General features: G+C 37.3%; 1 protein-coding gene across 8 annotated transcripts; it reads right to left on the bottom strand.

Annotated features, from left to right (window-relative positions):
* Positions 1-216: 216 nt before the first annotated feature.
* On the bottom strand, positions 217-112,232 carry Tut4 (terminal uridylyl transferase 4). Of its 8 annotated transcripts, none has more exons than XM_051188417.1 (30): positions 111,947-112,232; positions 92,484-93,368; positions 83,408-83,571; positions 76,168-76,284; positions 73,356-73,533; positions 70,745-70,833; positions 68,870-68,921; positions 65,853-65,922; positions 63,101-63,227; positions 60,455-60,574; positions 60,039-60,251; positions 56,620-56,794; positions 55,307-55,995; positions 50,984-51,134; positions 47,813-47,899; positions 44,562-44,665; positions 32,789-32,846; positions 32,601-32,704; positions 27,894-27,983; positions 26,499-26,612; positions 17,331-17,408; positions 16,983-17,160; positions 16,586-16,633; positions 16,419-16,501; positions 12,054-12,169; positions 10,581-10,762; positions 9,098-9,198; positions 6,758-7,205; positions 1,994-2,152; positions 217-911 (listed from the first exon to the last, which is right to left on the bottom strand). In XM_051188417.1, the coding sequence occupies exons 2-30, from the start codon at positions 93,274-93,276 to the stop codon at positions 844-846; spliced, it is 4,956 nt and encodes a 1,651-aa protein (XP_051044374.1). In that variant the 5' UTR covers positions 93,277-93,368; positions 111,947-112,232; the 3' UTR covers positions 217-843. The 8 variants fall into 8 exon arrangements, with proteins under 8 accessions (XP_051044374.1, XP_051044373.1, XP_051044376.1 ...); XM_051188416.1 differs by having other exon boundaries at positions 10,581-10,765; positions 111,947-112,150; XM_051188419.1 differs by having other exon boundaries at positions 10,581-10,750; positions 111,947-112,148.
* Positions 112,233-121,896: the final 9,664 nt, after the last annotated feature.

Raw genomic sequence — 121,896 nt, 5'->3', positions numbered from 1 at the left:
CATGTCACTGCTCTTCAGTTTCCATTTTCAACGATAAAATGGACATGGCATCTGCTTCTATCACCTTCATATGGTAGTTGTGAAAATCCAATAAAATGAAGGAAAAGACCTTTAAATATCTAAAACATCTGATTTAGAATAGCCACCAAGAGTAAAACCTTTCCATTATTACAATGTATTCCTATCATCTAAACCAGATGAATTAACCAAATTGACTCTTGTCAAAAAGATTTATTAACTTAAAATAGAACTTCAAATACAGACAAAACTTTCCATTCAAGTTTGAATATATTCAACATACAAGTATGAAAAAGAAAAAAATTTTGAATCTTTATGTTGTAATTTTATTTTATTTTATTTTTTTGGCCTTTTAAAAAGTTTTTGGCACTACAAGGTTCTGTAAAGAATAGAAGTGTCAAATTTAAAACACATGAAATCCTTCCTAATCCTTAAGAACAATATATATAAAGTCTGAAGCAACCAAAGTATGAATACAGCTAATAGAAAATAAAGAATGTAATTTTTAAATTCTCTCTTTATACAATTCATCAAGGTTAAACAAAACATAAAATTCCCTTAAAAATAGGGTAATAAAATAGATGAAATTTGTATCACACATTTTAGTGATACCAGTAAAAACTATAGTTCATATTTATATACAAATAATACAGTGTTTAAAAACAGTCTTAGAATTTAAATAAGCTATCTAAATGTGTTAAAATTTTAAATCAGGACCTGATTTGTTTTGCTTTCCTTAAATGTCACTTTTCTGCTGAGTGTAACTGACACTGAGGTACGGATACCCTTGAGACAGCAGGATTGGCTGGTTGCTGTAGGCTGGCATTACTCCGACACATTTCCTCTTGGTGGGTGGGGACAACGCTCTCTACAGCGACGGGTAGCACATCTGTCTGCTGGAAATAACATAGACAGCAGACTTGAAAGGCTTGTGGCTAACTTACCTCATAACTCCTTAAAATACATTTGTAATTAGTTATACAGTGCTTTAAAAATTCTTGTAATAAAAGCATGATAAAACATTTGGAGGGGGAGGCAAATATAAGTATATGAAGGAAAGAAAAAAAAAAGACAAGAGACAAGGGAAATAAACCCCACACGCAGAAAAACTGAACAATTTTCTATAACTGAAAGAACTTCCTCAGCTCTAGATCTCTGCTCAAGAGAGATAAACCCAAACGTAGTCAAAGTCCTGCTATTTACTCTACCAGTGGCTCTCAGGCTTCCTAATGCTGCAACCCTTTATGGTAGTTCACTCATGTTGTGGTGGCCCCAACCATAAGACTCTTCATTGCTCATGATTGTATAATTTTGATACTGTTATGAATCGTACTGTAATATTTGTGTTTTCTGATGGTCTTAGGCAAACCCCTGTGAAATGGCCATTTGACCCCCAAAGGGGTCACAACCCACAGGTTGAGTACCACAGCTCTATACTATGCAAGTTTCCAGCAGTTTATAGATCAGGAAGGTTATTCCCTCTTGAGGCAGATACTTTTGAAGTAAAAGGTTAGATAAAATGGCCTTAGTCCTTCCCTATCTAGCAATAACATTCACCTCCCTTCTCTAGTATTACTTCTTTTTTCCTGTCAGCCAAAACTCAGTGACATTACATTCTGCATGTATTTCCTTCACTAAGAATACCTTCCTTTCTTCTAAATTCTAGAATAAGCATAATTCTCATATTACAAGACAGAATTTACATGCAATCTCTTTACCATGCACTGCTTGGTAAAGGACCAAGACACTGTTAACTTCTAAACTCCTACTTTTTGTCTGTTTTTGCAAGCTTGGACATTGTGTTTTACTCATGCTTGGGAAACAAGCACTACACATAGTCTAGAATATTCATACAGTGCGCTAAATAAATATTTACTGAATGCATGAATTCCTACATTCTGCCCTTCACTTAGATTCCCACCATAGATAGAATGATACACACCCAGCTTGACAACTGATTTATAAGCATTGGTACCTTGAGCATAGAAGGGTTTGTTGGGCTGAAATCTTGGATTTCCCTGATGCATGAAGTTTTGATGCAAACCATAAGGCCACGAAGCTGGGACAAGGGGGAAATGGGGACGTGGTGCATGTTCCCATGGAATTGGGGGAGTTAGTCCTCGAAAGCGTGGCTCTGCATTCAAACAAAAGAAAGCCACATTTTAAACATCAGTTTACTAATTCAAATATTCCTTCATTCCAGAGACATACTGAATATTTACCATCAACTATGTATTATACCAAATTCAGTGACCAAATTTCTTTTAAAGAACCAAGCATTATTATTTGTTCAAATTACTTGAATACATGCTGTATACAACAATGTGTCACTTACACCAAAGATGGCTAGTCTAGAATTGGAGGTTGGGAGGTTTTCAAGAACAGACAAAGGTGGCAGAACAGGCATTTTAGAGAGAAGGATGAGATGTAAGAAAGCACAGAAAGTTTGGGATTATAAAATAACAGCAACATGGGAGAGATCAAAGGAGACATGGTCAAGCTGAGCATGGTGGCACACACCTTTAATCCTTTAATCCCAACACCTGAGGCAGGGGCAGGTGGATCTCTGTAAGAATCAATAAGTCCAAGACAGCCAGGGAGAGACCCTGTCTCAAAAAGCAAAAACCAACACACATGCACAAAACAATCCAACAAACAGTAGGATGAAGAAATGGTCAGGTAGGTGGGAATATACATATCAAAGGATTTTAATACATGATGCTACAAAACAAAGGCTTTTACCAATATGGTAATGTCAACCAGGCCAGAATCCAAGGACTGGAAAAAACTTTCACAAAAAGGTTGAGGTACTATGATTGAAAACTTGGGTTTTGGAACCAATCATACGTAAGTTTCAAATTACAGTTGTGAAAATTGATATGGCTTTCTTTTGAACCTCAGGTTGTAAATGATAGAAAAAAAAATTAAGTGGCTTACACAGCTTTAGACAATAAACAATAATACACACATATGTTAGATTCAGGCAAAAATGAATAAAAGAACTTTTTCCAACAGCTTAAGCTTGATTCCAGAAAGTCTCAGTGGAAGGGGAAAATGAGCTGAAAGTTGTTCTCTGACCACCAAACATGAGGTGTCAATGCATACATGCACGCACGTGCACACACACACACACACACACACACACACACACACACACACACACACACACACACAAAGTTTTAATATGTGCAAGTTTAACCTATGGCAAATCTTATCAAAGTCTGGTGTTTTTCAAAGTACAGTAGCCACCAAAACTGGATGTTTCTAGTTGTTTTTCTCATTCAGGAAAATAACTGAAAGATACTTCTAATCTTTGACGCCTCTTAGGAGATATAGAATGTAAAAGACTGTATTTGCTGCATGTTCACAGTCTTCTGTGGTTTACAAAGTTTAGAAAATCACATTACAAGTAACAGCTAAATTTAAGAGCTCAGAGTTTGCTAAATAAATAAGAATTAGGTATCATCATGGCCAACTGAGAATTATTTTAGCATAAAAGATATTTTTGAAGGATAAATTAAAATTTCCTTGCTCAATTTCACAGTCAAATATATAACACTAATATGTCAGCACGCCTTTAATTTCAGCCCTCCAGAGGCAGAGGCAGATGACTCTCTGAGTTCCTGAAGCGACAGGGCTACACAACAGACCTCATCTCAGACAACAATAACAATAAATAAATGCATGGGGAGAAAAATTACACAATTTTCCACTCTAATAAAATACTAATTTTCAAGGTTCATCCATTGCACTAGGGATATGCTGACCTCTGCAATTTCCCTAATTTGAGACGTTTGACTACATAATTGTGGTGGCAGGTAACTGCATTTGTGATCTCTTAACAAATAAAAACCTAACTTTCAATTTAACATAGTCCCACTTAGTCCTTCTACTTTAACTCAGGAATATTTTCAGCTTTAATATTATGAGTTGCATATGTATAAACCAAACACTTGAATTATTACTTAGTATTAACATAGAACATAAATAGTGCATCTAATATCATCAGGTACTAATCTAAATATTTCAGAGACTCAGACAAAAAAACAATTCTTGGACTCTAGAACTGTGGTTCTCAACCCGTGGGTCAAAACCTCTTTGGGGTTGAACAGCCTTTTCACAGGGGTTACATATCAGATATTTACATTACAACTCATAACAGTAGCAAAATTACAGTTATGAAGTGACACAGAAAGTAATTTTATGGTTGAGGGATCATCACAACATTAGGAACTGTATTAAAGAGTCATAGTAGTAGGAAGTTCAGTCTGATGGGTTGAGCACACAAGTATGATTTTAACACCATGAGACAAGCGCTGTGGTATAAATACTAAGGACTGCCCTGGCAGTCCTAGAACTTGCTTTATAGATCAGGCTTGGCCTTGAACTCAACAGAGAACTGCCTGCCTCTGCTCCCTCAATCCTGGGAATAAAGGCATGTGCTACCATGCCAATCACATAGGTTCAATTCTTAAAACCACCAGAAGAAAAATCCAAATAATACTTTTCACTGGAAAGATCTCTACTGTTTCTTTGAAAATTAATAAAAGGAGCCAGGTGTGGTACAAGTGCCTTTAATCCCAGAACTCAGGGAGGCCAATCTCTTAGTTGAAGGCCAGCCTGGTCTACAAAGTGAATTCCATGACTAAGTGCTACCCAGAGAAATCCTGTCTTGAAAAAGAAAAACAGGGAGGGAGGGAGGGAGGGAGGGAGGGAGGAAGGAAGGAAGGAAGGAAGGAAGGAAGATGAATAAAGGGAAAGACTGAACCTGGTAATCCAAACAGAAGCAAAGGATCACTTCAAGTTAGAAGCCATCCTCATCTACATAATAAAATCTAGGCTAGGCAATGTTACACAGTAACACCCTGTCTCAAAAACAATCAAGTAAAACTTAAAACAACCGACCTCCTTTAAAGCTTTTGTCTGTCTATATTCCCTATACAAAATATACTTCAGAATGATTAAGTAGATAATAAGAAAAAGTTCCTAGTAGAAGAAGAAAGTTCCTAGTAGAGGAAACATATTGACCCCACCTAACTTTGTGCATATGTGGGGGTCGAGTGGGATGGCAGGAGTGTGTAAAGGGGAGGAATATGGGAGAAACAGAGAAAATGTGTCTGTATCTCTGGAAAGTCTCATTGTTGTTCAGGCTATATTAACTATGTGTGCGTGCACCAGTGCCCAGAGTACAATGTACAGGTGGAGGAAGTGATAAGACTGGTCCCCATTTCCACCAAACAGATCTTAAAAAACCAAACTCAGTCAGGTGGCAGGGCATGTACCTGTTTAGCAATCCCACTACCTCAACCTGAAATTTAGAAGCAATTTTGACCCACTGTCTGACATTTTCTTTTAAAACTGTGGAAAAGGGTCAGATAAAAAAGACCAAAAAAAAAAAAAATTATTGGTAACTATTAAGTTAACTGGTGGTACTTCACTCCACTCTCTCATTTTGTATGTTTGAAATTTCCTACAATAGTATTTAAGATGAAGACAGTTATCATTACAAAGCTAGATATAAAATCAGCAAATACAGCAAGTAAACTATTTTTAAATGGGCAAATATAATATAGTAATATATTAAGTAACCCTTAAATTTTTTATTATTATATGTCTCAAATCTGTGTATTTATTAAGACATCAGAAAAAACTGTTTATTAATTGTACTAAATGCTTTTTGAATGTGCTGCCCCTTAGCCAGGTATGATGGCACACTTTTGTAAGCCAAGCAACAAGGCAGCAGAACTGAGGCTGAGATGAGAGGGCTGCCATGAGTTGAAGGCCACACTGTGAAGCAGAAGTAAGGGGTAGAAGGGAAAGAGAATGAACAAAAAGAGGAAAGAAACGGGGACCATTCTTCTGAAAAGCCCATGCTCACACTTGGGTATGTCTCAATTTATGCAACTTTGCTTTAAAAAGTTGACACCCAAGCTCTCAGGTGTGTGTTACTTTGCTCTGAGCATCTTTCTTTCTTTACCCTTTTGCTTAAGCCTACATTAAAACATTTTTTATTACATTTCTCCCAATTAAAAGAGGAAGAAAAGGGACAGAAGACATTAGTAAATGAACCACTCCTCACTGTAGAGCACCGGCTTAGTTAAAAAACTTAATTGGTCTATATCTTGAATCTACCATACTAACTGATGACAGTTAAATTACTTATCAACTTACCCCTCACCCCTAGGGGGAGGGGCATCTCATTTAGCTCAACCTGGCATCAAATGCATTACCACGCCTGGCTTTCTGTTTTACTTTTGTTCTTTGAGACAGAGTCCTATTTAGCCCAGGCTAGTTGTGATCATCCTGAGTGCTGGGGGTGCAAGTGTACAATACCACACCCAGTGGGCTCTCAGTTTTATCATTTATAAAATGAGTACCAATAGTACCTACACCAAATGAAGTGAAGGTGAAAAGGTAACCAGTAAAAAGACCAATATATTCAAGTATACCTCATTTAGTATTCTCAACATTCTTGTTAGATGCTATTCATATCCTTATTGTAGAGATTAAACAAATGCATAGAGATAATGTCAAGACTTTGTAATAAATGGCAGACAAGTTTCAAATCTTGACAATATGTATCCAAAGGCTACAATGTTTACTTTTATCTAAATTGTACATTCTATCTCCATAAATACAATTCTTCCTTTTGTCTCATTCTTACCTAAGGTCTGACCAATTATACCAACCACCCACCCTTTTAACAGTCAAATATAAAAGAAGAAAAATGGAAAATTACCTGAATTACCCACTGCACCATTGTTCACCAGGGAATTTGGAGCCACAGTACGAGGCCAGTGTCCATCATGAGAAGGGCTAGGGATTGCCATTGGTCTGGCAGCAGGCTGTGCAAATATGATGCTGGGATCATTCAAGCCAATATTGCTGGGGGTACTGCCAGGTGCAGAGTGGAGCATTGGGCCATGAATGGGCCATGTTGGGGCAGGGATCTGGAGCGGGTGCATTGGCAATAATCCCATACCGTGCATGGGAGAATACTGAGCTGGTGGTGATTGAGGAAAGTTATACAAGGGCATCTGAACCTGATGAGGTGGCTGGCCTCCCTGCTGGGGTGGGCCAAGCTTAGGCTGGGATCCTGGCTGAGATGGAGGCTGGGGAATAGCAGATGGTTGGGGGGAATTCTGTGGAAATGGCTGGGGCTGAGGAGAATAAGATGGTGAATCAGACTGCAGGAAAAAAGACAATTTTAAAAATTAATTTATGAACACCTTAATTTCCTAAAAATGAAGATTAACATAACAATTATTTCATTAAAACAGCATATATAGAACTATATGATACATATTAATTAACAAATAATAGCATCTATTACATGAAGGTAAAATTTTCCCCAAGGTACTCAAATTCTCTTACATGGGTAATGGTTCAATAAGCCCTTTTCTTGACAGAGAGAAAGAGAGAGAGACAGATAGAGAGACAGAGACAGAAGAAGCGAGCACACACTTATCAATCCCATCATGAACAAACTACTTCCTTTGTCAACTACAAACAAACATATAAATAACTCACAGCCACTTTCATTTAGTCCCCTGAACAACTGTGTACACTAGGCATTATTATTAGATACTTAAAATACAATACTAACATGTATGCCTTCATGAAGCTTAAAAGTTTACTAGACAAGGAAATCAGGAAGCAGAAAAAGATTACACAAGGAATCACAATAGAGTACAATGATTATTACTGTGATTGGAGAGGCAAGAACAATAGTATGTTGTATCTATAGTCTGGGTAGGTAGGAGAATAAAATCAGATCCTGTGCCCTGGCCAGCATGGACTACATATTGAGACTATCCCAAAAGAAAAGGAGAAAAAAAGTGTCAAATATAGTATATAATGATAAACAGGAAAAACTAACTTCCACTTTTCAGGAAATGTAGAGATCAAGGAGTTTCCCAGAGGAAGTAACCTTTAAAAATGAGACTAAAAGGTAAGCAGAAGCAAATGCAGTAAAAGGCAGAGGATACAGAGAAGAATATTTAGCAGCAGGAATAAAATGTCTGAAGGTATATGGGCATGGAAACACTTAACTGTTTAAGGTAACTGAAACCTGAAAGAAGTTTAATAGAGGACACAGGTAAGGGAATAATGTATCTGTTGAAGAATAATCTTTTGGCACATTGTGAAGATGTATCTTTGCTAAGGTACCTTTTGATCGGTTTTTATAATGAGCTGAGTGGCCAATAGCTAAGCAGAAAAAGATAGACAGGACTTCCAAGCAGAAGAAAGAGGGACTAGTCTAGGCACAGGAGAGATGCCAGAGGACACAGAGAGAAAAACAGGAGGTGGAACATGGAAGAGGTAAAAATCCACAAGACAAAACACAGATTAATATAAATGTGTTATATTGATTAGTGGAACAAGCAATAGCACCACTGTTCACCAGGGAATTTGGGGCCACAGTACAAGGCCAGTGTCCATCATGAGAAGGGCTAGGGATTGCCATTGGTCTGGCAGCAGGCTGTGCAAATATGATGCTGGGATCATTCAAGCCAGTATTGCTTGGGGTGATCTGGGGGCCCAAAGAAAACTGTACATATCTGTACATATCTGAAGAACTAAACAGAGTCGGGTGGTGGTGGCACATGCTTTAATCCCAGCACTCGGGAGGTAGAGGCAGGTGGATCTCTGCCTAGTCTATAAGAGATAGTTCCAGGACAGCCTCCAAAGCCACAGAGAATCCCTGTCTCAAGGGGGAAAAAAAGAAAAAGTTCCTAGAATAACCAGGCAGAAATAGATCCCAGCACTCAGGAGGCAGAAGTAGGTGAATCTCTTTGAGTTTAGAGGCCAACCTGGTCTACAGAGAGAGTTCCACAATAGCAAGGGCTACACACAGAGAAAAGCAGGGGTAGGATGGGGATTAGGAGATAGTGTGATCTTAAACCATCAGATTGCCTCAGCCTGTAGACATTAGGGGCTACAAGTCAGTGGACTCCACAATGCCTGGCTACTGGTACACTTTTATGGCTAGGAAAAGACTTCAAAATTATAGCTGTAAAGAATCAGAGACAACAGCTCTCTTCCTGTCAAACTCATTCAGAGGCAAAAGAGTACTTACACATTCTGAAGACTGTCTAGTCCTTATGGATTGGTCACCCTGCTGCTGGGCTGAACCAGCCACCTGTTGAGCATTGACAAGGTTTCGGACCAGCTGGGCTGCTAAGAGAAGACATCACAGAAAAAAAAAGAGTCAGAAGTACAGAAAAAGCAGGCAGGCATGTTGTTTTATATCTATACTCTTAATGCTTGAAGCACTGAGGTGGAAGGATTTCTGTGAATTCAAGACCTGCAATGCACAGTGAGTTCCAGGGCAGCTTGGGGTACAGTATGAGACCATGTCTGAAACAAACAACACATCAAAGTAAGAATAAACAGAAATCAATAAACTAAAGATTATTTTAATGGTACTTACTTTGTGGCACTAAAGTTGAATGCAGGATTTCATATGTTAGGCAAGTACTCTACACTACAACCTTAAATTCCAGTGACTTAATAAATTTCAAGTCTGTCAATTGTGTGCACCACTACTCTCACCCCACCTGCATGCTGAGATCAAAGCCGGAGCCTTACATATGCATATGCGCTCTACTACTGAGCTGTATCCTTCCACCTTGTGTGTGTGTGTGTGGGGGGGGGGGTGTTTGTTTGTTTGTTTGTTTTTGGGGGTGGTTGAGACAGGGTTTCAGGCTGTCCTGAAACTCCCTTTGTTGACCAGGCTGGTCTTAAACTCACAGAAATCCACCTGACTCTGACTCCCGAGTGCTGGGATTAAAAGCATGTATCAATACTGCCCAGTTTGTATTTTTGTTTTTAAATTTTTACTTTTATTATAATTTATTTCATGTATGTGTTCTGCCTACATGCAGTTCTATGCACCATATGCACATAGGCAAGAAGATGTCACTAGATCCCCTAGGTCTACAGTTCCAATTTGTGTATTGCCCTGTGAGGGCTGGAATAGAACATGTATACTCTGGAAAAGAGGAGTCAATGCTAACTGCTGAACCACCTCTCCAGGCTATTTATGTGTGTCTCTGTGTGTGCACACAAGCACGAGCACACCCGTGCACCCTCTATCCCATTATGTATACTGAGGTGCCTATGGAGGCTAAAAGATGACACTAAACCTCCTGTAGCTGAAGTTATAGGCAGCTGTCCATTGCCTAGCTAGCACTGATGCTGAAAAATGAACTGATGTCCTTGGCAGACAGAAAGTGCTCATGACTGAGCCACCTCTCTAGGACCTTCTACATAGAAGATCTGCCCTATTACTGAGCTAAACCCCCAGACAGATCAATTAAAAAAGAATACAGGAAGTCAGGTATTATATATCTGCAATTCCGGGGAAGCTGGTTTGGAAGATTGTAAGTTCGAAGCCAGCTGCACTATACAGCAAAACTCTGTCCCCAAAACAAAGTATACCAGTACTGGGACTATAACTCAGTAGTAAACCATGTGCTTAGCATGCACAACAGCCTTGGTTTGATCCCTACCTACAACCAAATAAACATTCTCAACTATTTTTAATCTTTTCTACTTACCTGCCACACTGCTATTCCTCTGGCGGGCCATCTTGACCTCTGGGCATTCCCGACGTACATGTCCTGCATCTCCACATATGAAACACCTTAAGTCTCTGGAGTCAAGGTCTCGGGAGTCTTTTTCTTCTTCGTTTCCTTCCTTCTCTTCTTCACTGTCTTTCTTCTTTAGTCTAAACAGTAAACTGCTGATACCAATAATGTGGAGCCAGGAACTTACAAACTGATGATTCACAAACAAACTAAACCATCTACAGTGACACATGGACTAACACATGCAGTTTTATGCTGTTTAAGAGATATTTCCATTTATAACATAACTAAATCATACTTCAAAAATAAAGTATTATAGCCATTTTATAACAGTTTTTTGTTTGTTCATTTTTGAAACAGGGTCTCACTATATAGTTCTTGCTGGTCTGGAATTCATTATGCAGAATCCACTGGCCTCAATGTCAAAGATCTTCCTGCCTCCCTTTCAAGGGCGGGGATCAAAGAAGTGTTCCACCATGCTCAGACACACTAAAAAATTTTAATATTAAGTTTTAAACTTCTAAGATCCTTAGAGATCAATAATTAACTCTAAAGAGAAAGAAGTTTAGAAAAACAAGCACTTTTCCTAAATGTATTAAAAACAGTAAAAGAAACTAGTGCTTATTTATTTAAAAACTTCCTAATGTTTTATTAAACCAGATTTGGTAATGAAATGTGCTCTACCCATCTACTGAATATGAATGTAAACATGGGAAAGCAGGCTCTTCCCTTCCTCCTTTTTTTTTTTTTTTGGTTATTTTTTTTTTTTGAGACAGGGTCTATTACATAGCCCTGGCTGTCCCTATCTCAATAACCTCAAACTCAGAGATCCTCTGACCTCTGCCTTCCACAGCACTGGGATTAAATGTGTGTGCCACCATGACAGACCCACAGATGTATCTTGAAGAGGTACAAAGGACATCATTTCTCTATTTAGATAATACACAGACACAGCTCATGTTGTATCTTCAGGAGTTAGCTTATTATACTTTTATTATAAGCTTGTGTGACTGTAAGTTCTCCCTTTATTTACTTATTTTTATTCCTAGCACCTTCAAACATATAACATGTGTCAATAAACATTTCTATTTAAAAATTAAAACCTGGCCAGGTGGTGGTGGTGCAAGACTTTAATCCCAGGACTCAGGAAGCAGAGGCAGGTGGATCTGAGTTCAAGGCCAGCCTGGAATGAGTTCCAAGAGAGGCTCCAAAGCTATAGAGAAACTCTGTTTTGAAAAATAAATATTAGAAAGCACCACTAAACATAAATTTCATGTTACAAAATTCCAATCAAATGAACACTTACTTAATTAAGATCCAATTAAAAATCTTGACCTTAAAATTTTAATGTTCATACTTAAGACATTTCTGAATAAAAGTATGAATACAAATTAGTATCACACTTAGTTTCTCTATAAAGTTGATAGAAAGTTGTTTGCCAACCTTTTCCTTTTGGGACAGTCTTTCATGTAGTGACCTATTTTTCCACATACACGGCAACAACGATCATTAGGAGCCAATTCTCCATCTGTTAATACTCTCGAATCAAAGAAGTACTCCTAAAGAAATAACAAGATAAAAAAATAAAGTTAACAAATATTTCACTATAACTGGAAACATGGGTAAGAAAATAAAAGTTCAGAATTATTATCAACATCATGAGTGATAACAGTACTAAATACATCTACCAAATTATACAATACAATGCAGAGAGGCTAGAGATAAGTGAAATCTCAATAAAGCAAATAGTATTTTCCATTTCAATTTATAAACAAAGAAACTAAAGCTCAGAAGATTCAAATTCTTTGCACATGATAATGAAATTGGCTAAATCGCATATAAAGGATTTATATTTTCATCTGTAGTGACTGAAAAACTCATGTTTTCTGTTACACCAGGATACTTATACAAAAGGAACTGCTCATCTTTTATGTAAAGAAATCATTTAATTTATTTAAAATACAATTGGATTTGCAATTAAAAAACAAAACATGTGTATGATGGGTATGTAACTATAAATTTGCATAGACCATGCACATGCAGGAGCCCAGGAAGCCAGAAGAGGGCATTAGATCTGCTGAAACTGGAATTACAGGCAGTTGTAAGCTAAGAAATAAAAGTGCTCTCAACCACTGAGCCATCTCTCTAACTGCAAATAGCTTTTAAAGAATATATAACATTTACCATATAATGTGGAATGTACCTGAGAAGGCCAAAAGTTCTATTCTATCCTAGCACCTTGCTTACCCTTATTAGTGCATGATTTTTCAGGAACACTAGTGTATCCTAACAGAAGCCACACTTCTGGAAGCCAAGAGAGCAAATCTGCAGCCTATATAAATCCATGTAAAAATCTGGAATAAAAATATGAGATACCCCAATAGAATGGTACCAAAAACAATTAAAAACAAAAACAATGGTGACTGTAGAAAAACTGAAAATAATATATATTTCTGATAGGATTATTAAAAAAAAAGCACAGATCACATGCACACACACATATACACACACAAGAATATTCAACAAAATCAGTAATTCCACTTCTTAGTGTAATCTCATAAAAGCATACATTCATGCAACAAAAAATTTACACATATATTCTTCATAAAGGCAGTGCTCACAATAGCTAAGACATAGAAGCAACCCAATTAAACAACTGAATGGATAAATAAAATACAGTGTATTTATATAGTAGAGTATTATTCAGCCATAAAAAGAAAGTACTAATACATCCTACAATTTGGATGAAACTTAAAAATATGTTTAGTGAAAGAACACAGGACCAAAAAACTATATGATTCTAAATGAACAAGAAGAGTAAAATCTAGGAAAAAAGGCAAGCAGATTAAGAATGGGAAGGAGGGTTCAGCCCCTCCTATTCTCAGGTATTCGTTCTCATTTTCCTTAATAAACCTATGCTTCCTGTTCTTTAAAAAGAAAAAGTGTGAGTGTGGTGTGGGGGTAGGGAAGGGATAGAAAGATGGCTTACTGCTTTTGCAGAGAACCAAATTCAATCTCAAGAACCTACATTAAGCAGTTACAACTGTCTGTACCTCCAGCTATAAGTAGATCTGATGCTTATTTTCTCAAAAGGAATGGATACTCAGGTGCACACACCCAGGCACCAACCCACATGCATACAAATAATTACAACACAAAATAACCCTTAAAAAAAAAAAAAAAAAAAAACTCCTCAGACAGAGAACAGTAAAATTTTGGCAATATGGTTACCAAATATTCTGAATAACTAAAAGCTCTAAGTTACAGTTTATTAGAAGTATACCTTAACAAAGTTGTTTAAGATAACATGTTATATGGAAGTAAGGAATCAAATGGCAGGGAGGGAATCTTCAGAAAATTCATAAAGAAGTCCAAACTGTTAGAGTAAACATTCTTATAATGGACACAGAAATAAACACAGACTGACTTAAAAAGCTACATGACTGAAGCCTATAAGCCACTGACATATCCAAGTGCTGGAGTTACAGGCATGTTCTACTATTCATAGCTACAACTCTATTTTCTATCAAAACAACAACAAAGTCTCATTTTACCAGTTGCTTAAAGCAGAAACTGGTATCACCCAGATTCTGTTCTTCACCCATCACTTCCAATTAGTCATCAAGCAGTGGCCATTCTATTCCTGAACTTTCTCTGTGCTCCTCTATATCACCATTTAAAAGGGACCTGGTTTTGAGATTTGCAAAATTCAAATACTTTAAGTTTAGGTGATGGCCAAACATGAAATATAATGAATATAATTTATACAATTCAAATGTATTAAGAAAAACATAATTTTATGAGTGTGATGAGAGAGTAATTCATTTGAGATTAAAAGATAGTGTTCCCTATCAAAATCCATGGCAAATATTCATCTGTAATTCAACTCTAACAAAAAGAGGAAGGAATAAACGAATGAACAAAAAACCAAAGGAATAACAAAGTGAAACAAATTACAAGACACTGAATTTTGAGTAAAACAAAAACAAAAAAAAAAAGCTTTAACAACAACAACAAAAAGACTTATTTATGCTTATATGCGTGTGTGGGAGTACCTGCACATATGTATGTATACTATGCATATGCCTGGTGCCTATGAAGGCCTGAAGAGAGTGTCAGATTCCTTGGAATTGTGGTTACAGACAGTTGTGGGCCAACATGGTTACTGGGAAGTGAACTCCGGTCCTCTACAGGAGCTACTTATTTGCCACTGAGCCATCTCTCTAATCCCTTGAAATTCATTTTATAGAATGATAAATAAAGTTGTAATAAGACTATCAAATTGTACTGACAAGTCCAGTTCAGGGTGGGGAATATTAATTTGTAGTTGCACTATATATTTAGAAACTGCCTAGATTTATGACTTTTTTCTCATTAGTGCTATTCAAGCAGACAGACACATGATAGCTAGTGTAAGGTTGAACATAAATGGATACACAGGACACTACAGAATAAGAAGTATAAACCAGAAAGTAGGCAGGGTCAAATGGGAAAAGAAATATGGGGAGAAGACAACTGATAAGAAGTAGGTTAATATTATATATTAGAGAACCAAGTTTCAGAAAAAAATAAATCGGGAATGAGAAAGATGGCAAAATAGGAAATATACTTTTTCTGTATGTGTGTGCATATATTTTGATTTTTTGACATGGAATTTCAATATATAGCCTACATTGGCCTCATATTCACCTAACTGGCCTTGATCCCCTCTCTCCACCTCAAAAGGGATGAAATTACAATTGTGAGTCATCAAGCACAGTATACTTTTATTTTTCTGTACATTCCTATAAGTAGGCAGCATATTTAGCAGTGAAAAAGATACTATGTGAACATGATCAGTTCCTGTAAGTTATAATACTGATAAAGACAAATGTCCAAAAAAATAAATGACTATAAGTTATGAAATATCATAAACTAAAAATTAAAATAAAAAGATGAAAAAATGATTAGCAGGCGCCAAAGGCTCCTCTTTTGTGACATCAAAATAGCATTTGGTTTTAATGCTAAACAAAATACAAAACTAAAGATTTTTATATCTACATACAAGAAGGGTCTAGCTGCAATGTATTCAATTATAAAAGGATTATTAAATTTTTATTCATAAAATGAAATCAGTGTATTTCAAGTTAACTGAGGTCTCTGATATAGTACTCTGTACTATGTGCTTGCACTCCTAAGTTTCTCTAAACATGCACGTAAATAGTCAGTATTCCCACAATTTCCAGGTAAAATGTCATTAAATGTGTATCACTATATCAATACATTAATAAAAATATATTTTCTTCTAAGTCAGTTTTTCATAACTTGTGTTTTGAAATTTCCTAATTAATTATGACCAATATAATTATTACTCACTAAGAGGCTAACAAACAAACATACATGAGAACCAGGTTTCCAAGGAAAAGATAATCCTTTTATTCCACCATAAAAAGAAAGAGTTTTAGGACTGGACTGAACAAGTTTTGAAGGACATTCATTATGTGATGATAAATACATGGTTTGACTCACTTCAGATTTTTTTTTTCTCTTAAAAGTCTCTACCTCTAAAACTGAAAGCTCCTCACATCCCCTAACCAATAAGAAACAAGCAAGAACTAAGACCAAACAACGTGTGACAAACACAACTCAAGTCAGAAAGTCTAACTCTGCACACTACAACTACAGCAGAGTTTAAGGAGGAGTCACGGTAAGCAAGTCTTTCTGCTATTTCAGAAGTTTTGCTCCCTTTCACTTTGCCATCTGTAAAAACCTCAATGACAATGGAGTTCTATAAGAAAACAGTGAAAATTCCAAATAATGTAAACTTACAGCTTCTCTGCCAATGAGTGGATAAAAGGGGGTACCAAAAAGTTTCCTTCCATTAATGAATGCCTTCATAATAAAATTGGTCACTGTTAAGAAAGAAGATAATAAAAGATGCAGGCATTACTATGTCATAACTTTTAAAGCACATATTCTCTATATTTAAAACTTACTTTTTCTAGAAACACCAGCACCAAGGTTATGATTCAAGTCAAAAGGATCTAGAAAAGAAATTTTATTAATTAATAATTATAAGTATTATTCTATAAAGTAGACTTTGCAAGAATGAGTCTATTTCTAACTTTCAAAGTATTAAAAACCAATGACTTATTCTTTTAAAGCTATTAAGTGGTTTTTTGAGACAGGTTTCTTTGTATAGCCTTGGCTGTCCTGAAAATCACTTTATAAACCGCACTGGCCTCCAACTCAGAGATCCGACTGCCTCTGCCTCCCAAGTGATGGGATTAAAGGCGTGCACCACCACTGGGTGACAAGGCTCACTCTGTCACATCAGTTTTCTTTGCCAATTTTTCTTGTGGTTCTTGAATTAACAATAATGTAAACAATCACCTTCAATTGCAATGCATTTAGATGTCCACTGCTTTTCAAAAGTGGTCAACAGCTTTTTCTGACGAATACTGATTACATATTCCTTGAAATCAAACTCTTCAGTATAGAAGCGAAGTAGTCCTAACCAAAGCTCTCCTAGTGATTCTGTGTTCTTTCCAAGTGAAGGTAAACGCTTTTTCTTCAGTTAAGGAAAGGGGGAGGGAAAGATAAAGATAGAAGATGAAAGTAAGAGAAAAGAAGAAATTGGTATATTAAAAATATTAAAATTAAAAACAAGTAGAATTATTAAACCATGCAAATCCTAACATCAGTGAGCATTCTATAATATAAAACTTAAACAAAAATTACCAGTTCTTCTGTTTTATCAAAGAAAAAAGCATTCCATCCATCAACCATTCTCTGTGGGATCTGTTTTCCATCAAAGATCTGTACAAAAAAGTATTATAATTAGATTTCAAGTTATCCAATCCAAACACCTATAAACTTTCCTATCATTTTAGAATCTATTTATAGGAGACATTAATGAGTTACTTCCCAAGGAAAAACACTAGGATGTGATAACTTGATACCAAGTAATTAATTAACAAGAATATATCTAAAACCAAGCTGAGAAAGTATATCTGAACAGTATCAGATTCTACAAATACATGTAATATATTTAATGCTACCTATTTGGCCTATCTAAATATATCCAGCCCAAGATTAAGTAAAATAAAAGTAAAGAAAATGAAAACGGCCAGGTAGTGGTGGCGCCAGGTAGTGGTTTAATTCCAGCATTTGTGAGGCAGAGGTAGGTGAATCTGTGTGAGTTAGAGGCCACCCTGGTTTACAAAGCTAGTTCCAGGACAGCCTGGCTACACAAAGAAACTCTAGGGGAGGAAAAGAGGTGCTTGATTAAAGGATTAATATGTAGGTGTACAATAGATAATATGACATATGCCCGAAGAAAATCACTATCACTGTTCCCTAGTACATTTAATCGATTACTAATATCACATCAGACAGAAAGGTGCTTAGATATCAGATTATGTTTAATGGAAAATTAGGTAGCTTTCCCTCACATCTTTATAAACAAATTATCAATTCCTCTTAAATTGTTCAGTCTGGCCTCAAATTTGAAATCCTCCTGCTTCAACCACCAAGGTAGCTGATAATGTGTCACTATGTCTGACTAAGAACTACCACTATTTATTTTGTAAGAAAAATGCATCCAATAAAAGTGATTGTTTTAAATACAATTGACTTCCACAAGTATTTCTGTGATTTGCTTTTCTTTTACTGAGATGGGATCCAGGGTGGCCCTGAATATGTTATATAGCCAAGGACGACACTGAACTTCTTGCCTTTAGCTTCTGAGTACGAAGATTACAGGCATATGGCACAATGGCTAGTCTATAATACTACTAGGGCTACAACCTAAGGCTTATGTATGCTAGACTAGCAACACTACCAACTGTGTTACACCCCCAGCATTTATGATTTCCTTTTCTAAAAGAGGTTTAATAAAAGACTCAACAAAGTAGAAAGGTATACAATATTGCTTCAGAGTCAACAAAACTAATGTCTAGTCTCGGGCCTACATACAGATTCTGATCAAGATAAGTATCCTCATAAACCTCCAATTAACCAGTAAAGATAAAAGATTACATTAAAAATATAAGTAGTTTATAAGCAGACTTTTTTTTTAAAAAAAATGCATTTATTTTGTATTTACTAATGTGGGTATGTGTATGCAAGTGAGTGCAGGTGCCCAAGGAAGCTAGAGGCATCAGATCTCCCAGAGCTGAGTTACAGGAGGTTGTAAGCTGCCCAAAAGAGTGCTGAGAATTTAATTCGGGCTCTCTGCAACAGCTACTGTACTCTTAACTGCTTACTGCTTAAACCATCTCTACAGTCCCAAATTTACTTAAATTTTTTAAAAATTTATTCTTATTTTATGGGTATGTCTTGCTTACAAGTGTCTGTGCACAATATGCATGGCCAGTACTTAAGGAGACCAGGATGATGTCTGATCCCCTGGAACTGGAGTTATAGACAGTTATTACGTGTCATATGGATTCTTTGGAAGAGGAACTAGAGCTCTTAACCACTAAATCATATTCCTGCCCACCCCCAAATCTGTACATTAAAAAATAATTACATTTGTCTATTTTGCATGTGTGTGCACCTATGCTGGAGAGCATGTGCCATGAAACACATGACACAACTTGCTCCTAGAAATCAGTTTCTCTTCTTCCATCATAGAGTCCCAGAAATAGAACTCTAGTCATCAGGTTTGAAGACAAGGGCCTTTACCTGCTAAGCCATCTTGCTGGGCTCCCTAAAATGTAACCTTCTTGAAATCTGACATGTAAGACAAATAAAAAGCATGAGTGTCTCATTAATTTTAATATTTGTTTATATTTATGTATTTATGTGTTGTCTTTTTTCAGACACGATCTGCCTAGGTAGCTCTGACCTGGAAGGCACTATTTTGACCAGGCTTAATTGAACTCAGAGATCTGCCTGTCTCTGTCTTCTACCGCTGGGATTAAAGGGGTGTGCTACTACTCCTGCCACCAGCCCAGGTGGTTAAACGTAACACAGCTTTTCCTTCCATCTTCACCTCTCCCAACATACATATAGTAATGAGTCCAAAGGCAACGAAACAGAAAAGCAGCCCTTGGAGTGTCTGGCCTCTCAGGTTTCATCCTCAAATTTAAACTCCTTATGGTCAAAAGAGGTTATATAACCTATGTGTAAAGCCCAAAAACCTCAAATATTAAGCTAAGTAACTAACTTCGGAATATTTACCTATAATTTAAACAAATACAGTCACCCAAAAATCATTTAGTATATGTTCTGGCATTCCATAAAACAAAAAAAGTAAAGACTTGGAAACTGTAGAGATGGCTCAATTGGTGAAGCACTTGCCTCTAGGAACCCACATAAAAAGCTGGGCATGATGCTGTGCTCCTGTAATCCCAGTGATGGTATGACAAGATGCAGAGAAGCCAGTGAGTCTGGAACTGGAGTTATAGACCAGTGGTAGGGTATTTGGCTAACATATGCAAGGCCCTAAGTTCCTGCTCTCAAAAAAGTTAAAGTTTTAAGAGGGTGAGTATAAATTCTAGTGGTAAAGATTTACATGATAGGGCTAGGGATGTATCTCAATGGTTGTTACCGCTTGCTTAGCATACAGGAGACCCAAATTCAATTCCAAATACAAAAAAAAAAAAATTAAGTTTGCTTAATAAACTTGAACATTCCCATCTCTGTTGTTATAATATTTATGATCTATTCCTATACAAAAATTACACTTTTTTAAAAAAAAGTTTTAAGGCAAAACTTAATTATTTTAAATGTTATGTTTGATAGAATTAAGTACATTCCAATGCTTAGCTACTATCAGCCATTTACTACTCTTTCTTTTTCTTGTAAAATTACAACTCTGTATGTGTTAAATTGTTATTTTCCAGCATCCCTCTCCCAGCTGCTGGCAACTACCATCCACCATTCTACTTTGTGTATATATGAATTTGATTATTCTAAGTACCTAATTGGAATAAAATCCTATGTCTCTTTTACAACTGGCTTACTACATATAGCACAATGTCCTCAAGGTTCTTTCATTAAATTTTCCAGTTGAGAGTTTAAGAAAGCATAAATGTTCATGTAATCAACTAAGAACAATACTCCTAAATCTCTTTCACTGTTAATTTTTATATAAAGAAATTTCTTGGACATATTATTTGCAGGAACAGAAAAAAGAACTGCTTAAGAAAGTTCCTTTTAATATCAATGTATTATTGATCAACAACAACAAAAAACCTCCAAGGATTAAGAACACAGTTTGGTGGTAGACCTTGCCTAGAGGTTAAATCCCCATTACTACAAAAGCAAAACACAGGAAGGGCAGAATATCAAATGTCAGGTCAGCCTAAGCAATTTAACAAGAGTGTCATAAGATATAATCTGTAATATAACATAAAAATTATAAATTTACAAACTATCTAATTTATAGAGAACTTGCAATACTGTTCATGGGTACAGCACTTGCTTAGCACGATTAAGGCTGTGGGATCAATACACAGTACCACAAAACAAAACCTAGACTAAACCCTAACAACCAGCTATTAAGTTAGATTTAATTGCAAATGAAGCTAGAGAAAAGTAATGTTATTAAATATAGCCTTAACATGAAAAAAATAATGCTAATGGCCAGCACATAAATAACACTAGACAACAAAAACTCTATGACTAGAAAGGGCTAGAAACAAAAATGTCCATATCAGTGTGGAAGCATCAGTCTTGACCCACAATCAGAACTCATTATACTGGGTCCACTGATTGCCTGCCATTTTAACAATTATAGTCTGCTAACCAAATAATGATATATTCTCTGTCAACAGCACATATACTAAAACTGAAGTGACAGAATATTGGCATGAACTATACATAAGAATGACAGCAAATTCATGAAGCATAAGAGGCCACAAATATGAAAGGGAACTATAGAAGGAGATACATACATACATACATACATACATACATACATACATGTATAATGTGTAGGGAGAAAAGGGAAGAGGGAAAGGGTGCACTTATAATATCAAAAAACAGAAGGAATATTTTGAAAACAGATAATGGGAAAGTTTTTGTAAGTTGAATAAAATAATCCTATTTTCCCCAATAACAATAATTTTGGTAATGATAATTAGAAAAAAAATGGTAAAAGAATAATTGAAACAACCATAACTATGAACATACACTTTAATATCTATTATTAAAAGACAATCAATTTCTTGGTTTTATTTATTAGGTTGCTTGAGACAGGTTTTCACTCTGTGGCCTTGGTTTGCCTGGAGCTCCCTATGTAGGCCAGGGTGGCCTGGAACTCAGAGGTCCCTCATCTCTGCCTTCTTGAGGACTATGATTAAAGACTGAATGCGTGCCCAGTTTGCTTTTGTTTCTGACTTTTGAAGAAAGGTGTTACTATGTAGCCAGGTTAGCTAGTTTAGAACCAATATCCTAGTCTTAAAATTGAGAGCCTTCTCCTGCTAATTACAGACATGCACACACCCATGCCCACTTCAGTGTCCCTGCTACCCAAGATAAAACTGGAAATATATTATCATTACATTTTGTTTGGTTTTGTGTGTTAAGACAGGATCTTGCTATGTAACCTAAACTTGAAATCATCCTGCCTCACATCTGCCAATGGTGTTACACTTTAATTAATAGTGAAACTCCGAATCATGGAGGTTATGTAACTTGTTGAAACCCATATTATCAGAAATAGGAGTTTGACTAAACTCTAAACCCAAATAACACACCCACATAAATTAGCCCATGCTACCTCAATGACAGACACAGAGAAAATACTGTGGCCCACTCATGTTAATCAATATTCTGTCAAAAGAACAAAGTGTAACAAAGTGAATAACACAAAAAATTCAAATTCAAAGCCAAAATAACTGGAGACACATAGAAAGTGATCAAATTAACTTTGGCAGGCCTCATTAATTAATTAATTAATGGTAAATTTTCTTTAAAAATCTATAGTGAGAGCTAGGCATAGTGGTGCACACCTTTAATACCAACACTTTGGAGGCAAAAGCAGACAGATCTGTGAGTTCAAGGCAAGCTTGGTTTACTGTGAGGTTCCAGGAGAGCTATGGAGAGCAACCCTGTCTCAAAAAAAGAGGAGAGGGAGAAGGAGAAAAGAAACCCAATACTCATGGGGGACACAGAACATGTAGATTCAAAACCTGCTCAGAAAATAGATCATGGAGTCGGTTTAGATGAGGGGGAAGAAACGTGACATGGACAACAATGGGCCCGTGGAGACAGTGTCTTCTGGAATAAGAAAAACAATTCTGAATTTCCCAATATGGCTCTATACAAAACAGGTAAATAAAATATTTCTCTGGAATGGTAGTGGTAAAATAAGAACCTGGATGCTCACCCTCTGTGACCCATTAATCTACTTCCCAGATTCAAGGTAGCAAAGATCCATGACTGAAGGGACGGGAAATGAGGCCGAAGGCCAAGAACTTAAACCTCAAAATTAATTGGCAACATTTGGTTAAACAAAACAACTAAATAAAAAAAAAAAAATTACAATCACCACCAGCAATGAGTGAAAAAACAGAGAGCATAAATTAACAGAAAAATAAAATAAGTACAGGGCATTGGTGGCACACATCTTTAATCCCAGAACTAGGGAGGCAGAGGCAGGTGGATCTCTGTGAGTTTGAATACAGCCTGGCCTAGAAAGCTAGTTCAAGGACAGGCTCCAAAGCAATATAGAGATATGCTGTCTCAAAATACAAACAAACAAACAATAAATAAATAAAAATAAATATAAAATGAATAAAATAATCAACTACAACTATAGACCCCATGAATAATAAAACACAATATTATAAACTCTCTATCCCCAAATTTAATAACCCATACAAACTAGACCTTTCTTTTCTTTTTATCTTTCTTGATTGCTTAGTTTCATGGTAGTCCAAGCTGCTCTTAAACTCAGTATATAGCCAACAATGACATTCAACTTCTAATCCTTCAACTTCCATCTCCCCAGGTTTTGGGCTTACAGGCAGGTACCACATCTGGTGGGTATGGTACTGTGGAATCAAACACTGGGCTTCATTTATATTAGGCAAGCACTCTACCAAATGATCTAAATCCCTAACCTTTATGTTGGTTTTTCTTTTGAGATAGGGTTTCACTCTGTAGTCCAGGCTGGCATTGATGTAATACAAATCTTTCTGCCTTGGCCTCCCAAAATGCTTCAGTTATAAGCATGAGAAGTACATCCAACTAGATCAATTTCTTTGTAGATACATTTTGCCAAAATACCCACAAGAAAAAAAAAACAAAACAATCTGGACAGGCACTTATCAGTTAAAGAAACTAAATCAATACCTAATAACACTTTTAAAAAAATCCAACAATGTATCAAAATAACTATAAATCAAGACCAAGTGAGATAAATCCCAAATATTCAAGACTGGTTCAACATATTAATATATATATATATGTGTATATATATATGAATCAAACTAATCTACCACATTAGCAAACAAAAGAAGTTATATTACTATTATCAAAAGACTCAGAAAAAAACATTTGACAAACCCAATTCTCATTCATGAGTATGAAAGTAAAACCAGACACTGTGGCACACAACTACTTCCAAGATCAAGAAGAATCAAATAAACTCAGAAGCTTGGGCAACACAGAAAAACTGAATCCCCAAAAGACGAAAAATAGCTAGGAGTACTGGAGAAAGATGACAACCCTGGCACGCAGGAAGCAGAAGCAGAAGGACGACCAAGACCAGTCTGGTGTATATATCAAGTTCTAGGCCAACCAGAGACTACATACAAAATCTTTATAAATTTTAAACATTTAAAAAACAAAGCAAAATTAAACCCACAATGATAAAAACAAAACAAAACAAAAATCTTCCATAAACTATGAGGTGGGGAACTGTTTTAAGTTGAAAGGAAAAAAAGTCTACCAAAATCTTTTCCCTTTGGCAATGCTAAGCCAGGCAGTAGTGGCACTGTGTGTGATACCTCTGCATACTCATGAAATATCTTTCTCTGCTTCTCCTTGGAGCCAATTTGTATTTTTCTTTCCAGTCCTTGCCTGACCCTCACTCATGCTTGCCTCCTGCATGAATTCAGACTTCTTGTGCTGCTCACTTGTGATACATGCCACTTAAAAAATTTTGACAAACATCATGACTAGAGAGATGGTTCACTTGTTAAACACCACTTGCTGCTCTCACAGAGGACCAAAGTTTGGTTCCAAGCACATGTTGGGAAACTTGTACCCACCTGGTATACACTCACAAAGACACACGCATATAATAAACATTAGACAGGAATTGGTCAGACTTTACATCCACCACACTACAGACTAAAGATGACAGATAAGCATATGGAAAGATGTTCTCCAATGTAAGTAATAGAGAAATGCTGACTGAAACAAGGAAATACACATCTAATAGAATGGCCAAAGTACAGAACGCAAATTCTGGTAAGGATGTGGAGAAATAAGAGCTTTCCCTATTTCTGGTGTGAGTGAATACAAAATGGTACAGCCACTTCGGAGTTCAGGCCAAAAGAGGACATCAGATGACATGGAACAGGAAATGCAGGTGGTTGTGAACTGCCATGTAGGTGCCAGAAACTGAACCTGTGTGCTCTGCAAGATCAGCCAGTGCTCTTAGCTGCTATGCCATCTCTCCAGTTAGTGTCAACTTGCTACAACTTATAATCACCTCTGATAGAGAGCATGAATGAAGGACTGCCTAGATCAAGTTGGCCTGTACAAGTCTTACTTGTTAACTCAAAGAAAGACTCTCTGCATTATGGGCAGCACCAATACCTAGGTGTTGGGAAGGAAGAAGACTATATTTAACAGAAGACAGTTGGCAGAAAGCAAGCAGTAAGCACAGATATATTCATTTTATACTGCTCTTGACTGTAAATGTGGCATAACCAACTATCTGAAGCTCCTGGTGTTGTGATTTTCATGAAATTATGGACCAAAGCCCTTTCTGCCCCTAACCTACTTTTTTTGTCAGAATATTTTTGCTATACTACAGAAATGAAACTGGGACAATCTGTTAAAGGCTTGGTTTTTAAAGGAAATTATTAGGTTATTGAGGACAAGTCCTACAAGGGGATTGTGAAACCCATCTCAGTGTCTCTATGTCCTGGCTCATAATATATGCTACCTGCTCCAACACATACATGAAACATTATATGCTAAGAGAGAAGGGCCAACTAATCTTAAACAATACTCTCTAGAATCATAAGTCAAAATATAGCATTTCTGTTTGTTTGTTTTTTTCCAGACAGTATTTCTCAGTGTAACCACCCCAGCTGTCCTGCAACTTGCTCTGTAGACCAGACTGGTTTTGAACTCATAGAGATCTGCCTGCCTCTGACTCCCGAGTGCTAGGATTAAAGGCATGCTCCACCACCACCCAGGATTTCTCTATGTAGTCCTGGCTGTCCTGGAACTCACTCTGGAGACGAAGCTGGCTTGCATCTGCCTCCTATGTGCTGGGATTAAAGGCTTGCGCCACCACCACTGGACTCATCCGTAAATATTACAAGACTACAACATTTTGAAATATTATAAAAGATACTCAACTGTTCCAGTTACCTCACATTCCTCTGGTAGTCAATATGCTCCTATAATAAATTTTCCCAAAAGGTTCACTACTTAATTATAGCATTAATTTTAACAGGAAAATCTGAACAGTCATGACAGAAAAATCCCTCAGCAAGCTCTTCTGTTTAGAATCAAAATTGCTTAAAAATACCTCTGAGAGTTCTTTTTCAAACAGATTATCACTTATTTGCTTAGGGTGTCCTGAAATATACTGTGTAACCCAGGCTGGCTTGAACTCATAATAATCTTATTTCTTTGGCCTCCCAAGTGTTGGGACTACAGGCATCAGCCAGCCACTGTGCTCTGGGCTTTACAGTATTCTTGAACACTAACCTCTTGTAGGACAGGTATAACTGGTGGCTTTCTTTGCTGCAGAAAGTACAGCACCATAAGGATATACGCATATGAAGATAAACTTCCCCGAGATGCATCTCCAATGTCACAGCGCTAGAAAACAGAATGATTAAAATAAAAATTTATATTCTCATTCCATAAACCCTGATATGCCATTCTATTTTATTTATTTTTTGAAGCAAGGTATCTCTCTATAAAGTTCTGTCGGTACTGGAGCTCGTTCTATCGACCAGGCTGGCCTCAAACTCAGGTATCTACCTGCCTCTGCCTCCCAAGTACTGGCACTAAATGCATGAGTTACCATGCCTAGCAACTTTAAAGAATCAGTTTAATACACACACTATGAAAAATAGTTAGGCACTATCAAACTAAAAGAAGCAAATCAAATTTAATGACCTACTTCTGTTTCAAAAATTATCTTTAAAAGAGTATAAAATAACTAAGAAATTTAATTTTAAAATTAGAATAGTTATAATAACAAAACAATAGGAAAAAAATAGTTTATCAGTAATGTTTAATATAAAAGTACTAGAGCTATCCATACAAAGTTGTAGTAGTACACATCTACTTTTTAAAAATTAAATTAAACTTATTTTTTAAATGAGAGTTAAGAAAATGGCTTAGTGGAATAGAGCAATAGCTGTGAAAAACAAGAGGGCCCAAGTCCAAACCCCTAATTTCCATATAAAAGGGGTCACGTGTTTGTGAACCTAGCATTGAGGGGAAGAGACAGGAAAATCCTGGAAACTTGTAGATCAGCTTTTTTTTTTTTTTTTTTTTTAAAGATTTATTTATTATGTAATCAGTGTTCTACCTGTATGTCTGTCTGCCTTCACGCCAGAAGAGGGCATGAGATCTCGTTACAGTTGGTTATAAGCCATCATGAGGTTGCTGGGAATTGAACTCAGTACCTCTGGAACAGCAGCCAATGCTATTAACTGCTGAGCCATCTCTCCAGCTCCAGTTATCTTTTTTTTTAAAGCTCAGGGACAAGCTAGACATCCTAGCACTTAGGAGGCAGAGGCAGAAGGATCTCAGTGAGTTCAAGGTCAGCTTACTATACATAGCAAGTTCCAGGCCAGCTGAGGGTACATAATGAGACCTTCTAACAAAATTAAATTTAAAAAGTAAATACATTAAAGTAATGTATAATAAAAGTTCAGGTACAATTCAGGAGATTAAAACAGGAAGATCAAATGAGTCTAAGAAACAAAGGAAGACCCTATCCAAAAAGAGAATGTAAAACAAAATAGAAAAAAATATCTATATAAATAAAATCGAGACAATATTTTAACAAGTCTAACATCAGCATGTTTCACTTCGGCTATCACAAGTATTATAACAAAACAGATAATTTAACTTCTTCATAAGTACCTTGGCAAACACTTTCATTGTATATCCCAAGTACTGTACTCTAGGATCAATAGCTGCATAAGTAGCTAGCATTCTTGTGTTGTGTTGAGCCTGAAAAAAAATTACATATTTGAAGTCATTTAATATGTACTAATAAACTTACAAATCATGTAAAAAGATACAATATACTGCAAATAGTATAGAGATTTCAAGATCAGTATCAAAACTATTTTTTTTTCCTTACACTGCTCACAGTTAAGAATTTAGACACACCAATAATCTGTCCACTTTTTAAATTTTTCATTTATTTATTATGTATACACAAACCAGAAGAGGACACCCAGTAACCATGTGGTTGCTGGGAATTGAACTCAGGACATCTGGATGAGCAGTCAGTGCTCTTAACCTCTAAGCCATCTCTCTAGCCCCTGTGGACTCTTTTTTTTTTTTTTTTAAGTTAATAAGGAAAAGTAGGAATGCAATGCCCCCTCTATCACAAATTATACTAATTATACTATCAAGTTTCCCACATTTGCAGGAGTCAGTCAGCATACTCAGGATAAACACCTATGTGATAATAGTATCTTCCCTGCAGGGAAGTCTGTCAACTTTTCAAATTGAAAGTATAAACCAATAACAAACATACTAAGAAGGAGATCACAGACATTCCCATTCACAACAGCCTCAAAGAAAATAATACATATAGGAATAAACCTAAACAAGAAAGAGAAAGATTTCTACAATGTAAACTTTAAATCAATGAAGAGATAAGATACTAGGCCTATTATGCTCATGGACTGGTAGAATCAATATTGTGAAAATAACTTTCTGCCAAAAGCCTAACATATTCAATACAACCCAATAAAAACCTCCACCTCATTCTTCACAGAAATAGAAGACACCATCCAAAAATTCATAGGGAAACACTAAGGAGCATAGACAGCCAAAAAAAAAAAAAAAAAAAAAACAGTCCTGAACAAAAGGAGTCGTACTAGAGGGACTACAATTCCAGACCTTAAGATTACATTATTATAATGTATATGGCTTATTATACAGCCATGATAATAAAAACAATATGGTACTGGCACATAAGAAGACATGTAGACCAATGAAACAAAATTAGACCCAAACATGACTATGCCTAACTACGGCTATCTAATATTTGACAAAGATGCCAAAAACCTACATAGGAGAAAAGACAGCATCTTCAAAAAATAGTCCTGGAAAACTGGATGTCCATATGCAAAAGAATGAAATTACACCAGTATCTATCAACTTTGCACAAAAATTAACCCCAAATTAGATCAAAGACCTAAATGTGAATCCTGAAACATTGCAACTACTAGAGGAAAACAGGCAGCATCTTCTAGTGTAAAGGTGTAGGAGAGGACTTTTTGAATTAGAATTACACCCGCCTAGAAACTGAGACAAAGATTGATGATCTCATAAAACTAAAAAGCTTCTGTAAAGCTAAGAAATAATCAAGTGGCCAGAAGGAGGTGACACACATCTTTAATCCCAGCACTTGGGAGGCAGAGTCAGGGGAATCTCAGTGAACTCGAGGACAGCCTGGTGTACAAAGCCAGTTCCAGGTTAGCCAGAACTGTTAACCAGAGAAAACCTGTCTTGAAAAACCAAAATTCAGTTAGACAAGAAAAAGAAAAAAAAAAAAAAAAAAAAAAAAAAAAAAGAAAGAAAGAAAAAAAAAAGAAACAATCAAGTGAAGAGAAAACCCACAGAATGGTAGAGAATCTTTGCCATCTGTAAATATTATATAGGATTAATATTCAGAACAAATAAAAAAAATTCAAAGTACAGTTAAGAAAAAAAAGAAACAAAAAAAGCAATCAATCAAAAATGGGCTTGGGATCTGAACATGGAGTTTTTTTTTTGTTTTGTTCTGTTTTTCAAGACAGAAACGGTTTCTCCATGTAGCCTTGGCTGTCCTAGAACTCACTCTGTAGACCAGGCTGGCCTCAAAGAGATCCACCTGTCTCTAGGATTTAAGGTGTGTACCACCATGCCCAGCTCAGGGAATTCTTTAAAAAAAAAAAAAAAAAAAAAAAGTTGAGATGTTCACCATCCCTAACAATTAGGAAAACAAAACAACTGAGATTTTTGTCTTCCCCCAAAACAACCAACAATAAAGACTGGAGAGATTATATGGTAAACCCTCATCCTCTACTGGTGGAATTGCAAACTGCTGCAGCTAGGCTGGAAATCAGTGTGGCAAACTCTCAAAAGCTACATATCTACCATAAAAGCTATACCTCTCTTTGGTATATGTCTAAAACACTCAACATCCCACTCCACAAATACTTGCTCACCTATCTTAACTACCATTTTATTCATATGAGATAGGATAGGACATCTTCAACTGAAGAATGGATAATGAAAATGTAGTACATATACAGTAAGAAATACTATTCAGCTATAAAGAAAAATGAAATCATAAAATGTACAGGTAAATGGATAGAAGTGGGAAGAAAAAAGAAATTCACATTGTATGAAGGAACCCAGATCCACAAAGAAAAACACATCACATTCTCTCTTCCATCTGAGAATTCCTAGGATCAAATCATCAAATGTGAGTATATAAACTGAAGAAACCAAAGAAGCCAAAAAAAGTAAAAAGGGACCATGAGTGACAAGAGAGGAGCAATAGAAAGGTATAACAGGGTACAAGTGATTTTGAAAAAAAATGGGTGGAGGCATTTTAATTACAGAAGGGAGATTAATTCAGAAGAAGGATGAAAAATTTTAAGAGCCACAAGCGATGGAAGCAGTGTAGCCTAATCTCAGATCAGCATATAATTTAGCTGTTCCATGGGTTTACTCAGGGCAAGGCACCTGTGGAAATGAACTCTCACTTGGCAGAGAACAGTAGTCCACGGGACAGCACAGAAATTTGCAAAGTACATGCAGCTTGCAGGCTGATTTCTTATTATATTGGTAATTCTTTGGGAGGTTTTAATTTTACTTTGTCAGTCATACATGCAACAGCTGTGAAATTCTGTTCCTTTTCAAATATTTTTCCCTAAGATTCAACAGGGGGCTAATTTTTCTCAAATTTCTTATCTAGAATTACTAGCTATAATTACTAATCCTAAAAACTTTTCTGACTCAATATACATAATTAGGCGTTATGGTGATACATTGTTTATGATTTATTAAAGGAGACCAAAATAGCAAGGCAGCCATACTAATTAGACATAGAAGCCATGAACACACCTCTAATCCTAGGACTCAGGATTAAGAGGTACATGGATCTCTTGAGTCCAAGATCACCCTGGGCCATCCAAGAGTGAATCAAAGCCCAAACCTTTAATCCCAGGATTTGAGAGGTACAAAAGGTAGAGAGACATTTAGTCTGTGAATTAGTCTCTAGCCACACTGAGGAGAGCGTAGCAGTCTGAGTGAATCTGACAAGCAGAGAAATTGGGAGCAGTTTGGGGATCACCCTTTTGACTCAGCATAGGTAGAGGTAAGACCTAGCAGCTGGCTGCTTTGCTTCTCTGATCTTCAGCTTGAAGTCTGAACCCCAATATCTGTCTCTGGGTCTTTTATTAATCGTGCTACAAGATACATATGAGAAAACAAAACTTGGACTATTAATTGCATCTCACAGTGCTACAGGGGGGAAAGCCTCAGGAATAAACATAGTGCCAACTGTTGAGAATAAGTTTCCTGGACACCAAGTATAGAATCATTGGTAGGATTTGGAAAAACTACAATGTAAAATACGGGATGGATAGAAACATCTTTACCAAACATAGGAGCATACATTTGTAGAAGTAGTAAGGTTCAATGAGATGGGGAGAAAGTGCTTTGTCAAGTCTGCCTTTTACAGAGAGATTGAAATATAGGACCTTCTTATAAAAAAGGAAACTATATAAAAATATCTTGTACAAGAGTAGGATGTGTTTGTCTTGTTATTTACTTAACCGTACAAAAATTCTGAACTCTATGTCTAGAATAAGGTTATGTAAGGGGTAGGAAGGTGTATTTGGGGAAACATAATCGGGAGTATGGGCTTTCATAATGATCATGATGTATTCCTTAAATTGTGATATGTTTCTTAAAGTAAAAAATAGAAACCAATAATAAAGCTGTTCGTGTAACCCTGGTAAGAAAAACTCTGTTTAAGTATAAATAAAGATGGCCTTCGCTATTCAGGGCGACTCGAATGCAACCACTTGGTGGAAAGAAGTTTTCCTTGCATCAACACTCCTTCCCTGTCTCAGGACCTGAATGCAAGCAGAGGCTGGACATTTGCTAGAAATTTCAGAGAAGTGAAACCCATGAAGTACCAACAATATGGCTGTCTAAACAAGACCTGAACAAGAACTACACCAATATATACCCTAAAATGAAAAGGGAAATCTCAAGGGACCTCAACCCTAGAATGCTAAGAGCAAGAGAAATAGTCTTCCCCAGGGAAATGCACCCAAACTGGTTATCTACTACCAAGTGATCAACTTTGAAATCATATACATACAAGTAAGTAACTGAGCAGGCTATATTTATTTAGGAACATAATACATATGTACAAACATATACATAAACAATAATTAAAGAAATAGATGCTGAAAGAACAAGGGGGTACATGGGAAGGGTGGGAGGAAAGAAAAGAGAAAGGGAATGTAGTTATATTTTAATATCAAAAATATACTTAAAATATAAAAGTAAAAATTACAACTATAGTTAGGTTTACAAAGAAAATCTTACCAATGTGTTATATAGACTGATATCACCTTCTAGTCCACTTCGTCTATGTTCAAACTTTACGATAGGCACTTTGGCAGTAGTTATAGGCAGAATGTTTCTTAAACCTAAGGGTGAGGGAACAAAAACTTAAGTTAAATACATCTTATAATGCTAATAAGTATTTTTAGTCAAAAGATATGAAATTTTACCTGGATGCCTCTTAAGAATTTTTGCCAGATTTTCAATTATTTCCTTACAGTTTAATTTCTGGAAAAATAAACAAGAAAGTAGGGTTCAATTTGATCTACTATAAAATCTATTTTAAGCAAAACATTTAATACCGATACTGTTAACTAAGTAACAGTTCAAAGACCAACATAATCAACATAAACCTGGAACCTGGTAGAAATGCTGAATCTCAGGCGTTTCTAATATGTTTTCTAGGCAAAGTTATTCATATACAGACATAATTCTGAAAAGCTTGAAGAGAGTAAAATGATTTTCAATATGTGAATCTGTGTTTTTACAGAAAATTATCTATGACATCCAATCTTTTAAATTTGAACTGATGAATTTATTAAGAATGTAATAAGTGGGAGTAAAAAACAAAATAGTATGCAGCAAAAAAAAAAATAGTAAAATTATCAGATCAGACATATAATCCAACAGAAACTACCAGAGAAGCCTGGGTTACAAAACAGCAAAACCTCTGATCAAGAGGGTCTCAGGCAAACATTTAGTCAGTCTACTTACTGTTTTACTCCTTTAGTCCTGGTACTATATATTCAATAAACTCATTCATTAAAAAAAAAAAGCTATTGTAGACAATTCTCTATATAAAACATAACTGGTGTAGCTACAAGATCTGTAAGATCTGTTGAAACTTACAGAACATAATTAACGACAGGTTTAGTGAGGGCTAACACTGATGATGAAGAACACAGGCATCCAATTTAGACAAAACTAGACTCAAATTTTTAAGTAAATATTAACTGTCTGCATGAAGCATCACACTACTACTCTATAGAAACAAAATAACCCTAAGTTGCTGGAGAATTACATGCAACCTATTAAAAAGCATTCAACAGCTAGGAGGTGCGGGCACAGGCCTTTCATCCCAGCACTCAGGAGGCAGAGGCAGGCAAATCACTGTGAGTTCAAGGAAAGCCAGATCTTCGAAGACAGTTCCAGGACATCCAGGACTGCTACACAAAGAAACATAGTCTCAACAAAACAAAAACAACAACAAAACCCCCAGCAAGTCTGATGCAAGAAATGCACTTAAATTTTTTCAGCTATTCCTATTGTGTGTTTTGTGTGTTTAGTTTTGATTCATTTTGGTTTTTTGAGACAGGGGCTCTCTATATAACCCTGGCTGTCCTGGAACTTTCTATGTACACCAAGCTGGCTAGCCTTGAATGAACTCAGAACTCCATCCATCATTGCCTCACCATCCCCATGATGGGATTAAAGATGTGTACTACCATGCCTGGTTTCTATCATTATATTCATGAAGTACATGGACATAATGATATTACTACAGCACCAACTTCCTCAAGGAAATTAAAATCTATTTTTTTAAAAGCAGAGACAGCAAAATTGATATGGCAAAGAAAATAAAAGTAGGGCCTGATCCACAGACCTAAAGTAGCATCAGTGGCAAGCCCCAACTCCAGCCAGAAACTGCCAGAGCCTCAGTCCTGGGAGCAGGAAACAACCCCTGGGTGAGGCAACAGCAACAGTTTCCAACTGTGGCTTCGAGAAACTATACCAAGAAGGTCCTTTGGGAAAGAGCACCTGCGTTCCAGACAGCATCCACTGCCATTTCTGGGTTGGAGATACCCCGATCAGCAACCACTTAACCCTCAGACCCAACTGCACCTCAAGGAGGGACCCACCACCTGAGACTAGGGCCCACTTCCACTAGAAGTGTTCACCAGAGGCTCTGTTCTGCTTGCTCAGTCAACAGAGCCACAGGACCCAACTATACCAGTTGGACAAAGAGAGACCCCCTGAAGCACAAGCTCCACATACTGATTAGAACATACTCAAAAATATAAAAGAGCAAGATGGCACCACTAGAAACTATGACAGCAAGACCTGAACATCCAAACACAGATGAAATAGAAGAAAGCAATCTAAAATAATAACTTTATGAAGATGATTGAGGCTCTTAAAGAGGAAATGAAAAATTCCCTTAAAGAAATGGAGGAAAGGACAAACAAAAAAAAAAATGGAAGAAATCAACAAATCCCTTAAAACCAAGAAAAGCTGGGCTTTGGTGATGCATGCCTTTAATCCCAACACTTGGGAGGCAGAGGCAGGCAGATCTCTGAGTTTGAGGCCAGCCTGTTGTACAGATAGAGTTCCAGGACAGGCTCCAAAGTAATACAAAGAAACCCTGTCTCAAAAAGAAAAAAAAGGAAAAAAGAAAAGAGAAAGAAAGAAAGGGAGGGAAGGAGGAAGGAAGGAAGAAAGGAAGGAAGGGAGGAAGGAAAGAAAACCAAGAAAAAGCACTCAAACAAGTGAAAGAAAGGACTCAAGCTTGAAATCTGAAATAGAGGCAATAAAGAAACCACAAACTGAGGGAATCATGGATATGGAAAATCTGGGCAAATGACCAGGAAACACAAATACAAGCATAAACAACATAAACAGCAGGATACAAGAGATTGAAGAGAATTTCAGGCATCAAAGATACAATAGAGGAAACAGATTCAGCAGTCAAAGAAAATTTTAAATTCAACAAATTCTTAACATAAAATATGCAGGAAATCTGGGAAACAATGAAAAGACCAAACCTAAGAATAATAGGGATAGAAGAATTCCAACTCAAAGGCACAGAAAATATATTCAGTAAAATCATAGAACAAAACTTTCCCAACCTAAAGAAGGACATGCCTATCCCAAAGTACAAGAAACTTATAGAACAACAAAGAGACTGAACCAAAAATAAGTTCCTCACCACATAAAAGCAAAACAATAAACAAAAAGAATAAAAAAGGAATATTAAGAGCTGCAAAAGGGGAAAAGCCAGGTAACATATAAATGCAGATCCATCAGAATTAGACCTGACTTCTCAATGGAAACAATGAAAGCCAGAAAGTCCTGGTCAGATGACATCCCTGGGACCAGGGATGATGTCAGCCCAGACTACTTTTTCCAGCAAAGCTTTCAATCACCATAGATGGAGAAAACAAGATATTCCATGATAAATCCAGATTTAAACAATAACTGTCCACAAACCCAACCCTACAGAAAGTACTAGAAGGAAAACACCAATCCAAGGAAATTAACTACATCTGCAAGAACACAGGCAATGGATAAGCTTATGGTGCAAACACCAAAGAAGGGAAATGAACACACAAAAACAAAAATAACAGGAACTAGCAATCACTGGTCATTAATATCTATTAGTATGAATGGTCTCAATTCACCTATAGAAAGACAAAGGCTAATAGATTGGATACAAAAACAAAATTCATCCTTCTATAGCATACAAGAAATACACCTCGACCTCACTAACTCAGAGTAAAGGGTTGAGGAAAAAATTTTTTTCCAATTAACTGGACCTAAGAAGCTGGTATAGCTATCTTAATATCTAACAAAATAGACTTCAAACTAAAATCAATCAAAAAAGATAAAGGGCATTTCATATTCATCACATCTATACCCCAAACACATTTGTAAAAGACTCATTACTAAAGGCTAAATCACAAACCAAGCCCCACACACTAACAGTGGGAGACTTTAACACCCCACACTCACCACTAGACAGATCTGCCAGACAGATGTATAACAGAGAAATAAGGGAACTAAACGGATGTTATGACTCAAACATTCCACCCAAACACAAAAGAATATACTTTCTTTTAAGCACCTTATGGAACCTTTTCAAAAATAGATCACATACTCAGTAACAAAGCAAACCTCAACAGATGCAAAAAAAATAAATAAATAAATAAATAAAACTGGAATAAACCCCTGTATCCTAACACATCACCACAGCTTAAAGTAAGAATTCTACAGTAACCTTAATTTCAAAAAGCCCACAACACACACAAATTGAACAGTGATCAACTGAACCAACAATGGGTGAGGAAGAAATAAAGAAATTAGAGACTTTCTAAAACTTAATGAAAACGATCACACAACATACCCACACCTAAGGGACACAATGAAAACAATGCTGACAAGAAAGTTTATAGCACTCAATGCCTACATTGAGGAACGGGAAAATCCCACACTAGTGAATTAACAGAACAACTAAAAGTGCTAGAACAAAAGGGAGCAAACTCACCCAGAATGAGTAGATGGCAAGAAATAGGCAAATTAAGGGTTGAAATCAATAAAATAAAAAACAAAGAAAACAATACAGAGTTGGTTCCTTGACAACTTCAACAAAGACAGAGAATATCCAAATTAACAAAATCAGAAACAAAAAGAGGGACATAACAACAGACACTGAGGAAATCCAGAGAACCATCAGATCGTATTTCAAAAACCTTTACTCTGGGGCTGGAGAGATAGTGTAGACATTAAGAGCACTGACTGATCTTCCAGAGGTCCTGAGTTCAATTCCCAGCAACCACATGTTGGCTCACAGCCATCTGTAATGAGATCTGGTGCCCTCATCTGGCATACAGGAATATAGGCAGGCAGAACACTACATAATAAACAAATAAATATTTAAAAAAAAAAAAAAAAACAAAAAAACCTGTACACCACAAAATTGAAAAACTTTAAAAAGATGGACAATTTTCTAGGTAGTATCACATACCAAAAAATAAAGAACAAATAAACAACTTAATGCACCTGTAACCTCTAAGGAATTCAAAATAGTTATCAATAATCTCCCAACTAAAAAAATCCCAGGCCCATGGTTTCAGTGAAGAATTTTACCAGATGTTCAAAGAAGAACTAATACCAATACTCCCCAAATTATTTTACACAACAGAAACAGAAGGAACATCACCAAACTATTTTTAACGAGGCTTCAGCTACCTTGATACCCAACATCACAAGACACAACCAAGGAAGAGAATTACAGGTCAAAATTACTGAATAAAATAAAGGCAAACAGAATCCAAGAATACATCAAAAAAGTCATCCACCAGGATCAAGTAGGATTCATCCCACAGATGCAGAGATGGTTCAACATACAAAAATCCGTCAATGTAATCCACCATATAAACAAACTGAAAAAGAAAAACCACATGATCATCTCACTAGATGTTCAAAAAAATCCTTCAACAAAATTCAACACCCCTTCATGATAAAGGTCTTGGAAAGAATAAGGATATAAGGAATATATCTAAACATCATAAAGACAATATAAAGTAACCCAACAGTCAACATCAAACTTAATGGAGAGAAAAATCAAAGCAATCCCAGTGAAAATCAGAACAAGACAAGGCTCTCTAATCTCTCAATATTCATTCACCAAACTCAAAGTTCTAGTTAGAGCAATAAGATGACAAAAGGAGATCAAGGAGTTACAAATCAGTTAAGAAGTAGACAAACTTGCTATCTGCTGATGACATGGTAGTTTATATAAGCAACCCCAATAATTCTACCAGTAAACTCCTACAACTGATAAAAACCTTCAATAATGTAGCAAGATACAAGATTAACTCAAAAGAAAAAAATCTCAGTAGCACTCCTATATACAGAAGATAAATGGCCTAAGAAATCAGAGAAACATCACCCTTTACAATATCCACAAATAAAATATCTTGGGGCAACACTAACCAAACTGAAAGACATATATGACAAAAACTTCAAGTCTTTAAAGAAAGAAATTAAAGAAGATACCAGAAAATGGAAAGCTCTCCCATGTTCTTGGATAGGCAGAATCAACATAGTAAAAACGGTAATCAAACTCCTAGCACAATTCTTCGCAGACCTGTAAAGAATAATACACAACTACATATGGAAAAACAAAAAACCCAGGATAGCCAAAAAACACTGTACAATAAAGGATCTTCTGGGAACACCACCATCCCTGATTTCAAGCTCTACTATAGGCCTATAGTAATGAAAATAGCTTGGTATTGGCATAAAAACAAGACAGGTAGACCAAAGAAATCAAATTGGTCTATGATCACCTAATTTTTGACAAAGAAGCTAAAAATATAAAATGGAAGAAAGAAAACATATTCAACAAATGGTGCTGGTATAAATGGACATCCACATGTAGAAGAATACAAATAGATCCATAGCTATCAGAATGCACATAACTCAAATCCAAATGGATCAAAGACCTCAACATAAATCCATCACAGTAGACCACTTCATAAATAGAACACCAGTAGCACAGACACTGAGAGAAACAATTAATAAATGGGATCTCCTGAAACTGAGAAGCTTCTGTAAAACAAAGGGCACAGTCATCAAGAAAAATGGCTCCCTGCAGAATGGGAAAAGATCTTCACCAACCCCACATCTGACCCCACATTTGGGCTGATTTCCCCCCCCCCAAAAAAAAAAAAAAAAAAAAAAAACTCAAGAAACTAGACATTGAAATACCAAATAATTCAATTTAAAAATGGGGTACAGATCTAAACAGAGAATTCTCAACAGAACAATCTCAAATTTCTGAAAGACACTTAAGATATGTTCAACATCCTTTGTCACCAGGGGAATGCAAATCAAAACAACACTGAGATACCATCTTATACCAAACAGAATGGCTAAGATCAAAAACACTGATGACAGCTAGAGAAAGGGGAACGCTCCTCTGTTGCTGGTGGGAGTGCAAACTTCTATAGCTATTGTGAAAATCAGAAAATTAGAGATCAACCTACCTCAAGACCCTGCAATACCACGTTTGGGCATATACCCAAAGGAAGCACATTTACACCATAAGGACATTTGTTCAACTATGTTCACAGCAACATTATTCATAATAGCCAGAACTTGGAAACAACCTAGATGTCCATCAACAAAAAGAACAGATAAAGAAAATGTGGCAGTAAGAAACAATGACATCCTAAAATTTGCAGGTAAATGAATAGAACTAGAAAAAGGACATGCTGAGTGAGATAACCCAGACTCAGAAATACAAATATAGTATGTACTTACTATGAGTAGATACCAGACATAAAGCAAAAGAAACCCAGCCTACAATCCATAACTCAGAGAAGCTAGAACCCTCTTTCAGAAACAGATGGAAGCAGATGCAGAAATCCACAACTAACCATTGGGCCAAGCTCTTGGAGTACAATTGAAGTGAGGGAGGGGCAACAGTATGAAAAAAGGAGTCAAGACCATGATGGGGAAACCCACAGAATCAGCTGCCCGAGCTAGGGAGAGATCACTGACTCAGGTCTGACAAATGGGGGACTTGCATAAGACTGAACTCTACTCCCTGGATATAGGTGACAATGGTGCAGCTAGAACAATATATGAGGCCACTTGAAGTGAGTCCAAGATCTAACTCCAATGCACAAACAGACTAAGTGAAGCCCATTGTATATGGAGAGATACTTTGCCCAGTATAGACACAAAGGTGTGGGGGTGAGGAGGTGCCTTGGTTCTGCCTCAGTGAGATGATGGGACAGACTTAGTAGACTCCCAATGGGAGGCCTTACCGTCTCTAAAGAGCAGATAGGTGATGGGATGGGGATATGTGGGGAGAGCGGGAAGAGAGGAGGGAGGGGGAACTGGGATTGAAATGTAAAAAATAAAAAAGAAAAAGAAAAAAAATTGCTTTATAAATTAACTGTATTATGTTAAAGAGCATAAAAATCAACCCCAATTAGCATTATCAAATCACTTTTATATATATTCAACTTATATTTCTTAATTACAAGAAAGAGCCTATGCAGGTAAAACTGGGGATTTCAACAGAATCATCAGTTACTAATTTACATACACTAAAAAGAAGAGGTAACTGCTCTTTACTGTATAAAATATACAATTATGACAAACTTTTCAGAGTTAATAATATTTCATCTGGTATAAACTATTTTATTCTTTTTAATTTTCTCAACTTGCATGTATTTAATCCAAATCAAAATGTTAAAGTTAATAAAGAAGATACCTAAATTTCTCTTTCCTGATCCATTAGTTTTTGCTCTTCAATATAGAGAAGGGCAACCTCCTTCCACATAAATGAGAATTTAAAGATAAAGACAGTATTACAACTCTTCAGTTGGCTTCTTGAGGAAGGGGGAGGGTGCACAACAAAGTTGCTCTGTGTAGCCTTGGCTGGCCTGAAACTCACAGAAATCCACCAGCCTTTTACCCAGAATGATGGGATCAAGTTTCTTTATAAAACAAACACTAAGCTTGCAAAATGACCATGAAAGTTTGATACCTTGAGTTCAATCCTTGAATCCACAACAGAAAGAGAAGTAACTCCCAGAGGATTATCCTCTGACTTCTACATACCTAACAACTGAGGAGGCACAGGCACAGGCATACATACATACACACATATATACACACACACACACACATATACACATACACACACACACACACAAAATGATGATGGTAAATAAAATTTTAAGAGTCAGAAAAAAGTATCAGATACCACTGCCATATTTACTCCAGGTCTACCAATTTTAAAATCATCTCCTGGAAGAACTGCCTCAGGAACACATACCTGCACTATTCTCCTGGATTATTTCTTTTAAAAGATTTTTGTTTAATCATGAGTATATGGGTGTGTGTGTGTGTGTGTGTGTGTGTGTGTGTGTGTGTATGTATGTATGTGTGCTCACACACACACATACTCCATGTATGGGTGCCCTAAGGAGGCTCAAGGTCTATAATCCCCTGGAGCTGGACTTACAGGTAGCTTTTGAACTGTCTGACTTGGATGCTGAAAATCAAACTTGGGACCTCTGTATGAAAAGTAACACACACTTTTAATTGCTCAGCCAATTCTCCAGTTGTGAATATTATCTAACAGAAGATACACTGATACCACTACAGATGCCAAAAATCTTGATCTTGTTCCTATCTTACAAATGGTACCTGATTCCGAATCATAAATTCTAACAGCAGGGCTGAGAATATGGGTTTAGGAGTCAAGAATATGAGAAGTTCTAGGCCAGAACTACATGATATTCTGTCATAACGTACTATAGCATAGCAAAGCACAGCATAGGTAAAAAACAAAACAAAAGTGACTCATTGTGTCCAATGAGTTTTATCTGAGACACAATTATTGATTTTTTTAAAAAGCCAATTGATACATTGGCCAAAGATCTCTACAAGGCCCCACAGTGGTGGCAAACACCTTTAATCTCAAGGATCAGGAGACAGAGGCAGGCAGAGTTTGAGACCAGCCTGGTCTACAGAGTGAGTTCCAGGACAGGCTCCAAAGCTACAAGAGAAATTCTGTCTCAGAAAACCATTAAAAAAAAAATCTCTACAAGGGTCCACTGCTCATCTAATTGCTCCAACAATGGTCTAATGCTCCAACAATGGTCTAAAACACTTCTTCCCCACTCAGTCAGTCCCTTTCTTCACTAGAGCTTGGACACTTTCATTCACAAAGAAGAAAAGCATCCCTATAATCCCACTGCTGAGACTGCACTGGGAAAAACATCTCCTGTTTGGTTATTCAGAGAGCTTCCAACTTCATAAAGTTTAGGTTAAGTTCTCCATTGCTATTAATACTATATTCAGCTACATTTGGGCTAAAAAATATTACAAAGAGGCAGTGAGATATAATATGAAAAGCAGGAGCCACAGAGCCCTAGACACAAATGCTGGCTACAACATGTATAGGAGAGTGAGATGTGATTACATAAATCAATTTGTCGGGTTTTTTTTTTTTTCCCTTTGAGAGGTGGACAATTTCTGTATGAAGGAAGGTGGAAGCATCATGGCACATATGGAGGTCAGAGGACAACTGATAAAACTAGTTCTGTCTTTCCACTGTGGATCCCAGGATCAAACTTAGGTTGTCAGACTTGGAAAAAAGCATTTTTACTACTGTACCATTTCAATGGCCTTTTGAAGCATTTGAAAATGGGGTAATTGGTATCTATCTCAAAATGGGTTAAGAATGAAAAATGATAAAGCATGTAAAACTATATAGAGCAACTCAATAAATGGTAGTTTCCTATACAACCCAGAGTAAAATTTCCAACCTGTGGACGTTGTAACATTGCTTCTATGGAAAAGATGTAAGTACCCCAAAATTATAATTAATTTTTAGAATATAATCCATTTATAAATTAGACGACTATATTTTCTACTGACAGTACATAGCAGAGACAGAAACAGAGTAACCAAGATCAATGCCTATAACCAAATAGAAGTACCAGCTTTTCATTGGTTATAATTTAAGAACTGTAACTTATGGTAAGCTAACTTTTGCACCCAGTTCAATCATTACTGAACTTTTGAAAGTCTCAAAAAACTAGTTGTTACATTAAAACAGGATGAATATCCATGTCCATGGCTCCATGGTGGCTGGGATCTAGGGTGGTGCCTGACTCATATTGCCACCAAGGGCTCTGCAGATGCCTGAGGTCTGGTGCCGAGGGCCATGCTCAACTACTAGCTGTAGGCGGCACTGGGGCTCTGCTGAATTAGGGCCACCAGGGCTGTTGTAGCATCCTGCACATAGTCCTGCTGCACCTGAGGGCTGTGGTTATGTGCATGGACCATGTTAACACAGGGCATGCTGTGCTGACCTGGCCCTGTCCTTCACTGGCCCTGTCCCTTGCTGAATACTGCAGCAGGCAAGCTATCCCTATCCCTCAAGGGAGAGCTGGCCCCACACTAGGGAAAGACAGCTCTATAGTGGACCAGTTTCTCTCCACCCACCGGGTCCCCACAGACACTTATAAAATAACCAATCACACTCAACATATATTTATAATTGCTTGGTCAATGGATTAGGCTTATTACTTGCTAGCTCTCTTATGAATTAATCCATTTCTACTTATCTGTGTAACACCACATGGCTGTGGCTTACCGGTGATGTATTATTCCCTGGCATCTTGTCTCCCTGGAAGTTATATGGTGCCTCCTTGACCCCGATTTCTGTTCAGATTTCCCACCTGGCTTTACTCTGGTTAACCATTAGCACAAAAAGCTTTATTCATCAACCAATAAAAGCAACATATATTTGCAGCATATAAAATGATATCCCACATCAAGGCTCTGCACACTAGAGCTCACCTTGCTGTCAGGGATGCAGGTGAGCCTATCCTGCATGCCTCACACTTGTATGCTCCCAAAGCAATCAGAAGAGGGGGCCCTGTACCTTGCGTGGACAGTAGAACTGGCTCTGGTAATGGGAATGTAGGGGACCTGGACCTGGGAGCATGAGAACTGGCTTGACTCCTAGCTGTAGGCTGCACTGGGTAAGCTAGCCAAAGCAGTGCTGGGGAGCTCACCTGGGTAGTGATGATAAGAAAAAGCTGGCCAGCTGACCAACCCAGCTACCAGGGCTATGAACTGGCCCAACACAACCTCCATACTAAATCTATAAAATGCTGGAGCATGTGAAGGGGACAAACCTACAGATCCAAAACAGCAGGATCTCCATGACACAGAACAACAACAGGGTATCAAAGAGGAGCCCCAGTGAGAGCCCATTATGCATGAGCCAGAGACCTAGAGCCAGACCAATGACAATAAAACTTGCAAGTAAAGATAAATGGAATAAACTGTGTGACTCAACGAGCCACACAACACCTTCCAGAACAAGTTTCTTCTCTGTTTGTTTCTTTGTCTTTTTTGTTTTTCTTTTAAATTTGATTTTGATTTGGGGGAGGTTCTAAGGGCAGATGTGGGGAGACAGAGATAAGTAGGATTAAAATGTATGACGTGAAATCCACAAAGAATCAATACCTGAGTTTGAATACCTTCTAAATCCATAATGCTAATACTTCTACATCTTAAACACCACTAACAAAGATACAAAAAAAAATAATAACATGTATAATCAATATCATGTATAAAATTAATTAGACAAAAACAGTCAAATCCCTTCCAAATATTAACTCTTACCTCTGCATTTTCATGGCCTTCCAGAGTCATACAAATATCCAGATCACTATCACGGAATCCAAATCCATTCTTTGAAGAACCAAATAAACACAATCTTGCCTTTTCTAAGCTCAAGAAAACAAGTCAATGAGCAGGTTAGAGGGGTCATCTAACATCTACTAATAGCTTAACAAAGCGACACATGAGAAATTCCAAAACATCCAACCACGGCTAGGATCGTTTACTGGGGTTCTTACACCCAAGTAGCTAATGGCATTATTTTTTTCAATTGAACATGGCTATACTATCTACCCCACCCTGGCCTTCTATTATTACTATAATCCAAACTGTCATTGGTAAAGTTGATTGTCAGTTTTATGGGAGATTGATAGGCATGATTATGAGGTACTATCTGACTATTTTAAAAGAGGTGGTGGGACCCACCCTTAATGTGGGTGATAGAATTCCATGGACTAAATAAAAAGAAGAAATTAAGCTGAACACAAGTATTCATCATTCCCTGCTTCCTAACTACATTGTGACCAGCTGTCTCCTGCTCAAGCATTCATTTCCTGTTTCCTAACTGGATACATTGTGACCACCTGTCTCATTCATGTTCCTGTTGCAGTGATAAATGCTAGTCTCTGAAACTATATGCCAAAATAAATCCTTCCTTAAATTACTTTTCTCAGGTATTTTGTCAAAGCAAGGAGACAAGTAACTGAAACACTAATTCTCCACGAACAGTATCATTATCCACTTAGATGCTCACCAGAAATATATGAGGTCTTTAATACCTTGCTCAACCTGCATAAGCCAATCACTAAGACTATCAGCTTCTTCCAACTCAACTATCAACCCCCACCGTTGTTCTTTAACACCAGCACCAAAGGTTAAGCTCAATATCTGATAATCTATAACTCATCTCTTAAAAGTAAACTAGTTCTCTCAGTGTATAATTCAAGTACTTTTAAATTATCACCTCAATACAAAGGATTAATTTTCCTTCCGTAGTCACTGTAATTCAGTAGATATAAATCATGTTGAGTTATTCCTTTTCGTTTAAGAGTTCTTCTATAATACCTACTTTTCAAACAAGGTATAACTTAAAGTTTAATTACACTTTTATATTATTAGTTGGGTCATGGCAAAGTATGCCACTGGTCTTGTCAGAGGAGCCCACTAGGTGTTAGCCCCCTAGGAGGTAACTCCCTAATGGGTAAATCTTGGATAGGCAAGATCCCAAGACCACAGACCCCAGAAGGATTTTTGCTTCTACTATGCCTTTAATGTTTGCTGCTTCCATCTTTGTCTGGTATCTAGCATGGTGTCAATGGGTGTGGGGAGCTCCCCACTGCCTGTAATGCAGTGTGTTTATCTCATGGAAACATCCCGTTCTACTGGGCAATTTTACCTATGGATTATTATGAAAATGATTCCTTTCTAGCTTTTCTGTCTAAGTAGTAATAATATTGTTTAAATAGAGTTGAAATGATAAAAAATAAAATAAGTGTCACACAGCTAGAACAAGAGTTCTTCTATTGAGGAACCCTATAGACTGTGGCTTAGGTTGATGACTAAGAAAAACTGAGGCAGGTAGTGGTGGCACACACTGTTAATCCCAGCACTCAGGAGGCAGAGGCAAGTGGATCTCTGTGAGTTCAAGGCCTACTGAGATTAGAGGCATGTGCCACCAATAGTCAGCATATTTTTAAAACTTTATTTGTACACATGTGTACATTCACCACAACACATGTGGAGAGTAGAGAACAATTCACAGAAGTTGGTTGTCTCTATCCACCTCGTGGATCTAAGAATCAAATTCAGCTAGCCCAAGAATTCCTTATTTTTATTAGTTTTATTTTGAATTCTACTAAAATAAAATCATTTAAAGTATCCTCAACATAAAATACTTTAAACATGAGTCTTTATTTTTCAAACACACAAAATATTCTTCAAAAAGGCTATTATGATCAAATAAAATTGAGTATGAGTTTTATTTAAAAGAGACAGGGAAGACTTAAGATTGGTCTAAACATCATCATTTAGAATAGCTGGCCAGTCTGGAGAGATGGCTCAGTGGTTAAGAGCACTGACTGCTCTTCCAGAAGACCAGAGTTCAATTCCCAGCACCCACATGGCAGCTCACACCTGTCTGTAATTCCAGTCCCAGGGGACCTGACACCCACAGCAAGACATAAATGCACATAAAATAAAAATAAATAGAATAGCTGGCCAGTGAGCACAGGACCTGTGTGTCTTCCTCCTCAGTACTGAGATTATAAATATGACATTTGTGTGTGGGCATGTATGTGCAAATGGATGTACATACTTGTAGAGAACAAAAAAGTGTTGAATCTCTAGATTACAATGTTCAGAATCAAACTCAGGTTCTCTGGGAAGAACAAGTGTTCTCAAACACTGAGCCATGTCTCCAGCACCTGCACCCTATGTTTTTACATTGGTCCTGGGAATAAAACTCAGGTCCTCACACTTACAAGTGAGCCATTTACCCAGATCTAAATAAATTACTATAAATATTTCTAAAATATTTGATCATAAACCTCCTGTATCACTTAATACTAAAAAATTCTACATAGCTTTCATTAAACAAAATGCTCTTCTACCAATGTCCAAATGGTTCTAATCATCTAATCTTCAGAATATCTCTATGACCACATCTTTCTATTACAACTTTTCTTACACATTCCACTCCAAACACAGTGGAATTTCAGTTTTAAAAAACATCAGACATAATCTAAGAATTGATATCTGCCCTTTCTTTATAATGTTCTCTCCTTGGAAATTCATATAATACGGGTTTTTTTTTTTTTTGGGGGGGGGGGGGGGGTTGCTTGTTACAGGGTTTCTCTGTATTGCTTTGGAGCCTGTCCTGGAACTAGCTCTGTAGAACAGGCTAGCCTCGAACTCACAAGAGTTCCGCCTGCCTCTGCCTCCCAAGTTCTGGGATTAATGTGTTCCTTCCTACTATTAAGACTCAACTCATGCTACCTCATGAGAGATTTACTAACAACCTATCATTTATCACCACACTTTTAATAGCATTTACTATTTACTGACATAGTTGTACCTATTTAATTTGACTGCTATCCCCTCTTAAATATACTCATGAAAGCAGTTTCTCTTTTATGTGTAATATTGCCACAGAAACCAAAATAGTACTTAACATATAATTGTTAATAAATATCTTAAGTCAATTAAATCAAAACCATGTGATAACAGTAACAACCAACTTTTAACCTATGACATACCATCATATTCTTTTTGAATAAACTTTTCCAAGCCAATTAAAATTTGCTCCCTGTTGTGTTGTTCAGAGCAAGGTGGTGATAATTCATCTATATGAAAAAAAGAAACAAAAGTGAGAAAAACAGAATATAAAACTTCCTTCAGGTTTTTAACCTAAAAATTCTGACTCAGTACTTTCACTATTTACTTTTTTATTTTGTGACAGGGTTTCTCTGTGTAGCTCTGGAGCCTGGCCTGGAACTCACACAGATCCACCTGCTAGGCCTCTGCCTCCGGGGTGGTGGGTTTAAAGGTGCACGCCACCATGCCCAGCTGAGATAAAGAACCTTTAAGAGGTCTAACAATAGTAGGAAGCCTTTCAATCATGAAGGACACGCCCTTGAAGAGGGGGAATTTTGGAATCCGATGTACTTTCTCTTCTCTTCAGCATAGCAACTTTGAGAGTAATGGTTTTGCTATACCATGCACTTCTGCTACAATATGCCACCTCATCATAGGCACAAAGTGACAGAACCAATGGCTCCTAGACTGAACCCCTCAAATATTGGGCCCAAATAAACCTATTTTTAAGTTGATCCCTTTGAAATTTAGCTTATCATGATTAAAATATAACAAAAAATAATGGAACCAAGAGCACTACAAGAAAACCAAAATGAATGAGAACAAAGTATAATGGCATATTTATAATGATTACAAGGAAACCTTTACTTTGAAGGCTAAACTAAAAAATTAATAAAACTGTTTTACGGTATACAAATTTTACAAAATGATTCAAGATCAGGAGGATCTCAGGGTGGTATAGAGACTGTGATGAAAGCATCTATTTTATAAATGTATAAAAAGCATCCAGTCAAGGGAGTAGATTTTTTTTTTTTTTAAATTACAGGGACCCTGTTGTTATTTAAAAAAAAAAAAAACAAACAAAAGAAAAGCAAAAACAAAAACAGCTGAGTAGTAGCGACACACACCTTTAATCCAGCACTTGTAGGCAGAAGCAGGTGGATCTCTGAGTTCAAAGCCAGCCTGGTCAGTAGAGCTAGTTCTATCACAGCCAAGGCTACACAAAACAAATCCTGTTTCTTGAAAACCAAAACCAAACCAAACAAACAGCATAGAGAAAAAAGACAATGAGTGCAATCTGTAAGTTTAAGGCCAAGAGAAGCTATACAAACGCTCAACTCTAAATTAAGTTTAATAGTTCTGAGACTGCTAATACAGGTGTATTGAAATAAAACAATTAAATAATTTTCAGTGGTAGATTGTAAGAATTGGGTTTCTCCTTACTGGAGAAGATGAAAGAATGAAAAATGTAGTAGCTCAGAATCAAAGAAGAGACTAGTGAAATCATTAGATAAGATGACTGCATGAAAAAAAATATATAGGTAAGTATGTATACACTTAATACTTACACATGTGTTTTCTTGTTCTGAGAGTCTAAAAGCAACATTCCAATAATGTTAAGAACACATGATAGGTGTAGTGGCACAAACCTTTAAACACAGCACTCGAGGCAGAAGCAGGGATGCTTCAAATTTGGGCTACCCAAGGCTACACATCAACAACAAAATAACTTCAACTCACATCTTGAATTCTAATACTATTCTCCAATAAAAGAAATTAAGGTACCTTGGAGAAAAGTCCAACTTTAGTACTAAGTCAGAAAATATATACAATAAGCTTGGAGTATCTTGTAGTTCCCAAAGAAACCTAAAATATGAATAAAAACCCACACACTGATGAGGTTATGTTAGAAACACGAGCTCCAACAAGTTATATTGGATTACACCCAAAACTATAAGATTTCCATGAATGAACAATAAAATAAAAAAATGACTAATTACAGAGGTAGTAAACTATAGTTTAATAAAGCCATTCTGAAAAAAAAAAAAAAACATACTATCAACTAGGTAGGACAGGTGGATCTCTGAGCTCAAGGCCAGCCTGGTCTAAAGACGATTCTGAAACAGCCAGGGCTATTCAGAGAAACCTGGTCTCAAAAATAAAATTTAAAAAACAAACAAAAAAAAAAAAAAAAAGAGAAGGAAAAAAGAAGAAAATATGTTATGGGGCTGGAGAGATGTTTCAGCCGTTAAGAGCACTGGTTGCTCTTCCAGAGGATCAGAGTTCAATTCCTAGTAGCCACATAGCAGTTCAAAACCTTTTTTAACACCAGTTCCATGGGATCTGACACCCTCTGGTGGCCTCCATGGGCACTGCATTACACATGTACAGATGCTCTTATATATCATATATATCCTCATATACACATATACACACACACACACACACACATATATATATACTCACATACTAATATATATCATAAAAATAAATAAAATTTAAAAAATGATCTAATTATTCCACCATTATTTCCCCCAAAGAAATACCATATGATCATACCAGACTCTTACCTGTACCTAACAGATTTTTATTATATGTATGAGTGTTTTACCTCCATACATGTGTGTGCACCATGTGCCTGCCTGGTACCTGCCAAGAGAGCATTGAATACCACAGAACTGGAGTCACAGGTGATTGTGAGCCACTATGTGAATCCAAAGAACTGAACCTGGATCCTCTCTAAGAGCTGCTTACTCTTAACTGCCTAGACAAACCCATAATAGATTTGGGACAGGTGTTGCTATGTAGTTCAGGTTGGCCTCAAATTTGAGACAATACCACTTCAGCTTCCCTGGTGCTAGGATTACAAAAGCATGCTTCCATACCCAGCCAGATTTAGCTAGAATTATGCTAATTAGGTAAGTGTCTTTTGTATTCATCCAAGCAAACACACAGTCCAAAAGCACACAGCAATGACAAAAATGTTCTCTATCTAGACCTTCCAATGTAGTACCCATACACTAGTTTAAATAACTTTACCTAGCTTTAACTGACCTTAACTGAGTAAGCACAAAAAACTAATAACTATACTACAGTATTAAGATATCACAATTATTCAGTCTAAGATTCTCAAAGTAGTACATACAGACTCAATTGTATTTTCCTTAGTATTTAACACAGTACCCTGAATATGGTCAGCATTTAATAAGTAACTATGCTTGCCCTTTTCTATTAATAAAAAAACCTGTCAATCAAAACTGAATTGTTTTTAAATTAGAAAATATTCAACATCTAACAATCTACTTTCAGTAGTTTTTGTACCATACACTTACCAAAACATCTTTTACATACTAAATCAAGTATTTCTCGAAATCGGTTTGTCATTGGTGGTAGAGGTTTTAGGTCAATTTTCCTGAAATCCTCTGGGCAATCATTTTTTGAATGACCATCCTTTTTGCAGATGCTGCATACTATTGTTGGCGGCTAAATAATGGTTTAAAAAAAAAATCCAATGAACTTTTAAGTTATTTCAACACTTAGCATATCCAAAAATACTATGTTGTTAACTCAGTTTGGATAACCTATTCAATCAAGACATTTTTGTAAAAAGTTGTTATGAAATGTTTTAACCCCTTTCTTCTCCCACCAAAACTACATCATAAACAATTTACCTGGAAATAAAATACATAGGAATTAACTGGCAATACAAAACGTTTGCGTTAATTCAAAAAGCCTGATCAACTCCCATAGAAAAACATATACTTTGTATTTATTTGTCTGGGTTTCCTCCCCAACATTTATCTTTATTTTGTATGCATTAGTGTTTTACCTACAAGTATATCTTTACACCACTTGCTTATCTGGTGCCCTGAAGCCACAAGAAGGCATCAGATCTCCAGAAACTGGAGTGACACATGATTGTGAGCTACCATGTAAGTGTTGGGAATAGAAAAAAGGTCCTCTGAAAAAGCAGCCAGTGCACTGCTGAGCCATCTCTCCAGCCCCCATCGAGCTGGCCTCAAACTGGTAAAGTAAACAAGAATAAACAAGAACTTCTGATCCCCTGCCTATTCCTGAGTGCTGGGATAACAGGTGTAAACAACCACACTGGGTTTATGCAATGCTGGAAATCAAATTCAGGGTCACATGCATATAACTACTCCACCAATTGAGCTACATTCCACAGTTCCCATCTCATATTTTTAATTTATTGAAACCCAACAAAGTTATTCATAAAGAAATTTTAAATTGCATCTTTCATTTGACTCCAAATATTTTCTGTCTTCAGAACTAATCAAGAAATCCTCCTCTTTCTGCTAGTGTGTAAATTATATTGTGTTTTTTTCCTCTGGAGACTGAACTCTAAAACTTAACTCCATATAATGAAGCAGTTAATAGCTACTAATTGAATTTCCAAATTCTACAGCATCACTTTAAATATTTTCTAGCAGAACTCTAAACAGGTGGTGATGGGAGATGCCATTATGTATATATGTTTCTCATACTGGTTAATGAATAAAGCACTGTTGGCCAACAGAAAAGGAAGATAGGAGGGACTGACTAGGAGACCAGGAGGAGAGAGGAAGTAGTGAGGAGGAGTCAAGATGGAGAGAAGGGAGAGAACAGAACCACCGGCCCCTGCTCTCCAGTAAGACCACATGGAAATACATAGAAATGGGTTAATAATTAAAACAGAGCTAGCCGATAAAAAAACTAATACCTGGCCAAACAGCATTATATCAAATACAGAGTCTCAGTGTGTTATTTGGGACTGGCGCAGTGGTGGGACAAGACCGGCAGCGGGAGGAAAAATCATACTCCTTACAAGGTGGGTCAAACAATAAACACGTATGGCAACAAGCTTTAAAAAAAAAAAACCCACACAATTGTTAAGGAAGAAGACTGCTATACCTCATTGTTATTATGCATGTGTACCTAAAGAATTCCTGCAATGTTAGCACAGTCATTTACACAGCCAGTAACTCTTGGTTCAAATTATACAACAAAGGAGATCGGAGAGGTGGCTCAACATTTAAGAGCACCAACTGCTCTTAAAGAGGATCTGGATTTGATTCCCAGAACCCAGAAGATAGCTCACAACCATCTGTAACTCCAGTTCTAGGGGAACAGACGGGGGACAGACAACCTTTTCTGATCTCTTAGACACAAAGCATCAGAAGACAGCTCACAACCATCTGTAACTCCAGTTCTAGGGGGACAGACCTTTTCTGATCTGTTAGACACAAAGCATGTATGTGGTACAAATACACACATGAAGGCAAATACTCATACATATAAACTTTAAAAACTAAACAGATTATATGCAGAAACTTCTATAGGCATAATGTCATAAAATAATTAAAATTACGTGCATATATGCAATTAAGAGTACTACAGGAATTTCTACCAGCTTTTTTTTTTTTTTGAGACAAAGTCTCACGGTATAGTTCTGGATGTCCTAGGACTTGTTACAAAGACCAGACTGGCCTGCAACTCACAGAGATCTACCCGGGAACTGCCTCCCAAGTATTGGGATTAAAGGCATGTAACAGTATGCCCAGTTATCAGTTTTCAAAGCATTCCAGTTCTGTTGTTTTTTAAAATGATACATTTAGAGTAGAAATATTTTTGTAAAACAGAATATTAATTTATATGACAGGCTGTACTAAAAACTGGTTATATAATCCAAGTAGGTCTCAAAATTGACAAATTCCCTGTTTCACCGCTCCAAGTGTTAACATTACAGTCACCCCTAGCCACAATGGATTTTTTTAAGTTACAGATTATTAGTAAAGATAGAAGATATAGTACTTACTTAAGTATAAGTTTGGAAGAGAGAGGGATGAATTATAAGGAATGTAAACTGAGAGAGGAATGAGTTATAAGGAATGTAAACTGCAATTCTCTAACAGGTTTTTCTAACAATGTGCCATTTAGTCTTTTCAACGGTCTATATAACTAAATACTGTGACTTGGACAATATGCAATAGATGTATCCTTATACAAAATAAAGAAATACTGCCTGGGTGGAGGAGAGAAAAGAAAGGAAGGAGTGTGGGGCCAAAGGTACAAAATTTCATTTATGCAAAATAAACAGGTTCTGAAACGTTACTGTAGTCTGGGCCTATAACAATTCTGTAGTATAGTCTTGGGTTTTTTGCTAGGAGATTAAAGTTACCACAAAAGGGAAAAAAAGGTGGAGATGATAGATATGTTTGTCCATGACTTCATAGGTGTTGACATTATCTCTACCTCATCAAATTGTGCATGTATATGTTTGTGTGTATAGTATCTTTAGCTTTTAAAACTATCAATCTGGGCTGGAGAGATTGCTTAGTAGTTCAGAGCATTGGCTGCTTCTGTCAGAGGATCCTGAATTCAATTTCTACCACCCACATAGCAGTTTACAACCACCTTTGTTAACTACAATTGGCAGGAATACAATATCCTCTTCAGGCCTCTCGGTGCATCTGGAATGCAAGTGGTGCACAGACACACATAGACAGACTACCCATACACAGTAAATAAGAATAGTTTTTAAAAATACAATCTTATCTTAGTAGTATTTTTTTTAATTTTTATCTCATACTATGTGCATGCGTATGCACCTGTGTGTATGTGCACATGTACAGTGCCTACAGAGGTCAGAAGAGGAAGTTGTCCCCTAGAAATGGAGAGATGAGGTAAGCTAACAAGTGGATCCTCTTAACCAGCTAGTCATCTCTCCAGTACCAATAGTTTTGTTTGTTTGTGTCTTGGTAATGGAGAGTTGGTTTTTCAAGACAGGGTTTCTCTGTGTAACAGCCCCAGCTGTCCTGGAACTCATTTTATAAACCAGGCTGGCCTCGAACTCACAGAGGCCTGCCTCTACCTCCCAAATGCTGGGATTCAATGTATGCATCTGGCCAATGCAGATTTTTTTTTTTTTTTACCTGCTCAGTAAATAGGTTAACAAGCTTAAAGCTTGTCAATAAGTAATTATTGATAAAATAAGTAATTTTCCACTTCATTTGTCCTTAAATAATCATTTTGCTATTCCAAATGCAGATATTTTAGTAATATACATTGTACTTGAAGAAATGCAATTTAGTTAAAACTCTTTTATTAACAAAACAGTTATTGCTTATTTTCTATTCTTGTAGTACTTTATATACTCTAAAAAGTTAAGCTCAAATTCTTTAAAAGGACAGGACTCCTATAATCCATAAAGGATTTTAAAGTCCACAAATATTCCATGTCAGAACAAAATCTAGTCTCCATTTTTTTGACTCTTGTTCTTCAACTACAACTTAACAGTATACTTATACATTCCCACCAAAAAAGAAAAGTTATTAAAATTTAAAATTTTGCTTTCTTTTTAAAGAGAAAAATAATTTTATATATAAGTAGAACTTTAAAATACTGCTTTGCTAATCTGATTTACATAATATCAGATAAATCATTTCACATATAAAAAAGAGAAAATGTATACTTTATGTGCTCTATTTAACTAAAATTAGGAAAAATATAAATAAAAGATACACACCAAAATATTCCAAAACAAGTCACTACTATAGAAGCTATTTTATGTTACTATTAATAATTCTAGTAACTATCAATAGTTACTACAGTAACTAGTAACCACAAAGTTTTACCAATTGTATGCTGTATCATACCTTGCCAGAGGTTAAAATAAACTTATCAAACACATAATATAATTCCTGGGAAGGGAGGTTATCATCATCAATACAGTCAGAAGCAACTTCTGTAGCTTTGCAGTTGCAAGAGGTAGCAGATATGTTGTTGCACACAATCAGATGTGAACTCTCCATTTCTAAATTTGATCTGCAGTCTGTTCCAGCAGATTCAGCTCCATCAGGGGACCCAATGCAATTACACTGGCTGAGTTCCTTCTTTAAAGAAGTTTCTGAAGGTGTTAAATCACCTTGTTTCTCAGCTGATTTTTGCTTTAATTCACTACCTTCACTGGCAGTAGAAAGAGATGAAGAATCTTGTCCATGGTCAGCCATACCTAGTTCATTTACCAACAAACTGTCACTAATACATCTCTGGGATGTAAACTCCATTTCATCATATTTAGCAGGTTGACCTCTTTCTGTATTCACTTTCTCTGTGCTTTCACCAAGAGTGCAACAGTGGGTTGCCATACAATCAGACTTCACTGGTTTCTTATTGCTTATTTTCCCCTTCTCTTTTTTCTTGAAATCCACTGTAGATTTATTTCCACCCTTCTTTTGAGGACAGGCAAAATACCGATAAGCTGCCCTGAATCTCTCCACAACATATTCATAAACAAGCTGGCTGTTTAAGCTCCGTGCGACATTCCTCTTGACTGAAAATGGATCTAGTAAAAAAGAAAATGATCAATGGCTAAGTTTCTACTAGCAAATTACATTTCCATGCTTACACAAACAGAACTTAATTGCTAGAAAGTCAACAGAGTACATTTTCCCAATCTTCTAACCTAGGGTCCTAATGAGTTCTTGAAGACAAATGTGGTATCTTATTTCTTCCATGAACTTAAAAACTAAAAGGGAAAAATTGTAAGAGAATAGCTACAGTCACTTCAATAATTAAGTTTCAATCAAGATACTATTAGAAGCTGTGCCACCACTCTGCTTCCTCTAACACTGTCACTGAAAGAAACATTTCAAATTCTAGTGTCCATATTAACAATTTCATTTCTTGTCATAGTACCTTTTTGAACCAGGATCTCACTCTTAAAGCCTAAGCTGAAATGAAACTCATTATGGCAATTCGCCAGCCTAAGCCTTCCAAGTGCTGTGATTGCATGCATGCTGTCTTTTTGTCATAACATAATTATTTGCTTGAGATTTAACATGGAACCCAGTCAACATCAATTATCATTTTCTTTAGCATACCCAAGGGATAAAGCTTAGAATACAGTGTTAGATATTGAGGAACACACACACAAAATACGTCGCACATCTACAGCATATCATCTCACCTTCAATGGCTATACGTCTTTTAGGCCAGTTTTTGTTCTCTCTTGTTAGAATATCTTGTATCCGTACACATATGACATATTCCTCCAAAGCAAAATCCAGTGTGTAAAATTTTAACAACTCCAACCACAACTGTCCCAAGGGTACCTGATTTGGTCCTTCCAATGTTAAAGGAGACTGGAAGAGAAAATATTTTTCATTAAAGTTCCTCAAAACCATAAAATCAGCAAGTTGTTAATTTAAAAAAAAAAAAAAAACAAATTAAGTGTATTTGTTTTCAAAAACAGGTGTAAAGAAAGCATTTCAAAAGCACAAAAAAAAAAAAAAAAAGTCAGTTTGAATTATAGAAATCCAAGGAATTCTGTGTTTTTCATTAAGCCAGTGACTAGCAAGTTTGACTGCACATAACAATCAGCAGGTGAGCATGAAATTCCACACCCACTTCTAATAATCTGATTTAACTGATCTGGGATATCTGGACTTACTATTAGGGTGTGAGTCTTTAGGGTGAGAACACTGTGAATGGAACCCAGGGGCTTTCACAATGTTAAGCAAATGGTCTGCCACTGAGGTACATCTCCTTATAGTATTTTTCTTTTTCTTTTGAGTAGACATGTTAGCTTGAGACAAGGTTTCACCTATAATGCAGGCTAGACTCTAGTTCAAGAAATAACCTCCCAAGTAATGGAATTACAAACAGCACACTTACACTTTAAATTTTTTAAAAGTGCTTTGCAGTGAATCTCATGCACAGTCAAAGTTGTAAACTACTGTAAAGCTATTATAATTTCTTGTAGCAAAATTAATTTCAAAATTAAAAAAAAACATCTGTCATTCAGCAAACATTTCTTTAGAACCTACTATATTCCTGGACTTGTGCTAGGGATATCATAATAAAGAAAACTCACATTTACACATAATTTCACACAATGTCTACTATCCTTATTCACACTTCTAAAACCTAAACCTACATTAACAACTCTATGAAGCTCACACTACAGAGCAAGGATCTGACTGAATGTCCACTGTGTCTGTGTTGTAAATCACTACATGATATTGCCACCCAAAGGAGAGGTCCTACTATATGAACTATTAGGACAGAGAGATGATTTTTACACTTGCAGTAAAAATTAAATGCGAAGGTGGGATTTGGGATAACCTTTGGAAAGAAGCCAAGGTCCTTACTCCCCAAGAAAAGAAAACAAACACACTTGATAGGTAAACTAAATAATAAGTTGGGAGCAACTTACGACAATGGAGGGATGGAGAGGGAGTTGTTTATGAGAGCAGGAATTATCTGTTAGAAGACAGTGGCAAAAATCTAGGCCAGGATGATAGTGGCTAGGAACAGGATGGTAACAATATGTGGTAAGAAGTGATGGGATTCTGGATATATTTATAACAGGATTCAAGATTTTCTGACATAGCTGAGACAGGGTTTTCAAGAAAGCAAGCAATAAAGGATGTCTCTGAAGTTTTAAACTAAATGTTTGAATGGATGGAATACCATCAACTGATGAATATGAGAAACTTCAAGTGAGAGTAACATCCAAAGTTCAGTTTACAAGATACCTAAGAAAACACTAAATAGACAGCTAAATATAATTATACAATTCAACAAAAGAAGAAGTTGTCATCCTACAGATGGCACTTAAAATCAAAAGGAAAGGACAGGATCACCTACCACAAGAAAGTAGATATATCAGAAAAAGAGAGATTGGGTTAGAGAGATGTCTCAGCGGTTAAAAGCACTGGCTGTTCTTCCAGAGGACTCAGGTTCAATTCCCAGCACCCACATGGCAGCTCACAATTGTCTAAAACTCCACTGCCAGCACGGTTTCCTCACACAGACAAACATGTAGGCAAAACACAAACTCACATTTAAAAAAATAATAATAATAATAATAATAAATAAATAAATCTTTAAAGAAAAAATAAAAAGAGAGGGGAATGGACACACACACATGCATGCAAGCAAAACACCAATGCACACTAAATAAATAAAGTCTTTAAAGAAAAAAGAAAAAGAGGGCTGGAGAGATGGCTAAGTGTGTGAGCGAGCCTTGGCTGTTATTCCAGAGGTCCAGGTTCAATTCCCAGAACCACATAGTGGCTCATAACCATCTGTAATAAAATCTGGCACCCTCTTCTGGCCTACAGGCATACATGCAGACAGAACACTGTATAAATAACAAATAAACCTTTAAAAAAAGAAAGGAGATATCATAAACCAAGCTTCTACCACTTAAATGTTAACTGACTAGAGAAAAAGAATGAATTAGCAAAGGAAACTGAGAAGGATTAAGCAGCTACAGGGTGGTGTACTGAAATTATTCCAAGGGACTAATCAACTGGGAAATGCTGTCATGTCAAAAAGATAAACTGAAGTGACCATGAAATTTAACAAAATAGCAGCTAAAGATATAAGTTTAGGCAAATCGATAATGTGAGTTTAGGAGATACAGAAAAAAATGGGAAATGGTGAATATAAGCAATTCTATTTAGTTTTACTACAAAGAGAAACCAAGAAATAGCTGGAGGGCAGATACTTAACATTCTTTAAAATGGGTAAAACAAAAGAATGCTTGATTAAAGGATGAAAAGTTGACAATTTAAGAAGGAAGAAGAACTACCAGAGTAATATATTCTACAAGAAGGCAATGGAGAAGATGCCTTTTGATTATGACATGGGAAGCTCCTTTAGGAAAAGAGGTAGCAAAGCAAAACATGAATATAAATGATAGAGATGATGGTGTGTGTGCAGTCCTCTTTTGATTGCTTCAGTGTTCTCAGTACTCTAAAAGAGCAAGATCATTAACTGGAGTATTGATGTTTTGAGAAAAGTGTAAAAGTAGTTGAAGAAAGAGAAAGATAACCTCTCTAAAATAATGAAGTAACCCAGGGAACTAAAATTCAGTGTTAAGCACAGCAATCATTTCAAACAACAGTACATCTATATATTTTTTTAATACTACAGGCTTCTGAAGGACATAATCCATGTATATATATTTGCCTATGGTTCGCTAGCACTCAGGAAAATGCCTGGAACACAGCAGGTCTTAAGAACTGCATGCTGAATTCATTAAGAAAGCCATCTCCTCATACAGCAAAAGACTTTCATTTTTCTACCCAATCTGGCCACATAATTCACATTAAGCTTAAACTTTAATGAAACTCATAAAGGTAATTTTCCAGGTTTAAATGAAAAGGGAAACAGAATTACCTTGACACAATTCAAACAATACGTACGTTTATTAGAAAAATCTCAGTCCCAAAAACTAAACCAGATCAACCCCTCACTTTATAGATGAGGAAAATGAGGCCAAGAGGTCAATCTACTAGTAGTCAAATAGTTTCACTCAAAGGTATCATAAATTCTACAGATAGAAAAGCCAAAAATAAAAAAAAAAAAAAAGCTTACTTTGCCATGTTTTTCCTTCATGGCATTACTTTGGTTGTCTGTTTCTGTCTTCTTGGTATCATCTTTTGGTTGGTCTGCCTTAGCTTTGTTTTCATCAGCAATTAAGTTTTTCTCAGTTGCACTACTTGAATTATATTCCCACTTCACAAACTTCTCTTCTACTATGCCCTTCAGCTGAAAGTCATCCATTCTTTTTGGGTCAAAGCCTTCAATCTATATAAAAAGGCATTCCAAATTGGTAGTAGAAAAATTATTTTTAAAAAAAAAGGAAGAGAAAGAGAAAGAAAAGATAGAGAAACCAGAATTCCACCTTAAAGCAAGAACTATTTATACATACACACAATACATATATATATCATATATATATATACATATACATACATACATGCACATATATACCACAAACTCATGCTTACCCAACTTCCAAGTAAGCAAGGAAGAAGAGGGGGTTTTCTTTGTTGAAGAAAAAACATCACCATTAAAGCAAAGCAGTAAGAAGGGATTCCACCATCAGTTTGGGAATCAATATAGCACAACTGCAAAATCAAAAGGAAACATTCCTAGCATTTATCTTTCTTCAATTTTCATAGCACAAGTAGCTTATTCTTCACTGTTTAGAAAAAAAAGTCCAAACAACAATGAAACTTAGAAGTAATCTGAAATCTCACTAGTTCCCTGAATATACACCCCACTTTATTTGATACAAGGTTTCACTACATTGCCTATCCTTAAATTGGAAGAGTGAAATGACAGGCATTACACCCAAATAGTGAAATTACAGGCATATACTACCACATCAGGGAAGAAAAACTTTTAAAATCCAATAATCTCTTTTTAGATGTCAAACACTGCTTAGAAAATAAAAATAAGCCAGGCACAGTGGCACACAGTTTTAATCCCAGTACTTGAAAGGTAGACAACTGTCTAGTTCAAGGCCAGATGAGTCTATATAGTGAGTTCCAAGACATCCAGAGTTATGTAACAGAGAAACCCCATCTCAAAGAAATCAAAATCAAAAATAAAAGATTTAAATTAAAATTTAAAGACAAACTTTAAACATAATACTTTAATAAAAAATTAACAAAATCAGGTAACTTGACTAGAATTGACTATAAAACTAAAATAGTTTGGTTACCTTGATTTAAAAGGTTTTATCTATAAAACTACCTATCATAAGAACTGAAAGAATGCATTATTAACTACTTAAAAAAGAGAGAGAGAAAATGAGAGAGGGAAGGAGGAAGGGAGGGAAAGAGGGAGGGAGAGAAGGAGCGAGGGAGGGAGGTAGAGGGGAGACTAAGGGAGGGAGGAAGGAAGGGGAGAGAGAAAGGGAGAGAGGGAGAGAAAGAAAGGAGGGAGGGAGGAAGGAGGGGAGAAAGGGAGGGAGGGGAAGGGAGAAAGAAAGAGAGAGAGAAAGAATAGGGAGAAGGGAAAAAGAGGGAGGGAGGGAGGGAGGAGGGGAGAAAGGGAGGGAGGGGAAGGGAGAAAGAAAGAGAGAGAGAAAGAATAGGGAGAAGGGAAAAAGAGGGAGGGAGGGAGGGAGGAGGGGAGAAAGGGAGGGAGGGGAAGGGAGAAAGAGAGAGAGAAAGAATAGGGAGAAGGGAAAGAATAGGGAGAAGGGAAAGAATAGGGAGAAGGGAAAGAATAGGGAGAAGGGAGAGGGAGGGAGGGAGGGAGGGAGGGAGGGAGGGAGGGAGGGAGGGAGGGAGGGAGGGAGGGAGGGAGGGAAGACCAAAGCTATGGCTAGATACCCCCAACCCTGGAATGCTTTATCAGGCACTCTGCATCCTCACCCAGCTCCTCTCAATACAACACTGAGCTCTGATGAATCATCTCTTAAGAGTGAATGCTGTAACTATGGTCCTGAGCGCCAGTTTGTCCGTAGTTTACACAAGCCAACTGCTACTTAAAATACATGATGAAACTCTACCACAAGTTCTACTTTCCTTGACTACTATGTCTATGACTTGAGAGGCCACTTTATTCACAACCCCAACAAACACCTGGTTATCACAGCTACCTTCCATGTGCTGTATCAAAGCATGAGCTTTCTTGCCTGCTATCAGGCCACTGAACCGTACCACCAGCATCAGACCTGGAAGGTCCCTGTTCTCACATTCTCTCTTGACCTCCAGCTCCACACCATCACTTAGGGAACTTCTACTTTCATGCTCTGCCTTCTCTACAGCCCCTACACCCCTTGTGACTCAAAGGGACCCCACCTTAGCCTGTTGCCCTTCTGGTCAAAGACAAGACCTAATCCAAATGAATATGCCAGCTGCAGGAACAACAGCAGAGAAAGGGTGTGCAAGATTATGACTCACATATCTTTGAGGCCAGGATGTTTGAACCACCCCAAACCTCAACATAACCAAATGTTCATCTTCAATCGCATCTCTACATGAGTGACAAATGTCTGCCCAGCACAGACCAGCTAAATGTTAAAGGGAGGCAACTGTGCTGTGTGAAACTGGGGGATCCCAATGATCATCAAGTAACCTTCCTTCCCACATTCCAAAATGCATTAACTATTCAAGCTGCCAAGTTGGAGCAGATCCTCAGTGCAAGATCAGTGTTCAAATGGAATGCTTCTTAAAATTCCTATGGTGCCAAGTCTTCCGTGTCCACCTCTGCTTATATTTGAGTCAGAGACTCATTATATAACCCAGGCTGATCCTAAACTAGCAATTCTCTTGCCTTAGAACCCCTCCCTCTCCCCCCCCCACATGAAAGAATTAACTAGTGCAGTGGCCCTGCTAAACTTTTACCTCTAGGAATATCATATGCCATATATGTACTATTTTATTCTCTTATCTTACTACAAAAGTGAATAAAGGAAAAAATAATATGTATAATGACTCAAGGTCATCTACAGTTTCAAGCATCCACTGAGGGCTAGATAAGGGAACTTAACACATACCTATGAAAACTCATTATGATGTCCATGATGGAACCAGACACACAATTTTCTGCATGTGACAGACAACTACTTCCTCCTACATGTTGTAATTTATATATCAGAACAAGAAAAGACTTGACTTATTTTCTTCTGCTCTACTTACCTTAGCCCAGTAGCGAAAGGCTAACACTAAAGGAATGAAGACAGGTTCTACTTTGCCAAGAGCAGCAAGTAAGTCAGTAGTGAGACATGCCATATCATTTCCTGCACTCACTCTACATAGTAAACCACTGTGAATGAAAAACAAATGTGTTGCATTAATACCTTTAAAAGCAGAGTACTTCAAAAACCCAGAGGCTATTCTTTTCTGTCACCATATTTTAATAACCAGAATAGTTATTGTAGAGACTGGAGAAATGACTCAGCAATTAAGAGCCTGTACAGTTCTTGCAGAAGACTCCAGTTCTGTTCCTAGTATCTACAAAGATATGCATATATGTAACTGTTTTAAGTCATAGTAAAACATTTCTGTCCCTTTACTTATTGTGTATGAACACATACATGTTCCATGATATGCACGTGGAAATCAGAGGAAAACTTGGGGAAGTTGGTTCTCTGCTTCCACCATGTTGGTCCCACTACAGATCAGGCTCAGATGGTCAGGTTTGGAGATAAGTAACTTTATCCACATTTTTTGGAAAACGTTAAGACAGGATCTTGTTATAAAGCCCAACCTAAGAGTACAAGCTCGAGCCACCAATGACAATAAAATCTTCCACCATGTGAGTCCCACCACAGATCAGGCTCAGATGGTCAGGTTTGGAGACAAGCAACCTTATCCACATTTTTGGAAAACATAAGACAGGATCTTGTTATAAAGCCCAAGCTAAGAGTACAAGCTCAAGCCATCAAGGACACTAAAATCTTCAATGTTAATGAGTATAACTTACTTCTCTTCAAGCTCATTCTTTATGGTTTTCTACATGATAAAATTTTTAAAAATTAATTTACTAGCTATACTTCTCAACTATAATTTCTTAATCAAACTTTAATAATTTTGCTGCTACTTTCACGTTAAAGATTAGAATTTATTTATTAATCCCATGACACATGTTTCTATATAATGAAAACAGGAGCTACCTTAAGTGGAATGAGAGGAATACAGTGGAGAATATCCAGGGGAAGAGAGGGAGAGTAGCAAAAACAACGATCCTGAAGCTATTACATACAGTATGAAAAACTTTGTTTTCTGTTCTGTTTTAAACTACTAGAAGTCAAAACCCTACATTCCAATACTGATTCTGTCTTAAATGATTAATTTGAAAAAAAATGCTTACCCTCTCCCAGTGTGAATTTTCTAATTTAGAAAATAAGGAAGTTGGGCTGGCAAGATGTCTTAACTAGCCAAGTAAGTCTGAAGACCTCAGCTCAATCCTTTAGAACCAATACCGGAACCCATGCAATGCTTTAAAGGAGAGAACCAACATTATAAAATTGTCTTCTGACCTCCACACATGTCATGGGGCACAAATGTACCACACATATACATACAATAATAGATAAATATTATGAACTCCAAAATAAGGAAGTTAAACTAGACTTCCACAAAACATGAATTTGAATAAAAAAAGAAAAACACATAATCTTAGACTACAAGAAAAGCAACCTAATAATCAAAAGAGGAACATTTGACCATTTTTCCATGTTAATCTCAAGTAGTAATTCTTTTCTTCCTGCCTTTTTTTTTTTTTAAACTTTTCTGAGACAAGTACTCACTGTGTAGCCTTGGCTGGTGTGGGACTTGCTATGTACACAAAGCTGGCCTCAAAATTAGAGATCTTCCTGCCTCTGCCTCCCAAGTGCACCCTCACACCCAGTACTTTTACCCTCTCAGTCCTATAGACATCTGACTAGAAAAGCAATGAACCATGCTAAATAAATGTAAATAAAATATTTCTTATTTATTTTTGTCTGTGTGTGTGCCCATACACACATACTTAAATGGAGGTCAGAAGACAACTTTTAGGAGTCAGTTGTTTCTTTTTACCATGCATGTCTCAGGATAAGATCAGTTCCTCAGGCTTGGCAGAGAGTTCTCTTACCTACTAAGCCATCTTGACAGACCCTAGATTATAACATGCAGTAAAATCTATCAAGAGTGGTGGCTATTTCTTCAATTTTTATATCTCCAAAGCAATATAGTACTTATACAAAAGTACAGTAAATGCTCCCAGTATCGATGGACGACTAAATCAATTTAGGCAGAAAGGGGGTTGGGGGGGGAGGAGCTTTACCTAGACTATTTTTAGCTCTGCTAGTTCAATTTCTTGTTCTTAATAAACAACTAGTATGGTCACATTAACATAATCAGAAATCTAACATACAATTTCTTCTCTTGGAAATGTTCACCACAAATTTGGTTCTCTGTAGCGGTTTTTCTTTCTTTTTTTTTTTTTATGATGGATGAGTATATATGAACAATGGCTTACATGGGATACAAGGAATGGAACTCTGTCTGTCAGGTTTATTTGGCAAATAAACCATCTTGCTAGCCCGTGTGTGTGTGTGTGTGTGTGTGTGTGTGTGTGTGTGTGTGTGTACTAACATGCATGGTTATATTGTCACACGTGTGTGGTTGCCAGAGGTGCATGTTGGGTATCTTGGTATTTTCTCCTTGTTTAAAAACAGGTTTCTCATTGAACCTTAAGTTCAACATTTTGGATAGATTGGCTACCCAGCAAGCCCCTAGGATCTCCCTGTCTTTTCCAGAAGTAGGGCTGCCCAGCTTGTTATCCTTTAGGGATCCAAACTCAAGTCATCATACCTCATGTTTATGCAGCAAACACTTTACCCACTAAGCCATCTCCTCTGCCGAAGGTTTCTCTTTATAAATACCTTATTTTCTTCATACCAACCTTTTCCGATCTTTGCACACCACAACGGGAACTTTAGCATGAAAATCAGATTCCACATCTACAAATAATGCTAATAAGAGGAGAGGGGAAAGTAAGTTAATGTCAACATCTCTTAAGTGTTTTTTAGTCAATAATAAGTAACAATCATTCTCATTACCTCTGTGGGATAACTCACTCTTATTATTAAAATAGTAAGACCCAAAAGAATCTCTTACCTCTCCTGGAGTCATTTCTTACATATACAAACCACGAGTATATTCTAAAATACTGTTTGGAAATTAGAAGCACCTTAAGGAAGAGTGTTTAATATCGCTAAAAGTTTGAATATTTCCGAGTAAGTAGTCAAACTTCACAGATACACAGCAAGAGGGAACATCATTTATTTCTGAGGGCTAGAACTATAGGAGAACTTATGTTTTGCCAATCAGGTATAATTCTTGGCCTCACCCAATTAATATTTCCAAAATCTGCCAAATAAAGCTTCTTAGAAGGTATTAATTGGGGGGGGGGGGCACACAACAGTCTATCAGCAAAGTAGATTTCAAGTCCTAATTATCTACTTTAGGGTCTGGGGAGATGGCCCTTTGGGAAAATTTTAATCCCTAGCACCCATGTAATGGAAGGAGAAAACCAATTACTACAAGTTGTCCTCTGACTTCCAAATGCATGCAAGTACGCACCCATCCACAAACATGCACAGGTATATAAAATAAATTTAACTTAAAAATTAAAACTAAAGATAAATGGATTAACATTTCATTTGGGGTGGGGATAACCTAAATGGAAATCTCTAGTAGTATTTGATAGGCTGATTACTAATTTAAAAAATATGTACTAGAAACCCATTATGTCAGTAATAACATTACATTCAGTTAATATGGCATTATCTTAAGGTACAAAAAGCTCAATAAAGGTTTGGAACACAAATATGAAAATAAATTGTGTAGATGACAAGTTTCTAGAGGATACAATGAGGAATTAAGTAAAACATAATTTTAAAATCAGATGAAGCTTTTAAACCTATATTATATGACTTAAGATGATCTCTCCTGTGAAAAATACATATTTTTAATAATTATAATGAACTGACACTTTTCAACAACTCTCAAGAAGTAAAAGCCATTATGTCTACCTCATATGTTTACCTATAATTTTTTTATGTTTTTGTTTAATTAGAAACAAGTATTTATTAACAAAAGCAACTCTATTGAAATATCCTTACATCATTCCTTAAAAACTAATTTTCCAGGACAATGATAAATAAGAAGCTCATAAACAATAAGCTAATAAGATGACTCAGCTAGTAAAGGCCCATGCCTCTAAGTCTAACAACCTGAGTTCAATTCCAGGGACCTACATGGTAAGGAAAGAACAACAATCATGCACACCAAAAATGCCAGAAATCACACACACACACACCCTAAATAATTGTAAGAGAGAGAGAGAGAGAGAGAGAGAGAGAGAGAGAGAGAGAGAGAGAGAGAGAGAGAGGGGAGCCAATTAATTTACCAGTTTGTAGTATATGTACTGGGGCTTGATTTGAAACACCCTTATTATTTTTACCTATGTAAATATCCTTTTACAAAAGTATTTCAGACAAGTAACAAGGAAAAGCTACTTGGTATGATTCAGCTGATATAATATAAATGATTACATTAGGCTACTATCACTATTTGAAGTGGACTACTGTTTCAAATGTAAAAAAAAGTAGCCAGAATTGGTGGCACATGCCTTTATCCCAGCACTCAGGAGACAATGGTAGGTAGATCTCTGTGACTTTGAGGGCAATAAGGTCTACAAAGCAAGTTCTAGGACAGCCAGGGATATAAAGAGAAACCCTGTCATGAATAACCTACCAAACAACAACAAAAACAAAACACAACAAGCAAAAAGAAAGTATGTATGCACAATGCATAAACATATTTTTATTCTGCATTTTTCCTTCATCAATGACTTTCAAAAAAGATTAAGTCAGGTCTATTTGTCTTCATTTACACATAAAATACTCATAACATAGTTTTTCCCTTTTACCTAAAAGAAATATCTTCTAAATGCCAGTAAATACCTACAGCCCAAGGTAGTTAGTTATCACATGCTCTAAATACTCATTTCTTCTTAATCATACATGCAACTGAAAATTTTTAATACATATATTAGGGGCTACAAAAGATTAGCAGGAATACCTAACTAAGTAGAACAGAATAATTATAACATAATCAGTTATATGCATGTGGACTCTCTTCTGTACATGATACTGCAGGGAATCTAATAACCTGGTAACTAGACAGCTACTAAAAAATAAATTGCTGGAGCTGAGAACGGAATGCAACTTAAAAATGAGGAAGATTAGAGAGATGTCTGAATGGTTAAGAGTATGTGTTTTTTTTTCTCTCTCTCTCTTTCTGTTAAGAGCACTTGTTCTTAACAAGACCTGAGTTCAGTTCACAATACCCACATGTTAGCTCACATCCATCCATCCTTAATTCTAGTTGCAGGGGATCTGACACCCTCTTCTTACCTCCACAGGCATGAGGCACACACATGGTGTACATATATACATACAGGTAAAACACTATACACATAAAATAAGTAAAAGAAAAATTTTAATGAGGAATTTGCTTGTTTTTTAGAACATTCCACTTAATTTTCGGATTGTAGATGAAAGCAGGTTCACTTTTCAGTGAACCCACAGAAAGCAAAACTGGGACCATGATTGGACTGTAGCTCATTGACAGAACACACGTGCTAAATCTTACATCTAAAGAGAAACCATTGTATTCAAAGCTATTTTTTAATTATCTAAATTCCATAACACTTTTTAATTATTAATTTTAATACAGTATATCTAACCAACATATAAATTACTTTCCAGATATATCTATTAAATAAACAGACATGGATATATAAGCATACTCACACATGGTATCAATTTTAACTTGGTTAGCCATATGTAAAAAACACACTATGTAAACTTTTAGAAAAAAAATTTATAAAAGAAGAAAAAGCAAGGAACTTACTACTTTTTTTCAAAATTCCAAGCACTTGTATCAGAAGGTCTGGATGATTCATCTAAAAAATTTCATTAAAACAAATTACAAGTAGCAGAATATTAGTGAGAACAATTTGATTAAAGAGTTCCATTTAAACAAAACTCATGCTCTGTATTTTAAAATAATACAAAGTAGTACTTTTATGTCAACAAATCTTATTCAGAAGTAGAATAAAACAAATGTATAACTTATTATTCAAGGAAAATAGAAACAAGTTTACCAAATGACAAATAGACTAGAAATTTAAATGCCAAGCTTTCGTTCAAATCAAACGTCTTTGAGCAGAAGAAAAAAGTATTTAAAAAAACTTTAAACACAGTTTTATGTCAGCTAGACACAACTCATCATTTGGGAAGAGGGAACATTGATTAAAAAAATATTATCACTAGACTAGCCTGTAGGCAAGCCTATGGAGCCTTCTTTTCCTTCCCTTGATTGATGTGGTAATACCCCTGGACTTGCAGGCATAAGAGATTTAAGACTTTAAGCAGCACTTCCTCCATGCCCTTTGATTCATTCAGTTCCTGCCTGCCTTGAGTTCCTAACCTGACTTCCCTGGATGATGGACCAGAAGCTGTTAAAATGAAATAAACCCTTTCCTCCCCAAGTTGCTTCTGGTCATGTATTTTATCATAGCAACAGAAACATGAAATTTTGAGTGGTAATTTTTTAAAATTTCTGTTATTGTGTATGACAGGGTGGAGTGCATGCTACAGCCCACATGTGAGGCCAATCTGATGTGGTTTCCAAGGGCTGAACCTGGGTCACCAGGCTTGCTTGGCATGTGCCTTTACCCACTGAGACATCTTGCCAGACCTTGACAATTATGAATGTTTGATTTGACAAAAAAATTAGCAATGTTGTCAGGCAATGGCAGCATATACCTTTAATCCCAGCACTTAGGAGGCAGAGGCAGAAGCAGAGGGGCAGAGGCAGGTGGATCTCTGTGAGTTCAAGGACAGGCTCCAAAGATGCACAGAAAAACCCTGTCTCCAAAAAAATAAAAGCAATGTTAATGCCAAAATAGTATTGAAATTGTTATGTGTATTTATCATTTAGTAGGCTATATGTATTCATTTCCTTTAATATAAAAACTGGGCCAGGTGTGATGAAGTACTTGTAATCCCAGCACTCGGCAGATAGAAGCAGGGCATCTCTGAGTTTAAGGCTAGCCTGATCTACACAAAGAGCTCCAGGACTAACCAGGGCTACACAGTGAGTTCCTGCCTCAAAAACTGAAACATTAACCCCTATTTGGAAGCTAGAGATGGATACTCTAGTAGAATGTGGCACACCTTCTTAGAAACACCATCTTATGGCCCAATGTGATGGTGCATGCCTGTAATGGCAGCATACAAGAGACAGAAGTAAGAGAATTAACAGAAGTTCAAGGAAATCTTGGATTATACACTGAGTTCCAGCCCAGGATAAATAGGGAAATCTTGTCTCAAATAACAAAAAACAACAAAAAATGTTATTAGCCTTGTTTTGAAATTGAGGAAAACAATGTTTGTTTTGTTTCTAGTAAAGTTTTAAATTCAGCTTTTTGGTTTCTATCTTTCCAACTTTTCAATACTGCTTACTAGAAGTACTTACTAGTCAACAAGTTCAAATATGAGCACTTTTCCCTTTTATTACTTTCCTCTATTGACTACTTTTCTGTCACCTGTCTGTTTTTACCCTCCCTAATTGAAATGTAAGAGTAACTTTTAAAAACACTGTTTAGACTTCACGATAATACTCAACAGCCAAAGGTTTTTTCTCCTCCTACGGATTCTCCAAAATACAACTCATTAAAATTATCAAGTACTAGTTAAGTATCATACAGAGAAGATTACTTACCTTGGGAGGAAATTTTATATCTATATTAACATCACTGCTTTTCAGAGCAAACTTCGTCAGAGATGAACCATACAGCCTCAGTGAACATTCTGGAATAAAGGAAAAACACAAATATGATTATTTTTTTTAAAAATTGGGAAACTGAAAAGATGACTCAGCAGTTAAGAGCACTTGCTGTTCTTGCAGGATACCAGAGTTCAGTTTCCAGTTTCAGAGTATCCAGTGGCCTCTTCTAACCTACCAGGCATTCACACATACATACTACACACAAACTCACACCAGCCCCACACACATACATTAAAAAATAAATAAAAACATCAGGAAAACTATACAATCAATATTTCAATCACATAATTCTGGCATAATTATTTTCACAAAATTGACATCCTTTCTAACTTAATGGGTATTATGGGCACAAGAACAAATTATTATGGGTACAAGAACAAAAAACAAGGGGAAAAAAATGTACCAGAAAGTTCAGTGTTGAAATTTAAACAGTGCATTTAGAAACCAATCTAAGAATATTTAGCAAATGTACTTATCTAGCAAGGCTATTGCCACAAAATGTATTATTTTAGATACATAAAAACCAACTTTATGAAAAGGATCAGACATTCAACACAAACCCTTTTTCAAAATACAAAGTGACTACAAGACAACTGATAGTGCAAACTTAAAACATAGAAAAACTTTGTGGCTATCCTATCAAAAGTTCTCAGCACAAGATAAATAGAAGCTACCTAGATCTTTCTCCTATACTTCAAAAACAAGGGTTACTTTCAAAAGATCACACCAAAGGGCAAGAGAAAATAACATATGAAGCTGGTACTGACCAAACGGGGTCAGTTTCTTAAAAATAAATATTCATCTTCAGTTATGTAGTTCTCAAACTTAGAAATATCAAAACATTGTATCATTAAAATCATAAGTCCTGTTTTTGCAATAATACTGACTTACTTTTCAATAATTCTTATCACTATACAATGCATTATTTAGGTTAAAAAACATTATAAAAGAAATAACAGGAAATAAAATTCTATTTTTCCATTTTATAATTACTTCTCATGAATCTCACAGTAGGACTGACTATATGTGACTATAACTTAACTGATCAAATTTCTAACATCTCTTCAGATGGTAAGAAATTAAGTCTTATTTAAGATACAGTTACCTGAACATTAAAAAAAAAAAAAAAAAATGATGGGCAGCAACATGTGTAAATGTGTACATGTTTAAATGTCTACAACAAACCTGAATTCACACCACCTTGAACACAAAAATAAATTTTCTCTAAAGTTTTTAGTTAAACTAATTTTTCTCTAACATTAAACAGTAAGATTTGTTTTTGTTGTTGTTGTTGTTGTTGTTGTTGTTGTTTGAGATAGAGTTTCTCTGTGTAGCTCTGGCTATCCTGGAACTTGCTTTATAGACCAGGCTGGCCTCAAACTCATAGAGATCCATCTGCCTCTGCCTCCTGAGTGCTGGGATTACAAGTGTGTGCCAGCACCACCCGGCTAAGCAATAAGAATTTTATTTGGTGATGTTATAATGTTTATATTTAAAATATATTTTTAAAATGTTAAAATTCACTTAGAAATCAATGATACTCAGGCTGAAGAGATGGCTCAACAGTTAAGAATATTTGCTGCTCTTAATAGTGGATCCAAGTTTGGGTTCCATCAGGAGATACAACCACCTGTAACTCCAGCTCTTAATACCTTCTTCTCGACTATGCAGGCACCTGGCATATGAGTGGCATACATACACATACAAATATTTTTTTAATAAAGCTTAGAATCTCTTAAAACAAAACCACAATGATACCCATAAACATATATCTGACCAATATGAAATTACCTATGTTTGGCATTTTAGAAATCTTTTTCTCAAACCACAAAATTACATAATTTTCTTTTATTCTTAAAAGATACTTCAATAAAAGAAATTTTTAGAGAGTAAGATGCTAAAGATATTTGCTGCCTGAGGAACTGAGGTGAATCCCAGACCACACATGGTAAAAGGAAAAAAGTTGTCCTCTGATTCCACACTTAGAAAACAAAGCATATTCATTCACAAATATACACAAATATTTAATGTACAAAAAAGGTCACTCCTAAAACACTCAAATTCGTCTACTTTTAAGAAGCAAAAACCAAAACACAAAAAAAAAATTTTTTTTTAAAAAGCAAAAAACAAAAATGGAAAAAAAAAAAGCTGGGTGACAAACGCCTTTAAATCTCAGCTGGGGGGGCAAGGAGGCCAGTGTATCTCTGTGAGTTTGAGGCTAGCCTAGTATGCAGATTAAGTTCAAGGACAACCAAAGCTACACCAAAAAACCCTGTCTCAAAAAGTTAATTTAAAATAAAAAAGATATACATTTAAAATTTACTGTAATTTGGATAGTGGTGACATGAACCTTTAATCCCAAGCAGTCAGGTGAATCCCTGTGAGTTTGAGGTCAGCCTAGTCTACAGATCAATTTCAAGGATAACCAAAACTACACCAAGAAATCCTATCTCGAAATAAAAGAAAAGAAATTTGCTCTAGTTGAAGAGGAAGTAAAGGAAAATTTTGTGTTTCTAATAGTTAAATATGTAAAATGGTTCTGTACCTGGTAAATAGGTCATTATAACCTTTGACATTTCCTCCACAATGTCCTGGCGGACTCTGAGGTCATCATCTGTTATTCCTTGTTCTTTTGCCAATTCAACAACCGCAATACTTAAAGCAGCCAAGTGAGCAGGGGAAGGAGATGGAAGAGATCGCAGTTCACTTTCTTCCTGTTTTTCCTGTTAGTAGAATGTTTCACAACAATAACAAAGTTTCCGTTTTAATGTCCTTATATTTAAGAAAAATAGAAATAACAAATATTCACCTCCTACACATGAGAAACAAAACATGTTAAAAGTGAAGAAAAGAAAAACTTGCTTTTAGGACACAGGATTGAAGTGAAAGGGAGTTTACTAGTGAGATTTTTTTTTATAATTTCCATTTTTTTGAGATTATATCATTTTACTAACTTTTTAAAATCTGCTCTTCTGGAATTGGAGATATACATCAGAGGTTAAGAGCATGAACTGCTTTCTGCTTTGTGAAGGACCCCATTTCAGTACAGAGCACCCACATCCAGTAGTTCACAACTGCCTACACAAACAAGTTCCAGGGGACCTGACACCCTATTCTAACTCTAATTCCAAGAGGGAGTCATTATACACTTACTCACTCAATCACTCATAAATATCAAATAAATAACCATTTTAAAAGAAAGTAACATTTTAAAAATTGCTCTACTGTACTAGTGGTACATTTCTGAAAATCTAAATCAAAGCTAACACAGGTTCAAGAGTAGGCTCATGATTCTGTACCAGCAAAGACAGCTATCTTAGGTCTATCAAAAAAGTCATCAATCATATCTAATCGATCCAGGCAGCAACAAATCAAATAGTCATAGTACTCCCTAATATACACATAAAGTATATAGAATATTAGGTTTTACAATCAAACTATGCAAAAGCTTCTATGGGAACACAGAAAAGGACAACAACCCAGGCTTTCTGGAACATCAGGTGACGGAATTCTACTTAGAGAAGTTATCAGAGTTGAGACTTAAGACTATATATTACAATATTTGAGAGAAAATTAAATAGTTAATGTATCAATATACTAAGAAAAGTACTCTAGATAATTTAATAGAAATAATTTAAAAATTGTAAATTCTGAAGTACAAAATTTATGAGAAATGTTGTGGTCTACACTCCTCCAGCTTCATGTCATGCTATTTTCTTTCTAGTACTTTCCCTTACAGGATATACTCACATACTTACACACCATGTCCACTCTTTTCTAGAGACTATTCTCTATGAGAGTTTAATGTACCAAACTTACCTTTTTTTTTTTTTTTCTTCTGAGACAGTTTCTCTGTATTGCTTTGGAGCCTGTCCTGGAATTCGCATGTAGACCAGGCTGGCCTCGAAATCACAGAGATCCACCTGCCTCTCCCTCCTGAGCACTGGGATTAAAGGCATGTGCTACCAACGCCCAGCTACCTTTTGTTTTTTGAACTACTGTTTCTAAGTTCAATTCAAAGGTCATTTTCCATAGAAACTTTTCCATAGAAACTTCCCTGCTCTAGACAAAGTAAAATATACATGTAAATTTCCTTAGCACACTTCTCCCTCTAACAAGACTTATTGTACTTAAACCCCTATTAACCAATTATTAGGAACACTAAGGACTGGAACCGTGATTACCTTATTCACCATCACCTACATCTAGCAATCAGATAATAAATACCCTAAGAAGGAAAGCAGGGAAAATTATGGAGACATGAATAGTGGAAAAAGCACCTCATCCCAGAGTCCAGTTGAAGCATCTTAGTGAGAAGTCAAACTTCCAGTACATTAAAATTAGCTGTGAAGACTGAAGAGAGATAACATTCCTTTCATATATAGCTATTTTATGTTAAAATAGCAAGTACACATGTGTACTGTGGCATATGTGCCCATGTACACAAAAAAAAAATGATAATAAATGTGAAGGAGGAACTGGAGAAATGACTCAGTGTTTAAGAACACTAGCTGGTTTTCCAGAGGTCCTGAGTTCAATTCCACACAGTGGCTCACAACCATCTGTAATGAGATCTGATGCCCTCTTCTGTCCTACAAGGATACATGCAGATAGAAAATAATAACTGTGAAAGACTTCTCAAAATAAAAATGTCTTTAGGGGCTGGGAAGATGGCTTATTGGAGTAAGAAAGCTTGGTAAGCATGAGGACCTGAGTTCAGCTCCCAACACCCATGTAAAAAGTCAAGCATGGTTGAGCACAACAAAAGAAACAGAAAAATTATTAAAACTTCTTGGCCTGCAGTAATGACTCCTGGCTCAGTGAAAGACCGTATCTCAAAGGAATAAGACTGATAGAGCATGATACCCAAGTGTTGCCATGGCCTCAATATAAGTACAACACGTACAGACGTACACGTGTACACACACACACACACACACACACACACACACACACACACACGTCTTTTAATAAATTACAACTCTGTTTTATACTGAATATCCTGGAACTCCTTTCTGAGTTGAATCCAAGGATCTAGTTTCACCTGAGCAGCTGTCCCTAAAACATTAAGGGACCTCCTCAGGCTACTGAAGGTGGCAGTACGGAGTCATGCCTCTTCTCTGCTGCTGCTACTGCTGTTATACTTGACAGTTTTTACTTTATGAATCAACTTAACATGATCAAACTAGTTCCTAGAAGGTTCCTTCAAATCACTGTAGATGAGGAAGTTAATCACAGCTTTTCAAGGCTATCATTTCAGTTACTTCATGACTCATTATTAGGTTTGTAAGTTTACAAATTGCCTAACATACTTTTACAATTCAAAAAGTAAAGATTTTTTAGAAGAGATCACTTACCAAAATATTTTTCTTATGTCGTTTTTCTTTTATATGTTTATGTGCTCCTTGGATGTTTTCAATGTGAATTAAGCAAAGTTTGCATAGATAACGGCAATTGGTATATTCTGGTGATCGCTAAAGAAACAAGTTTAAAAATACACTTTCTCAGTAAACAAAGAAATGACAGATTATATAAGTGAACACTCTAACTGTAATAGGCCAAAATAAGTACTGAGGAGCTGGTGATATAGCTCAGTGGTAGAACACTTGCCTACTATATGCCAGGACTTAGGTTAGACACACCCAGCACCACAACAAAGAAAACAAATAAGCACTACAAGAACATGTGTACCATTAAGTAACCAACTTAAATACTCAAGAGATAGTTGACTTTTTCAAAACAGTCATTATAGGATACTAAGTACTAATTTTAAATTATATCACAAAAATTCCAAATAGGCTTACTACTCATCTAATATCATCTTGCTCCTCAAATCTTATTCCTCCAATTGTATTCCCAAAATCAATTTCAAACTTAACTTTTGGTCTTTCTGAGTACTATGAAAATTAATAGTCCCTTATGTTAAGATTTCAAATAAATGGTTCACAACTATTGAAGACAATTTCAAAGGCTAAATTCTAAAAATGCTCCAATCAATCACTGTACCATGAGAATAAATGTTTAATCTACTGAGGTAACCACTCTGAAGATACAACAATTTGAGCATGATAAAATACAAGTCACTGTACTTCACTCATGATTTTGTATGTGTTTTCTCAAAATAATAAAACAATAATTACTATGGGCTTTATGGTAAACATTATGGTAGACATTTCATATATAAATTAATAATCCAAGAAAGTTAATATCTTCATTTTATGATATGAAAACAACAGAGCCTGGGACTTCACAGGGTTTCAATAGTACTGAGCAGGAGAATGAATTTCAGTTCATGCTTATCTGAATCCAAAGCCAACAATCTTTCACAACAGAAAATTAACAAAAATAAGTAAATGCTAATTTTAAAGCACTGTCTCTATTGCCTTACATTAAAACTTCAGTGATACTTAGTATTTTGTTTCAGATTATTTTTCAATATTCAGTGCAACTAACTCCTGACAAAAGGGTTCTCTTACCTGGAAATATATATTCTTTTTAAAAGATTTTATTCTTATTTTGTATGTGTGAGCATTTTGCTTATTAGTATTTAAGCACAAATTTAAGTGTATTTGGATCCTCTAAAAGGAAGTTACAGGAAGTTATGAACCACAATGTGAGTGCTAGGAACTAAACTCAAATCCTTTTTAAAGATAGCAAGTGTTATGTTTGGGGTTTTTTGTTTTTGTTTTTGAGGGGGAGGGGTTGGTTTGGTTTGGTTTTTTGAGACAGGGTTTCTGTGTAGCTTTGTAGCCTGTCCTGGAACCCACTCTGTAGACCAGGCCAGCCTCCAACTCATAGAGATCCACCTGTGTCTGCCGGGACTAAAAGCATGCACCATCAAAACACAGCTTAGCATGTGCTCTTAACACTGAGCCATTTCTCTGGATTCAATAAATGATGTTCTTTAAATAAGAAACCTACATTAGATTTAACAACAGTCCTACAATAGATTATAAAAACAAACTCAACATTTATAAAGTACTATTTATTAACTTTGAACTGTCAGGATTCTCCATTTTACTGATAAAGGATTTAAAACTCAAGTATTAAACAATTTCCCAAAGGCAACAAGTATATAAGTGACACACAATCTAGTTATTCTAATTTTTATAACATGAAAATTATTTAAGATCAGTTAAACCATTAAAAAAAAAACTTTCTTACATTTCCAACTACAACCATTTATTTACTGAGCATTTCTTAAATTTTATGTGAAACATTTTTCATGGAGCTGGACAGTGAACAAGACCAATTCCTGTCATAAAGATTACTAATAAAGAAAAGGCATAAATAAATAGGAATATAGATGAAAGCGGAGTTACTTTTTAAAACACGGTTACCGCTTAAAGACCTTTTTATACAGTGATTTAAAGGCAGCATAGGATTAGGCTGCTGTACGATATCTGGAGCCATATACTCTATTCCATGCAGAGAAACAAAGGTTCTGAGCCAAGAACATAACCAAAATATTTACAAAACTACATATTACAGTTTAAGGCATATTTTAAGGTCAAGCTATAAGAAGTTAAACTGTGAATGTTAACGTTGTCAACTTGGCTTGTTTGAGAAGCACCCAAGAGATGAATAAATGCCGAATGAGTTGAGAAATGGGGGGCCTCCCCTGCCTTTGCCTTTGGGCCTCCACAATGCGAGTTGCTCTCCTTCATGACACCATCTCTAATAAATAACTATAATCTCTGAAACTGCAAGCTAAAACACATTTCTCCCCTTTTTCTTGGGTAGTGTCACAGGAACAAAATTTTTGATACATACATTATAAAAACACTAGTATGACTAGTAACTGGGTCAGATCACAAAGTCCTAAGGATTCTTATTTTTACTCTAAGTATAAGTGAAAAGCTACAGAATGTGTAAGGGAAAGCAAATTATCTAAAAAAATTTATGTTGAGTTGGGCATGGTGGCACAAGCCTTTAATCCTAGTATTTGGGAGGCTGAGGCAACACTTTATCAATCCCAGGCCAGCACAATCTACATGGTAAATTCTAGGACAGACAGAGCTATACAGTAAGACTCCATTTCAAAAATTAAACAGAAAGAAAGAAAAAAATATGTTCCCATCAAATGTTTTTGTTCTTGTTAAGGCATGGTTTCACTATGTGTTCTGGCTGGTCTGGAACTCACTATACAGAAGAGCTAGCCTTGAACTCAGAGATCCTCCCTCATCTACTTTCTTGGATTAAAACTACAGTTTTGTTTTTTGGTTTGGTCACAGGTATCTCAGGCTGGTCTCCAATTCACTATGTAGCTGTGGATGATCTTTAAGTTATTTGACACAAGGTTTCTCTGTATAGCCCTAGCTGTCCTAGAACACACTCTGTAGACCAGGCTGACCTTGAACTCACAAAGATCTGCCTGCCTCTGCCTTCCAAGTCCTGGGATTAAAGGTGTCCCCACCCCATCTATGGATGTGCCTGACTCTCCTACCTTCACCTGCTGATAGATTTAAGACATGAAACACCACACAAGGCTGGAAAAGTGGCTCAATAATTAAGGGTGCAAGCTGCTCTTTCAGAAAAGCCTGGGGTGGGCTCCTAGCATTCCAGATAGGTGGCTCACAAGTTCCAGGAACTCCAGTGCCCTCTCCTGGACTCCCATATGTACACAAACCCACACAGACACATAATGAAAACCATAAAATAAAATTTTAAAAAGGCAGTCAGTCATCACCATATACAGATCTAATCTATATCTTAAAAGAACCATTTGTTTTCTAAAAATAGGAGAGAAAAGACTGACTCATAATCATTACCATATTGCATCCAGAAAAGAGGCAACAGATGTGGCAGAGTAGTAAAGAGTTAGATTTAAAAACTGAAAATATAGATAGCTAATACCTAATTAAACCATGAACCCTGATGAGATCACTAAGGACATAAAATATTAATACATGGAACATGTGTAGATTCTTTTGGGAAGAGAGGGAATCCAACATCATATAACAAACACCGAGTATGAAGCCAGAATTGCTAGGATGATATTTCATCTGATTTTAAGAATAAATATCAGAGACCTACTTCTATATGTATTTATTAAAAAATTATTTTACCTGAGCTTGGTGGTAGTAGCACTCAGGAAGCAGAGGCAGGAGGATCTCTGTGAGTTTGAGGCCAGCCTGGTCTACAAAGCTACACAAGAGAAATCCTGTCTCGAAAAATCAAAACATCAAAAAATTATTTTACCCGGTAAAATAACCTTATTGTAGAGTAGCTAATCTTTACTTAGTGCCTATTATATATTTTATTCCAAAAGCTTCACTTGAATTATCCTACCTAACACAACAGCTCCATGAATTAGGTGTTATATATATGTACACACACAAGCATGTTTGGGCATTGTGGGCCACAGTACATGGGTAAAGGTCAGAGGACAATCTCAGCTGTCATTCCTCACCTTCCATCTTGTTTGAGGCAAGGTCTCTTATTCACTGTTATATCTAGTGAGCTAGCTGACTGGATACTCTACTATTCTCATCAATTGGGATTACAGACACATACTATTTTACATGAATTTAGCAGACCAAAACTCCAATCCTTATGTTAGTATGGTAATCACTGTAGCCACTGAGTAAACATCCTGGTCTTTCAAAGCTGTTGTATTTTACATCATTTTACTGAGGAAAAAATTGAAGCCAGGTGGTAGTGGTGGTGCACACCTTTAATCCCAGCATTGGGAGGCAGAGGCAGGTGGATCTCTGTGAGTTCAAGGCCAGTCTGGTCTACAAAGCAAGTTACAGGACAGCCAGGGCTACACAGAGAAAACAAGGAGAGAGGAAGAAAGGGAGAGAGGGAAGGAGGGAGGGAGAGAAAGGGAGGGGAAAGGAAGGAAGGAAGGAAGGAAGGAAGGAAGGAAGGAAGGAAATAGGCTCGAGATATGTCTGTGGTGATATATTATATATTATTAAAGCTTGCCTGAGGATTCAGAATGAAAAGCTAGCCTGAAGCCATAGAGGTCAGGCAATAGTGATACACACTTTTAATCCCAACAACCATTCTAGCAAGCCATCAAGCCAAGCAGTGGTAGTACACACCTTTAATCCCAGGATTCAGAGACAGAAACAGATGGATCTCTCTGAATTCAAGGGCACCCTGGCCTACACAAGAATTAAGAGCTCACAACTTTGATCCCAACATTTGGGATCACACGCCTTTAATCCCAGCACTAGGGAGGTGGAGACAGAAGTGATATGGCTGGGCAGAGAAAGGAATATAAGATAGGAGGAGACAGGAACTGAGAGCTTTTTACCTCTGAGGAATCATGGAGACAGGATTGCCATTCAGTTTGATAGAGGTAAAGATCTACTGGCTTGACTGCTTTGCTTCTCTGATTTTCAGCTTGAAGTCTGAACCAGTATCAGTCTCTAGGTCTTTTATTTTTCATTTTACAGTAGGCTCACAGGTTAAGAGCATTGGCTGCTCTTTCAGAAGACCCCAGGTTCAATTCCCAACACCTACATGAGGGCTTACAACCATAACTCTCCCCACCCCTTAGGGTTTTTGTATAACAGCTCCAGCTGTCCTGGAACTCAATTTGTAGACCAGGCTGGCCTTGGGCTCAAGAGATCTGCCTGCCTCTGCCTTCCAAATTCTGGCATATGCTGCCACTACCACCCAGCATATATTTTTATATGTAATTTATTTAACTTAATTTTATGTGCATTGGTATAAAGGTATCAGATCCCCCAGAACTGAAGTAACAGTTATGAGCTACCATATGGTTAATGAGAACTGAACGTCAGTTCTCTGAGCCATCTCTCCAGCCTCACAACTATATTTTTTAACTCTAGTCTCAGGGGGTCTGATACCCTCTTTCAGCCTCTGCAGGAGCTAGGTACCTACAGGATGCACAGACACACACATTAAAAGAAAAAAAAATTATGGGTTAAATAGCATTTGATTGTTATCCACCACTAAGTGACTGTGGTAGACCTGATGACTTGGAAATTCATGTGTTTTATTAATATACACACTAACCTTAATTTTGAGCAACTGCTATACTATACACTAATAAAATACCAAACAAGACAAAAGTGCTTTCACAAGAATTTGTTTTATCAATCTAAGTATCTTTGTTTTTCTAAATTATATAAAATTATACTATTACCTTCATTCCCTTACTTTTTAAGAATAAATGATTTCTTTGTATACACACTTATAAACATTTTACATACATATTTCCCTGCAGTTTGATTTGTGACTTTTCAATATCTGGTGTGGTTTTATTGCTAAGGCTATGAAATGTACTTACAGTTTAAGAAATTAGTTAATTAGCACTCAGATACAAGACACCAAAAGAATAATTCCTTATTTATACTATTCAGTAAACGTGAAAAACAAAAGAAAAAGAATTTGGCAAACTAAGTTTTTAATAATTTATTTTTATCAATCTGAATAACTTTTAACTTCTAAAGGCTCTGAACCTAGGGCTTTTGCTTGCTAGACAAATGCTTTACCAATGAACTACATTTCTAGCTAGACTTTTAACTTTTCAATATATATACCCAATGTCCAGTACAACTCCTAGCACATAACAAGTATTCCTTACTAACTAAATTAAGGCATAAATCATTAGTCAACAACCAAAGTAGTATTTTAGTAAATATTCTAAGCTTTGGGAAACAAACATAGGAACTAAGAGATCAGTCAGTGGCTTAAGCGTGTATACTGCTCTTGCAGAGGACCCAAGTTAAATATCCAGAATCCACATAAAGGGTCTTACAACCTCCTGTAACTCTGGCCCACCTGATACCCTCTTCTGATCCCTGAGGGTACCTGCACTCACATGCACATATTCCCAGGCACATAACACACATATATAATTAGAAATTTAAATAAATATTTTATTTATTTAAATATTTATTTATTTATTTATTTTAAAAATAAAAATTTTTAAAAATAAGAAAATAATATTAGGAAGGCATGGTCATTCACTCATCACAATAGCCAAGAGCCTCTGAGACAAGAGCACTGAATAAATATGTGTGTGTGTGTGTGTGTGTGTGTGTGTGTGTGTGTGTGTGTGTGTGTGTGGTCCAGCCTGGGCTAGAGTCATAAAATGGAAAAACAGGGAGTGGGGGGAAAGAAGAAGCAAATGAAAAGGAGAAGCAGAAATAAGAAAGGAAAAATCAAAGGCAAGGAAAGGGGAAAGGAAAGAAAATATCAGCTCTGTCATCACAGCATGGAAGCAGCCACAGACAATATATAAAGAAAAGGAGCACAGCTGTATCCCAGTAAATGTTTACAAAAAAGAGAGGTTACATGTATTTTGCTATATTCAAACAAAATAAGGGGCAGGTCATTGTTGCTAATGCCTACAATAACTAAAAGTCAACTTATATTAGGAGTGGTAGCATGCTTTTAATCTCAGCACTTAGAAGGGAGAGGCAGGTAGATCTGAGCTTGAGGCCAGCCTGGCCTACATAGTGAGACCTGGCCCAAAAAAAAAAAAAAAGTGATGGTTAAGAAAGCAGGATACTATGTGTCCCATCAATAAAAGAAACATTTCTTTTTATTGTTACACTCTGGAAAAAGTTATAAAGTATACACTCCTCCTTCAGTAACTAATATGACATAGCATACCTTTTCAAGTCGAAAGATGTGATCTCTTTCTAGGCGTTCTTCTGCTTGTTTCAAGCCTAGTCTCTGCTCAGGTGTCAATGCAGATTCATCTATCACTGTGGCATTTTCTAAATAATCCATCTCAGAAGAATTTTCCTTATTAGATTCTTCACTCTTCATTTTACCTACAAAAGAAGCAATAGCTAATTCAGTTATCATTATGTTGGGTGTGATGGGGCACACCTTTAATCCCAGCACTTGAGAGGCAGAGACAGGCAGGTCTCTTTGAGCTTGAGTACAGCCGGGTCTACAGACTAAGCTCCAGGACAGCCAGGTCTACAACATAGAGAAACCCTGTCTCAAAAACCAAAATAACAAAATCAATTATTATCATTAAAAATTATAAATTTAAAAAATAAACACTTAACTATGGGGGAATTCTTTTCTTATATTTAACTTTGTTGTACAAATTATTAGATTGTGTTAAAATATATATGTAAAATATATGCATGGTGAGCTCATAAGATTGCTTAGTGAGTAAGGGTAATTAATTGCCACTAAACATGATGACCTAAGTTCAATCCCCAGGATTCATATGGTAGAAGAAAATATACTCCCAAAAATTGTCCTCTGATCTCCACACATGCTATGTACAAACCCACACATACAACAAATGAATAAACGTAACATTTTTTAAAAAGCAGTACTAAGGGACTGAAGAGATAATTTGGCTTAACAGTTAAGTGCATTGGTAGCAGGCGGCCATGATGGTGTGCCTCTTTATTCTCAGCAGTAGGTAGGCAGAAGCAGGCAGATCTGAGTTCAAGGCCAACTTGGTCTATATATATATATATAGACCAAAACAGGGCTACAGAGAAAAACCCGTCACAAAAATAAATAAATAAATAAATAAAAAACACAAGCACCTACATGACAGCTTACAACTATCTGTAACTCCAGTCCTAGAAGATCTAATGCCTTCTGCTCACCTCCATTATCACCAGACCCAAAAAAAAAAAAAAAAAAGATACACAGACATGCATGCAGGAAGAACACACACATACAAAGTAATTTTTTCTTATTTTAAGCCAGTGCTCAGTCAATCAAAAAATACTATCATATTCAAAAGCCAGTGCTCAGTCAATAAATAAAATACCCATCATATTCAAAAGTCAACTACTTAACTTATAGAGAAATACTGACAGTCAATCTCATCTCACCTTTCATTGGTTGCTTTTGAGGTAGGTAGGGATAGGGATGTGTGTGTGTACGCGCGTGCGTGCGTGTGTGTTAAAATATTAAAGCTCTAATTTTCGAAACAAAGAAGAAATCGCATTTAGAATTGGTACATTCCTACCAAAAGGCATAGGATGGTCTAGAATAAAAAGTAAACTTTTAAATAAGAATGTCATAAGAAGGGGAGTGGATTTGGGCACATAACCAAAGGAGGCACACTTACACCACAAAGACATCTATCTGCTCAACTATGTTCATAGCAACATTATTCATAATACCCAGATCTTGGAAACAATCTAGATGCCTCTCAACAGAAGAATGGATAAAGAAAATGTGGTACATTTACACAACGGAGTACTACTCTGCAGCAAGAAACAATGGCATCCTGAATTTTGCAGGCAAATGGACAGAATAGAAAAAAACCATCCTGAGTGAGGTAACCCAGACCCGGAAAGACAAATATAGTAGGCACTAATTTCATAAGTGGATACCAGACATAAAGTAAAGATACCCAACCTACAATCCATAATCCCAGAGAAGCTAGAACCCTCTTCCAGAAACAGATGGAAGCAGATACAGACATCCACAACTAACCATTGGGCCAATGGTCCTAGAGTACAATAGAAGTGAGGGAGGAGTGATAATATGAACAAACGAGTCAAGACCATGACGGGGAAACCCAACAATCAGCTGACCCAAGCTAGTGAGAAATCACTGACTCTGGTCTGACAACTAGAGAACCTACATAAGACTAAACTGGACTCCCTGAATGCAGGTGACAATGGTGCAGCTGAGGGGAGATACCTTGCTCAGTCTGGGAGATGGGGGGGACCTGCCTGAACAAGATGATGGGGACAGACTTAGTAGACTTCCTACAGAAGGCCTTACCCTCTCTGAGGAACAGATGGGGGGGAGGGGAGCGGAAAGAGAGGTGGAAGGGGGAACTGGGGGTGGAATGAAAAAAAAAAAATCAATAAACTAAAAAAATCTAAAACATGAAAAGAAGGTGGCAAGAAACAAGCCAAGCTACAGTTGGGCATTCGTAACTAAGAAAAAGAAAAATAAGAAGAAGAAGAAAGGGGATGGAGAGATAGCCCAGAAGTTAAGACTAGGTTTAGTTCCCAACACCTACATGGCAACTAACAACAGTCTGCAACTTCAGCTCTAGAGGATTCTGGTCTTTGGGGACAATGCACATACATGGTGCCACTCAACAAATGATCCATACACATAAAATTAAAATAAATCTCTTATTTGTTTTTGAAGACAACATATCTTTAGCCCTCGCTGTCCTGGAACTCACGATGTAGACCAAGCTGGCCTCAAACTCAGAGATCACTTGGTTGAGTCACTACCAGGCTCAATAAATCTTTTTCTTTGTTTGTTTAAAGAGTGTTATTAAAAAAAAACACACACACACAAATACTCAATGTTACTTGGTAAGATAAATGCCCTGGTTTTTTCCTAAGAAATGGCTTATCAAAGGGCTGGCTGCTCTTCTAGAAGTCCCAGGTTCAATTTCCGCCACTCACACAGCAGCTCACAACTGCCTATAATTCCAGTTCCAGAGAATCTGACACCCTCTCTTTCAGCCTCCACAGGCACCAAGCACACATGTGGCGCACAGACAAACACCAGACAAAACACCCATACATATAAATGAAACTATTTTTAATGAAGAAAAAAAAAAAAAGATCCCATTGCTTGAATGCACAGATTCACCTGTTTTTGCCTTCTGAGTGCAACATCACAATCTGAACAGTAAATATTAAGTGGCAGGAAAACAGTGCTGCACTATGTGGTATCTGGAATTATCTCCTAGTATTTGGACTTATTATTGTGACTTTTATTGACTTATTATTGAACTATGAAAGATGAAATCTAGTTTATTTCTATAGTTCATGAAAAAGAACAGTAACAAGACAACCATTTTTTTAAAAATGTGTAACTTTCCCTTTAGGACTAAAAACAGCAAATCCCATGAAATTATCATTTCTAACACAATAACTGGAAAAATTACATAGCACTTTTTTTTCCCCCCTAGATGGGGTTTCTCTGTGTAGTCCTGGCTATCCTGGAACTCCTCTGTAGAACAGAGATCCACCTTCCTCTGCCTCTCATGTGCTGGGATTAAAAACAATGACCACAATTCCTGGCTACACAGCACTTTTTAAGTCAGAAATAGGACAGGGCATGGTGGCACACATTTAATACCAGAGTTTAATATGTGAAAACAGGCAGATCTCTACAAGTTCAAGGCCAATCAGATCTACATAGCAAATCCAAGAGTCAAAGCTACATGATGAGATACTAAGTCAAAACTAGGGTATATACCGCTCTTCAAGAAGATCAGGTTTTGATTCCCAACACCCACACTGGACAACTCACAACCACCTACAATGCCAGCTCAAAGAGATCAAAGGCCCCTGACTTCCTTGGACACCCACACTCATGCACACATAGAACTAAACATAAAATAGGAATGGAAAAATGGCTCAATGGTTAAGAGCAGTTAACAGCTCTTGCAGAAGACCCAGGTTTGGTTACCAGCACCTATAGGGTAAAAAGGCCAGTGAAAGAAACACAGTTTGCCCTGGTATCAGAGCCATCTCTGTCCATGATCCACTAAACTAATCAATCCCTGAGCAGAAAAACCTCTCCCTGGGTAAACTTGGCCCCCACCCCAAGAAGCCTTATGTAAACTCCTCTGCCTGTTCAACTGTTCTTTCCCATCCTAGCAGAGGCAACCACTCTCCTGGACTCCTTCCTAAGTAACTCTTTCTCAAGAGTCTTGAGTGAAGATCTTCATTCAACAGTGAACAAAAGAAGAACTTGCTGAGATGTTCCCCTTAGGGAGCCTGAGCAAAGCTCAGAAGAACAGAAGAAACCTGCTTGGACATTCTCTTAGCAGGCTAAGCAAGTCTGTAGCAGAAAAGTAACTTTTCCTAGGAGATGAAGGAGATTGTTACATTTCTTCAGGGACTTCCCCTTTAGCACACTGTAGCCAAAGCAGAGCCAAAGAAGAAGCAGTTAACTCTGCTAGGATGTTCTCTTAAGGGAATAGAGCAGAGCTCAGCTGTAAGGGCTCTTTCCAGGAAAGGAGCAGGATTGCTATGTCCTGTAGGGAGACCATCCCCCACCACACCCCAGCTTCAGGTAGCCTGGCTTCCTGATAATTTAGGATACCTTTCCCTCCAGGACTGAGCTGTCCTGTTGCTTCATCCTCCTGAGCTGTCCTGGGTAGCCTGCCTTCCCAACAAGTCAGGGCACCTTCCCTCCAGGACTAAGGTGTCTGTCCTATTACAGCTCCAGCCTCCAGAGCTGTCCTACTGCAGCTCTAGATAGTCTGGCTTCCCAATAAGTCAGGGTATCTTTGCAGCTCAAGAGCTATATCATTCACACTTACTTACATTTTGGTGTCTAAAACCTGAACTCACATTCACTTATAGCACCCACACCAGTTAACTCAACTTCCAAGGGATATGATGCCCTCTGACCTCCACAGGTACCTGCAGGCACATGGTGCACAAAAATTCAAGCAGGCACACATACATACACTAAATAAAATAAAGTCTCCTTTTTAAATGTATGAAAGTATTTCATTCCTATATTCAACATTAAATACCAAGCAAATTGCCCCAAACTATGTTCCATATATTGCAATAGTTTGATAAATGTGAATACACTTATAAACAAGTAAGTATAGACAATACCTGCCTTATGCTGTGGAATAACCTTCTCATACACTATAAAGATTTGTTATTCAAAAAAGCTGGGCTCACACCTTTAATCCCCACACTCAGGAGGCAGAGGCAAGTGGATCTCCGTGAGTTCAAGCCAGCCTTGAACACTACACAATGAGTTCCAAGGCAGCCAGAGCTACATAGTAAGACCCTGGCTCAAAAAAACAAAGATTTGTTACTCAAACAAAATGCTGAATGGTTAGTAGCTGGGCAGGCAGTATAGGCAAGGAGACCAATCTAAGGAAGATGAGAAGAAGGAGGGTTGAGTCAGGAGTCACCAGCCAGATGCAGAAGGAGCAGGAGGTGATCATGATGTATTGAAAGAGGGTATCACCACATGGCAGAGTGTATGGGTTAACTTAAAATGTAAGACCTAGTTAGTAATAAACCCGAGCCATTAACTGAGCATTTATAATTAATATAAGCTTCACTGTATTTGAGAGTGGCTGCAGGACAAGAAAACTCTGCCTACAGAGTAGGCATATGTATATGAATGTTTATATGACTAATGGTTGGCAGTGAATAGAAGATGACAATGAACAGTGAATACCAATATATACAGTGTTTCTTGGAGGCATGATTGAAAATAAGGTAGTATAAGCCTTTAATCCCAGCACTTGGGAAGCAGAAGCAGCCAGATCTCTGTGAGTTTGAGGCCATACTTGTCTACAGAATGATGAGTCTTGAGACAGCCAGAGATACAGAGAAAACCTGACTCAAAAAAAAAGGAAAAAAGACAGAAAGAAAAGAAGGAATTACATAATAGTGATATTTGTATGACTCTAAATATACTAAAAAGAATGACTTCTGGCCTGGTGGTGGTGACACATGCCTTAATACAAGCCCTCTCTCTGTTTAACTTTTGTTTGCTGGCAAATTTAGGAGGAGGGGGCAATATGGTTGTTATTGTAAAGTAGGGTCTTACTCTGTAGCCTAGGCTGGCCTACAACAATCCTCCTACCTATGAGCTACCTGTATATCTAAAGTAAAGCTGTGTTTTATTTTTTGCTTTGAAGGTGGGACCAGTCCTTGAGATTGAATCAAGAGCATCCCTCATGCAACAAAATTCCTCTACCAATGAATTATATCCTCATCTTGAATATTAAAAATTTTCTAAGTCAGATCAAGAACATTTTCCCCCAAATAATCACTTGACTCATTCACCTGTTTCCTTAAACTATTTGTTCTCATATACAAAAAAGACAATTCTATTAATGTTTTTAAAATCTGTTTCTAAACTGTGGCGGTTTGGAATATGTGAGCTTATATGATCAAAAATTTGAATACTTGGTCACCAGAGAATGGCACTATTTTAAAAGATTAGGAGGTGTGATCTAAGCCCACTAGGCAGTGGGCTTAGAAGTTTCAAAATTCCCATTCTAAGGTCAGAGTCTTGCTCTTCTGCTGCCTGTGCATCCAGACCTCAAACTGTCAACTACTTCTCCAGCACCATGCCTGGCTGTGTTACCACCATGTTCCCCATCATGACAATGGACTAAACCTCTGAAACTGTAAGTAAGGTCCAATTAAATGCTTTCTTTTCTAAGAATTACCTTGGTCATGCTGTCTCTTCACAGCACAGAACACTAAGACATAAACCATCACCTGTATCCTATCAGAAATGAAAGGTAGCTATCTCTGAAAAATAAATTGAGGGAGGGGGGTATGTGCAGGTCAAAGGACAACTGCAGGGAGTTCTCTCCCTTCTATCATGTGAGTTCCAAGGATCAAATTCAGGTCATGAGATTTAGTGGCAAGTATCCTTAACTGCTGAGACAACTCACCAGCTTTATTTCTGAACTTTTTACCAATGTTTCACAAAATATGGCAATAAAGCTTTTTTTTTTTTTTTTTTGAAGAGGGTGCTAGTGATCAAATCCAGGGCTTTATGTATACTAGACAACTGTTCTACCAGGTGAGTTACACCCCCAGCCCCAATTGCTTTATTTTTACATCAAGGTAAACTTTACTCTCTAGCCATGGAAACAACAGAAAATAAGACTGCCTCCTCCAAAATCGTTAATTTAAACAAAATTAAAACTACCAAAAAAGGAAAAAAAAAAAGAGATGAGAGCTGAGCATCCTAACATGCATATACTTAGACAATTGATTGAAAGTAAAACAGAGCTAACCATTGTAGCTTATGCCTATAGGTAAACCATAATTTAAAAAATTTAAAAAATATTTTTGAGACTAGGTCTTATTTAAGTAGCCCTAGCTAGCCTGGAACTCTCTATATAAAACCAGGCTGGCCTCAAACTCAGAGATCATTAGTACTAGTATTAAAAAAAAAAAAAAAAATCACCACCACCACGCCAGCCAAAACATTTTTTAAAATAGAAGTAAATAAAACCTAGATATAGTGACCATGCCTATAATCCAAGCACTAAGGATATGGGAGGCAGCCTGGTCTACAAAGCAAGTTCCAGAGCATCACAGAAAGACACCTCTTTTAAATAAATAAATAAATGTATATAAACACACACACACACACACACACACACACACACACACAACTCAAGATCACAATGAACCAAAAAATTTTACAGTAGTAGTTCAAGTATATACTAACAGTATATTTCTTAATCAATCTTTGCTTCCACTTTAACTCCTAACAAATAATCTGGTGCATTGAAGCCAAAAAATTTTTAAAAAGAAATAAAATAGAAAACATTAGCATAGAACTATCTTTGATTTCTTGAAGGTCTTCTAAAATCACACATAATGTTTATTCTGTCATAACTCAAAAGCCCCCCCCCAAAAAAAAAACAAAAACAAAAAAAAACTCAAAAGCCCCTTCATTTTATAGCCTGAAAGCTGAAATTTTATCATGCCCTCAAATTTCTGCTCAATCAATAATGAATCTCATTCATAATCAGCCCACATTTAATAATGTAGTCACCCAATCTGAAGGCCAAATAACAAAATTATGTACAATCTCAAGTTTTGCCCCTAAAAATCCATTTTGTAACACAACAAATCGGAAACTTTCTTGAGACCTAGAATTGGATCTCATCTTGGCTTTCAACTGTAAACACATTACTGAACCACAAATAAGAACCCAATACATACCCAATACTTATTCAATAAGTAAGAATATATTCCCAATACCATTTTTTTTTTTGTAAGATTGGGAAGCTAAGTATAGTAGTTAAGTTCATGTAACCCCAGCACTTCTGAAACTGTCTGAAATAGGCAGATTAAGAGATCAAAGTGCAGTTAAGAGCACTGGCTGTTCTTCCAGAGGACCCAGGTTCAATTCCCAGCACCCACATGACAGCTCACAACTGTCTGTAACCCCTGTTTCAGGGTATCCAATACCCTCACACTGACATACATGCAGGAAAAACACCAATGTACATAAAGTACAAATAAATAATTTAAAAAAGGGGGGAGGGTTCAAGGTAATGGCTAGAGAGATGGCTCAGAAGTTAAGAGCAAGACCCAGCACCCACATCAAGTTATTCACAATCAACTGTAACTCTAGCTCCAGGAGACCCAAAACCATTGGCCTCTGAATGAAGGCACAAACACACTACCCCTACACACATATATTCGGCTGTGGTGCATGCTTTTAATCCCAGCACTCAGGAGACAGGCAGGTAGATCTCTGTGAGTTTAAGGCCAACCTGGTATACATAATGAGTCCCAAGACAGCCAGGACTGCAGAGACCCTGTTTCATAACAGAACCAAACTAGTAATAATAACAGTTTCTTAAATTATGAAACAAAAGAGTTCTAGACCACTTTGAATTACATAGTTCAAAGCCAGTCTGCTCTACAAAATGAGACCATGTTTAAAACCCTAAGGAAATGTACAAGGCTAACAGCGTAGCTCAGTGAACGAACACTTCCTCTTGTCCAGCGTATACAATATTAAGACAGATCCCCACTATCAGTAAAGAAGTAGAGTATGTGTATTCACAAACACCCAATAAACTCGTATGTGTGCACAGTCTCTTACCACCAAAAAAAAAATAAATAAATAAAGGTTTTGCTTATCTGTTTTTTCAACTTTTTGAAATTAAAATAGCTAAACCAGAAAAAACCTACAGAACAATGGGAAAATCCTGCCCAAAACATAACTTGTGGAAAACACGATGTGTATTTATACTTACTCAAATCATCTGATGTATCTTCAATTCCTGAAGCACTGTCATCAGAATCACCAATATTATCTGTGCGTGTCTGTTGCTTCTGAGATGGTGGTAAGTTTTCCAGAGTTGATTTTTCTCCCTGTAGAGATTCACTGTTCCTTTTGTCCACAGAAACAGCGGAGCTGGTAAGTTTTTTCCCAGTCTGTTGTGATTCTGTCTGTTTCATGTTCTCTTTCAACAGTAAACCGGGTGCATTTTCTGGTTCTAGAGGTGAGCTGGGTGTCTTTTGTAATTTCATCTGAGAAGAGGGTATATTTTCTTCTTTCTTCTGTGAATTAAGTGCTTTTTCTGCTGCTGTTGCTGCTGCTGCTACTGCTGTTGTAGAGGGTGTTTTTTCTGCCTTTACTGGTAAATTAGGTGACTTTGGTAATTTTTCTGCTTTTGCCTGTAAACTAGGTGCCTTTTCTACTTTTGCCTGTGAAGACCCCTTCTGGGCTTTCATGGGTGAATTTGGTATCTTTTTCACTTTGCAATGACTTTGATCTCGAAGTACTAACCCCAAATCTTTAGGGCCTGGAACACTGGCATTTACTTTACATGATTTAACTTCTGTTTTTTCTATACAAATATCATTTTGCTTGGTTTTTTTACTACTATTTCTATTCAGAGAGCTGGTCCCAATTTCTGTCATGGACTTATCATTTCTAGGCTTCAAGGTTTGATTAGTTACAATTTTAACTGCTTTGCTTTCTTCACAAATAATATTCTTCTTTGGTTCATGATTTTCGCTTTTAGAAGTCTTGGGCTCTTCCATTATTTGAAAATCTGGTTCTTTTCAATTGTGATACTGTAAAATGGCAGATCTCAGGTATATGAACTGCTCCAAATCTAGTTTAGGCAAGCAAACTATAGGATTTAAAAATAAAAACAAAAATCTGTTATTTAAAAACCAAAAACATTTTTAGTCATTACTCAATTTTAAAAACTTAAAATTGTTCTCAAAACTAAAGAAAAATTCTTCAGAAAGCAGTATGAAAAGAGCTTAAATCCTGATTTATCAAGAGGCAGGCAGATCTCTCTGAGATCCAGGCCTGCCAAGTCTATGTAACTAGTTCAAGGCCACCAAGACTACAAAGTGAAACTGTCTCAAAAAAACAAAACAAAAAACAAAAATAAAAAAACAAGACACCCTGAAAAACAAACAAAAACCAGATTTTTACAAAAACAAAGTTGCTTTCAATTACCTAATGAGAATTTCTACTAAAAAATGTAAATATTTCCACAAAAATAAAACCTGGTCAGGTAGTGGTGGTGTGTGCCTTTAATTCCAGCACTCAAGAGACAGGGGCAGATGGAATCTCTTAAGAGATTAAGGCCAGCCTGGTTTACAAAGCAAATTCTAGGATAGCCTGGGCTATACAGAGAAACCGCCTGATAAATCAAAAGGAAGTGGGGAAAGGGTAAAGAAGGGGAGGAGGGGAGGGAGGAAGGGAGGAAGAGAGGAAGGACCTCAAATAATATGCCTCCATCATCTTAAGGAAATGGAGAACTGTAAAACTGCAGAATTTCAATCTCTGTGCACAATAAGGAAAGCTGCAGAATCCTCAGCTTTAAAAGTCTTGCACCCACATGATTTCATCCTGAAACACCCATTTATGACACAACCTACTCATACTCAAGTCTCTAAACATGAGAATCACCCCTGAAGTAAAAAGAAGTATAAATTCACATTTATTTATAAAGTATATAAACTTTTCAATTCTGTTATTATGTATTTCCTAAGACCCAAATAATGAACACCACAAAGTACAAGTTCTGCTTAAAACTATGGACTTTGGGAGATAACAGTGTTGGTGTAGTCAGTTATAATAAATTTATCATTCTAGTGCCAAGTGTTGTTGGTAGGGGTAAAAAGATTTGAGGACATAGAATATGTGGAAATGGTTTTATGCTCAATTTTGTTGTGAACCCAAGAAAGTGACAGAAAAAAAAAAAAACACTAAGAACAATCAGAACTTATTTTCTCTAAAAAATAGTCAATAGGAACAATTATACTGATAAGAAACATTAAATTTAGAAGACTAAACACATGGTTAAAAAAATGGTGCATTCTGTTATAGTATTTACATATCAGAAATACCTTACATATTATATTTTATAGAAAATTTTTTTAACTCTTTACCTTGCCCTCTCAGCAAAGATTAATATATGAATAAAAACTAGTCTTCTACCAACAAAGGCAAATTCCAGGGAATTAAAATGTATTTTTATCTTTGACTTTTATTAGGTAATATTACTAAATTATAAATCAGAACAAGCAAGTCTAATCATATAAGCATTCATCATAAAACACTTAAGTATTACCTAAAACAAAAAGCTCAGAACATAAATCAATTTATTTGTAATTATACATATGCAAAACTATACATATAAAAAAGAAAACTTTAGTCTATGTTGCATTAAAGCATTAGAGTTTGCAACTCTAATTTGTAGAAAGTCCTCTACATAATCTGGCAGCAATGGTAAAACTGAGCAGTGGATACACAACTTTAATCACAGCTATTGGGAGGCATAGGCAGGCAGTCTCCATGAGTTCAAGGCCAGCCTGGTCTACATGAGTTACAGGACAGTCATGACAGTTACAGAGGAACCCTGCCTCAAGAATTGATGCTTGATCCAGTTACACTATCAATAACCAAAATTACTTTTATTCTTTTATCTTTGCATGAATCAAGGACAGACATAATCACAACCTCAAAGTTCTTCACTAGAGATCTTTGATATCCAATATCTTCCAACAATTTACGTTAGGAACTCTTTTAGAATGTATTTGCTTCTCATTTACTGACACCTCATACTTCTCTTAACAAGAATAAATTCAGATTATACTCCTTTCTAAAATATCACAGTAGGAATACTATGGCTTTGTAGAATATGCCAATACTACATTAATATGAACATTCATTCACAGTAAGACAAGTATCTTCAACTCCATACCTCATGATAAAGATATGCCTCCTTATCATCATTATCATTTTGAGTGGTTATATTCCCTCTTGTGTCAAAACTCATACTGAATGAGTTATTGGTTGCACAAGATTATTTATTTTTGCACCTGTCTTTCAAGCAGCACCTGTCCACCAGTTGAACAAAACCAGCTATCTTTGTTTTTTAAAAGTATTAGGCTCTGGAACTAGAGAGATGGCTCACAGCTGTTAAGAGCACTAGCTGCACTAGGTGGTGGTACATGCCTTTAATCCCAGCGCTATCAGCCTGGTCTACAGAGTAACTTTCAAGACAGTCAGAGATAACATAATGAGACCCTGTCTCAGGAAAAAAAAAAAACAAAAAAACAACAAGAGCAAAGAGCACTAGCTGCTTTTTCAACTCAGGCTGAATTCCCAGAACTCACATGGTGGCTCACAACTGTCTGTAACTCAAGTTCCTGAGAATCCATCACTCATTCCTGGCCCCTTGAGCACAGTGGGCACACCAGGCACACACACAGCTCACATACATACATACAAAACACTCATACACAGAAAATAAACAAAAATAATAAATCTCATTAAATATATTTACTATTTGTGTGTTGGGGGGGACACCCATGTCAGTGTATAGGTGAATAGCACAGGACAACTCTATGGAATCAATTCTTTCTCTTCTTTATGTCGATTCAAAGGAACAAACTCAGTTCACTTGGTTTCATGGCAAATACCTTTACCCTTTGGGCCATCTTGCCCATTCTTAAACTCATTTAATATTTCCTGGTAGATCTACAATGATTTACAATTGTTAAAAAAAAAATACTTTTACTTCTGGGTTTGGTGTTTTTGCTTTTGTTTAATAAACCCATTTTGCATTTCCTATTCTTGATGTTCTACACAACTGTTAAAAAGTTTGCCAAGGGCTGGACACATGATTCAGAGGTTTAGAGAATGCACTGCCCTTACAGAGAACCAAACTTCAATTCCCAGAACCTAAGTTAAGTGGCTCACTATCACCTATAATTCCAGTGTCAGAGGATCCAAAGCTCTGATCTTATGGGCACTAGTACTCACATGCACATACCCAACCACACATATATAAAATTTAAGTTGCCTAAATAAATGGCTCTTCCTAAAATATTACAAAAACTGACATGTCTTATTTTAAAAAGAAAAAATGAGCCAATGAGATGGTTAAGTTGATAAGGAAGTTTGCTGCAAAGTCCAACAACCTGAGTTCAGCCCCTAGTGCTCACATAGTGGAAGATTTACTCTCCGCCCTTCATATGCACATGTAATCCACACACCCAGAGAGACTGACACACATACAAAATCAATTTAAAAAAAGAAAAAGAAGCTGACCTGAACAAGGGGGAGCTCATGGACACCAGAATGATAGCTGGGAAACCAGCGTAGGACCGACCCAGAGCCCCTGAACATGGGTGTCAGAAAAACCCTGTCTCAAAAAACCAAAAATAAAAACAGCACACCCCATGGAAAGGGAGGTGCTCAGGTGAGGGGAACAGGATGTAGAGAGTTGACTCAGCTGTTAAAGAGCACAGGCTGATCTTTCAGAAGATCTATATGCTCCAAATATGCACATGCACACACATAAACACACCAAAACATAAATAATAATGAACCTATATTAGTAGACATATTAAAGTATAGAGTCACATACAATATTATGTCAACAGCAGTCCACATGTGTAACAGAAGTTTCATGAGATTATATGGTCTATGGTTATTTCAACATTTCATCATGAATAGGGGAAGGACCCCTGAGGCCAACCAAGAAGGACTACTAAAATTTATGGTTGTTGCTAGTGGAGTCAGGCTTTTTTCTTAGTGGTATAGCCACTAACAAGTTGTCCAAGCTCACCCATGTTCATACAAGCAACTCTAATTAAGCTCAGTGGGTTACTCACAAGAAAATGAAAGTGGGACTGGGACTTCTTGGGGAGAGTTTCAGGAGAAGGGGAAAAAGTAAAAGGGTATGGATTCATTATAAATGTATAAAACAGTAGAATTCTTAAAAGACTAAATATAAACTAGTAACAGCACAGACACCTTGGTTTATGTAAATATACTTGGAAGTTTATGAAACAAGAAACTGTTTGAGGATACATCACATCCCTGTCACTATGAAACACTTGAAGGAAATAAGAGATATAGAAGTGGGGTATTCATACAAATGAAACTGTGCTGACATGTATTACACAAACTGGTTTGTAATAAATTTAAGAGTGTTAATCATTGTTATTGCCAGGGTAATTACTGAAAAATAAGCAAAACAAACAAAAATATTAAATTTAAAAAAAAAGCATGTCCAGGAATGGTGACTCACACCTTTAATCCTAACACTCCAGAGGCAGGCAGAGCTCTGAGTTCCACATCAGCCTGGTCTATCTACATAATAAGTTCCAGGCCAGCAGGGCTATAAAGTAGGACCCTGTCTCAAAAGAGGGAAAACAAAAAAACAAAAACAAAAACAAAAAAAAAAAAAAAAACCAACTAACCTTCAACTAAGACTGGGGATATAACTCAATGATAAAATATTTGCCTAGTATACACAAGACATACAGAAAAGAAATAGCTAAATAGCATACATTAATCCACCCTGACCATTAATTACTTAAAATGTCAATAAGCTTTCTAATTAAAGGGAAGAGATTGATGTGGTGACGTTTTGTTTATGATCTAACAAATAAAGCTTGCCTGACATCACAGTGCAAAGCTAGCCATACTAGTTAGCCATAGAGGCCAGGCGGTGGTGGTGCACACCTTTAATCCCAGCAATCAGGAGACAGAGGCAGACAGATCTCTGTTAGTTCAAGGCCACCTTAGGCTACATGAAACTGACCCAATCTAAAAGAAACAGAACTCACACAAAGGTGACCCCAGCACTTGAAGTGCTATGCCTTTAATCCCAGCACTAAGAAAGTAGAGACAGAAAGGGATATGCCTGGGCGCAGAGAGAAATATAAAGCGGGAGGAGACAGAAGTTCAGGGCAGTCTACGCAGCAATTAATCTGAAGCAGTCAGTCTAAAGTCTGAGGACAGGCTGGCCCCTTTGGTCTGAGCGTTGGTAAAAGTAAGAACTCTGGAGTGGCTGCCCACTTTGCATCTCTGATAGTTTAGCTTCCACCTTCCTTCCCTCCCCCTCCCCCCCATTGCTGACTGAGTTTTTATTATTAATAATTAGAATTAGTACAACTGACAAATCAACTAAAAGACTACATGACCCATCATCAGCCTGTAAGACTCACTGTGGATATAAAAAAGTAAAACAGCAAAACATAAATAAATGGAAAAATTAGTTTACACCAACAGTAACCAAGGGAAAATTGTACTGGTTATATTATCAAATAAAATACACTAAATCAAAAAGGTTACTAAAAGGGCATAATATACAAGGTCCAATCCAGTATGGCATGCAACAATTTAAACATATGCATCTAACAAATGAACCTCTAATAAAACAAAACAAAACTGAAAATAAAAAGACAATTCTACAGGATATCGGGAAACCTCAATATGCTACTTGTTAATAGTGGGCAGGCTAGTTCAAAGAGAATAAGGAAACAAAGGACTTTAAAAACATTAAATATCAATTAGACCTAACATGTTTCCAGAAAATATTACCCAACAGCAGAATATAATAGACATTCCATCCACAATGGATACATTGGAAGAAATAAATGCCCTTGTTCAGTGAGGTGGGAAGAGAGGTACAAGAATGACCTCTTAATCAAGTTGTGCTAAAAATGATGATATATAGCTCTGTCAATAAGCAGCCATGGAAGGGGAAGAGGCCTACTGGGTCTATCTCCCCTACTGTTGAACTACAGGCTACTGATACAATTTGGGAGGAGGGAATAATCCTTTCCAGTTGTGTGCCCACTGCTGAGCTCTAAGGGATACCTACAAAGTCAGTGGGTCCCAAAACAAAATATCCACAAGAAAAGATAAGTTTATATTCTAGCAGCTTCAAAAGTATTTATTCCTACTTTTTAAACAACAGGATCTACATTTTCATTTGGTATTGGGCCCTGAAAAATTACATAGCACTTATGTTCAGGCAAACAGATATAAATAAATATGGAATGAATTGTAAGAAATATTATTTGTGAACATTAGTAAAAGACAGATTAAGAGACAGATAAAGTGACCTGAGGAGGCCGGGCAGTAGTGATGCACTTAATCCCAGCATTAGGGAGGGAGATAGAGCTGTGAGTTCAAGTCCAGCCTAGTTTACAGAGCAAATTCTAGGACAGCCAGGGTTACACAGAGAAAACCTGACCCCACACACACACACACACACAAAAACCCAAAAAAAAAAAAAAAAAAAATGGCCTGAAGAGATAGCTAAATGAATAAAGTACATACTACAAAAGCATGAAGACCTGATTTCAATCCCAACCACCATATAAAGGTCAGCCCAATTGTACACATCTGTAACCCTAGCAATGGCAATGAAAGGGAAAAGGAAAATCCCAATCAAGCCTGCCTTCAGGAAAGTTTTGAAATAGGAACTGTGGTCAAAAAACAAAACTAATATAGCATAACATTTGTGCACTGTTGGTGGGAATGCACAAATCATAAAGTCATTATGGTTTTACAAAGGCTCATCAATATATTAAACCACATTAACCTATGCTACATAATTTGAATCTTACTGTTCACAAAAGACCCTTGCTTGGCTCTCATAACAGAGGTGGTAGAAAATTTTAAACATAGGGCCTAGTAGAAAGTATAATCATAGGCTCAGGCTAGTGGGATGGCTCAGTAGGTAAAGACAATAGCCACCAAGCCTAAAGACTTGAATTTGATCACCAGGTGCCACATGGTAGAACAAGAAATGCACACACACAGTGTAAACACAATTTTATAATTTACAAACACAAATTTCCAATTTTAAAATTAAGCTCAGTGGTGGTAGCACTCACCTTTAATCCCAGCACTTAGGAGGCAGAGGCAGGCGGATCTCTGTGAGTTTGAGACCAGCCTGGTCTACAAAGCAAGTTCCAGGACAGGCTCCAAAGCTGTCTCAAAAAACAAAACAAAACAAAAAACTTACATTTAAAATATTAACCATTAGAAGCATGACCTTAAGGGGCGCAATGAGACTGTTAAATGTCTTGGCTGTAAAATAAAGTTTTGCCAGGCAGTGGATCTCTGTGAATTCAAGGCCAGCCTGGTCTACAAAGTGAGTTTCAGGGCAGCCAGGGCTGTTTCAGAAGGAAACCCTCCTATCCATGATGTGCTATCTCACCAGATACCCAAAAACAGAAAGGTCAATTAGAATAAAACCTCCAAAACTGTGCCCCAAAATAAACTTTTTCACTTTGTAAGTTGATTTTCTTAGGTTTTGGTTTGGTTATTTGGGTTTTTTTGTTTTGTTTTTGTTTGTTTGTTTGTTTGTTTGTTTTAGTCTCTCGAGACAGGGTTTCTGTTAACCATTGCTTTGGCTGTCCTGGAACTCACTCATGTAGACCCTGTTGGCCACAAACTCTTGGAGATCAGCCTGCCTCTGCCTCCCAAGAGCTGGGTGTATGCCACCACTGCCCAGTGGTTATTTTTACAATAATAGAAAATAACAAAGAAAAATTACTCCAAAAAAGTGAAGTGGTGAGCTGGACACCTCCCGAGTACTTGGGAGGTAGAGGCAGAAGAATGAGACATTCAAGGCAAGCCTCAACAACACTGCAAATCTGAGACCAGCCTGGGTTACCTAAGACCTTGATTTGCTGTTCTACCTGAAATATGTCTTTGGAATGGGTTTGCAGAAGGAGTTGTGCAAAGTTTGAAGAAAAGCTAGATAAAGCCAAGAATGCCAAAAGAGCCAATAATTCACAGGCCATTTTAATGGGGGTTCAAAAGACTAGAATGCTGACAGGAATGTGGGCAGTACAAGAGATGCCAGTGAGGTTTCAGATAGAAGTGACTATGTTGACAACTGAATTAAAAAGGCTATCCTTGTTAAACAGTGGCAATGAAGATGGCTGGCTTTCATTTAAATTCTCTTAAAGATGACAAATTAAGTTTACCTAGAGAGAAATTTCAAGGTATCAAAGCACTGAGACAGTGGACCATGCATTATTGGCTGCTTTTAACTGAATTTTACAGTAAGGAGTGAGAACAAGAAGAAACAGAGCAGAATGATTTAGGGAAACTTGAGTTTGGAGGGGGGGGACTAAAGGTGAAACCATTAAAGGTACAATTGCTAAATGTAATGAGAAATTAGAAATTAGAATCTGTCAAACTTCCATTTATTTTGACAGTTTCAGAGATTTCAGTCTACAGTCATTTTGGTTCTATTACTGTAGGCTGAGATAAAGCATAGCATCATACAGAAAAGAATGTTGTAGAACTAAGGTGCCAAGCAGAAAAGGGCAGAAGGAAGCTAAGCCAAGACACACCTTTCAAAGACATGTTCCAAATGACCTACTTCCTCTAATCATGCACCATCTCCCAGCTACCCATTTAGTATTAATTCAATCATCAATTAAGCCACTAATGAAACTAGAACCCTCATGATCCAAACACCCTTCACAACCAGCTAGGAAACAGGCCTTCAATAACACAAGTCTTTTGCAAGTTTTGGGGATTAAGGCTGCCACTGACATTTCAAAGTAAAGTTTAAAAAACCAGGAAATGTATGGCAGGCTTAGAGTCACTATAAGCAGCACCTGACAGGACAATCATGGAGCTGTTTATTAAGGCTCCATGCAATGGAAACCCAAAAAGTTAAGACATGCCAGGACATAAAAATATCTACCAACTAAAACTATAGACAGTACTGACAGCCAACCCAAGAAAGCTGCCATGTGGACTACATACATCAAGGCTGTAGGCAGGAACAGATGGCCCAAACCATTGGAAACCCTGCACTTCACAATGCCTAGGACCACACACAGGAAGCATCAGGATTTAATGTTTACACTACTAGTTTTGGTCCTAAATCCTAGTTGCTATTTTCCTTTTCTACCCTTTTGGAATGGGGCTATTTAACCTGTGCCATTGTGTCTTGGAAATTTGTTACTTATTTTTTTATGAATCTTCACAAATAAGTTTGCCATGAATATCAAAAGAGATTTTGGATTTTCTTTTCTGTAATGCTGGGGGGCAAATGCTGAGCCTTCAACAAGTTAAGCAAGTGTCCTAACCCTGAGTTACATCTCCAGACATGAAATTGGATGTTTTCAGATTTTTTTCTTGTCAGGTAGTGGTGGTGCATGACTTCAATCCCAGCACTAAGGAGGCAGAGGCAAGTGGATCTCTGAGTTTGAGGCTGGCCTGGTCTACAGAGTGAGTTTCAGGGCAGCCAGGGCTATACAGAGAAACCCTGTCTGAAAAAAAAAAAAAAAAAATCTTAGATTTATTTTTATTTTATATGTGTATGAGTGTTTGCCTGTATATATGTACATGTACCACATGCATGCCGGGTGCCACAAAAAGACGGAAGAAGGCAACAGGCCCGCTGGAACTGAAGTTAAAGACCACACTGAGTCACCATGCCAGTGCTGGCAACTGAAGTCCTCTGCAAGAAAAGTAAATGCTTTTAACTGCTGAGTTATCTCTCTAGCTCCTCAGACTTGCATTTTTAATGATGAGATACTTAGGACTTGAGGGATTTGAGGAAAAGGACATTTTGCATTTTGAAACAGATATAAGCCTTTCATGTTTGTTTTGTTTTTCAAGACAGTTTTCTCTATGTAGCCCTGGCTGTCCTGGACTAGTTCTGTAGACCAGGCTGGTCTCAAACTCAGAATTCCACCTGCCTCTCCCTCCCAAGTGCTGGTATTAAAGGCATGTACCTCCATGCCTGGAGAATATAAATCCTTCTAACCCTGGAACACAATGCTACAATTTAAACTTCCCCCAATGGCCTGCATGTTAAAGACTTGTTACTCCCTAGCTTAATGCTATTGGGAAGTAGTAGAAACAATTTTAAGAGGCAGAACCTAGTAAGTCTTCTAATAACTGATGATATGGTTCTTAAAGAAACGGTAAGATACCAGCACCTTCCTTCTCGTACTATGAGGTTTTACAGCACACTGTTGCTGTCCCTCTATAGGCTCAGAAGCAACAGATCAAGAACTGAAATTCTAAAGATGTGGGCTAAAATATTTTTTCTTCTAAATTAATTATCTCAGTTATTTGTTCCAATACAGAGAAATGAATTAACACTATACAAATCTAGTAATTTCACTTCCGTTGTCTATATACAAAAGAACCAAAAGCAAAGAAAGGTCTCAAGAAGATACATCTGTAATTCCCATGTGGCATTATTCACAACAGTTAAAACATGAAAGCAACACAAGTATCTACAAACAGATGAATAGAAAAGGAAAACATGGGGAGTAGCACACACCTTTAATCCCAGCACTCAGGAGGCAGAGACAGGCAGGTTTCTGTGAGTCTGAGGCCAGCCTGGTCTACAAACAGATCCAGTTCCAGAGAAGCCCTGTCTTGAAAAATAAAAATAAAAAAAGGAAAGAAAAGGAAAACTGAGTAACTACCTTTGTAATGGTATATAATTCAGCCTTGAAGGACAAGGCAAACAAGATATAGCTCAGCAGATAAAGGTCCTTGCCACCAAGCCTGATGATCTTGAATTCAATCCCTAGGACTCCCATGGTGGAAGGAGAGAACAGACTCCTACAAGTTGTCCTCTGACCTCTACATACCAGATTATGTACAGGACCCATACACTTATACAATACTAAATAAATATAAAAACAAGGACTACAGTCGTGAAAAAAACAAAAAGGGCTCAATGGCTAAGAGCACTTACAGTTCTTCCAGAGAAACTAAGTTCAATTCCCCACACCCACATCAGGCATTTACAACTGTCTGTAACTCTATCTCCAAGGGATCTGGCTTCCAAAAGCACCTGTATACATGTGGCACACAGACACACATCTAAATAAAAAATTATTAAAATAAAAATGTTAAAAACAAGGAAAATTCTGCAATATCCTATAATGTGGATTAAGTTTGACCTCTTTGTGCTAAGTAAAATAAGCCAGTCGCAAACACACATACACTTTATTATGATTCCACACCTATGAAGTAGTAAAAAAAAAGAATATAAAATGGTAGTAAGAGAAGAAAAGAAAAAAGAAGCAATTTTCTTGTTTTGTGGGTTTGGATTTTTGGGGGGGAGGTTGGTTTTTTGGGGGTTTTATTTTTATTTATTTTTTTGTTGTTGTTGTTCTTTTTTTCCCCCTCCCAGACAGGGTTTCTCTATATAGTTTTGGCTGTCCTGGAACTAGCTCTCTGTAGACAAGGCTGGCCTCAAACTTAGAGATCCACCTGCCTCTGCTTCATGAGTGCTGGAATTAAAGGAGTGAATTACCAACTTAAGTAATTTTCTAATGAGAATAGAGTTTCCCATTTTATAGAATGAAAAATATTCAAGAGCTAGATATGGTGATGATGGCACCATACTATTGATAACTAAATACCATAAACTATTAACTAACTCAGGTCACCCTTAACTACTCAGCATATTTAAGCCAGCCAGGGCTAGATGTTTTTAAAAAACCAAATTAATTTTACAAAGGGCTCAAATTTTATGACTGTTTTATTACCATCTCAAAATTTTTTAAAGAAAATACTATAAAATTATGTACTTAAAAAAAGAATTTACATCCAGAATATATAAAGAACGCTTGAGGCTAGAGAGATGACTCAGCTGTTAATAAAACCCTTGCTGTTCTTACAAAGGACCCAGGTTCAGTTCCCAGAACCAACATAGTGGTTCATAACCAATTGGAACTCTAGCTTCAGGGAATCCAATGCATCCTTCTGGCCTCTACAAGCTCCTATATGCCACCATAAAGTCTGTAACTGGAGAAATAGATGGCTTGGCTGTTAAAAGTACTTGCATTTCTTCCAGAGTATCTAAATTCAGTTCCCATCACCCATGTATGGAAATGCCAACTCCAACCCCAGGGAATCCAAAGCCCTTTTCTGGACAGACAGGCAAATGGGAGCACGAACATGTATGCATACATACATGCACACAAGAACACACACACACAAATAAAATATATCTTTTAAAAAGTGAGTCTATAGCCAGGTGTGGTAGTACACACCTTTAATCCCAGCACTGGAGGCAGAGGCAGGTGAGCAGGCGGATCTCTGTGAGTTAGAGGCCAGTCTGGGCTACAAAGCAAGTTCAAAGACAGCCAGGTATTAAAGGCAAGTCGTAAAAACTTAAGTTTGGTGGAAGAGCACAGACATACTGTATAACTGCAGTTATATAAAATGCCCAGAACAGGCAAATCTCCAGAGAAAGTTTAGTGGTCACCAAAGGTGTAAGAGACTGAAATGAGAAGTAACTGTTAATGAGTAGAGTTTCTTTCTGGGATAATAAAAATACTAGGGAATAAAATGCTTGTAATGGTTACACAACCTTATGACTACACTAAATTGTGTATTCCATTAACCTGTAGGGGTTTAAAAGGGTGTGTGTGTGTGCACGACACTTGAGTACAGGTACTGGAAGAGGCCAGAAGAGGACACTGATGCCACAGACCTGGAATTACAGGTGGTTGTAAGCACACTGATATGATTGACTGGAAATGAATTTGAGTCTGGCAAAACAGCGAACTGTCTTATCCACTGAGCTAATTCTCCAGCCCCATGAATTGGGTATTTATTTATATTTGTTTTTGTTTTCAAGACAGAGTTTCTCTGTGTAGACCTGGCTGTACTGGAACTCACTCTATAGACAAGGTTGGCCTCAAACTCAGAGAGCCAACTGCCTTTGCCTCCCAAGTGCTCCAGCATTTGCCACCATCACCCAGCTGAATTATGTTTTTTAAAGGTAAATGTTGTGATGCTACAAATATATCAAGAAGAGAGGGGAGTGCATTCTACTAGCCACCAGAGCATAGAATTTCACATTTTGTGTAGAGTACAGATGAAAAGAGGAGGAAAAAAATACTGTATCAATATTATTACAAAATCAGTTTCAGGCATAGGCAAGATGGTAAAGGTGTTTGCTGCCAAGCCAAAAATCTGAGTTCAGTCCCTTGGCCGCACATAATGGAAGTAGACCACCAACTTACACAAGTTGTTCTTTGACCTCCACACATGCATTATAGCAGGTACACACAATAAATAAATAATTTTTTGGAACAGTTTGACTCTAAGACCCTTCACAAGCTGTGTCCATAATAACAGGTTGATGGCTCAGTAGGTAAAGGTGCTTGCCTCCAAGCCTGACAACCTGATTTCAATCCCTAGAACCCACACAGTGGAAGGCAATGATTCCCACAAGTTGTCCTTTAACCTATACTAAACACACACACACACACACACACACACTTTATAAATGAATACTAACCAGGCATGTGGGGGAGGGGTACATAAAATTTTTAAATACAAGTTATTGAAAAAAAAAAAAAAAAACTGTGGGGCTGAAGTAATAGCTCAGTTCCCAGCATCTAAGCCATGTGGCTTATAACTGCCTATAGCTTGAGTTCTAGGGAATCTGAAGCCCTCTTGTGGCAACCTCAGGTAACCATTGAGATTGAGATCCTGTCTCTTCTTTTTTTTTTTTGAGAAGGGGTTTCCCTGTAGCTTTGGAGCCTGTCCTAGAACTTGCTCTGTAGACCAGGCTGGCCTTAACTCAAGAGCTCCTCCTGCCTCTGCCTCCCTAGTGCTGGGATTAAAGGCATGCACCACCACCGCCTGGCAAGATCCTGTCTTAAGAAAGTTGGTGACCCACGACTTAGTTCCAGCACTCAGGAGGCAAGGCAGGTGGATCTCTGTGAGTTCGATGGTTTCAGAGGGAGTTCCAGGACAGCCTCCAAAGCAATACAGAGAAACCCTGTCTCGAAAAACCAAAAAAAAAAAAAAAAAAAAAAAAAAAGGAAATAAACCAATCTTTTAAGTGTCCATAGTTTGATTACAATTGAGTACTCTAAATCTATGAATGACTGGCAATTAATAAGTAGCTTATTTGAATAATTGAAATCATTAAATTAAAATTACTAACAGATAAAATTCAACTAGGTTTAGCTATTTTGTATAATTCATACTTTCTTTATATACAAAATATTTTTGACACCATATGACTATAAAATACACTTTACACACTACATCTAACACTCATAACATGGTGTACTGGTGAGGCACTCTGGCTCTAGGACAGTCTCAGACCAAATCCCAACTCTACTGCAAACTAGGTGTGAGATTTTGTACTTAACTCATTTATATTTCCGTTCCTCACCTGTCAATTAGAATAATATAAAAGACTGTTGTGAAGACTAAGTTAATTTTCTAAGATCTTGGGACAGTAATATGTACAAAGTACTATGAACTCTCTTTATATCAAGTACCAATTTAAATTATGAGACTTGTGTAATTCATAGAAAATATCATTAGCTTTTTCCTTCAGTGAAAGGAACTAAACTCAGAGCCTTACATATGCTTATACTAACTTCTCCCTGATTTCTTAAGATGGTGTGTGTCTGTGTGTGTGTGTGTGTGTTATGTATGTGTTATGTATGTATGTGTGTATACATGTATGTGCTACAGCACAAGACTGGACCTTAGAGGATAACTTTCAGGAGTTGATTCTCTCCATTTATCACATGTATCCTAGGGATTATACTAAGGCTGTCAGAATTGGCAGTAAACACCTTTACCCACTTGAGCCATCCCACCAGCCTTGCCTAAGTTTTTCTAAGTACAAGGTGTTTTGTATAGAGTTGGCCTTTGCTCATATTTTTTGGTGAACACTAAGCATGTATAGTTTTCCTCTTTCCAACTAACTCCTACTTCCCAATGTCCTAACCTACTGCTTTCTAGTGCTAAACTAGAAACAGTAAGTTTATCCAAGTCAAAAGAATGAAAAACTTCCTTACAGATCATAGACTGTTAGTAAGGAAGCCAAGTTTAAAAAAAAAAAAAAACCCACTGGACTAGAAGTCAGAAAACATTTATAATCACAACTCAAAACATTACCTGACATGGTGATCTCAATTACAAGATTTAAAGCTTTTTCAAAACTTGTCTTAGTATGGAATACAAATAAAAATGTTTGTTAAAGTAAATGAATGAATAAATATCAACCTTAGGTAGTTTTCCCTTAAATAAAACTGAGAAAATATTCAATACATCTGATAAGCAAATAGAATGTATATATGGAAGAGACCTGCTTTGAAATGTGTTTCTCCATGATCTTCAGCAAATAACTCAACCTCTGTGAGTCAAAGATTCTTCATTATAAACAATTTTCACAGGTTTTAGATAACAAGTAAAAAAAAAGTGTTAGTACAGTGTCTAGAATAGAAAGAGAATAAAAGTACTCTAATATTTTATCTCTCCTTCAATTCACAGAATAATTATGAACATACAATGAGAAAGTTTCATATGAAATATGTTGAAACTATTCAATGGAAAAATTTGAGTAGTTAATATTTGCATGTACCTTTTCTTTTGGGTTTTTGTTTTGTTTGGAGGATTGAAGAAGCACTTGAGGACATGCTGGTTTTTAAACTTCCCTGAATTTGTCATCATCTATGATTCTAGACCTAAAACAATTTATTTAGAAGTATGTAAGCTATCCTAAATCCTCTACATTTTTTTTTTTTTTAATCCACATACTGTACTCTAAACTACAAACCACAATGTCCCTCCCTTTACCTGATTTAGGTGTTAACAGAATTGTTTAATCATTTTGTGTATGTTTGGGGTGTTATATTGAAGATTAAACATAGCGCTTCATACATACTGAACAAGTGTTCTAACACTAAGTTACAGCCTGAACATCATTTTTTTTTTTTTTTTTTTTTTTTTTTTTTTAAGAACATACATCTAACTAAAGGTGACACAACTTTGGGCTGGGCAGTGGTGGCCCAAGCCTTTGCTCCCAGCACTCAGAAGGCAGAGGCAGGCAGATCTCTGTTGAGTTCAAGGCCAGCCTGGTCTACAGAGGGAATGCCTGAATAAGCTCCAAAGCTACACAGAAGGGAAAAAAAAAAAAAAAAAGAGACAGCAATTTCTTAATATTATTTTATTAATTAAAACATCTGCAATTTTATATGGAAAAGAACATATCTTCCGTAATTCTGTTACATCCAATATTCACTTTTTTGTTTGTAGGTTTCTGTGGATTAGGATTTGTTTTTGAAAATGGATCTCACTATGACTCCCTGGTGGGCCTGGAACTCACTATGTAAACCAGACTGCCCTCAAACCCACAGACATCCACCTGCCTCTACCTCCAAGCATGAGGATTAAGTCGTACAACACCATACACAGCTCAAAATGGTGATAAAATTTACTATCGTCAATATTTACAGGTTGTCTTGAATGTTTTGTTTCTCTGACACTGAATCTTTTCATAGTCAATAAATTCAAACATTTTTATATGCACAGAACATGACCTGACTCTATAAAGAATACAACATAATCAACATTTATATATGTCAAGGTTAAGTTTGAGGTTTAAAAAAATAAAGTTTTCAAGCCAGACAGTTGTGTCTCACACCTTTACTCCCAGCACTCAGGAGGCAGAGGCAGGCTGATCTCAGTGTGTTCAAGGCCAGCCTGGTCTACAAAGTCCAGTCCAAGACAGCCAGGACAATTGATTACACAGAGAAACTGTCTGGAAACACATGCACACACTCACAAAAAAAAAAAAAAAAAAAAAAAAAAAAAAGTTTTCTAGTTACTTTTACTAAAATGAACATGCTGTAAGAGCAAATATAAATCATATTTCAGCACTTTCTTATAAAATAGAAATATTTATAACTGCATTCATAAAATTTCATTTCAAAACCTAAATTTAAAGAGCAAAGCACTATTCTAACTAAATTAACAAAATCAGAAGTGATCCTAGGAGCTAGGATTTACAAATCTGAAGTATATTTATATGTGCCTGATAATACCTGTTGACTTTCTTTCTGGGGTTAGACGTTCACAATAATTAAAACATGAAATGTCATCACTTTCACTTCCACTTTCAGATTCTTTTAAGGAAGCTTTACTTTTTTTTTCATTTTCAGCACTAGCCAAATGACACTATGCAAAAAGAACATTTTATCCAAGAGTTTTAGGTAACTTTTGTTTATAATAATTTTTTAAAAACAAGAAACACTTAAACTTATATTCCCCAACATATGTAGTTTTTAAGTCTTCTATATAATTTGTTTATAAAGGCATCACAGAGCACACTGTATACTAAAACAGTATTTCATAGTTTTACAAGTTGTGACTAATCAATAGTAGGACACGGTATTTCTAGGGGGATACACACAGGCTATGAGTAAAAACTGTTAATGCATAAAGACAGCATTTTATTTAAACTTTCCCAAAATTCAACAATTGGGAATGGCATTTTCTCTAAATTAACAGATCCATTTGGGATTACACAATTTTATTAGCTAGTAGTTACTCCTTTTAAAACAAACAAGGTATGCTGTTTCACTGAGTGTTTTAAACAAGGATGAGGAGAGGGAGGGAGGAGGGAGTCTGGATACAAAAGGTTATGTGACCTACTCGAGCTAACTACTAGATGCATGCAAACAATGCCCAATTCAAATTACATTTCTGGACACTAAGATTACAAAAGATCGCAGACTGAAAGTTATTCTCGTATCAAAATGAAGAGATGCGGTATCCCGTAACTAAGATCTCACACAAGGTACGAGATTCGTCTTATTTAAAGTTTGATATTCTTCTTTTAAAAAATGTTTAACCAACGTTAAAATAACAGTAATTAATCCCATTCAGGTACTGACTAGAAATCCCGCTGCTTCTTTGAGGTCTAACCACCTCATTCTTTTGTAATCCTGATATCAAAAGATCAGAAACCACTTGCGGGGGCGTGCGACACACTGGGGAAGTGCTCTCTGTTTACAAATACGAATCTCACAGTTACCCACGTCAAAAGCGCGCATTACCACCATTCGACTGGGGGGGGGGGCGGGGGACAGAGACGGCGGGCGAGCAGGAAACGAAATCCACACAAACCTACCTCTGCTTATTCCCTACAAGGACAAGCCCAGAAAGAAAGAGAGAGAAAAAAAAAAAGCAGAAAAACAAAACCCACTGTTTTTGTGTGTGTTTACATGGGTGCACAGACCGCTGCAGAGGGTGAAAGAAAAGGCACGCGTAACAGAGACACACACTGGATCTAAGAGAAGACCGGACCAATCCCGTTAACTCGGGTCCTCCTAACCCGTCTACAACAGGTCCCGGGGGCCGGATGGGCCCCCCAAAACCCTCCTCAGGCCGCCCAGGCCGCCGCCTCCTCGACTCCCCTCCTTCCCTCCGCTTTCCCCTGGGACACTTGAAGCCCGTTCCAGCGAACGGGGAAGATCCAGGCCCCACGGGGGCGGCGGAGACGCGCTCCCGCGGCCCCGACACCTGCGAGGCGCCTCACCTCCAGGGGACAAGCGGGGGCCTCCAGGCTCGGCCGAGCACACCCCCTCGGCAGCCCGCGCAGCGCGGCGGCCCGAAGCTCCGTACCTGCGAGGCCCGCGAGCTACAAGCGCGCGCGACGCCTCCTCATCTCAGAGGCTCCGGCTCCCCCTCCGCCTCCCGCTGCCGCTGCCGCCGCCGCCCCCGCCGCCGCCGTCCCCGCCGCCGCCGCCGCCGATGGAGGCCAGGACACGACGAGCTCAGGACTCCACCGCCATGTCCGCCGCGCCGCGAACTGCATTGTGGGGGGGAAGGGACGGGGAGGGGGAGGAGGAGGGAGCGAGAGAAAGAGGAGGACCCGCTGAGGGGAGGGGGCCGAGGGAGAGTGGCGCCGGGGCGGGGGGGAGGGGAGGCGGAGACGCTGCCCCGGCCGGGGTCCCCGCGGGGATGGGAGGAGACGGGCCCGGAGGCCCCGAGCACAGCCTCCCAGGGCCGGGTCCAGGGGCGCCCTCTCCTTCAGTTCTGGGGATCCCCCCCCCCGACACCCGTCAAACCTCGGCGGGGGAGGGGTAGGCCGGGGGAGGGGCTACGCTCCGGGGCTCGTGGCGGTCGCCCGGAAACAATGGGGAGGGGATCGAGGTGGGAGGACGGCGCGCACACACACACCCGCGCTGAGGAGAGCGTGCGGGCGGGCGGGCGGGCGCGCGCGGGCTCTCGTCTGCACCCGAACTGGGGGCGGGCCCCGGAGGAGGGGAAGGGTCGGAGCCAGCCGCGGCTCGCTGGCTGGAGCTGGCCTGCAGGGAGAGGGTCTGGCGGTCCAGCACGCCGACGCCAGGGAGCGGCGCGAGGACGCCAGCGAGCTCAGGGTCGCGTGCACCGTCGCGCCGCTCACGTCAGGCTCCCAGGGTGCGGGCTGCTCTGCTGAGGCCCCCGGGCGGGAAAGGGGGCTGGTCTCTTAGCTGTTCCCCGGGGGTGGGGAGGAGGCCGTAGATGTGCAGGCTCGGGCTTGCCACTGCCCGACTGCCCATGCTTTTTTGAACTCTTCGCAATCATTCCTGGCTTTCTGAGCACCGTCAGGGAGCTAGCGAGATAAAGCACATACACGCGCGCACACACACACACACACACTCACACACACACACCTTCACCCTTGCCACCAGTCAACAAAGCAGAGAGATCTTGAAAATCATTTCTTTAGTTTCAGGTGGGCATAGAAACTACCACGAACGGCTTCCCTTTGTGTGTGCATGTGTGCGTGCGTGCGTGCATGTGTGTGTGTGTGTGTGTGTGTGTGTGTGTGTTAGGTTCCTCTCATTTAAATTTGCACTTACGGAAGACTTGAAGGCTTTGTTAGTTTAACACTCGCGATTATTTGACCAAGCTCCTACTTCACTGAGAGCTGGACAAACCACAAAACTGCAATTCTTGAGTTGGATATTTATTAATCAGAAAAAGTTTTATAAAACTTATAAAAAGGTTTATAAAGCGAAGCAGCTAAATCTTAAGTATTGATTTACAAGGCAATGACAAAGTTTCTAATGAGGCCAGAACAGCTACAGAGAGACAATTGTCTCTGCAAGTTCATCGACTTCCCACTACCTCCCAGAACTGAATACCTCTTACTTGATTTGTCCATCTGAATCCCAAAAGCTAATGAACTTGGTGAGAAGGGACCAAGTCAAGCATTGCCAACTTAGTACTAGGCATTGAGGCAGGAGCTTCATCGACTTAACCAGCTAATCTTCATAATGATCTTGTGACAATAGATACTATTGCTTCCACTTGCACATGAGAAAAATAAACTCTGAACGGGCACTTCCCTGTCTGAGTCTTCCAGGCCCACAAACATTGGATAGAATACTGAATTTCAAGTCAGCCCTTCCAGGTTTGAGCAAGTGTCAACTGGATGGCTTCAAACTCATAGAGATCCAGACTTCAGAGAGATTAGATGTGATGGCTTGTATGTATAATCTTGGCACTCTGGAAGCTGAGGCAGGAGGATCACCAGTTCCAAGCCAGCATAGCAAGAGCTTTTTAAAAATAAAAAATTATCTGTGTGGTAGAGAGCACACTTTTAATCCCAGCAGGGATAGGGAAGCAGGGGTAGGTGGATCTTTGAGTATGAGGCCAGATCTTGAGACCTTGTCTCAAAAACAAGGGGTGGGAGGGAGTAGGGATTGGGCATATAGCAGCTCAGTGTAAGAGTGCTTGCCTAGTATGCAAAGGGCTTTGAGTTTGATCCTCAGTGCTGGAAAAAAAAAGAAAAGAAAGAACGAAAACTTAAAACTGATAGACACTTTTAAAATGATTACCAACACTCTCCTCACTAATATTAATCTCCTTGAACCAAATTCAGTTAGAAAAAAAAAAACATTTCCTGATTACTTAGTATAAGCAAAACATAGTTCAGTGCCTAGACAAACCACACAGACTGCTGCTCAAAAGCTCACTGTCAAACAAGGAAGATAGTTTTATTGGCCTATAGTCAACAGATCATATGAACAAAGGGTTCGGCAAATACAAGGAGAATGTGATAAATTCCACACAAATGAGGCTTCAATGGAAGAGGTAGGCCTTAAGGGATTATCTGTTTTGTGCCAAATACATGTTTATGATTCAGAAGACAGCATTTAGTCTAGAGTGTGAAGATATTGAGTCTAAAATAAAGCTGCAGCAAATGGGAGAGCCCTGGGCCACTGCCCTTGGCCCTCCAGAAAACACCCTTTCCTTATTTCTCAAAGCAAGACCCAGCCAGAGACCCTTACTTAGTTGTTGTTTGAGACGGTATCTTTTATAGCCCAAGCTGGCTTCCAGCTAGCCTCATAGCTGAGGATAACCTCAAATTCCTGATCCTCCTCCCAAATCCTAGGATTATAGGTATGTACCACTACAACGCTTACCGGGTAACTTTACTTACTGAATCTGAAGACACAAACATTCCACACAATGCTCTCTAATCTCTGAATCCCAATTACTTTACCTGTCCGATAACAGTAGATTATAATCTTAAACACACATACTTATATTTGTATTGCAGTACCTACACACACTTGTTGAATTGAACATTTTGGCAACCATACGCTTGCTTATCATTATAACTAAGTAATTCAGGTATTCTGACAAGACCAATAGGGAAATATAGGGTCTAATTATTGCCAAGTTCATAAATAAATCACAGACACAACTAGAATGCCAATTTTTTGTTCTTTGCTTTGAACTATAGATTACTGAAAAAATTACAAATCTCTAGCTGCTCTGTGAAAATACTCAAGAGACCCTCTCTGTAACACTTTCAAGAACAGTCCCATGACTGTAGTTAAGGTTTTATGTTTAGACTTCTGATCTACACGGTCCAGGAACTCCATCCATTTACTTCATCCTAACAGGTGAAAATTACTTGCAGTAAAAGTCTTCTGTCCTACCTACTGAGAAATACAATTGCCTCATGGACCAATACTTATGTTTGTTCTCTTAGATGATAGAACTATATTATTCATCTCTTGTTACTAAGATAACATACCAGAAGTAGCTTAGTTATGAAGAAAAGAAGTTTAGGACTTAGTGTGTAGTTCAATATCAGACTGCCTGCCTAATATGCTCAAAGTCACCATATTTTCTCCCTATGTCTTGGAGAGGGAGTTATTTAGCTCACAATTTTGAGGTTCAAAGTTCAAGATCTCTGATGAGGGTGGGAAATGGTGTTACTTCATGGCAGAAAATTATATAAAAGAACAGGCTGTCATATCTCCAACCAGGAATGGGGCTAGGCTCAGGGATTTATAAGAGCCCTCTCAGGAAAACTACTTCCTTTAATCCTAATAATTTTTCACTAGGCCCAACCTCCTTTTAAAATTAATATATAGGGGTCAGCAGAGCAGAAAATGCATGGTCTGCATGCATACAAACATAGACCAGAGAAGGACACTAGGAGTCCTCTCCATCCTGAGAGATAACTAAATCCTGATCAGAGCAAAAACTTACTAAACAATTTAAAGAAGAAACTAATATTGAATAAAAAGGCAGTTTAGTGAGTAAATAAAGTCAAAGCAAGACACATAACCTGAGAGATAAGTCTGTCTAAACTAAGTAGACCTACTGGTCCATCGTAAAAACCTGTATATAGTGGGAAAGAACCTCTACAAGTCATCCTTTGGCCTTCACATGTGCACCACAGCACTCATGTGTCACCCTCCCATACACATACACACACATGCACCACGAGTTAAAAAAAAATCTTGTCAGGCATGCCTTTAATCATAGCACTCACAAGGCAAAGACAGGTGGATCTCTTGTGAGTTCCAGGCCAGCCTGGTCTACAGAGTGAGTTCCAGGATATCCAGGGCTATACAGAGAAACCCTGTCTCAAAAAAAAACAAAGAAAAAAAGTCTTATAAAAAATTCATCACATCCATGAATTGATCCTTATCGTGTCTTCTAATTTGTAATTTTAGCATACAATCCTGAAATATAAGTACCTAGAACTTGTTGACCTGTAAATTATCTATAGTCAAGAAAATATCTTCAAAGTTTAAATTTTTATGAATTTTACTAAGATCATAACAACAACAACAACAAAGCTCAGGGAAGGGGTATGTGTGAATAGCTAAGGGTTAGAAGACTTGCCTAACATGCTTCAGGCCCTGGGTTAGAGCCTCATTACCACCGGAATAAAAAGCTCCTAAACTGTCTTTTCAGCTAGATGACAATATAAAGGACTATTTGACTTTGGCTCTTGCATTCCTGAAATTAAACAAGATAAAATATGTAAAACCTCTTCGTCTCAAACTTGAGTTTCTCATCTTCCCCAGTTTGAATCTGATGTAACCTTAGACTCACATTAGCATATGTGTATACTTGTTACCCATGGGTTCATCTTAGTATCTTAGTCTGTCCAGAAGATTCTGTTTGGAATTTAAAAAAACAAAAACAAAACCTACCCCCACACCTATTAGCTTATTTGAAGCATTGGGAAGTCTTTTTTTTTTTTTCCAAAATCACATTTTTTTTTCTCTCTCTCTCTCAGGTTGCCTTCTAGACAGCTCAACAGGTAAAGGTACCTGATGCTAGCCTCTGACTACATGAGTTTAATCCCAGAACCCATACAACAGAAGGAGAGAACTGCAAATTACTCTCTGACTTCTATACTCACCCACTCACTGTGGTAACCCCCATTACCACACACACACACACACAACCACTGGGGAAAAGACAATCTTGGTATTAAAGACATTAGCATTCTCAGATGTATCAAGGACACATATATACATAACAGGAAATGATTCTGTGAAGCTAATCTAGGATCATATCATAAGAGCTGTAATAAAAATAATTTTCATCAGTGGGGCTTAAGAAACAACTCAGCAGCTAGGAACACATGTTTTTCTTCCAGAGGACCTGAGTCTGATTCCCAGCACTCACATGGTGGTTCATAATCATCCATAATTCCAGTTCCAAGAGGTCCAATGCCCTTTCCTGATCTCTGAGGGCACCAAGTACACATCTGTTACACATAAATACATACAGGCAAGCACTCATACATAAAATAAGATTAATAAATCTTTTAAAAATAAGTTTTGGCTTTTTAAAACAAGTATCACTATTTAGACTATGCTGGCCCCAAACTCACAGAGAGGTACTTGCCTTTGCCTCCTGAGTGAAGGTATTATAGGTATGTACTACCATACACAGCCTATAAAATACAATTTTTGTTTTAAAAAAAATCCTTTAGGGACTGAGGAGATGGCTCGGTAGTTAAGAGGGCATGCATGCTGCTCTTCTAAAGGACCTGAATTCATTTCCCAACACCCACATCTGCTAGCTTACAATGGCCTGTGTATAACCACCATACACAGCGGGTAGACCACCGCTCCAGGGGAGTCTAACTCCACAGGTGCCTGCATTCTTGTGAACGTACACATACTCTTCTATACAAACATACATAATTAAAAATAATTTGTAAAAAAATTTTAGCCGGGCCATAATGGTACATGCCTTTAATCCCAGCACTCAGGAGGCAGAGGCAGGTGGATCTCTGAATTGGGGGCCAGTCCGGTGCCCAGAGAGAATGCCAGGACAGCTAGGACTACGCAGAAGAGAAACTCTGTCTTAAATATAACAACAAAAAAGAGCCTTTCTTATCGTAAATTTATAGGACCATTGTGGAAAATCTATAGGCCTAAGAAAAAAAGCTGTTTGTACAGCAAATTTACAGGTGCCTGGGAGTCATAGTGTGGGTCTTTAATCCCAGCACTCAGGAGGCAGAGGCAGATGAGTTCCTATGAGTTTAAAACCAACCAGATGTACATAGAGAGTCCAGGCCAGCCAAGAATACATAGTAAGACCCTGGCTCAAAAACAAAACAACAATGTACAGGTGGTCATTAAACTTCAATTTGAATGTTTGTATATTTAACAGAGATCATAATTTTTCCTAAATCTACCTGTTCTAGATGACAGAAGTTCTTCCTACATTCTGTTGGTCTCTCTAACTTCCTTCCTCCCTTCCTTCCTTCCTTTCTTTATTTTAATGAAACAAGAGTATTGTGTAGCCCAAGCTGATCTTCAATTTATTAGCTAAGAAAGACCTTGAACTTCTAATTCTGCCTCAACCTCCAGATTGTTGGAATTATCCCATTTCATTCAGTTCTGAGGAATCAAATCTAGGGCTTCTTTATGCTGGCAAGCTCTAGACTATTTTTCCAACACAGAAACCTTCCTTTTAGTTTATTTGCTAGTAATTCTGGCTTCAAGGATAGCATCACTCTTCTTTTTCCTCGCATGTGAAAAGGGAGAATGGATTAGATAAACTAAGGCAGGAAGATGCTCCAAAATCCTAAAAATCTGATATGAACTCTTCTTTTAAGTCAGCTGTTTTCTCCTTTGTCCTTTAAAACAAAACTGAGATCCAATTTCATTCCACCAATCTCCCTGCAACCAATTCTAATGTGTTAGGACAATCTGTTCTCTGATTCATCTTTGTGTCCTTATAAAATGCCATGCCCTCTATCCAGAAATAAATCCTTGCATATATGGTCAAATGATCTCAACAAGGATGCTAAGGTATACAACAAGAGTCAGTTTTTTAAGTAAATAATGCTAGAGAAACTGGATCCCCACATGCAAAGAATGAAGTTAGACCTTGACCTTATACCATATACAAAAGCCAACTCAAAATGGATCCATGACCTAAAACTATAAAAATCTTAGAAGGAAACATAGGGAAGGAATTTTGTGGCATTAGTTTGGGCAGGAATTTCTTGACTATGAAACCAAAGGGACAAGCAACAACTAAGAGAAATTGAACTACAAGAAAATTGTAAAATTTTGTTCCTTTTTTGTATTGTTGTTTTGTTTTTTGAGACAGGGTTTCTCTGTGTAGCCTTGGCTGTCCTCTATAAACCAGGCTGGTCTCAAACTCACAGAGGTCTGCATGCCTCTGCCTTTGAGCGCTGGGATCAAAGGTGCACCACCTGCCTACTCCTTTTTCCCTTGATCACAGTGAATCTATTTTTTTTTTCTTCTTATTTTTAAGCATAAGCACATACAGGTGGAGGTCAAAGGACAATTCTGGGGAGTCAGTTCTTCTCTTTTACTGTGTGGATTGTGGGGATGAAACTCAAGTTGTCAGGCTTTGTAGTAATCACGTTTACCTGATGAGCCTTCTCCCTGACCTATAAACCTTACTTTCGCAAAGACATTGTCAACAGAGTGCAAAGGTAACACAGAGAAAGAAAGAAAATATTTACAAATGACATATCTGGTGAGGAACAAATTACTGCAACATACAGAAGATCCTAAAACTCAAGAACAAGGAAATAATGTCATTCAAACCACACTGGGATTTGAACAGTTTCTCCAAAGAAAATATTCAAGTGGCCAGTAAGCACATGAAAACACACACTGAAAAACAAATCACTAGGGGATTGCAAGTCAAAATTACATGGAGATACTATTTCATTGTTTAGGCTAGTGTTAAAAAAACAAAAATAAGATCAGTAGTCATGATACCACAGTTGTACACAAATGTAAACAATGAGTTATATACCTAAGTCTTGTGCTCTTAATTCTGTAATTTAAAAATGGCAAGTAATCTGGTTTAACATGAGGTAAAGAAGAAAGAAAAAGGTTAGCAGATGTGATGATTGAATCTTGACCACCAACTTGATGGGATTTAGAATTTCCTGAGAGAAAACCTCTATGTCACTGAAGGGCTTCTAAAGAGATGTGATGGCAGTGGAGAGACCCATTTGAATGTGAGCACCACCACTCTGTGGTCTAGGGTCCACGCAGAAGGCAAAGGAGTACCAGCATTGACGTGTTTCTGCTTCCTGACTAAGAACACAACATTGCTCATCACCTCACACTCCTGCCAGAATGCCTCCCTGCTATAATGCATAATACTATGAGCTAAAGCAGATATGAACTGAAATAAACCCTTCCACATTTATTTTTATTTTGTGTACATTGGTGTTTGGCCTGCATGTATGTCTGTGAAGGTGCCAGATTCCCTGGAATTAGGAGCTATAGACTCGTGAGCTGCTGTGTGGGTGCTGGGAATTGAACCTGGGTTCTATGGAAGAGTAGTCAGTCCTCTTAACCGCTAAGCCACTTCTCTAGCCCCCAAACCCTTCCTCTCTTAAGTCACTTTCATTGGGTATTTTGTCACAGCAATGAAGAAATTAGCTAACATAATAAACTGCCAAATGAAGTTGGGAAGGTAGAGTGGCAATGAGTTGTGAAAAAACATATTAACAATAGCCTGGCAGTGGTTGCACACCTTTAATCCCAGCACTCAGGAGGCAGAAGCAGGTGGATCTCTGTGAGTTCCAGGCCAGCTTGGTCTACAGAGCAATTTCCAGGACAGGCTCCAAAACAACACAGAGAAACTGTCTGGGAAAAAAAAAAAAAAGGACTAGGCTTGACCCTGCAGGTAATGTTGTGAAACATCCCAAGATTAAGTAGGAGAAGTATGTGTTTACATTTCTGGTTTGGAAAGTAAATTCTAGGTGACAGTGCAAAGTCAGTTGTGGGAAGAAGATGGAGAATAGGTTTCTCTGACCCAGATAGGATCTCTCAGGTGCTGCAGCTGCTTGACCAAAAACATACTAACTTTATATTCTTCTTTCAAAATCATGAATTCAGTCATTACAAATGAAAACACTTAGTGAGAGATTTCATATCATAATTTCTTTTCTGGTTTTTAGAAATAGTGTTTTCCTGTGTAGCCCTGGATGTCCTGGAACTCACTCTGTAGACCAGAATAGCCTCATCTTTATAGAGATACCACCTGCCTCTGCCTCCTGAGTGCTGGGGTTAAAGACGTCCACCACCACTGCCTGGCTTATAAAAGCTTTTGAAAAAGAAACGTCATTAAGCTGACCACAATCCTATTAGTATTTTAGGAGTTTCGTTTTTTGTTGTTGTTGTTGTTTGTCCGTTTTTTCCTTTGTCAGTCTTACTTCATCTTCTAGATGAGTCAAGGAAGCTGGCCTGTAATGTTTGGAGAGTAACATTAAGTCAGATCTGGCGAGTCATAGCCAAAGTAATCACTAAGTATGTTTTGGCAAGACCAAGGCAGAATCCAAATAAAAGCCAAGTCAGAAACATGTCAAAAACAAGGAAGCAAGTGAAAGTGGGGTGAGATGATTGCTAATCAGAGGCTAGTCTGGGCTAAATAGTGAGTTCCAGACACCGGGACAGCAAGACCCTGTCCCAGTAAAACCAAACAAATGGGAATCGAAGAACGAGAGAATAAAGGACGGTTGTATTAAAATGTGCCACAGTCTGAATATCTGTGTCCCTGCAAAATTCCTGTGTTGGAACTTAATACCCAATGAGTTATTTATTAAGAGGCGATTAAACCATGAATTATAGATGGAATTATGTCTTTATAGAAAGAAATTAAAGGACACTGTCCTAGTCTTTCTTTCATATGAAGATTCAGCAAGTTAGGCTGTGGTGGTGCACCCTTTAATCCCAGCACTTGGGAGGCAGAGGCAGGTGGATCTCCCAAGTCTGAGGCCAGCCTGGTCTATAGAGTGAGTTCCAGAACAGTTACAA

The sequence above is a fragment of the Phodopus roborovskii genome, unplaced genomic scaffold (genome assembly GCF_943737965.1).
Source record: "Phodopus roborovskii unplaced genomic scaffold, PHOROB, whole genome shotgun sequence".
NCBI classification, from domain to species: Eukaryota; Metazoa; Chordata; class Mammalia; order Rodentia; family Cricetidae; genus Phodopus; species Phodopus roborovskii.
Note: the sequence above shows the minus strand (reverse complement) of the source record. Positions and strands in the feature narration are given on the sequence as shown.

What these genes read in the sequence shown, in the direction of transcription:
- Tut4 (XM_051188413.1), bottom strand. Translation starts at nt 93,276, where the DNA reads ATGGAAGAGCCCAAGACTTCTAAAAGCGAAAATCATGAACCAAAGAAG. An exon ending in ACATCTTTCGACTTGAAAAG is followed by an intron (nt 76,285 to 83,407) that starts GTATGCTATGTC and finishes TTGTTTCTTTAG; the next exon opens with CGATCACCAGAATATACCAA. An exon ending in GAGGAATAGCAGTGTGGCAG is followed by an intron (nt 9,199 to 10,580) that starts GTAAGTAGAAAA and finishes GTCTTCTCTTAG; the next exon opens with CAGCCCAGCTGGTCCGAAAC.